At 46.5% G+C, this 143,425-nt stretch overlaps 4 protein-coding genes across 9 annotated transcripts in view; all 4 read right to left on the minus strand.

The window, feature by feature from the left end:
* Positions 1-25,769, minus strand: part of TET3 (tet methylcytosine dioxygenase 3) — a 97,922-nt gene extending 72,153 nt beyond the window's left edge. The window contains exons 1-3 of one of the 2 annotated variants that reach the window (XM_035001280.1): positions 25,593-25,769; positions 24,027-24,743; positions 9,295-9,351 (exon numbers count right to left, since the gene is read on the minus strand). In XM_035001280.1, coding sequence (XP_034857171.1) covers positions 9,295-9,351; positions 24,027-24,329 — 360 coding nt within the window. In that variant the 5' untranslated portion in view covers positions 24,330-24,743; positions 25,593-25,769. Of the gene's footprint in view, positions 1-9,294; positions 9,352-9,664; positions 9,746-24,026; positions 24,744-25,592 lie in introns of those variants that run through there. The other variant, XM_035001281.1, reaches the window with a different exon arrangement.
* A 22,981-nt stretch (positions 25,770-48,750) lies between these two features.
* DGUOK (deoxyguanosine kinase) lies at positions 48,751-77,744 on the minus strand. Of its 4 annotated transcripts, XM_035001283.1 has the most exons (7): positions 77,541-77,744; positions 66,562-66,674; positions 57,795-57,982; positions 54,450-54,597; positions 50,104-50,219; positions 49,422-49,521; positions 48,751-48,991 (listed from the first exon to the last, which is right to left on the minus strand). In XM_035001283.1, the coding sequence occupies exons 1-7, from the start codon at positions 77,722-77,724 to the stop codon at positions 48,965-48,967; spliced, it is 876 nt and encodes a 291-aa protein (XP_034857174.1). In that variant the 5' UTR covers positions 77,725-77,744; the 3' UTR covers positions 48,751-48,964. The 4 variants fall into 4 exon arrangements, with proteins under 4 accessions (XP_034857174.1, XP_034857175.1, XP_034857178.1 ...); XM_035001284.1 differs by lacking the exon at positions 66,562-66,674 and having other exon boundaries at positions 77,541-77,626; XM_035001287.1 differs by lacking the exons at positions 66,562-66,674; positions 77,541-77,744 and adding an exon at positions 62,016-62,024.
* Positions 77,745-83,109: 5,365 nt separating this feature from the next.
* Positions 83,110-107,405, minus strand: ACTG2 (actin gamma 2, smooth muscle). The gene is made up of 9 exons (XM_035001288.1): positions 107,335-107,405; positions 97,969-98,130; positions 96,811-96,939; positions 91,092-91,202; positions 90,758-90,842; positions 88,928-89,089; positions 87,983-88,174; positions 85,902-86,083; positions 83,110-83,329 (listed from the first exon to the last, which is right to left on the minus strand). The coding sequence occupies exons 2-9, from the start codon at positions 98,092-98,094 to the stop codon at positions 83,186-83,188; spliced, it is 1,131 nt and encodes a 376-aa protein (XP_034857179.1). The 5' UTR covers positions 98,095-98,130; positions 107,335-107,405; the 3' UTR covers positions 83,110-83,185.
* A 27,901-nt stretch (positions 107,406-135,306) lies between these two features.
* Positions 135,307-143,425, minus strand: part of STAMBP (STAM binding protein) — a 25,077-nt gene continuing 16,958 nt past the window's right edge. For both annotated transcript variants that reach the window (XM_035001289.1, XM_035001290.1), the window contains exons 7-10: positions 143,254-143,391; positions 138,012-138,124; positions 137,328-137,427; positions 135,307-135,967 (exon numbers count right to left, since the gene is read on the minus strand). In XM_035001289.1, coding sequence (XP_034857180.1) covers positions 135,911-135,967; positions 137,328-137,427; positions 138,012-138,124; positions 143,254-143,391 — 408 coding nt within the window. In that variant the 3' untranslated portion in view covers positions 135,307-135,910. The remainder of the gene's footprint in view (positions 135,968-137,327; positions 137,428-138,011; positions 138,125-143,253; positions 143,392-143,425) is intronic.

A 143,425-nucleotide genomic window follows, 5' to 3' on the forward strand; every position in this document is an offset into this window, starting at 1 on the left:
ACCCCAAACAATCAGCAATAGCACTAGAGACATTCATATTAGAGTGAAAGGGGGGGGGGCATCACTAAGGAGAACAATGGCCTCTGCTCACTAAATATTTGCCAAATGAATTTAACATGGAAGGACAGTCCTAGGAGAGAGGCGGTAGTCAACTGACAAGGGGATCGGCTCTGAAGTCAGCTCCACCTCCTGGAGAAATATCAGTCACACCACTGGCCTGAATCTCAGTTTTCTTATCTGAAAGGTGGGGGCTACTACCACCTGCCTCGAAGTTGTCACAAGAACTATGAAAACTTGGCCCCATGCACCACACACATGTTAAGTGCTCAAGCAACAATACTACAGCTAGTAATATGTAGGGTAAAGCGGGCGATACCACAGCAGGACTCCATTTTTATAAACAACAGAAAATTAGTAGTTCACTCTGGAACAACCTGAGGTTAGGGGCCCTGATCCCCATGCAGTTGAAAATCTGCACAGAGCTTCTGACTCCCCCAAAAGTGAACTACTAATAGCCTACCATTGGCAGGAAGCCTTACTGATAACAGAAACAGCTGATGACCACATATTTGATACATTATATGTATGACCTACTGTATCCTTACAAGACAGCTGAGAAAATGTTAAGAAAATCATAAGAAAAACACATGGACAGTACCATAATGTATTTACTGAAAAAAAAAATCCACATATAAGTGGACCCACACAGTTCAAACCCATGTTGTTCAAGGGTCAACTGTGTGCACAGAGTCAAGTGTGGAGGAACACTACTGAACAGTGGTTAACTGGGTTGTGAAATTATGGGCAAATTCCTCCCCTTCTGTCTATTTCTATTTTCTAATTTTTCCAAAGAACATGTATTATCTGTAAAATACAAAAAGAGACTAAAAAGCCAAAAAATGGTAACAGAGTTCTGGATTTAGCCAAGATCGAGGACTGGGCAAGGCTCATGGCCAAGGTGGCGGAGGAACTTCACAGGTGAGGGGGGAGCTGGTTGCCCAGGGGAGGGGCTTGCAGGCCTCCTGGGCCCTGTGTCCCCTCGGCAGTGAAACCCACTCAGCTTCAGGCACCCCCACACAGCGCGTAGCCCAGCTCCTGGCGGAGGATAAGCTGAAGCCCTCTGGGGCCGAAGCCAGCACACAGTACTGTACTATTGCATATCCTGACCTGACTTTGTGCAAATGACACAGAAATCCTGGATGATGGCAACGGGGTGAGAGTCCTCATTTCTTGAGCCAGGGGCTCGTTATGCAGATGTGTTTACTCTGTGAAAACTCACCCAGCTGCATAGAGTATGTGCCCTTTTGTGTGTATGCTATGTGTCAATAAAAAAAATTTTTTTTAATAATTAAAAACTCAGAGGAGAACACTCAGTTTCTGTCCTCTGCCACAGGGCTTCCCTCTTAAACTCTGGTTTTGATAAATATGAACTCGTGGACCAGTTTCATGGAACAGAACATTCAATCCGGTATTTTGCCTGACATGTCTTGCTGTCTTCATTTTTCCCGACTCTTTACTGATTCCTACTAAAATTATCAATGGACAAGAAAAAAATTCTGGGGCAGCCAGGGAGACACAGGAAAGCCAAACTGGATGAAGCAGCACACACCTGCATCACCTGAGTAGTCCTGAAAAATGCTAGCACCCAGGCTCTACTCCAGACAAATTACATCAGCCTCTCAGGGGCTGGGCCCCGGCACGGATATTTTCTTTCTTAAAAACTGCCCAGATGATTCTAGTATGCAGCGGCACGGAGCACCACTGAACTAGCTGAACCGGAGGGACTGGCCCCAGGCACTCTCTCAAGCAAGCTTCAGCATGCTTGTCCCGGTGGAGGCTGTGGGGGTGGCAGCAAGCGTTTAGGGCCGAAGTGCCCTGGCACCCTCCCAGGTCCTCCTCCACGTCCCATGACCCCCAGACCCCAGGCAGAGACCAGGGGGGACCCATGCCCCCACAGGAAGGAGGCAGCCTCTGGAAGGGTGGGAGAGGAGCTTCCCAAGGGCTGGACACAGAGCCCTGGGCGCTGGCTCCCAGCCAAGTGTTCAGAGTGCTCTGGACCACTTGCCAGTACAGCCCCAAAACATGTACCACTCCAACCACACAACCCCAGAGCTAAGCCCTAACTACTACTCAGGGTCCGAATGACACCACCGGGAACCCACAGCTGGAAACCAGGAAACCGAGGAAAAATAACAGTGAGAAGAAAGGCCACAGGGCAGAGGTCAGCGTATAGCTCAACCATCACATCAGGGAGCAGTGGCAGGGCCAGTGAGGCAGGGATGCCACACGGACCACCTGCCCAGAGTTTCCAACACTCATCTCTGGGACCCCATACCACCCTCATCTTGCATCCACTCTACCTAAATGTGTGAGAGGAACCCACAGGTCTGACCAAAGCAGATGGCTATCGTGTCCCAGCAGCCAGCCCCACAGCATCTTATAAGCTCCTAGATAACTGACATAAGGAGTCCCTGGCCTATACCCCACAAAGCAGTCCCCTCAAAGGCCCCCTCTGCTCAGTCTAGAACTTAGGGCTAAGCTCAAAGCACACGGGGTGAGAGTGGGCATAGGCTGAGGCCATGAACAGTGTTCTAGGATGGAGAACACAGCAGGAGAAGAGAAAGGGATGTGTTGCACCAGGAAAAACAGAATGGACATCTCTGGGGCACAGCCTCCCCCACTCCACTGAAAATCCATCTCTGTGTGCCCCCCACACAGCTCAGGGTGTAGGGTAACAACGATCCCACTTGGAAAGGCAGCCTCCCCTCTCTGGGTCCAGCAGAGCCTGGGGGTCAGAGGGTGCTCCCTGTACCCAGCTTGCACTTGTTCAAGCCAGTAGAGAAATGATTTGGCCCAGGGGACTTGGGCCTTGGCCCACACTCAAGGGAGAAGGTGGTGCAGAGAGAATCTGTCTGGGGATGCAGACAGGACTCTCAGCCCAGAACCCGTCCAGGGTCTCTGCCTCTGCTCTAGTTACTGGTCTCCCTATACCCTCCACCTTATGCAGAGGAACCAGCAGGAATCAGGGATGAAAACTTCCTAAGATATAGGACGGTGGATGGGCAGAAATAGCTCCTTCAGTAAACTCCATCTGTGTAGCAGGGCTGGGAACCAAGGCCCACAGGCTAAAAGAGCAGACTCTGGGGGAGGAGAACACTGAGGGGGAGGGGACGTGGGTGCCTGCTGCGGAAGAGGCAAAGCAGGAAAACTCAGTCAATAGGGCAGGGAGTTTAGGAGCTCACTGTCAGGGACAAGTTGCAAACCCTTTCAATGTCTTTGTTTCCTTCGCAAAGCCCATGAGGTTAGGATTACATGTGAAAAATGCTTGGAGGCGGGGTTGAGAAATCCAATTACTTAAGCACCAAGGGCACAAGAGTTCTAGGCCACAGAGGTAACCAGGATTTGCTCAGACCCTAATCTTACCGTCCTTGGGATGTTTGCCTCCTAAGGAATATTTCTACAGCAGGACAGTGTCACCTATGTCTTAGCCCCTGCCCTACTCTCCTCAAGGATGAGGCAGCTGCGGTAGTCGGAAATTGGTATTTTTATTTTTATTTTTTGTCTAGTCTTTAGCATCCTACATGAAAAGACCGAAGATCCTCAGCAGAAAAAAACAAGTTTTACAGAGTGTGTAGGGGGAAAGCGGGATAAAGTAGGAAGGAAAATGTCCAAACTATAGCCATCAAAAATACTGGGATGTTTGTCCTCACAGAAACTAGCGCAGAGTCTGGGATCAGCCCCCAGACGAGAAGAGCTGTATCTCTGAAGACTGAGAGCCGCCACATGGAAAAAGCTCAAAAGTCAAGGTACCCTGCCTGAGACAATGGAGCTTTAGCATCTTGTAGGGCCCAAGTCCACTCTGGCATCTACAGGAGACCTGGCCTCTCCCTAACTGTTCTCTTCCTCTAAGGCCCGCGGTACACACGTGCGCACACGCGTACACACACACACACACACACACTCCTGCCCCTGCAGGGGGCTCCACAGGCTCTGACTCCTCTCCATCAGAATCTGAGACTCACAGAGAAGAAAGGGCAAACTGCAGGCATCCTTATCTACAGAAGCTGAGAGGCAGGTAAGTCTGTCGAGGTCCTTGGAAAGAATCTCTGGGATAGTAAGATCTCTACTCTTCCACGCGTCCTCCAGATGGACGGTACAGAAGAGAGGGGAAGTCCTATCCAGAAAGGGGCAGGGGGAGGGGGTCAAAACAGAGACCCTCTGCTTTCCCAGAAGCAAAGTTCAAAAATAATGCAGTTGAAGACATGGCCCGTAAACTGTGGATCACCAGTCCACCGCAACTTCTAAAGCCATCCCAGCTCTTTGCACCTGCCACAACAAGCAAGAGCGTGTTCGCCGGACACGCCTCATCCAGTGGCTCCCAGACCGGTCTGGATGGTGCTGCGCTCCCAAGGTGAGCCATGCCTGGCACAAGCCACAAACTCCTTGTACAAACAAAGTAAGGCTATGTTTCCATCTGCAACATTTTGGGAATGAAGGGAAAAAAAAAAAGAAAACTGGCACTTTGCCACATTTCGGTTGAGAAAAACTAACTTTGGTAACCCCTTCATTTCACAAAGAAAACTAAAGTCCTGGAACATTAAGTGCCCCCACACCTAATGCACAGGAGCAGAGTGGGGAACAGAGAGGAGAAGAAACCAGACAATTGCACTTCCCAGCTTCCTCCTTTTAGCGGGTGGTCTCCATGGGAACCCTGAGGCAGGCCGGGCTGCAGGATCCACACACTCGAACTGAGTAGAAGGTGATTCAGGATTCAAGGTGGACTGCCAGGGCATGGTGTTTCTGTCCTGCTTTACCTGAATCTCAGACACACCACATCTATAACCAACAATTTTTCCTTTCAAAACTAAGCTTTCTTCCCAACTATTTCATTCCTGACCCTACTACCCTAATCTGCAAGCACCAGATTCCAGAAACACTTACTCAAAACAAGGCTGGCATGTGGATTCTTCCTGCGAAGTCCCTTGAGGTCCACTGAGCCAGTGATGAAAGCAAATATAAAGAGCTAGGAGCTAGGCACAGCTGGGGGCAAAGGGTTTGGTCTGCCACGTGCAAGTTCACAGCCCCAAACACAAAGATCAAAAGCCTTCGCTGCATAAAAAACAAAACTTGCCAGTGCTGGTTTTCCCAGTCTGAGTTAGGATTTTTGCTAATTTTGTCAATGTCTCTTGCTTTCTGTGGTACTGTGAAGAACAAATAAAGACTTATTTTTCAGGATCTAGTACTGTACCTGGAACATGGTAAATGCTCATAAATGTTGAAAGACAAAGGGAGAGGAAAAGGGGAGATAAAACAAGTAGGATCACAGTCCTGGATAGCATGATAATCAATAGATTTTTTTTTTAAAGATTTTATTTATTTATTCGACAGAGAGAGTGAGAGAGTACAAGCAGGGAGGAGGAGTAGAGGGAGAGAGAGAAGCAGGCTTCCCGCTGAGTAGGGAGCCTGATGCGGGGCTCGATCCCAAGACCCTGAGATCATGACCTGAGCGGAAGGCAGACACTTAACCATCTGAGCCACCCAGGCGCCCGATAATCAATAGATTTTCACCATCTGGGCCATGCTGGTCCCCTATTTGTCCCAAGGCTTCCTAAACTAACCCCCAAGGAAGCCACCTCCTTCTCAGAAGCTGCACACATGCTGGGAACAAGGGGGAGTCCTCAGCTGACTGCCAGATGCAAGAGTGTGAGAGGAAATGAGGCCAAAGGCCCAAGAGGTCAGGGTGGGAAAGAGAGCTGGGAGACCCGGAAGCTGAGCCAAACCAAAGCCCCTCCCCATGCTCCCTGCCCCCACCTCCACTGAGCCAAACCCCTTGCTACAGCCTCAGGGGTATGGGAGGGGACTTGGCAGGACCACAAAGATCATTTCTAGCAGCTGGGGGGAGCCCGGAGCCTAGGCCCCTCCTCAGCAAACCCAGCAAGTGGGCCACTGGAGCCCTCACTGTGATCCCTGCGGGCGGCTCCCGGGTCCCTGCACTGTGGCAGGCAGGAAGGCTCTGTCCCTTTGGCTCGCTCACATATCTATCCTGCACTGTCCTCTCAATGGTTCAGAAGGCACTGGGGTCACTAAGGAGGTGGGGCTGAGCTCTGGGACTCTAACTACTGTCCTTATCATGCATGGAGCGGGAGGAAGCACGAGCTCTCTCTAGCTCTCTCTCTCTTCTCTCTCTCAGCATTCCCAAAGTCAACTCTGTGTTTGGTTCCCTTCCTGCTCTAGCCTGACACGCTCACCTGCGTCCTTATCTCCCCAAGTTCACTGCTGCTTGAAAACTTACCTCAGAGCAAAAGAGTTTCTGCTAGACCCTCACCAAGGGCTGGAGAGTAGGAAGAACAGGCAAGGAAGAACTAGTAGGAGTCACCCACGGTGTGTGGATCACAGATCCTCGACAAAGGGGCATTTCTGCAGTGGTCCAAAGGAGAGACAGGAGGCAGAGATCCCGGGCACAGTCCCAAAATAGTTTCCAGACATCCTCAGCCAGTCAAGGATTCCCATGGGGCAGAGCGTGGGAGCAGCGTGGGAGCCCGAAAGCAGGGGTGGCCTGGAGCTCTCGGCACTGGGCACTCACTCCTGTCCAGGCTGCCAAGAAGGAGGCGGTGGCAACAGTGTGTGCTATGGCATGTTCCTTGGGCTATCATGAGTAGACACATAACACACTCGCCAGCAAAATGACAAATTGCGTTTGTCAAGCTCAGCTCTGTGCCTGTGCTAGGCATTACACACACCCTACGGCACGGATGTGCCTGAAACTCCGGCTGGACTGCACACAGCAGACGAGCGTATTCCCACTGCGTGCTGCACACCACTCACCCATGAGGTTTACCCGTCTTGCACCCATCCTGTGGGAACACAGACTGGGACAAGTGACGCCCCCTTGTCCCGTGTCCCAGAGTCTTGGCCTGATCTCAGAATGAGCTCACGCACCAGACACATCTTCCTACACCACAACCTGCTGAGGGAAGAGGATCTGGTAACACTGCCTCATCGGGGTATGTGGGACACGGCACCCGATTGGCCACCTAAGGAAACTCCATGTGAGGGAAAGGTGGCACCAGGAATGGGGGGGGGGGGCAGGCGGGGGCGGGGGAGGGTCAGATCTGAGCGCTTGTTGGCAATGCCCAAGCCGGGCCAAGAGGAGGCTAGGATTCTCAGACAGACAACTCAACAATAAAAACAAGCACAGACACAATCTCAGAACTTCAAAAACACAGCCGGCTCAGGCCCTACGCTGAGAAGGGGGAAGGAGGAAGATGTGCTTAGAAGGCTTCCTCTGCTTTTTCAAGGAGCCTCTGCCGCATGCCCACAACACCAAAGGTTGAGGCATCAGGCTGAGCGCTTCCGGCAGCACTGCAGGGCCAGCAGAACACAGGCAGGGAGAAACGGAGAACGGGCTTGGAAAGAACTGAAGAGAAGCCATCGCTAGGCAGGAGGGGGGTGCTTTGGGGAGTAAACAAACCTGCCAGCAGGCCTTCCTCCAGCAGAGAGGGAAGCTCTGGCTGACAAGGCCGGAAACACAGAGAGGGAGGGAGCTGCCTCTGCCCTGAGCCCATCTGTCCTCATCCCCTTGTCCTGTTCTCCCCAGGGTGGGGGGCAGAACAGGTGCACTGCATGATCTCCATGCCCACAGCCCTCAACAGCACACACACTGCTTACAGCTCCCCCAGGCAGCAGTGGGAGGCCAGGGAAGGAAGTGGAGGTGGAACCGGGGGTTCTGCTCTGGAGAAGGGAGCGAGTGAGCTCACAGCTCTCTCCTTCCCACCCACAGCACCGCCAGTATCAACCACCCTCTGCTTCCCTCAGGGGCCGCCCACTGCTCCCAGCCTCACCAAGGCCTGCCCAGCTCCCCAGGGGAGCTAATGCCACCTGGCTCTTCTTCCCCCAGAACGGGGCTTCAGAAGCAAAATTCATGCCCTCCGCCAAGCACTTCCTTGCCTCAAGTTCCTTGGTAGGCGGCCAGGGAACCACCCCGGCTCCTGATCCACCCAGCAGCCGCCTCGCCCAGGAGCCCCCATCCCACGTGGGGAAGCAGAGCCCCTCCCCGCCAGCGTCCCCACCCAGTCAGTGAGGCGGCAGGATGCTACTTCCAGCACCTCCACAGAGCTTCCCACAGCTTTCCCAGGAAGCGGCAGGAGGACTGCCAAGGACCAAAGTCTAAGAGCCTCCGGGGACTTCAGCAGCTTGCCCACCTGCTACCCAAGCCACCTGATTCCCACAGCTCCCGAGGGCTCCGAGGGCCAAAGGGGAAAGTAGGGCTGAGGCAGGGGCAGGGACAGGCTCCCTCCCCCCATCCGGCCCCTGCCCTGATAGTCCCCACACTCCTTCTCCAGCCTCTCTGCTCTCAACTTGAGAGGCAGCCACATGAAGCTGCCTCCCGCTCAGTTTTCCCCACCCTGGGCCAGCAGAGGATACTGCTGAGTAATCCCAAACACTCAGCGGGTCCCCAGCCCTGAAAAGAGGGGCAAAGCCCAAGGAAACCTGGTCCTTACCAACGCGAGAGGAACCTCTGTATTCCCTAGTAATGGCTGAGACCCCACCAGATTCTGCCCTGCTCTGCCCCAAATACCCCAGTCCCGGCCCTCAGACGATCACAGTGCCCCCTTCTCTGCTTCCCACGCACCTGGTAACATTCCCTTCCCAGTCCCCCAGACACCAAGCTGCACAGAGTAACAACAGCCGCCCGACGGATTCCCAGTCATGATGTTGCATCAGCCCCCACCCTACCCAAAATATCCTCACCCCCACCACCTCCTCTCCTCTCCAGCCATCTCCATGGTGACAGCAGCATGACTAATGACACCCTATCAGCTTCAGACTCAGGAGCACAATCCCCCCTCACCCCCCCCCCCAGGGCGCCCCGGGATTTCTGCAGGTTGGATGCAAACCAACAGCACCAGGGACATTCTCTAGAGATTTCCAGAGGCAAGGGTGGGGAGTGGGTTGCACGTATTAAAAAAAAAAAAAAAAAAAACAGTTCAACAAACCCAATCCCAACAGCACCCAAACCATCCAGCTGAGAAAGCAAAAAGAATCCAAACAAAACCCACACAGGCCTGAGAATTCATTGGTCGCCCACACCCCCGCCACCCCTCCCCCTCAGCTGCTGCTACACACACAGTGGGAGATTAAGGGATCACCAGAGGAGACCCTTTATTTTTATCCAATCCAGTCAAACACTTCACCCCCACCACACACGCGCACACACACACATGCGCGCGCGCAGACACACAAGCGCGCGCGCGCGCGCAGACACACACACACACACACACACACACAAGGTACCTTGACAGCAGCCCCTTGTCCCCACGGCCCGGCTCCTTCACCAGCCTTTATTTCCACCTGCAAAAGAAGCCAGAAAGACTGATGAGCCAGGCAGACACCAGGAAAGAAGCAAAGTCCTTCGGCTGCACAGCCCCAGCACCGCTGCAGGGGAAGGAGGAGAACCGGAGGGAGGGGGCCGCGGAAAGAAAGGATAGCAGGGACCATCTTCCTGGCTCCAGCTGCCGCCCAGACTCTTGGTGGATGGGCTCATTCGCCTTTCCGTGTTTTTGTTTTCATTTCTCCTTTTTCCACCCTCCCGAGATCCAGGAGGGCACTGCCCCTCCTCCTGAGTCCCGTCTGGCCTCGTCCCTCCCCGCCCTGCCCGCTCTACCTCGGCCGGCCTCCTCTGGTGCATCGGCCGGCGGGCCTCCCATTATCCCCGCCGGAGCACACGGAGGGAGGCACTGCAGAGGAGGCGGCGGCCAGCTGCCGGCTTGGCTCCCCTCCCCGCCGCCGGCGAGGCTGGTGTGGAGGGGGCGGCGCGCTCGCCAGCCAATCCCCGTGGCCCGCCGGGCGGCGGGGGCAGGGCCGCCGGGGGTGCTGGACCTGCCCAGCCGGGAGGCGGGGGCGCCGCCAAGGGTGCCGCGGTGCTGCGCTGGCTGCAGCCCAGGTCTGCCGCCGCTCCCTGGCAGGCCGGGGATCCCGGGGCACCCCGCTTCCTCCTGAGCAGGGGACCCTGAAGGTAATACGCAAGGCGTCCTCTGCATCTCCAGGGTCAAAGAGGGCAGACGGCGCCCGGGGTCGAGCTGGGGTGGGCTGGTGGGATTCCCCCTCCAGCCCCTCTGTCACCCCAGGACACCAGCATACTGCCTCATCCTAGCAGCAGCGAAAACAGTGCCAGGTGCTAGGATAAGAGCAGGAGGAGTGACAACCGCCGTCATCTTCCAGGAAGGAGAAACAGAAAAAAAGTCTTGGCAGTATGAACCTTTACCCCATTTTTGCAGATGAGGAAACAAGGCGAGACAAGTAAAGGAACTTACCCAAGGTGACAACAGCTAGAACACAGCAGGGCTGGGACTCCAAGCCAGATCCATCTGGCTCTACAGACCAGACTCTTAACCGTGACACACAGTCCTGCTCCTCCCTCCCTCTAGCGCCCACCTCGGAAAACAGACTGCTTGAAGCGCACACTCCTGTGGTTCAAAGCCTCACCAAGTCAGCCTTGCCCTCCCCATACACACAAACACCCACACCTCACCCTAGATCCCTCATCGCTCATGCCTGAACACACCGCACCCTATCCAGACAGCCTCTGCCACCACCACTAGGATGTTTCCTCCTCTCTCAGAAAGGCCATGGAAGGTGGCCCTCCAGGTCCTCGGCGCCCCCCAGACCTCAGGGCTTCCCATCCCTGGGAAAGGCTGAAGAGAAGAGGTGACCCAGACCCCAAGAGGTCTGGCCTCCACTTCCCAGACTCTGAGCCTTTGAAAGCTACAACACCCAGGAGAAGAGAAGAATGGCAGGAGGAGAAAGAATAGAATGGGGAGAGGAAGGTCTTAACAAACCACTCCTCGATTTCATTTCCTGGGCATTCCTGGGCACACCCTGCTGCACCCTATCCACTCCCTGTAGCTGAATACCCCCGAAGTTACCACCTCCTGGGAAGGGGACAGCCACAGACTCTGGTGCTCGCACGTCTGGTTGAGTTCCTGGCTCCACCACCGGCCAGCCGCAGCACCATGGTTGTGTTACTTTACCTCTCTTAACCTCACTTGGCTCTTCTGTAGAATGGAACTACAAACACCAGCTAAGCCCTGCACAGTCAGGAGGATTCTACAAAGAAAGGTAGCATGGCGCCCGCCACATGACCGAGCAGAGCGAGCCACCATCACTCTGAATTTCGGGGGGGAGCTCACCGTGTGCTACTTCTCATCTCACAGATGAAGGTGCTGAGGCCACAGAGAAGAGGTAACTGGTAGAACTGGTTAGGATGTGTGGGAGCCTCTGTTTCAGTGACCTGCCCAGTTGCTGCCCCCTCCATGGGGTCCCAAGCTGATACTCAGAATGGGAGGAGCTGCCTTGGCCTCTGGTGAGGAGACTCCAAGAAGCACTAGGGCCCACACCTGCCTCACCCCTGGGGACAAAGGGCAGCCCTGCTGGCTCCTCTCCAGGGTAGGCAACAAGGCGAGGCAAGGAGCAGGGTCCTACACCACGGCTCGAGATGGGAAACGGCTTCTGCACCCCCAAAGCTCTTACCTTGGCCAGGCCAAGAGAAGTCCCCTCTTTACTCTGGTCCCCAGCACCCCTGGCCCCCCCCCCCCCCCCAGACACACACACGGTTGGCTGCTGGATAAGAGTGACTAACACTGCTTGGACAGTAACAGTTAACACTGTTGCCGCTGCGGCTGCCACAGTTTATCAAGCCCCTGCTGCGTCCCAGGCCCTGTGCCAGTTACGCTGTAGGAGCATCTGACTGAGCGTCTGACTTACTCCACACACAACCTTGCCTCTCATGGGGAAGCGGACGAGAGATGTTAAGTCACTTGCCCAGCAACACACAGCTGGTGAGGAGTGAGCTAGAATTCCAATCTAGGCCTTGCTCATTCCAGTCCTCTCACCCCCCTCGCTCTCTGCCAACCCCAGGGAAATGCAAAAAGGGATAGGGTCATTTGAACCTAACCACTTCCCTTCAAGCTATGGGTCTGAGAATAGTAACGTTTTTCATGCCTCAGAGACTTCGGGAAGCTGCTCCTTGACTGGATTCTCCTCCCCCCTTCCCCTCCCCCGCCCGGTGCTAGGCTTCCTCCGCCTGTTCCCTCCCTCTGCCTCTCTCCCAGCTCCTCTAGCCCCCACGGGCATCCCCCGCTCCTCCGGGGCCTCACAGCGCAGCTCACAGCCTCTCCCAGAGCACCGGTCACAACCAGGCGCAGTTATTTATTTACACGGCGGTCTTCCCCATGTGGGCGGGGGCCCCATCTTCCCCACTTTACTAGGCTGTGCTAAGTTTCTAGGCAAGGCGGGTGGGGAGGCAGGGGGTTGGGCACTGAAATGTGGAGGCCATTCTCCTGGTTGACCTTCTCTTTGAGGTCCCCAAGGATCAGAGGGACACCTGCTCTCTGGAGAGGGCAGACCTGTTCGAACTGAACTACAGCTGAGCCTTAGCCTCGTTCAACAGCACGTCTTCCTCCCCAGCCTTCAGGAGCCACCCTGACTGTCTGACCCACCCCCCCAACTCCACTGCTAACTCAGTCCCCCCCCCCCCCCACAGGTCCTGGCTCCCCCCCGCCCCGCGCCTCCGCCCAGCAATCCAGGGATATCCTAGAAGAGCCTATGCTCCCCAGGGCAGTCTACCTGCCCCCGTCTCTGTCCCACACGGGCCTCCTGCCCTTTCCTGAGGAACCTGGAATGTCAGGGCTCCAAGGAGTCACAGAGGTGCATGCTCCTAGCAGAGACACTCTCCACACCCCACGACAAACCCTCTCCCATCTCTACCGGCCTCTCTTTCGACATTTTGGACTTCTCAGTGGCTGACCCAGAGGTACTTGGGACCCCTGGGGGCTGAGGGGCCCCTCCCTACTTTCTGTCATGACCCCAGTCCCACCGTACTCCCCAAAGAGGAGTAGGGCCACAGCCATCCCCACTGAGGAGAGGCAGATGGATTCACTCACTCTCAGAACACACAAATTACCCCAACACTGAGAACCTCAGTAACACGGGTACCCACAGGCCAGAAACCACACAGATATACAAAGACTAGGGGATGGGGATACATCCAGACATAGATTCAGGAGCATGTGCAGGAACATCAACCAAACATCAACCCCATGTAGGGCCCCACACTTGGAGCATGACGTAGCATATCTTATTTAATCCTCAAAACAAACCAGTGAAATAGGAATTATTCACACCTATTCTACAGATAGAGAAATCCATTTACAGGGAGACTAAGCACCTTGCCTAAGGTCACACAATGAGGAAATGACTGAGCAGGGCTCTTGCTGTCCCCTCACTTGCACTGATACAGTCAGACTGCTCTGTGTGGTTCTAGGATTTTCATATCAACCTACCTCTTCTAACGTTGGCAGAAGATAGACAAACTTCTCTTCTCCGGCACAGCTGTGTCCTGAATGAGGTCACTCCCCACAAAGCTTTACTTTAAAGCTCAGTTCAAGACCCGATTCCTCCAGGAAGCCTTCTAGGGTTACCCCAGTCCTCTGTCAGCCGACAGCACTTCTAACGTTTCTCATCTGACACTCGGTACTGCTATTTGTCTGTCTGGGTGTCCTGCCTCCCCCACCAGAATGGCTGGAGTCATGCCTTCCCAAAGGCCCTTCGGGGTTTTGCCCAACATACCATACACAGAAGGCACCTGAAATCAACTGGGGGGGACGTCATACCCTCCTCTCCTTTCCTCTCCATCACATAAAGGATCCTGCCAAAGAAACCCAATACCTCCTCCACCTTCAGAGCCTATGTTTGAAGTCCCCGGTGTCCACGCATCAATTTCCACCCAAGTAATTGCAGCCCATCACACACATCATCCCCTATATTTGAAACTCTTTCGGTTGTCATGGGAACTGCCTTTGCCTTCATTCACTGATCAGGCCTCACAATTAGCTTTGGCAGCGGAAGTCTGTGTCAACAGCAATCACAAGGAGGAGGAGGAAGAGGAGGAGGAGAAGGAGGAGGAGGAGAAAAGGTGCTTCTCCTGGAGACGCAGCAGAGATGGACTGAACCCAGGCACCCAGCAATGTCCAAGGGAATGCAGTCAGAGCCTGCCAACAACTCGGCCAGCCCGCCTGCTTCCGAACTCACCAACAGAATGCACCTGGGCCCCCCAGGCTAAGCGGCAGCAGCTGGAGCTCTGCCCATACCCCGCATGCCGTCCTCGAAGCTAGTGAGAAAGTCTTACAGTCTATTTCCCCACCCCAAATTCAACAGCCTTGGGCTACCAAATGTCCCAGGATCCAAGCAAACAACACGGAACCTTAAGAGGTCGTTGAGAAGTGGGACAGGAATGCTGAGTGGTTTAGAGACCTGGGGACAGCGCCCGTGGAAGACTTCCAAGAGGAATTCACACAAAGTGTCTTCCCCACCACCTGGAGGAACTGGGAGTGCCCTCGGGTGGCCCCCTGCGGTGTGTCCATGTCCTTCCACACCCTGCCACCAGCCCTGAGCGTTCGAGAAGCATCTCCACACACCTCAGACTCAGGGGAGGTGCCCCCTTCCTCCTGGAAGCCCCCTCATCCTTCACCTATGGCTACACTGAAACTCTCAGAATAGGTCCCCTCCCTTCCCCACTGGGCCCAAAGGTGAGTAAGGTTGGTCTCTGCCCTCGAGGCGTCCCTCCCTTACAGACCTGACAGACTGTACTGTAATTATTTGTTTCCATGCTCGTCTCCCTCCCCAGACTGCGAGCTCATTAAGGACCGAGTAAGCGCCGCCTCCGCTTTCCCCGCCGCTGAGGCTCGGAGCGCGCCTTGCGCACAGCCAGTCCCAGGCGAGATTCGCTGAATGAGGCTGGGAAGGCGACTCGCGGGTCTCCAAGTCAAAGCAGATGACGTCCTGCTCGGGGACACTGAAGCCAAAGCCCTCCCCTAGCACCGGGGACGCTGCTGGTCCCAGCACCAAAGAAACACGCCAGGAAGGTGCCTCTCCTCCTTCCTCATCCTAGCACCAGGACTTCCCAACGCCCCGCACCTTGCTGGGGGCATGGATGCATACCCTTAAGGAGCAGAGCAACCCATAAAGAGAGGAAAAGGAGACAAGAGCGAGCCCCTCCGTGTGCAGCTCCCCCTCCGTCTGGAGGATCCCGAGGTGCTGCCCTGCCAGCAGCAGCAGGTACACCCTCCGTCCGCAGGCTCCCCGGCTGGGTGTGCGGAGGTGGGGGGCACACTGGACTGGGGACTTCACGGGTCAGAGCCGGCGGCGGAGGAAGAGCCAGCGAGCAATCCCCAGACCTGCAGTCACCCGCAGTCCAGCCAGTCACCCACAACTGAGCTGCCAGCTTTCTCTTCTCCCTCAAAGACTAAGAAAAACTTAGGTTATCGGATTTCTTATGCAAACGACAGGAGACAGGGCCCCGGAGGGTGTGTACCCGGCCACCCTCAGGTAGAGGCCCCTGCAGCCCTCAACGACTCCCCCAGGAGCGCCTGGCCAGGCCCAAGTAGGGCTCAAGGGAGATGAAGGGGTGCCTCTCTTCCTGAGCGTCCTGCCTTCGATCCACAAGGGAGCTGTGAAGAAGTGATGGGGATGGGGTTAGTGACAACTCCTGAGACCCCTGATGTGGTCTTTCAACCGGTCGGTCCCCACAACGCCTTCTCCAGAATGAGAGGCCCAAGGCAAAGAGGAGACAACAGGGCTAGATGCAAACACTGGCAAGGCTCACCAAGGCCACTGGTCAAGACTGGGGGTGGGAGAGGCCACTTCCCTCTAGCGAGCTTCAGAGACAGCCTTTGGGTAGGGACCAGGCCTCATTCCTGTCGTCATTCCTTCCCCGTAGCAGGTAATTAGAACACAGCCCATGCCTTCAAGGGGAGGCAAGGAGCTTCAGGGTGTGTTAGAGCCTAGGAAAGTACCAGCCCCCTCCACACCCCTCCCCGCTTACCTTGGGGGTGGGGTGGGGACAGGGATCCCAGTCCAAAATATTCTTCTGAGAGCAGCCAACAGAAACAACTATTTCCCCAACCCAGATACACGTTTCAGTGAGGGTTCAGAGATCACACAGGGAAGCTCCATATTCAACAGAACTTTTCATAGTAACGGAAACATTCTATATCTGCCCTGTCCCATACACAAGGCACTGGCCACATGTGGATATTGAGCAACTGAAAGGTAGCCGGTGCAACTGAGGTACTGAATTTGGTTTTATTTCATTTTAATTAATTTAAACTTAAACAGCCACACAGGGCTAATGGCTACCATACTGGACAACTCAGATAGAGAACATTTCTGAAATTTGGGGAGGCCGTGACTACTACAGAGAATCTGCTGAAAACCATGGGCCCTCTCCCCTGAGAAAACACACCCCTGAACCTTCACATATCATTTGGCAGAAATTTTCAGAAAATTCACACTCTATTCCAACGTAGGTCTGAGATTAGGTCTAGGTCTAAGATCATCTAGAACTTGACCAAAAACTTTTATGGCCTAAGAGAGAGGTTCCTTCGGCAATGTAATTGTCTAAGTAACATGAAAACAGACCTGATGTTATACTTTACAGTCTCAGCAGAAGACACCACGCGTGGAAGCCCCCACCGATAGAGGATGTCCTCGTAACATCCCTACCAGTCAACACCCAGCCTCTCCCAGACATGCGCAGGCACAGGAGGCACACGCGCTCTCAGGGCTGGCTCTTCATTTTTGGAACAGCTGTAAATGTTAGACAATTGTTTTTTCTTTTCTTTTTTTTAAAGTAAGCTTTACACCCAAAGTGGGGCTTGAACTCACAATCCCGAGATCAAGAGTCGCATGCTCACCGACTGAGCCAGCCAGGCGCCCCTAGACGATTCTTTTTTCTAACATAGGTTCAATCTCCCTGCTTATAACTTCCACCCACTACTAAAAGTTCTGCACACTCCTGTACACATAGAAACTGACTCCCTCTTTGGGCGCCTGGGTGGCTCAGTTGGTTAAGCGACTGCCTTCGGCTCAGGTCATGATCCTGGAGTCCCTGGATCGAGTCCCGCATCGGGCTCCCTGCTCGGCAGGGAGCCTGCTTCTCCCTCTGACCCTCCCCCCTCTCATGTGCTCTCTCTCTCATTCTCTCTGTCTCAAATAAATAAATAAAATCTTTAAAAAAAAAAAAAGAAACTGACTCCCTCTTTCACATAAGACTCACCTTAGCATTCTTCACTTCAAAGTTGAACAGCCCTATTTCCTTCAATTATCCTTCATGTGACCATTCTGATGGATCTCGAGATAGGCTGTCAACAATCCTTTTAAGAGTTTCAGCTCGGGGCGCCTAGGTGGCTCAGTTGGTTAAGCAACTGCCTTCAGCTCAGGTCGTGATCCTGGAGTCCCAGGATCGAGTCCCGCATCAGGCTCCCCGCTCAGTGGGGAGTCTGCTTCTCCCTCTGACCCTCTCCCCTCTCATGCTCTCTCTCACTCTCCCTCAAATAAATAAATAAAATCTTAAAAAAAAAAAAAGTTTCAGCTCTTCCTACTTGCTAGGAAACCAGGGTTCCTTACTTGTGCATTAGTTTTTCTTTTTTTAAACAAGTACAAGACTCTGGATTTACTGATTAAATTCCATCAAGTTTGGCTGGGGCCCAATGCTCCAGACCACCCCAATCTCCTTAGCCCCTTGTTCTATCATTCAACTTAATACCTGCACCACCACCATCACCACCCCACCCCACCCACAGATCTGACACACCTTTACTCCCTACCTACAGCTTAGGAAGATGGTACACATGCATTCTCCTCCGTAAGTCTCCAAACCCTCCCATAAGACCCAAGGTCCTACAAACATATACCACTCCTCTTCACAACCACCACCAATTACTTCTCTCATGGGCTCCAAGATCCTGAGTCTGGCTACTTACCAGCAGACATCTTCTGAGAGCCCTTTCCTGACTACCCTCAAAACACACACACAAGTTCCACAAGTCCTTAAGAGATTTTATTGATAACTCACTAGACTAGAAGCTAATGGGCTCCAGAAGAACAAGAATAAACCTGAAGCAAATCTCAAGAGGTTATTGTCTCCCTGACCTGCAGGGTAAAGAAATGGGTTGGGGTGGGGCCACCTGAGTAGCTCAATTGGTGAAGCGTCTGACTCTTGGTTTCCACTCGGGTCGTGATCTCAGGGTCGTGAGATCGAGCCCCGTGTCCGTGGGGCTCCACGATCAGCTCGGAGTCTGCTTAAGTTTCTCTTTCCGTCTCCCTCTGTCCCTCCCCCAACCCTGTGTATGTGCATGCGCATGCACGCTCTCTAAAATAAATAAATAAATCTTAAAAAAAAGAAAGAAAAGAAATGGATTGGGTCATCTTCTTTATTCTTGTTGGCAACTGGAATTCTCTACCTATTCATCCAGACTTACTTCTGTCCCCTTCTCCAAGCTCCACCCCCTTTTCCCAGTCACACAAGTGCTGTAGATCAGCTCTTCACACTCTCATGGACATACAAATCACCTGGGAATCTGGTTGAAGTACAGATTCTGATTCAGTACGTCCTAGGTAGGGCCCAAGATTCTGCAGTTCTAACAAGCTCCCAGGTAATGCCGATGCTGCTGGTCCGCGGATAGGCAAGAAGGATGCATGGTCATGAACCATTCAGATACTCTGAGACTCAGGGCGAGCAAGCAACCTGACTAGAAGAGCCCAGGTTGGCGCTCATCACCTGGGTCTCTCATCTGCATCAAATTTCCACCCTAACTACACATTAGATACACCTGGGGAGCCCCAGCCCAATTGGGCTCATCACAGACCAATTAAATCAGAATCCCTGGGAGTGGAACCCAGGGGATCGCAATGTGGAATCCCTGATCCACATGGTTGATAAAAAGATTGAACCAGGCAGTTACACCAGTGACCTCTCTTCAGGATGACTTTAAATAAAAAGCTGGCCCTCTGATCTGTCCAAGAAGCTGCAGGAGATGCCATCATTTATTTGCAGAAACCCAGCATCTATTCATTTGGCTGGGCTGCTTTATAAAGAGTCACAAGGACCACCCCCCTCACCAGAGCTCACCACTTGCCTTTCTAGTCTCACAAACTACCTTTTTAACAACCTGCTCTAGAGCGATGGAAAACTGATGTCAAGCTTATGTGCTTAAATTTTCCAAAATCTCTCTGAAAAATTGGGACTTTTTGCCTGTCTCCGGTCTTTTAGCCCTCTTTCAAACACCATAACTGCATAAAGATTGTCACTCTGCGAGCGTGGGTGACGGGGTTCCGTACCATAGCGAGCGAAGGGCTCACACTCAGGTTGAGGCAGCTGAAGGGCCCTCCTTTCCTAAGCCCACCCGCTGGGGTCCTCCCCAAGCTCACTCCTCCCAACAACACCGGGCCCCAGGGGCTGTTCTCTGTCCCCAGTTATGCGCCCAAAGTTGTAAGCCTACTCTTCCTTCTCATTCTTGCCCTGGGAATACATAAAAGACATTTATTGTCTTGAGTATTTTCCACCAGCCTCAGCACATTCTGGCCACTGGACTTCCTGACACTCCTCTTCAGGGGTCAGGCCACTCCTGAATCTGCCTTCGGCGACACGCACCCCCTTTCCACATACGGAGCGTGGCCTTCCACCATCTGCGCTCACTGAACAGAGCTCATGTAGCCACACAGACGGCTCAGTTCTCCCTGAGTCCCACCACCTCCCTCCTTGGGGCACCATTCAGGGCTGTACTGTCAGCATTTCCTTTTTAGAGAGCAGTCCTATCCCTCCTGCTAACTTCCCTTTTAGAGTCTGTGGCCATGGGGTTAAAAACCGTTTGCATTTGAAAAACAATTTCTAAAGTCTGTGGCAAATGCCTGTTCTTGCCCAGGCTTCACTCTGGCTTCCCAAACGCTAAGATGGGGTTCCTTTCTCTATGAAGGATCTGATCGCCTCTCTTCTACCATTTCTCCCTTTGCTGGTGCAAACTGGTACCAGCCTGAAAGCACCCCTCCTCACAGCCTCTGTCTTCAGAAACACAGAACTACCGACAGGCGAGGCAAGAATTCATAGGTATTCTGATACTGTGGAGGGATCCCCAATTCTGAGGTATCTTGTCTCAAAACTGGCAGAGAGAGCCACTGAATCCACCTGGCCGAGGGCTAGACAGTGTGCTCACGCTATGTATATATATTCCCATTTCTCTTCATTTTTCACCCACAATGTTCTCAGTCAAGCTTCCCACCTTACACGTATGTTTTTGTAAGCAGGATTTGTTTGTTTTTTTCCATTAAGAGTTATTCTCCTACCCTTCTTATCAGGTGTTTACTGCCTTCACCCACGAGCAACTTCTCAGTCAGGCCCAAGACCTCAGCAGCGCCTGGCCCCTGGGTGTCTAGCCTCCTCCCCCAGCAGAGAGGCTGCAAACTCCTCCCTCCTTCTGCCTGGCTCCATGGTTCTTCTGTGAGCAAGCTAGAAGATGTCTTGAGATAAACATTTAATTTTTATTATATCTCTACAATTACGACTCAGAGACTAATACACAATTGTTAATGCATGAAGATACCACACTGTCTCCGTTTCTTTCACCCATCACCATCCCTCAGAGTTGGGATTCACTCCCAGGCATCTTCTCTAGGTGTTCTAGAAATGTTCTGTCACTGTCTATTGATTACCTACTATGTGCCAGACATTATGCATATTTTAATCTCCATTAACCCTCACAACAACCCCGCAGAGAAGGGTCACTCCATCTGACAAATGAGAAACAGATGCTCCATCTGACAAATGAGAAACTGGGTGGCTCAGTCAGTTAAGTGTCGACTCTTGATCTCAACTCAGATCTTGATCTCACAGTTTTGAGTTCAAGCCCTGCATTGGGCTCCATGCTGGGCATGGAGCGTACTTAAAAAGAAAAAAACAAAAAAAAAGAGAACAAGAGAAAGAGAAACCAATGCTCAAGACAGTAAGCAGTCCAGTGCTGCTTTGGGGTCTGAGGCCTACTTTGTCTCCACACCCACCAAACCCTACTTTTCTAATTAGGCATGTCCGTTGTGCTACAAGTCACCACTCAGGTAAAAAGAATGTGAAGACTAACAGCTTCAGACATCAACCTAGGATCGAAATCCTTCCTGCCATTAGGAAGGAAGACCACAGTCCAGGAATGAACCACATCAAGGTGGATGGCCTCACTTTCAGTCCCAGAGAGGCAGTCACCTGGCTCTGGCGGGAGGGCCCGTCCCTGGGAGCTATCTCTAGTCTTAAAATGCTGAACAACTTCTCTGGGTGAAGGGGCTCCATGGCACCTCCCCTTCCACAAACACACACACACACACACACACAGCAAAAAAAGAGTGAGGAGTAGGGAAGAAAGATGGGAAACCCAAGATAACGTTCCCCGCTTACAGAATGATACAAGGCAGCGGTCAGCAGACAACTCAAAGGAGGCAGGGGGAGGTAGAGACGGGTAGAGGGAAAAGGTGCCTAGAAGAAGAAATGCCAGGGAGCAGGGATACAAGGAGACGGACTGGTTCTCAAGAGACTCCTGGATGCTGGGTCTTGCCCCACCTGAAGAATCAGGACCCAACTCTAAAGTTCTATTCCTGAGCCAAAACCAAAAACCACCCTCAGATGCCAGTAACATGTCTCCCCCTTTCCCAACCTCCCCAGTCCCAGGACACATTCCCTCTGCTACAAGGCTGCTCACATCTGATGCATAAGGTCCCAGCGGTGCCGCTGGGGCTGATAAATGCTGGGCTGGCTCTCGGGCTCCATCACTCAAGCGGAGCCTCTCGGAGCATTTCTCAGCTCTGTGATCGCGTGAGAGATGCATTCATTAAATGCAGCGTGGCCTGGACAGTGGTTCCCATGCTTTCAGCTTTCACAAACCAATTTAAAAAAAAGTCGTAGATCTAGAGCTAGTGGCTACCATCTTGTATTTTACCAAGTAAAGACTTTTTAAAAAAAATAGATCTACTTTCTACCAGCACCTTTATTTCGTAAAAGAAAGCACCTTTTGAACATCAAATAGAAAGGACCTATCCTTAAAACAGGTCAGAAAAAGTTAGCTCACTGCATTGTCCCCTTTCCATTGTTTCTCTAGAAACTGGGAAAACTGTTGTAGGCCAGCATTGGTCTACACGCCAGTATGCGGACCTTCTGTCCTGGGACACCTCGGGCCACCAGCCATAGACCCTGGGGACCTAGAGGGACAGCTGGCCATGGCGACGTCCCCAGGGATACAGATCTCTCAGCAGGGCTGTCTGTAAGCCTCAGCCAAGCCAGATCCCTGTATCTTACCCATGATCACCGGGCAGCCCAGGCCGGCAGCTTATGCACAAGGAAAACAGGACCCTGGCCTCATTCTCTGCCCCTTTCACTCAGGTAGGCCGCACTGGTGCCGCTCTAAGACAAGCTCAAACACGGTTCACCAGGGCCGCTGGTTCCAGGAACATCCAGCTTAGAAAGATCAACCCCCCTACTCAGGTTTGATCACGGGAGAAGCAGAGTGAAACATAAGGGGTGGGAGGCGGCGGGGTGGTGCGGTGAATGGCTGAAGGAAGCAAGCAATGGAACCAAGCTTTAAAAGTAGACCGAGCAGGTCTTCCTTACACCAAAACACCAATCTCATGCCCAGGAGTGAAGCCTACCCCTGCTCTTTTCCCTGCTTTCAGAAATGACCCACAGGGCCCTGGGCCAGCAGGATGCCAACTCCCCACAACACCAGCAACACACAGGGGCTGAACACAGTCTCCCAGGCTGGGGTGGGGAGCTGCCTGCTTTAACCAGAGACCGGGGAAATAGAGCACAGTCTGTGGTCCTGGGCCATGACATGCAGCTTCCACAGGGAGTGGACAAGAGAAGGTGAAAAGGAGTAAAAAACATCCCAGCAACAACCACTTCCCTGCCCCCAACACTTGGAGCTTTCTTCCCAGCCACGGGACCACAGCCCCACCAAGCTCACGGCACAGCTGGGCGCTCAGCGGTCAGGGAAATCCCGAGCGCCAGCCGCCAGCCCATGGAAGCCACAGGTGCCCTAGCCCTCAGAAGCGCAGCAGCTCCCAGCCCAGCTGGAAAGGGCTTCAAAGGCCATCAAGCACAACCCCTCCATTTCCCCGGGGAGAAGACAGGCCCGGAGAGGGGGCCCGAGGCGCCTGAGCCCTTGGACAAATGAGTGGCAGAGCAGAGGAGCCCCGCAGACCGCGCAGGCCGCCGGCTCTGTCCAGCGCCAGTTCCGCTGCCTGCAGCGACCTCAGCTGCTCCACGCTCCTCCAGAGCTGCTCAGCTTCGCTCGTCCCTACTTCTGCCAACTCTCCGCTATCCAGGCTGCCGCCAACCTCGTGCTGGCAGCCCGCCACCAGAATAGAAGGGAAAGATGGCCAGTGCAGGGTCACTACCTCTCCACTTCCCCCTTTCAGCTCATCCCCGCTCCTCCTTTCCTCCCTCCATCCCCCTATTCCAAATAAAGGGAGTACTCTTTCCTGGGCTTGACAGTGTCTTGAAAGCACATCATTCATTCATTCATTCATTTAGTCTCTGAGTGCCAACTACACGTCAAGGAACTGAGCCAGGTCCTGAGAACACAGGAGATAAGGAAAAGTCTTTGACCTCCAGAAGTACCTCAGGCCAGTAGGGGAACCCAAATCGTGGGTTGTCATCAAATTCCCAGTTCCAACTGGCGCTCCTGCTGTCTTTCTGAGAAGAATGATGGTGCCCAAGAAAAGGCTTAGGAAAAGACACATCCCATCCCATCAGGGCAGCATAAAACCGCCCTGTCACCCCAAATCTTTCTTTCCAAATCCCTCAGTCTCCACCCCTTACTTGACACCATCACTCCCCCACGTCACCCAAGCATTGGTGTGACCTGGAAGTGCATCTGAGGCTTCACGCAGGACAAAAAACTTCTAGAAATAAGGCTAGATGCGTCAAACGCAAACATCGGAGATGAGCGTGCTAGCCGGAGACCCCTGCTACCCGGTTTCTCTCTTACCAACTGTCAGCCCGGCAAAGGCGAGCAAGCCAGCTCTGACCCATGGCCCCATTCAGAGTTAGACCGAAAGGATGAGAATGGAAGAACGGGCCCAACGGCGTCTGCAAGACCCTGAGAGTACATCAGCCTCGTGGAAAGGGCAGGGCAGCCAAGCAAGGGCCAGCTTACCTCCTTGAGAAGCCCCACTTTCTTCTTCAGCACCTCGCACTTGCGCAGCTTGCAGATCTGGTGTGTGCGGCGGTTGGTGCAGCTGGTGCAGGCCCCACAGTTTTCCAGCCGCCGGCAGGGCTCACAGGTACCACACCGTTTTCGTTTCTTTCGCCCATCTCCACCCCCTCGGAGTTGGGGTTCGCTCCCAGCCATCGGGAGCCCAGGCCCCTGGAAACCCCCTACCATCACCTGGCCCTGAGGGAAGTCATAAAGGCCTGGCAGGTCCGGCTGGACCGCCAGCGGCACCTGAAACTGGCTCATGATGCTGCCAGAGGTAGGGGCATAGGTGCCGGAGAAGAGCCACGGTCCAGCTTCCCGCCTGCCTGCCAAGGCCCCCACCAGGTCCTTCTTTCCTAGAACAGTCAAGAGTGCACAAGGGTGAAGGCAAGTAGCTCCAGTCTCCAGGATAGGCGCCTCTTCACCTCCTCTGCAGCAGTCTGATAGGGCTCAGTTGGGGGCCACTCTCCCATCTGCTGGGGCCCAGGATCTGGGGCAGGACACCAGCAGCGGTCCCCAGAGAAAGGATCATCTTGGCTGGGTGGGTTCTTCACCCTCACCCACCCTGGACCCAGGCATGAGGTGAGCAGGTGGGTGTGTGGTGGGGGCTGGGCAGGGTGAGGAGTTTCTCCTGGTACTTGTCCTCCGGGGGCAGGATGATGGAGGAGGCAGCGCTGCCTAAAACAGAGACAGAAAGGGGAAGCGCATCACTCGAAGCTCAGGGACAACTTTCACATGTTACCTCTTCCTGCTTCTGGAAAAAGAGAAAATGGGGGAAGAGAAAGGGCTTGCTCAAACAAAGTCCTGCCCGAACCTCTGGCAGGGGCGCACCGGCACCCCCCTCCCCGCCTGCGGGAGGAGGCCTAGCGCCCGATGGGGGTGCTGAGGGAACCTGCCCGACAAATTTAAAGGGGTGATCAAGGTGAGATTTCTAAGAAAGTTGTCCTCTGCCCCACCCCCACGGGCTTGGGAGAGTTTCACCAAAATTCCCACACACACCCCTCACTGGAGGTCGCTGGGCCCTCCCCGAGGGCGCAGAGCTTTCAAAATAAAGTTTGCTGAGAGCTTCACTCGGCGGGGCTGCCCGAGCGCCCCCGGCACGGAAGCGGCCTGGACGGGGGCGCGCCCGGGGTAGCCCGCGCCGGCCGCCCCGCCGCGCCCCCCCTCCCGCCCGCCGGCCAACGGGGGAGGGCGGCCCGCTCCGCCGAGGGGGCGCGGGGAGGGGGGGCGCGCTCCAGCTCGGGCCGGGCCGCGCGCGCGCCGCCGCTCGGGCTCCTTTGTTCTGGGGCCTCGGCCGCTCGGCTCCGGCGGCTCCGCAGCCCCCGCCCCGCCCCGCCGCCCCCGCCCGGCTCCGCTACACTGTGACCCGTAGCACCCCCGCCCCGTCCCCCGCAACAAAGTAGCGGCCCCCCCCGGCCGGCCCCCGGGCCGTCCCCTCCTCCCCCCTCCCCGGGCCGGGGGCCCCCCTCCCGCCTCCCCGCCGCCCCTCCCCCACCCCGGAGCCGGAAAGGCACCGACTGCACCGACCTGCCCGCCGCCTCCGGGGCGGAGCGCACAAAGGGGCAAAGTTTCCCGGCCCGCGCTGCCGCCGCCACCACCGTCGCGGCCGCCGCCGCCGCCTGGGGCGCCCGCCTCACGGAGCGCCTGGCCGGGCCGAGCTCGGCGCGCGGAGCCCCCCGCCCGGGCCGAGGAGGGGACGGCGCAGGAGGAAGGAAGAGGCAGCGGCGGCCGCGGCGGCAGCAGCAGCAGCAATGAAGGCGTCCGCGGGACTCCCCGCCCCCCGCGCGCCGCGGCACGTGCTCGCCCGGGGACTCCCCCGCCCGGGAGGGCGCGCACGTGCGGCCCCGCCGAGCCCCGCCGGCCCCGCCGGCCCCGCCGCCCCCTCCGCCCGGCCGGGGGCTGCTCGAATGGGGGGAGGTTTGTTCCCGCGGAGGGGGAGGGGACGGAGCGGGCAGCCCGCGAGCGGGTGGCGGCAGGGCCCGGCTCCGCCGCCGCGCCTTTGCACCTGCACTACCTCCCCGCCCCCGCGGCGGCCCTCCCAGGACCCGGCTGCCCCCTTCGGGCTAGCGGCCCCCGCCCTCCGGCGCTTCTGCAGCCCGGGCGGGCGAGGCGGGCCGCGCGGGGTGGGGCACGCGGACCTCCCAGCCTAGGCCCTCGGCCGAGCCGGCCCCGGTGTCCCCACTTCCTGCCGCTCCCTGCGGGCCCGAGCGGTCCGGGACGGCCCCGGAGCCCCCGGGAGCACTGAGCTCCGGGCCTGACTGACCCCCCTCTCCCGGCTGCCGCTCGCTCATTCCGAGGCAGGACAATGGGGGACATCGCGCGTTTGCGTACCGAGTCAGCCTGGCCGGCAAGGAGGGGTTACCCGGGGACAGAGGCTGCGGGCCGGCTGCGGGGCACCCTCGCAGGGGTCACGGCCGAGCGCCGTACTCAGGCGGACCCCAGGGCCCTGCCATCGCGAGCCTCCCCCGCGCCGCGCTCGGCTCTTTCGCGTCGAAAACAAAGACTAATCCGATACCCCCGCCCTGCCTCCCAGAGGAGGGGGAACGGGCGCGTCGCGGAGGGTAACGGAGGAGGACAGCGTTCAGGAGGGGCTCAGAGAACCTCCGACGGGGCCGTGGCGCAACCAAGCCCCATTAGCGGGTGCACACACTTTGAAAAGTCACCCTGGGCTATTTTCCAGACAGAGGACAAGGAGCAAGGCACAAGAATATTTCCAAGTTGCCAAACTGCCCGTTCTCTCTGCTGCTTTTTTTTCCCCTCACCTGTTGTGCAGGCCAAGTTGAAATTCCAGGTTAGATTAATTCAGCTCCACCCATCTGGCCTGACTGCCAGGCTGCTGTCCGCAGCTGCCTTCCACCTACCTGGGTTGCTGGGGAGAAGGGTGGGTCTCTAACACACACACACACACACGCTCGCGCGCGGGCAAGTCCTGGCAGAAACAACCTTGGGGCGGACTGGCCTGACCAGTTTGGGCGGTGCTCGGGGAGCCAGGTACCTGGCAGGCATCCCCGCCCGGCTGAAGCTAACAACTCAGCCAGAACTGGAAAAAGAGCATTCGGCCGGCTATTTAGAAGAAACAAAAAAAGTAACTGATCTCAAGTAGCGCTGTCCAGAAAGCCCTAGGCGGCAGGAGAAGCCGGGGTTCTGCCTGGAACTTCCCTCCTCGCAGGCCTTTTTTTGACAGCGTGCGCCAGTGGCCAGGTTGTCAGCCGCGGGTGGGTGGGGAACATGGCTGCAATACTTACTTCCTACCTTGGTGTGTGAGAGGACTAAAGAGTTTCTGTTCGGGGAAGTAAGTCTAGAACTGAGAAGAGATACTTAGTGTAATTTTCAACCAAATACGAGAACAGGTTGTGGACTTGAAATTGTTGTCAATGTAATAAATGTTTAATGTTTTAAGTAATTTTATTTTAATAAAAATTATATAAAAGAAAATGTAGAACATATAGAGAATTCGAAGACAAACATCACCCAAATACAACCACCTTTAACCATGTGTATATTTCCTTCTAGCTTTTTCTATTTGTAGATTAGTTCCTTGTTTTTAAATAACATGGCTGTACACACTCTGATTACGCAATTTGCTTGCCTTCTTTTCACTTACCATTATACCATAAGCATTTCCCTATTTGTTACACAATCTCCAGATAGCGTGACAATGGGGCGAAGCAGGTGGCTTAGGGACAGCAAATTCTGGGTTCTAGACCCGGCTGTGTCATTTGCTAGCAGAGTGACCTTGGACAAGGTACTCAGCATCTCTGAGAGAATCCAAGTACTTGGCCTACTGCTCTCTGGACAGCGCTACTTGAAATCAGTTACTTCTTTTTTTTCTTCATAGGGCATAATAAATGAGAGCAGTTACTGTCTCATCCATAGAACAACCTTGTGAACTAGGTACTATCATGAAACTCATTTTACAGATAAAGAAACAGAGAGATTAAGTAACTAGCCCAAGGTCACCCAGCTAGTAAATGGTAGGTTCAGAATTTGAGCCTGGCATCTTTCCTCCCATATTCTGAGCAATTTCCTGCCAAAGTACTCTCCACCAGCTATCTATGAGGGGGTTGTTTCACAAAACCCCCTGGCTTAGCTAGCTAGGTGGATGCTGGTGCTATTCACCAAGACAGAGTACGGGAGGAGAGATACCTGGAGGTGTCCGTGTGGAGCTGAGGGATGGGGCCTGGGCTGGAAACACACCCGCGGGCCCCATTGCTGAGCACCGTGTAAGTGAGGTCTCAGATGTGGAGGGGCTCACGGGTAGTGGACACGGAGCATGAGAGGAGAAGGCAGCCAGGACAGAGCCCCAGGGAATGCCAGCTCCCAACGAACAGCGGCTGACAAGGGGCCAGCCAGAGAGACTGAGAAGAAGCCACCAGAGAGGTGGGAGGGAAACCGGGCCCAGACCGACACCTGCCTGTGCTTTCCCAGAGGCTTCTCCCTCTGTAACCCTGCACTTGGACAGTCTCATTTGCTCATTCCCTGTGCCTAGGGAAACCCCTTCGCCCCTCACCACCAACCCCCTTCCAGCTACTCCTTCTACTTGCCAAATTTCCACTCATCCTGCAAGTCTCCGCATAAATGCCAGTTCTCCTGCGAAACTTCTTCCAGCTCCTGGGATTCCAGAGCCCCACCCACCCCCACCCCTACCCCAGAAGTTTCAAGCTCCCTCCCTTTGCCACAGTTATCTTATCAGCATTGTAATTGTTTGCACATTTCCCTCCCAGTTACTATGAGCTCCTGGAGAGCTGGGACCTCGTCTTTCCACCTTTGTAACCCTAGACCTAGCGCTGGGTCAATATGTGTTGAATGAAGAAACGAGGTCAGTAGAACCTGATTAATGACATATCCCAGTGACACGGAAGACCCACAGGCCTCCAAGGGGTTTTTTCCAGCGGGCCTTCTGGGCTCTGCAGCCTCGCGCGCTGCCGGCTTACTCCTTCCTCGCACTCAGGGCGGCAGAGCAGCTGGGACGGCGCCGAGCCTCTCTGTCCCGCGGCCGCATTAAGCTAGAGGCAGTGAGTGGTTCGCTAACCGTGGTCCCCAGACGCAGCGTCACCAGCACCTGGGAACTTGTTAGAAATGCCAGCTCTCGGGCCCCACCCTAAACCTACTCGAGCAGAAACTGGAGGTGGGGCCCCGCGCTGTGTTTTAACAAGCCCTTCGGGAGATGCCCGCCGAAGTTGCAGAAGCACTGGACTCGTGGAAGCCAGCGGTTGAGAAGAAGCCAGTTCAGCACCCCGGCGGCAGCCGGGATCAGGCCCGGGGCGCTTAGAGGAGGGAGACCGAGAGAGGCTCCCTTTATTAAGCAGCGGTGGGGCGCCACCCCCCAGCAACCGAAGACTGAGCCTTTTTAGGCCAGGGCTCCGATGAGGTCAGGACCTGGCTGCCGCAGCTGCCCCAAGGGTTAGAAAGGGAAATCCCGTCGCGAAGGAAACAAGCCCAGTGGGCTGCAGGCTCTGCGGGGTGGGCAGGGGGCGTTGCCCTGCTTGGGGATGGAGGTGGGGCTGGGAAATAATGAGGACCTCCAGCTCCACGGAGGAACTGCGGTGGGTTCAGCACCCGGCGAAAGAGCACAGGAAGTTGAGTTGGATGTGCCCGCGTGGTTCTTCTGGAAGTCACTTCGTGGAATCAGCACTGCTGCTTGTTTGCGGAACCTGCAAATGATCATGCGTCCCTCACCTCTGAGATGCTTGACCCTGCTCCTTCTCTTTAGCTAATAAGCAATTTGTCCTGTTTGAAGAAGGAGCTTTGTCCTATGGAACCTTTTGCAGAAATGTAAATAGACAGCCAGGTCCACGCCTGGGCTTCGTGTTCAAGATTGAAGGCATTGGGAGGTTTATTTGGGGACGTGTTTCTTCTTTGATCATGTATTGGTTTAAAACGTTATCAGCTACTGTTCGCATAGAGCTTTCCCTTTGCAAAGCACTTCCACATACATTATCATTCGGTCTGCGTAGTGGCTAATACACCAAGGGCAAGTGTTACTTTCCTTTTCTTTCTGTGACATAGCTTTTCTTCTTATTATCACCATTTTACAGATAAAGGAACTGGGGCTCAGAGAGGTAATTTGTCCGAGGTCATTCACTACCAGGTGGCACAATTGGGCCTACAATCCAGGACCTCTGTGATTCTCCTATCAGGGCCAGGGCTGATACGGGGCAGAAGCTGGCCTTTTGCTCCTAGGAGAAGGGAGGTTCATCAGTGGATTCCTTTTGGACATGCATTGGTTAGTGTGACACGTGTAGGGTATCTAGACTATGTTTTTGAGTAGCTCAGCAAATGCTTTCGTGTTTTATTTCTGTGACTTCATTTTGAATTTAGGCTGAATCAAATAGACTATATAACTTGCAAGGAGAATGCGAGGCCCCCACCATAATAGGAAAAAGATGAAATAACCTGGAAATCTTCTAACCTTCTAACCTAAGGGGGCTGGGCAGGAGGGTGGGAACTTTGATGGACTCTGAGACTCAGGCTGCTGAATACCCAACAGGGATAAAGGCCTTGGTACACCTCCCCCCAAACCTTATTTTGACCGAATGTAACAGGACCTGTTAGGTTTCGCTATAATAACAAACAATCCCCACGTCTCAGTGTTTGACATAAACGTTTACTTCTCAATCATGAAATCTGTCCACTGGGGTCAATAGGAGCTCCGTTTCCCATAGCTACTCGGGGACACGGGCAACTACAACTGGACATGTTGCCTCCTCGACCCTGAAGGCAGGAAATGAGGATGGGGCAAATCAAGCACTAATTTCCGAAGTGTTTGCCTGGAAGCAATTCACATCATTTCTGCTCTCATTTCACTGGCCAAAGCAAGTCACAAGGTGGCGAGGAAGCGCAGTAGGTGCGATGCTCCCATGTGCCTGGAAGGAGAAGCAAACATTTGGTTAACAGCACTAGTAACACACAGGGAATAGTGTCTGCAGGGGAGGTGGATGTGGATATCTGAGGGATGCAATCAGTTCTGCCCATTTCATGAGTGCTTCTGCCTCCTGGGGATGTGTATCTGAGATTCCCATTCTATTGGGTTGTCACTTCTCCCACTAGAGAGGATTCAGAGACTCAGACCCGGGACAAAGAAATCTGAGCGGAGGGAAGCATGTGGAAGAGATGAGTGGCAGTGGGACAAACTCAGTAGAAATGAATGTGTGACTTAAGAAAGAATCCAGCAGAGGAAAGGACTCAGGGTATATGTGTCACCAGGGGCCTGCCTGCTAAAGGAAAATTCTAAAACAGCAGAATGATGGCAGAAGCATTTCCTGCCTTCTCGCCATTCACTCCCACTCATCCTTCCTGGCTAAACTCAGGTGACACTCCAGGAAGCCTTTGATGGTCTCTCGAGACTGCACCTGCCATCACGTTGTTGTCTGTCAGGGACAGACACCGGGTCTGTCCCGTGTACCGTGCTGTGGAGAGACCACATCTTGCTCAGTGCTGGCTGCACTACGGGGGGTGTATTAGAGTCTCAGCATGAAGGCAGAGAACCCAGCGGGAAGGCTGTTGCCAGAACCCAGGTGAGAAAAAAGTGGTGGTGGCCTCTATGAGGGTTGTGAGGTGGGGTGGAGAGAAGTACTGAAGAGAGATTTAGGGAGTAACGTCAACAGGGTAGGGATCGATTACATGGGGGCTTACAGAGGAGGTTATCAGAAGAGCAAGGTCAGCCTTTCTAAAAGGAACTTGTAAAAAAAAAAAAAAGTGGAGAGCTGGGGAGAGGAAAGCATAGAAAATGTGTAGTATAAAAATCATGAAATTCCTGAGCTACAAATCTTAAGAATCCAGCCAGAGCACTGCAAAGCCTTCTTAGGAAGAGTTGAGCATCCTTACAAGACGGCTTCAACTTCAACCTGTTTGTCCCATCGCCTTGTTTCCATATGCAGCCCATTCCATCTCCGCTGAGCAGGAGCCTGTCCCATCTCAGACCTGAACCTGATACCGACTCCTTTCATTCTCGAGGCTCCCCTTCCCCATATCCCTCATGGGTGAGGGTCCAGCCCCCATTTGCAGGAACTGTGCAGTGCAGGCAAACCCATCCTCAGAGCCCCTACCAAACCCGATCATTCCACTTGGCCCTTGTGTGCCCCTCCCCCACACCTTCACTTTCCCCAAACCCTGAGATGCTCCCTCTGGGTGCCTGGGCTCCATTTCCAGCTCCTCTGTGTACTGGTTTGTGACTGTGGGCGAGGTAATTCCCCTCTCCCAGCCTCCTTCCCATCTGTTGAAATGCTACTTATACTCCTTCCTTTGCAGAGTCCTTGGCAGGGGGTCAAAGGAGCCACGCTATGGCAATGTCCTGTCTCAGACCTTGGCGTGTCGTAGGCGCTCAGATGGTCCCCTCCTTCCATCCCGTCCCATCCCCTGCCTCCTCTTCTCCCTTCACGGAGAAAGGGTCTTACAATATTTCAACCACATGTAGCCATGACAACCAGAGTTAAAATTTATATAATAATCAGGGAGGATATTATGTATTACCTAAGAGAATGGAGGTAATGATGTGCAGGTGCCCAGGATGAGACTTGGCACTGAGTGGGAGCCCCTCCGCCGCCTCCCCAGCTGGAGACGGCAGCCCTCCAAACTCGTCCTTCCCTGCATATTCAAGCAGCCCTAGCGCCTGCCACCTCCACTCTAAACGGTCCTGAGCTTGTCCCCTCTCTCAGCCTTCGGGTGGCGACCCGGCTCTCACCCCTGCTGCCCTCCTTGCCCTCACGCCGCGGGCTCCTTCCTCACAGACATGGACCCCACTGCCTTGGATTTGGACCTCCTGAGCCTGGTGGTTTCACCAGAGCCCTGGACTTGAAAAGACCAGGCGCCTGGGCCATCCCGGGGCTGCGGAAGAAGCAGCTTCAAACTCTTGCCACTCCAAGTGTGGTCTTGGGTCCATAGCAGCAGCAGCACGGAGGCTTGGTAGGAGGGCAGAGTCTCAGGAGGCCCCAGAGCTGCTGAATCAGTCTCTGTGTTCTAACAAGACTTCCAGGTGACTCCTGGGCGCCCTACAAATTGAGAAGCTCTGCTTTGGAAGTCTTCGGGGATAAATGGGCTAGAGATAAAAAGGCTGCCGCGGTTCCCCACGGAGCAGGAGAGGCGTTCTTGGGAACACCTGCACTAAGGCTCTGAGTCATTCGAGGTCACTCTGGCATCGTTCCTGCTAAGCCAGGGAGGCGGGGTATGAGCCGATGCCTCCCTCTTCTTGCCATTCTGTAGGGTTGTCCTAACGGAGACAGGACTAGACCATGACCCACATCCACCTGTCATTTGGCCATTTCAAACCACAATAAAGCATGAATTTGAACATCTAGCTTTTGGAAAACAATCCAATTATTTGTAGTGAATCAAAGCCTTTCAGACAGAAAAGGGGTGTGAAGGCAGAGAGAGGCCACAGGGAACAGATTAGCCTCAAACAGGAAGGTGCAGTGGGCAAAGGGCGCCTGAGTGAGGGGATGATGGGCACTCAGTGGGGCCTGCCCAGATCCACCAGCCCCAGGAGAACCTCACAGCTGCTAGAAAAAGGAGGGAGAAGAACAACGGTGCACAGGAAGCTGGAAGCAACCCACAGGGCCTGGGGGAAGAGCTGAGGTTTATAAGTACGTGCCAATGGGTGTAGAAAAGTTGATGCAGTGGGTTTTTTGGAAAATATCCCTGGGGCCCAGAGAGGAGGCTGCCCCTTGGCCATGAGAGCCTCCTTGGAGGCAGGCAGGTAAATTCCTTACGTGATGTACCAGAGATGCAGGGTTTGTGTCCTGCTTCCTCGGGGCACATCTGGGACGTAGGGCCCGATATCAACGCTGAACGAAAACCTCCGGATTAGGGTTGTCAGATTTAGCAAATATAAGTACAGGACATCCGGTTAAATTTGAATGTCAGAGAAACAACATATTATTTTTTAGCATATGTATATACCAAATGCTACATTCTGGAGCAACCCTACTCAGGATTAGAGTCTGTCCCCGAGGCCTGCGACCCGGGGAGTTTGGGAGTTAGGCAGCCACCTAAGGCCCAGTGGTACCTTCCTAAGACCTACCCTATTTCTGAAATCTGAGAGAAAATGGGCTTTGTTAATTTTGGGGTGGGGCAGTCTTTTTATGAGAGGCTATGCCATATTGTTTGCTTTTAAATGTTTTGTCCTATGAAGGTGGGGCCTGCCAACGTATTTCTCACATTATCATGTATCAGGTAGGGCAATTCAAGGAATGTGTACTAAAAAGTATTATAGTTTTGATCATTTCAAGTCAGGTTCCTGTAGGAGATGATAAATGATAAATTAAATGATAAATTTAGGGAAAATATTTACAAAACAAATGAACAGGAAAAGTGTTATATACTTAGTATTCTTTTTTTTTTTTAAGATCTTTATTTACTTGACAGAAAGAGAGCACAAACAGGGAGAGCAGCAGGCAGAGGGAGGGGAAGAAGCAGGCTCCCCACTGAGCAGGGAGCCAGATGCGGGGCTCGACCCCAGGACCCTGGGATCAGGACCCGAGCCGAAGGCAGATGCTCATCCGACTGAGTCACCCAGGCGCCCCTATACTTAGTATTCTTAATGTGTAAGGAAAAAGATGAATATCCAAAAGGAGGGGGAAAGGCAAAGGATGTGAACACTCACAAAAGAAGAAATACAAATGGCCAATAAAGATATAAAAAGCCCAACCTCATTAATAATCATAGCAAACTGATAAATCACAAAATGAAAATACTCAATTTTGCAAAGACTGTAACAATTCTCTTTCCCAACATATGCCACTGAGGGGACCATCACCTTGTGTACCCTTCTGGGAAGCAATTTAGCAATGTTTATCAATAACTTTCAAAATGTTTATACCCTTTGGCTCAATAATTTCACTTTTAAGAAAGTGGTGCACAAAAATCTAGGTACAAGGATCGTCATGTAAGACTTACTTGTAACAACAGAAAATGAGAAACAACCTGGATGTCCAACATTAAAGAATGATTAAGGTTATAGAATGTGAGCACATTAAATCATGATGCAGCCATTATAATGATTTTATTAATTTAAAAGTTAAACAAACATAGGTTATAGGTTATAGAAAAATAGAAGACACAAATGAGCAAAAAGAAAATCTGAAAAGAACCCGCAGTCCAATGTTAATCATTATTAATGTCATGGACCATATCTTTAAAAATCTCCTATGTTTTAGGGCGCCTGGGTGGCGCAGTTGGTTAAGTGACCTACTCTTGGTTTCAGCTCAGGTCCTGATCTCAGGGTCATGAGATCAAGCACTGCATCAGGCTCTGAGCTCAGTGCAGAGTCTGCTTAAGACTCTCTCTCCCTCAGTCCCTGCCCCCACTAAAATAAATAAATAAATCTTAAAAACGTCTTTTATGTTTTGTTAAAATAGTGTTTTTGAAAAATATTTGGCAACATTGGAAAACATTTACGAAATATATGAAATCATATACATTTGTAAGTAGATATGCACAAAGATCGGAAGAGAATACATCGCAGTATTAACAATGGATCTCTTGATGCTTTTTGTTTTCCTCTTCATACCTTTCTTCTAAAATTTCTACAAAAAGTATTATTCCTATAATCGAGAAATAGAAAATTATTTTTGAAAAAAGACAAATACAAAGCAATTTCTTTGGAAAGAAGGAAGCCAATTCTGATTACTAACAGAATGATTGCGGCTTTGCACACTGCAGCGACCCGGAGAACTCCAGGAATCCTGGTGCCCAGGCCCCATACCCAGAGATTCTGGTTGAATGGATCTGGGTGGGGGCCCCAAGCCTCATGTGCTTGGCAACATCTAACCACACCTGGGTGTGGTCTAACGTGCAGCCAGGCGGGGAACCACCACTTGTCCAAGCCATTTCACTTTTAGGCAGAAGTTTAGGCCTCTGTCTGGTTGTGGAGGAACTCTAAGACCTGATTTCAAGCCCCATCAGTGGCCCTCTGTAGCTATGTGCTTTAGGCAAGCCGTCTAACCAAAGCTTAGTTTGTCTGTCTGTAAAATGGGGATGTTTGGTGCCTACCGCAAGCGTTCAAATGAGAAAGGTCGGTGTGAAATAGAAAGCATATAGAATGAGCTCTTTGTTAGAACCTGGAAACTCAGATGATAACAATTATCTTTGATCAATGGAATATCCTTGGCAACATGGGAACCCAGGCAAATAAGCAGGTTTGTTTCTAAGCTCTGTCAGTCTTGTAATTTGACTTGATTTGGAGATTCTGGAGGCAGGTGCTGTCAGATGTGGATGCCCAGGACAGTCCTAGCCTAAGGGCTCATGGCCAGTGGACGGCAGCCAATAGATCTGAGTTGGTTCAGACCATTTGGTCATCTTGCTTTGAGAGGTGGCTGGCTTTCAGAAGCCCAAACCTTGTTCTCATGAAAATGTACTTTTGCATTTTAAATACATACCGCTTCCAAATACGTGCTCCTATTCAACCGTCTCCTTGGGAGGTTGCGTGGCCACTGCTTAAAATGTCTTGGGAATTCCTCTTTTGAGACTGCCTTTGTCTAAGCTACATTTTTTTTTTTCTGGGTAGTTTCGTTTCAATCAGTGAATTCATTCTTGTATCCTTGAAGAGGAGCTTAATTTTAGAAAACAGTTAAAAATATCTTTCAGAACCAAACCTGATGATTAAGATGGTATTCAAGCCTAGATAAGACCTTTTTTTTTTAAGTGAAGAGGTCGCTCGTGAAGTACGTGTGTGCCTGTCTTCCTACCCAGTGTATTCCCAGCACCCTGCCCAGTGCCTGGGACCCAGATGTTCAACATATTCCTGTTGAATGGTGAACACAGCCTGGCTCTCTACTGGGACCTATAAACTGGCTGCAAAGGTAAGTCTGAAAAGGCTTTGGACCAAAGCAGTCTATTTGGGATTAATAAATTCTAGTTTGTATGCTGATTAGAAATTAGTCCCTTTCTTTGCTAAGTATGCTCTCTCTCTTATATATACACCTTATGCATTTGACTAAAGAGAAAATTTTGCGGTTCCTTCCCCTTACTGGGGCTAATACTGGATTTAGTTTCCTAAGGCAACACTAATCAGTGACACTGGACAAATCCAAACATTTCTGGAATTATTTTTTATGCCAACTCAATTCACAAAACAACCAATCAGGTATTGTTAACAAGGACAATGCCTGAAACAAAACTCGCTTTTTCACACAAGGATTTCGAGACACCGACGTTAATCTGGATTTGCACATTAGCTGAGGTCCACACCTCCTGCCTTAATGAATTTGAGGAGTATGGAGTTATGCAGCTCACAGCCGGACGGAGAAATTGGCCCGAGTCAGAACTCCAGGCTGTCCCGGCTCCGCCCTAGTAACTGTAGTGACTCGCAACTCGCCCGAAGAGCCTGGGGAAGACATTTCACACTTCCCCCTTGGTCTTTCTGCCCTTATCTATGCAGTGATCTCACACTCTTAAAGTCGCGGATGCAAAAGTGAGAACCACGCAGGCTGCCAGGAGGCAGGGAGGGCAGGTTGGGAGGCAGGAGATGGAGAGGAAAGCAAGGTCCTGCTCAGGTAACGAGGAGGCTTCCACGCACAGCCCGTCCCGGCTGAGGCAAAGTCTCTGCTCCGAAGGAGAAAGCAAGCCAAAGCCAAGCCGAAGCTCGACTGCTTCTGGCCATGGAACCGTTTCCAGGAAGGGAACACACAGGTCGTCTGAGGTCAAGTTCAGGGCACGCAGCCAGCCGCCAGGCGGGAAGGAAGCTGCAGTGAATGCCTGCTTGCTTGCTCTCCAAGCCCTTCACCTTCTGAACACAAGTCCTCTATCAGCCCCTTTGCCAGGTCTCCCGGGGGACCTGAGAGGCTCGGTCCAGCCCCAGGCATCCTGGCTCGGCCTCACAGACGCAGCCCACACAGCGGTGCTGAGGGCAAGCAGGTAGGAGACAGCGTGAGCATCGGAGGCTCGCCGGCCTGCCGTGGCCTTGCAGAGAAGAGGGACCCAAGTGCTCCATTTAAAGCCTTTGAGCATTCCTCATCCACCGTTGCCCTCCCCGCCCCCAGAACGCACCAGACACGTTCCTAGCTCCCTGCCTTTGTCCGTGGCCTTAACTCCACAGCCACCGTCATCCCGGCTTCTGCTCTACGGCTACTCCTCCCGTGTGGTGCTCAGCTCACATGCCATGGGACCCATGCAGCGCCCTTTGCTGGAAGCAGCTCCGGCTACGGTCTGTCTGGCATCACACGTAGGCACACATCGTCTCTTCCCGCTTGGGACCACACTGTAGCCCCTCTTCACCATCACATCATACGTATTCCTTCCTTTGCCCACACTGCTTACCTGCCTGGTCTGTCCTCACCATCCTGCCTCCCACCACGTTCCTCGCCTCACCGCCGCGGCTCAGCTCAGCTAGCCTCTCTGAAAGACTCTCCACCCACACAGACCTACCAGCCCCGCTTACTAGGTGGCTACTCTGTGCCCAGAAGTTTGTCTACAGTATTTCTTTTTTTTTTAAGATTTTATTTATTTGAGACAGAGAGAATGAGAGAGAGAGAGAGAGAGAGCACATGAGAGGGGGGAGGGAGAGCAGGGAGCCCCATGCGGGACTCGATCCCAGGACTCCAGGATCATGACCTGAGCCGAAGGCAGTTGCTCAACCAACTGAGCCACCCAGGCGCCCTGTCTACAGTATTTCTAATCCTGGAACGGCCCTGCAAAGTGGGAGCAAAGATAGTTTCACTTTCGGACTTAAGGAAAACAGAGGCTCAGAGAGGTTCCTGAACTGGTCAAAGTTGCACAAACGGTTAGCGGCCCTGCCGGGATTGGAGCCCAGGTGTGACGCCTAAACCCAAGCCCTCCATCTCCTTTCCTTCGGAAGGCAAATATTTTGAACTTGAGGCTATAAGAATTTTGAAGAACATCGTTCTTGTTCTCAAAGCAAGGAACCAAAGAGTAGCTAGGCCTGATGACTTGCCCAGGGTGACATGGCTTCTCTCCACCCTCTTTCCTCATTCCTCCCACGTTCTGGCACCGGGGACCCTGGAACCATCTATCCACTGCAGGGGGTCTCCAGTGCCAGGTAACATTCTCCGGGGTTTCTAGTTGCAAGGCCTCTGACACACATCTGTCCTGCAAGCAGGGCCCCAGAGGAGGCAAGAGAGAATGTCACAGCAAGCTTAGAGCCCCCGGATTATTAGTTGAGCTATATACAATGATAAAACCCCAAACCACAGTGACTTAGGTTTAAATCTTTCTTGTGTAGAAGAAGTCTGAGGAGGGCAATCTGGGGCTAATGTTGCAGTTTTACCCAGTCAGGGCCTGGGGCCTCTTCTGCCTCCTGCAATTCTCTCCTCATGAGGCCCTACCTGGTGCCCAGCAGCCCCAGGATCACCTGGCTCGGGGGAGTCCGAGAGCAGACTCAAAGGGCTCCCTGCCTGTCTTCTACTTATACCCTTCACACTGGAGAGGCTGCTCAGCGCCTGGCTGGGAGCTGGCCTGGGACCTGGCGAGCACGTAGCATGGTGCTTGCAGCATAAAGGGGTAGGAGTGGCGGGGACATTTCATTGCTTAGTCCAGGGACCCTCCTCAAGCTCAGCCTACTCTTCTCCTGTCTTCTTTCTTTTCGTCTAATAGTTATTGAGCTGCCCATTCCTATGTGCCAGGCACTGGAGATACAAAGATGCATGACGTGTCCAGTGATCTACTGAAGAGACGGGGAAATAGACTATTTTGATGCTTTGGTGGCAAAAGGGCAACCATGAGATACACGCAAAGGGCCCTCGGTAGGAGCGCAAAGGCGCCTGGCCCAGCTGGGGAGCAGGTCAGCCACTGAAGGTGGCGCTTGCTGGTGACACAGAGCTGAGAAATAGTAGGGGGCAATTGCTAGCCCCAGATGACCAGCCAGCTGTTGGGGATGAGTGAGAGGAAGAGTCAGGTGCCCCCAGTTTTCTAGCTGCGGTGGCCGGAGGGGGGACGGGGCCATCAGGGAGACAGAGAACACAGGTGTTCTCTTGCCTTGGGGAAGGCCCCCAGCTTCAGAGGAGGCTGTACCTCCCCAGTGCCACTCTTTTCCATTGCTGCTCCCGAAGTTGTGCACAGGGGCCCTTTCCACTGTAAGGGTTTCAATTCAAGTGCTCTCAGGAGATGAAGTCCCCTTGACCCTGGCCTCATGCATCAAATGCAGGAGTGTAGTGTGGACCATGCAGCCTCCGGGCCAAACTAAGCTGGTTTCACAAGTGTCAGCTGGGCCCACTGTCCCTAGTATAGAGCTCTAGAAAACCCACCTGTAGTGAACATCTGCCACTTTGTGGAGAATCAGTGAATGAATCCCCTTCCTGTGCTTGGGGACTTTCCCACTGTGGTTGGAGGGAGAGCCAGCCTGGGCACGGTGAAGATGAAAAGTCAGATACTGCCTTTCTCAGATTCCCATGCAGCTACTGGGCGTGTCAAGGGCATGTGGCTGAGACTGCAACTAAGATATACCTACCAGAGTCTCAGGTCCGTGAGGAACTTTGTGTGGCAGGAGCAGTTATGGGAGATCACGTTCTCCTAACAGCCACGCTGGACACTCCGGGACCTTGCAAATGACAGCCTTGAAGCTTGAGCTTCATTAGATTCACCGTAACCAGCTTCTGTTTGCAATTAAGGACCATGACGACTCCTTGGCAGTTTATCAGTCCAGCAGGGTGCATGGTTAGGGCCAACGCACGGGTGAGGGGAGCACAAACTGTGCAGAGGACAGTGAGTAAAACCATTTAGCTAGAACAGAGGATTCTTTCACAGAGTAGGGTAAGATTAAGGTTGGGAGGATCCCAAAAGCTCAGTTCAGGAGTCTGGTCATCACCTTGTAAGAGGCACCAACACTTTTTTAAATAAACTTTTATTTTGGAATAATTTTTTTAAGTAAGCTCTATGCCCAACGTGGGGCTTGACCCCATAGCCCCGAGATCAAGAGTCACATGCTCTACTAACTGAACCAGCCAGGGGCCCCAGTTTTAGAATAATTTTAGATTGAGAGAAAAGTTGCAAAGATAGTACAGAGAGTTTCCACATACCCCTCACCCAGTTGCCCCTGATGCTAACATCTTGCATTGTATGCTACATTTGTCAAAACTAAGAAGCCGACACTGGGATATTACTATTTACTGAACTCCAGGTTTGATTTGGATTCTGCTAGTTTTTCTACTAATGTCCTTTTTCTATTCCAGATTCCAATCCAGGATACCACTTTGCATTTAGATGCCGATCTTTTTAAAGGAGAAGACTGAACAGGATTAAAGCTGTTTAGAATTGTCTGATAGCAACATCCAGGTTGGACCAGGAAGTTGGGTAGAATGGCATTTGTAAAGGCATCCCAGAATCTTCACTGAGTTTCCAAATGCACCTCAATGCCCGCCGCCTGAAGGGACTCAGCACCTTGAAGGTGCGGTTGCCGGGAAGAGGAGATCTGGGCCACTGGAAGCATGTCTGCCTGCTCAGGACCCGCGGGGCCAAAGGCTTATTTAGGATGCACCTGGGGGCCCCCACCTAGCAGTGCTAGCAAGCTGGAAGTTCTGCCTGCCTGAGCAACCCCAGTGGACTGCTAAATCTAAATAGGGGCCCAAAGATGCATGCTGGCCTTCTTTTCTCAAAGTCTAGCTTTGTCTCCCTTAACGAGCAGTTTGTTGTGGGAAGAGAACAGACTCTGGAATCAGGGTGGACCTGGATTTGAGCTCCAGCTCCACCACTTAGTGCAGGAGCCCCAGGTGAGTTCTCTAACTTCCCTGAGCTTCTATCTCCTCACTGGTAAAAACTGGGATCCTAAACCTCCTTCCTAAGATTACTGAGCGGATGAAATCACATTTAGAAAGTGTTCGGCAGGGTATCTGGCACACAGCAGGCATTCAGTCATCATTGGCTCCCTTGACAACTTGAGGATGGGGTCTGGCCTCGTAGTTTTTTTGCACATCCTTGTAGTGCTTAGCACGCAGAAGGCACTTCGTAACTTGGTGATCATAACACGGAGCTCACAAACCCAATGACCCCAGAAAGGGCAGGTCATGTCTCCAGTTACCTCACTCATTTATTTAGCAAGTCTATATTAGGCACTCGCCAAATAGCAGTAAATAGATAAATGCCAGGCACTGTGCTAAGGCCACCAAGACAGGGTCTGTGTCAAAAATGGCAAAGCCCAGGAGGGGAGAGAGGTCCCCAAACAACTTTCATTCAGGTCCGCTACAGAGTCGGACATAGCTGAATAAGCCAAGAGCACAAACACTGGCTCCTTCTGTGTGGGGCCAGGGCAGAGCCTGAGAGAGAGAGGAGTAGACCGGGGGCTGACACAATCAGTAGTTCTTTCAGTAAAAAAGAGTGGGAGAAGATGAGAGAGAAGCATTTCGTTATGTGGGGAACACAAGATGTCTTCTGGAAGCATAGGTAGTCTTGTGGGGTTTATGGGAGGAGGGGCGGCAGGTGAGGTTATATCAACAGGGCAGTTCCAACACCCCTCCACAGAAAGGGCTGAGGGGCGGTCATCGGGTGGCAGGGGCCGGCCGAAGACCTGACTGGGAGCTGCGCTTTTATAGAGAAACCAGTTTTCTTTGTACAGTAGTCTCCCCCTTGTCTGACGGGGATACGTTCCAAGACCCCGGTGGAAACCTGAAACCACACGTAGTACCAAACCCTACATACGCTATTTTTACTCCTACACGTACATACCTCTGATAAAGTTTAATTTATAAATTAGGCACAGTAAGAGATTAACAAATTCATCGTGAGTAACAACATCGAACAATTATAACCATGTGAGTTCTGTGAATGCACTCTCGCTCACAATACCTTATTGTGCTGTGCTCACCCTTCTCGTGGTGACACTGAGAGGAGAAAATGCCCACGCGATGAGGTGAAGTGAGGGCAATGACGTAGGCGCTGTGATGCAGCGTTAGGCTACTGTGGACTTTCCCAGAGCTTGTCAGGAAGATCGTGTGCTTCCAGAAAACGGCTGACGGCTGGTAACCGAGACTGCGGGGAAGTGAAACCGCGGATAAGGGGGGATGACTGCACATGGCTGAGTTGAGGCGGCTTGCCGGTGGTAGTACGGGGCGGGCACGGCCGTGCTAGGAAGGGAGCCCTACGACTGCTATGGCAGAGGACGTGGAGTCGAGGAATTCGGGGGACTGGACTGCAACGTCCACTACACACCTGCAGCTAGAGAAGCAGACGCTGAGGTGCAGGGAAGATTCGGGAGCTTTCAGAGGAACAAGCAGAATTTGGCGAGAAAGAGTGTAGGAAGAGAGCTGGAGGGTGAAGAGGACTCCTCATGTGAATGGAGAAGCCAAAGAAGCAGGCTTTTGTTGGGGGGGTGGGGTGGAGGCGGTAACTGTTTTGCACATGCTGAGCAGAAGGAATAGCCAGGTAATGATGCCCAGAGGTCCAGACGGAGCTGGCTTTCAAAGTCATCCTCCTGTCTGGGATTTGCTTCAAAACAATCTGAGAGGGGTGAGGTGGCCCTAGGTGACACAAAATTGGCTCTGAATAGATAACGGAAGTGGGTGAGAAAGTAAAATTTAGCTCAGACTAGGAAAACCAAAGCTGGGAGGGCAGACCCTAGGTAAGGCCAGCTACAAAGTTACCGCGGAACAATACTCCTCCCAAGGGCTAGTGTCATAACCATCCCCTTCTTTGCGAAACTACTGCTTTCTGACTCACTGAGAAACCTTGTTCTCTAAAATGATGGACCATCAGAAACTTCGCTGTTTGAAGTTTTATCAGTAAAAATGAAACCAACCCCCTCTGTTGCCAGGAGGATCTAAGTCACTTTGACACAGAGAAGCGGTCTTGATTTGCAATTCCGGTTCAGAGCTTCAGATAAGGGGCTTCTGAACACAACACTCCACATTTACCTTAACTTTGTATTTCTGCCGGAAATGAACCTGGGTCTACTGTGCAGTTCAGACTTGTGTTGACTCCTGTATACACAGACCTGCTTTGCTTTGAGCCTATCAAAGCACTGCTTCATTTATATTTTGACCTAAACTCTATCCTTCCCCCAAATCCTGTAGTTCTCGCTTTTCCTGTTTGGTCAGACACCCCTAGTTCCTCTGGTGTGGTCTCCTTCATCGTAATGAATTAGTGAATCGGATTTTGTCAAACTACAGGTTTGTTCCTGGTGATCTTAGGCTGATTGGGCCAGCGTATGGGTAATAGGGTTACAGGGGTTCCTTGTACTTACTATTCCCTCCGCTATTACAAATGACTCACATTTTCCATGTTTCCAAGTGCTTCAGAAGTCTTTACCCCATGATAATAGTAGGAGCCATGACATTGAGATCTCTGCAAGTGTGAATAATAGCCCTCCAAAGACATCCACATCCTGATCCCCGACACCTGTAAATATGTTATCTTCGCAGATGTATTAAGGCTAAAGATCCTGAGATGGAAGGGGCGCCTGGGTGGCTCAGTTGGTTGGGCGACTGCCTTCGGCTCAGGTCATGATCTTGGAGTCCCTGGATCGAGTCCCGCATCGGGCTCCCTGCTCAGCGGGGAGCCTGTTTCTCCCTCTAACCCTCCCCCCTCTCATGTACTCTCTCTCTCTCTCATTCTCATTCTCTCAAATAAATAAATAAATCTTTAAAAAAAAAAAAAAAAAAGATCCTGAGATGGAGAGAGTATTCTGCCCCAGTATAATCACATGTCCTTAAAAGCAGAGAACCTTTCCTGGCTGTGGTCAGAGAAAACTGTGACCACAGAAGAAGGGTCAGAGGCTTTGCTGATCTTGAAGATGGAAGAAAGGGGCCACAAGCCAAGGAACGTGGGCAGCCTCGAGAAGAAAGGCAAGGAAACAGGTTCTCCTCCAGAACCTCCAGAAAGGACTGCAGCCCTGCTGATAATCTGATTCTAGCTCATGAGATTCATGCAGCGTTCTGACCTATAGAACTAGAAGTTAAATTTGTGCTACTTTAAGCCACATTGTGGCAACTTGATATGGCAGCAAAAAAAAAAATGAGTAAGAGATCACTCAGAACAGTGGGTAAAGACAGAAATGAACCAAGGGAGACACCACATAATGGAACAGTCAGAAGAGACCAACAAAGGAGAAAGTGGTCCAGATGTAAGCTGCCCACTCCTTAAAGTGACAGCTGAAGGTTGAGTAGTTTTGCAGTTTGAAGTGCCTGTTCTTCCCTTGCTTCAGTGTCTGCATTCAACAAAGAGCCTTTTTTTTTTTTTTAAAGATTTTATTCATTTATTTGACACAGAGAGAGAGACAGCAAGAGAGAGAACACAGCAGGGGGAGTGGGAGAGGGAGAAGCAGGCTTCCCGCCGAGCAGGGAGCCCAATGCGGGGCTCGATCCCAGGACTCTGGGATCATGACCTGAGCTGAAGGCAGTCACTTAACTGACTGAGCCACCCAGGCGCCCCTAACAAAGAGCCTTTTCTATCTGAACTATCACCTTCTCCCTTCGTGTTGAAAGCCTGAGAGTTTGAGAACTTTCACAATCTCAATTCACATTATAAACCCATCAAGGTAATATTCTGGTTCCAGAAGAGCTGGTTTTACCACATCATAAACGAGAATGAAATTTAGCTATTTTTAGCATTAATCCAAGTTCTGCGACATTGGAGGACAGCCTAAAAGAGGAGGGGGACAGCCACCAGACCGGCCTGACCGTGCAGAGCTGGTCTCCGTGTTTATTTTTTATTTATTTGACAGAGAGAGACACAGCGAGAGAGGGAACACAAGCAGGGGGAGTGGGAGAGGGAGAAGCAGGCTTCCCGCGGAGCAGGGAGCCCGATGCGGGGCTCGATCCCAGGACCCCGGGATCATGACCTGAGCTGAAGGCAGACTTTTAACGACTGAGCCACCCAGGCGCCCTGGTCTCTGTGTTTAAACACCCCTCCCAGACCCACCCCTCCTCGGATGCTTAAGGTCCAGAACTACAGCTCATCACTAAACCACTTTCTCAGCCACCAATCTGGAAAATGGCAAATTATTTCACCCAGTGAGACTGTTGATGGCACTATCTTACAGAACATTCACTTTCTAAAGGGCTAAGTGTACACAGGGAAAGAAACACTGGATTTCCGGGTTTTCAGGCTAAGTGGAGAGTGTGAAGGATAGCAGTGTATTCCTAAGTGATAAACCGCCAGACTCATCTGGTTTTGACAACCTGGGCCTAATGCCTCATTCTCACACGAAGGCCTTGGCATGTGACTTTTTCCCTCCGCCTGAATGCCCTGCCCCATTCATTCCTCAGAATTCAGATCAACTGTCACTTTCTTAGGGGGGCTGTCCCAGGTTATGTTAGTTCCTTCTGTCCTAGGCCCCCCCCAACACCTGTACTTCTCCTTTTGGACCACTCACCACACCTGAAATTACTTGTTCAGTGTCTTTCACGTTCGCCATTAGATGATGAATTCTGTAGGGTAAGGACAAGGTCTGCCTTCTGTCGTGCTCACTGTTATCTCCTCGGTCTCCAGCAGACAGCAGATACAAGTGTTTGACGACTGATTAACTGAGTGAAGCGTGGGGGCCTCGTGCTCTTATCCTGGGTCTACAGGTGATTTCTACATTAGTGGTTCCTGGAAAATGGGAATTAAACATTTGGGCCCCTCAAAGCTGAAGAACCAAAACCACCGAGTTTCTAAAACGTACCTAACATCTTATGTTCATCCGTGGTCTTGTCCGAAGCTTGAAGCGGCCAACAGACGCAAGAACAAGTGGGTCAGATTTTCGGCAAGAGTAACAAGATAATTCAGTGGGAGAAGAGAATATTCTTTCCAACTAACGGTGGGACAACTGGATATGCACATGCAAAAGAATGAAACTGAACCCTTCCTTACACCACACACCCAAATTAACTCAAGATCAATCACAGACCTAATGTTAAGAGCCAAAACTATACAACTCTTAGAAGAAAACACAGGAACAAATGTTTGTCACCTTGGGTTGTTCAAAACTTTCCTAGACATGACACCAAAAGCACAAGTGACTAAACTAGACCTCGTCAAAATTACAAACTTTTGTGCTTCAAAGCACATTATCAAAATACACCCCACGGAATGGGAGAAAATATTTACAAATCATGTCTCTGCTGAAAACTTGTATCCAGAATATCTAGAGTCTCTTACAACTCAACAGTAAAAAGCCAAAGAACCTAACTGAAAAAAAGGACAAAGGATTTGAAGAGGTTTTTTCCAAAGAAGAAATACAAATGACCAGTGAGAACATGAAAAGATGCTCAACATCATTAGCCATCAGGGAATGTAAATCAAAACATGACAGGATACTAGGATGGCTATAATCAAAATGAGAGCAAGTGTTGGCAAAGACCTGGGGAGACGGGAGCCCTCATATATTGCTCCAGAGAATGTAAAATGGTGCAGTCACTTTGGAAAAGTTTAGCAGTTCCTCCAAAAGTTAAACATGGAGTTACCATTTGACCCAGTAATTCCATTCCTTGGTATATACCCAAGAAAAATCAAAATCTAAAAACTTTATATGAATTTTCATAGCATTATTCATAACAGCCAAAAAGTAGAATCCACATGTCTATTAGTAGGTGAATGGATGAACAAAATGTGGTATATCCATACAATGAAATATTAGTCATAAGAAAGAATGATGTACTGATGCATGGTACAACATGGCTGAACCTTGAAACCCTTGAAAGTGAAAGAAATCATTCATAAGAGGCCACATCTTATGTGATTCCATTTATATAAAATATCCAGAAGAAGCAAATCTAGAGACAGAAAATCGATTGGTGGCTGCCTCGAGCTGGACTGGGGGTGGGAGAAGGCGGGTGACAGGGGACGGGGAGCGACTGCTAGCTGGGTGGCAATTTTTCTTGGGGTGCTGAAGACATTCTGGAACTGATTGTGGTCATGGTTGCACAACTCTATGGACTATACTAAAAACCACTGAACTGTACGCTTTACTTAGGTGAATTGTATGGTACATGAATTATATCTCAATAAAGCTGTTAAAAATTTAAGTAGTAAAGAAATGCCGTGCTTCTACTTCACAATGGCATGCATTTGTCAGAAGCTAATCTCACACTTGTTTTCCCAAACATAAAGAAAGACACAGGTTCCTGTCTTCGGGGACACTGACACCCAAGCTGATTCATTTTCCTGTGTGCTTGAACAACTGTCAAGGGCTCAGTGCAGGAATCCCGCTCCTGGGGAATCATGGACCTGCAGGCTTCTTGCAATGGAGCACTTCAATTCTACAGAGCCATGCATTTTTCTCTCGTAACAATGAATTGTCCTCGGAGCCTGAAGTGCAGCATGAAAAATTGTCTTTCCAGCAGTCACTCCATTGAGATCACCTGACACTCACTGGGTACAGTATTTAGGGCAGGCCAGAGTGCCAGGATGACCGAACCCTAAACACGAGATGCTGGACTATGGGGCTCCTGATTCGGTTTCTCCCTTTGGTCCAGGTTCTTCAGCTCTAGCACAAAGGTCTGAGCACCCCATGCCCCCTAGCAAGAGTGCTGGATGGGAAGAGAGAAAGAACATCCTAGAGTTCAGGTTCCATTCCGTAGCTCTGGGGGCTCGCACCGAGTGTCCACCCTCTCCTGAGCCACTGTACTTCCCTTTCGTGCCCAGGGCAGGGCTTGGTTGGGAATCCTGAGGACAATTCCTGCCCGGGCATGTCAGAGGGAACAAGTGAGCACACAGGAAGTCTGGGTGGCGAAGGAGTCAAGAAGAAAAGCTATGGCTGTCCTCAAGTGAAAATGGCTCGTCTAGAGCGGAATTCAGAGCAAGGACCAAGAGATAAATCGACAACTGGATTAGCAAAGGAAGCAAAACTTCCACTTTATTTTAGAAGTCCTTGAGATATAAAAGACAATAATTGCGAAGTCGAAGGCTAACACAAACCATGGACCTGAGTGTCGAGAGGACTCCAGGGGTAAAAGAAGATGGCAAGGTGCATGACTCAGGATTTTTCCAGCTTTGGAAAGTCAGAGAGCCCAGATCACGGCAAGAACAGCCAGTACTGGCTACAGATTCTTTACAAAGGTGTTTACCTGTGGGAAAGAGAAAAACCAGAAGTTAAATTTCACATTTTCCGCACGCTCTCTAATAGTCCACCCACACTGGTATGCAACCACGCCCAGGTGTTATGAATTAGGAAAAATCGGGAGGAAATGGGACCTGCGCAGGGTCACATTATGGAAGTGGCTGAGCTGGGAAGAGAACCCAGAAATTGCATTTCCCCAGTTCAAAAATACCTTTGAGGAGAAGTTGGCTGGGAAGTCAATTATTTAACAATTATTAGCCCAAAATGCTTTAGAGAATAGGGATATTTGTAACGTGCACAAGGTCCCGCAGGCTTTGGAGTGTGAAATGCAATTTGAAGCACAAAGCACAAGACCCATTACATTGAAGTCTGAGGCAAAGATAAAAGTGCAAAAAGGAAAATCACTAGAAGCAGGGGTTAAGGTCCTCCTCCTCCACCTTTTTCATGAGTTCTTCTTGTTTGGCTACTTCCTCAGAAAAATCTTCATTGACATCCAATACCAGTACTGGAATGTTCAGCAGAGCCTCAAAATGGAGCCTGCAAGAAGCATGAAAGTTTAGGGGACAGAAAAAAAGCCGAATCAACCTTCACATACTCACGACATCTTAATAATCCATAGAGCAGATCTAAAGTCACATGGCTTCTCAATGAAATTGCATGTAAATTACAGTTTAAAAAAAAAAAGAACTTAATAAAGTTGGCTGCAAAGAGGAAGGCTGAAATTTCTCTTTAGCCTTGAGATGGATACTGAAGGTCAGAGCCCCAAACATTTTAAGTGGACTACATACCAAGCCCAAAGGGAGGAAAGGCCAAAATCAGGACTGTCAACTTAGTAAAATGGACAATTTCTCTAAAAATTTTCAGCCCTTCACCCTGGGTCAACTCTATCACCATCATCAATCACAATGTTCAATCTAGGGAAACAAAAAAGCTGGAGAAACAGAACCTAATAAAATGCCTCTTAGAATATACACATTGTATCTCATATTGAGTTTCTCAGTTGCATTTCTAACCACTTTGTACATCTGAACCTTCTTATGGGGCTGCCTGTTGAGCTGGTGTCTGAGCACCTGGCTGTAGGGAGGCAGGTGTCTGTGTGGTACTGGCTTCTCCACTTACTCGGTTGTCTTGTGAACAAGCCAGGCTTCGTGCTGACCGTGAAGCTGTTTGAGATACTCCAGCTCAACTCCTTTCTCCTCTTCCCTGGCCCTCTGGTGGAGTCTCTTCAAACAAACCTAAAAGACAATCCCCAGGCCACACTGAGCTCATGTGTTATCCTGGCTGTGACGATGTGGTCCTCGGGGGCTCGGGGACCCACTCGTGACATCTGGGAATGATAAGCCACGACCTTACTTCTCCGGTCTTGTTTCCTTATTCAATCACAGGTTAACTGCAAACTTCATCCACCCTGGGAAGCTGTAATTACCCTGCTTTTAATCTCTCTCACCTCTGCCTTCCTCAGGTCCTCATCATCTCTCACCTAAACCATGGCAAGAACCTCTGGCTCTCTTTCTGGAGGCGGTGAGTGCATGGGATTAGCACAGGCCTTAAAAAAACCCACGATTCACTTCCTGTCTTCACCATGTACTAGTGGTGCAATCTTTATGGGCTTCCCATTCCTCCCCTCCACTCCCCCTGCGGGAAGCTGAGAGGACTCACCAAGGTTAAGGTGTGTCAAGTTCCTGGCCACAGCAGCTCTCCCCTCCCAGTGAGCCGCCTCCACCCACCCTTCCACCCACCCTTCCACCCGCCCTTCCACAGCGATCCAAGAGAACCGCAGCACTCTCCTCGCTGCAAACACCTCCCAGGCTCCCTACTGCCTGTAGCCATAAAGCCCCAGGTTCAAGGAATTATCACATTTACAAAATGGTAAGTAATCTGAAACATGTCTTTCATAGCCTGTCACTCACTGACTCTGGAGCAGAAGGCAAACCCTACATAGATCAAAGATAAAACCAAGAAGTAAAAAAAGCGAGGCTTAAGACTAACTCTCCTTCCCTCCCCCTTTCCAAAGAGGGCATCATTCCATTCTGCCTTCACCTGGTACAAAAGTCTGAAGCACACTGGCTCAGAGAACGTCATCTTCTCCTTTACCTGCCACACAAGGCTGTCCCGGATTCTGGCCACCTCTCCTACCCCTCCACCCTCAACTTCCTTAGCACCTGCCTGGACTCAGGGCGGCAGCCAGATTGGACCCGTGGGACAGGCCGACCTCTTTCCCGCCTTGAGACTTCTGCTCCCAATGTTTGTTTTGCCTGACTGCTTCCCTTCCTCTCTCTAACTGGCAAACATTTCATCATTCAATATCATCTGTCCTGGGAAGAACAGGTAGATTAATCCACTGATCTAGGACTACCCTCTTTCAAACACTTAACTTTATTCCCAATGTAAACTTTAGGCCCAAATGAAGCACACAATATTCCCGAAGATGCAGAGTCTGTGCTGTGCATCCCACCTTTCCTCTAAGGAGACAAAATCATGTAAACAAATTTCATTTATGAGCTTATGTCCAACTTTTCAGATTGATTAACGGAGACAGATCTAACAGGTTAATACTTTTAGCACTTAACTCCTCACTAATCTTCTCCCCTAATCATTTATCATCCCAAACTTAGATCAAGTCCTTATCCTTGGGACTTTACAATTTAGTTAGATAATAAATAAAACAATATGCGAAACAGTGCATCAAGTGCTAAACTGTGAGGTCTGGACCTTTAGGGCAGCAGTCCAGATAAGGGAGGGAGCCACTGGGTCCCAGCGGTCAGAGAGGCGTTCCCCGGCGGAGGCAGGAGCTCCCCCTTTATCTCTGGTACCAGCTCCCCAGCACCTCGGTAGGCCCCGGGGAAACACAGGCCACCGGTGGCATTTCCACTGTAGCAGGGGACAGAGGGAGGTGTGCACAGGGGGCACGGCGGCTGGGGGCCACAGTCTTGTCTTGTTCGGGGCTGAGCACTAGGCCGGCAGAGCCCGTGGTCAGTAAGTGTCTGTTGCCCGCCTTCATTCGTGGCTTGCAGTTCTGACCTCGTCCCCCAGCTCCATTCACCTTTGCCTCCTGCTTTCATCTTTTCCTTTTCTACTTTCCCTCACCATGAACCTGCTTTCTCTTCCCTCTCTTTCTACCCCCACACCCCACCTTCACTGCTGAGGGCTTCAAAACCTTTCCCGTTGTTTGCCCCCGCCCCCCCCCAGCACACGGCCCTCCAGCCCCGGCTTCTGGCAGTGCAGTCCTCCGTGCCACCCGCCACCGCTTGGAACTCTTTGCGTGCCTTCAGAAGTATTTCATGCATATACACCTCACCCCACCTTTTAAAAAAACACCACACTTGTAAAAGGTGTCCCACCACACACACTGTGCCAGCTTTTCTTCACTTAATAATGCCTTAGAGACTGTTCCGTTAGTATAGTGCTTTCCCAAGTTTACGGTGTCAGAGTTTTCCAGTGTATGGACAGAGCATGATACACCCAACTGGCCCAATGGTGACCGCCTGGGGCGTTTCCAATGAGCTGCTATTACAAACAGTGCTGGCTTGCATAGGAGCCACTCTGCCCGTGTGGGAGCATATCTATGGAGTAAATTCCAAGGAGCAGGATTAATAGGTAAGCTCCCATTTTGAGCATTTGGCAAAATTCTTGTTTTATTGGTAGGGTTACAACAAATTCTTTAACAAGTCCTGTGCAAGCAGTGCTCTAGTCCTGTGTGTGCTGTGATCAGTCGTCATGGGGAGGACACACCTGAGTGTGACTAAGAAAGACAGTGGGGCTATGAATAAGGGGGGACCCTCCTGCTGACCTGCCCCCTTCACCAACCAGCCCAGGAGGAGTGGCTGCTGGGACGGCAACTGGACTGCGACTCTGCTGGTGGGTCTGGCCACTGTGCTTCCCAAGCCCAAACCCCATGCCGCCAACAGTTCCCGGCAAGGCCTGGCTGGCTGTGCAGTCTTCCTGATTCCATGGGGTTGGGTGGGGACACTGAGGCCCAGACATCTCTCTTTTGACTCATTTTTTTTATGTTGGTTTGCTTGCTTTTTAGAACTTAGGGAAGAGCAGGTAGAAAGGAGCAAAATGCCCTCCTTAGGTCCATCTCACAAGCTCTAAACTCAGTATTTCCCAGGGCTCTGTATTAGAATATGGGGGCAAGTGCATGGCTTTTCACACAGAGATGTGGTTCACTTCTGTTCTGCTCTTCCCTTGGATATCGTTACCTCTGAATCTCCCAGAAGGGGTCAGGGGTGACTCTGGGGAAGGATATCAGCATTCCTGGGTCTCTGGCTCTAAAACCGTCGAAAGAGCATCAAAATCCCCATCCAGTCTTAAAGCTTTTTTGCTTTTTCTACCATTAAGTTGCAAGAGCCCTTCAAACCCCCTCATTCTACCCCAGCTGAAAGACCTCGGCTAGTCTCTCCGTGAAGACACATCAGTCACATCCTCCTCATCGTCATAATCGCCACCACTGTTGTCATCATCACTGTCCCCTTCTCACAGTCATTCCAAGTGCACAAAAAAGTGAGGAAGACTTTTTTGCCGGCCTTCTTCTCTCCAGCTACTACAAGCCCATGTGTTGGGCTCCCCACTATCTTTTGGCCCTGCTTGGGCTGCTCTCAGGCCTGCTCCATCCACAAGGCTCAGGCCTGTCTCTAAAAAGTGTGGCCTCCCATCAGAAGGGAGCTTTCCTCCTAAGATTATGCAGTATACCTGACACGTGACCACCCATTACATAGGAATCAAAAGCCAGGAGCAACACACCTCTCAAAAAATACCTCCAGCCTTGACTCAGAATCCCACTCCAGAAGAGCCCTTAGAGACCACTAGCCTGAGCCACTGGATTTGACAGCAAGGACCCTTCCATGGGAAAGGCTGCTAGGGGCTGTCCACGGTCACTGCCAGGCAGAGACTTCTTCTGTGACATCACCCTATTCTGTATGAGGCTGGCTCCAGGGTCCAAGCCAGAAAGTCAAGGAATGTAACTTCTGTAGTCCATCCTGACTTACCAGTGGTACCCTTAAGGCTCAAAAGACAGCTAGCTGTAAATTATGCTAGTATCAGGGTGAGGTAAGGAAACTCTCCACTTCCTCCCGGCATCCTATTCAGGAAACCATCAAGACCATCAGACTCTGAGGACCCAGCTGGAGGAAAGGGAAAGCCGAAGCAGTTGGCTACAGGTAACCTGGCCAGAGGAGCCAATCTGCAAACCCTGGCTGAAAAAGACAATGCCCGATTTTCTCTATGTTGTTGTTCCATCGAGAGGGACCCTTTCTATCAGTCATCCGCTTTAGCCCTCTGCCACAGAAAGCCTGTGGGAAACAGGGTGCTCGATGCCAGAAGGGGAGGGTGTGACCCACACTGCTCTCCATGTTCCACATAATACCCGCCATCTCCTTTCTTCAACCAGAAAATCGGGTGTTGGAGAACATCACCTCTTAGGTTTCAGACAGCCCTGAAGATTAAGGCTTGATGTTCCGCATTACCTGGGGAGTAGCCTGGAGGTAGATGAAGCCATGTAATCTGAGCTGGCTGGCAAACTCCTGCAGGAGAAAAGAATGCCAGTCTTGATAGATATGCCATTCGATGTTATTGAGGGAACCATTTTCAAAAAGATTCTTCGCAAAGATATACCTGGTTGGAAATATAGGTGGGATTGGGGGAGGGGATCAGAATGGGAAATGGAATGAAAAGCAAAAGGGAAAGAAGCAGAAAAATCAATAACCAACTTGTTCCATGTCTGTTCAAGCCGCTTAACCCTTCTAGCTCCTCATCAATCTTTAAGAAATCTGAATTCTTAACCTGTATCTCCTTCCTTGTTCAACAGTAAGATGGGAAATAGCATGTCGACTCTAGAAGCCAAAATCACAGCTCTCCAACTGGATTAATCTACTGGAAGAACAGGGGCAGTGGAAAAGACGATCTTCGGTCCCCAGCGATTCTCCCTGCTGGAGGCCAGTGAGAACAGATAGCATTCAGGGTATGCAAACTCACAATTCTGAGATTTATTTATTATTGCAGCCAGCCCCTAAGCCAAAAAAACCATCTCGGGCTTATGAGGGCTTCCCAGTCTCCAGGCTGCTGATCCATCCTCTCGTGTGGTCAATAAGTGGAGAAGGAAATGTACTGAAGTGGTGTCACCTACAGAGCAGGGAATGCCTTTCTTATTTAATGCAGCGTTACCAAGAAAGCAGACCCTCCCCCAAAGCGCACAGGAGCCCTTACTCACTTGCTTCCTCTGCTGCTGAGCTGCTAATCCAGGTGCAAGAAAGCTCAATCTAAAAATCAAACAAGCTCGCCCCTTGCTTACTTCCACAACTAAAGGAGCATCTGGTAAATAGGAAATCAGAGCTAACAAGAACCCATTGCTTCAGAAGGGTCAATTCTGCTTTGAAACCTAAGGCATCTTGATACAAAACACAATTTACATCCTAAACAATGAACTCCAGTTTCTAAGGCAACGCTTAGCAACTGGCCACTTCTGGGAAAATGAAATTCAGAATCCTTGTGTACAAATGGCCCAGGGAAGTATACACCACAAGGCTGCAAGTGTTGCGATTAAGAGAACGGTGGCAGCGTCACATTCCTGAGTGTGAGCCTGGCCCCCAAATTCACAAACTGTGTTGCCATGGGCAAGTCATCAAACTCCCTCAGCCCATTTCCTCCTCTGTACAAAGAGGTAACAGTAGAACTGGACTCATAGCATTGTTGTGAGGACTGTATGTAGTCAAGGTGCTTGGAAGAGTGACTGGTGCAAAGTATTCAAGACATCTTTGTTACTATACCTACTTCTTTGCTAGGCTGTGAAGAAATTAATCTAGGAGCTCCCGAAGTCAACTTTCTCAGTCTGGAATGGGTTAGCTATCGTCTAGCTGAAGGCAACATGGAAAGATGACTTTTGTAACTCAATTTCTGAAAAATATTTTCAGCTTCTTCACAGGCAACTTAGAAATTAAAATGTTGGGGCGCCTGGGTGGCTCAGTTGTTAAGCGTTTGCCTTCAGCTCAGGTCATGATCCCAGGGTCCTGGGATCGAGCCCCGCATCGGGCTCTCTGCTCAGCGGAAAGCCTGCTTCTCCCTCTCCCACTCCCCCTGCTGTGTTCCCTCTCTCGCTGTGTCTCTCTCTGTCAAATAAATAAATAAAATCTTAAAAAAAAAAAAGAAATTAAAATCTTATAAAGAAAAATGACGGATCGGTTAAGAAGCCCTTTAAGAGGGGCCCTCCCCTTTCTTGAGGATGAGCACTTATTTCCCCACAGCTGGTGGTGACGGGGTGGGAGAAAGCTGGGGTGCAGAGGACTATGGGGAGGGAACAACCACAGACTGCGTGCTGGTGCCGCGGAGAATGAGCTTACGGACCCAGGCATCAGGGCTCCTGTTCTAAAACCACATACTATTGTTGCTTTTAACTCCACCAGAAAAGATTTAGATTTCTTCCTCCTAGTCATCCACTCTCCCAAACAACTTGTGTTCCTCCTTTGGGACACACATCACGCACATATGAGCACGTGTGCGGTCTCATAGTCCCCGTTACACTAGGGTTGACCTGAAAGCAGGAACTGGGTCTGCCTTCCTCACTGCTGCAGCCCCAGGGTCTAGCCCGGTACCTGAACATATGGGGATTTAACAAATCTGTGCTGAACAAAGGAATGAATGAATGAATGTTTTAAAGAAGGGAAAGGGTCTTGGGGCGCCTGGGTGGCTCAGTTGGTTAAGCGACTGCCTTCGGCTCAGGTCATGATCCTGGAGTCCCGGGATCGAGTCCCGCATCGGGCTCCCTGCTCAGCAGGAAGCCTGCTTCTCCCTCTCCCACTCCCCCTGCTTGTGTTCCCTCCCTCACTGTGTCTCTCTCTGTCAAATAAATAAATAAAATCTTAAAAAAAAAAAAAAAAAAAAAGAAGGGAAAGGGTCTAAATTATCATCACGATTAGAATGTATAATGAATTATCCTTTCTATCTCTAAAATGCCCCCTCTGAAGAAAACATCTAGAATGTGTAGCTGCCTATAGCAAAATCAATTCTCATATCTTCCTTTACAAGAAAATGTTAAGATCTTGTAGCTTCTAAACAAAGTGTTTCTTTTTCTGAGGGGTCTCTCACATGCCTAATTCACTAAAGGGATGGAAATCAAAAAACCCATGGTGATTATATTTCCAAGTAACCAGGACAGTCATATGTAATTCATCTTCCTAGTCCAGGAGGCATGGCCAGGGAAAGCGGAGAGAAAAATATGCAGTAGTATACCCAACAACTGTAAAAGAACCAAAATCTACAGCTCAACCACTTGTAATTCACATATTTAGCTTTTATAAAGAGTAAACTGTCTCTTGGGGTAGAGAAGGAATATGTAGCCTATAGGATTTGTTCTATGTATCTTGCATGGTTTTGAGATAATGTTAAAAAAAATCACATGACACAAGTGTACCCTTCTTTTTTCCCTCCAGGAGGTTTTATGGGAACACTAAGAAGTAGAACTAGGTTGTCTAACTTGAAAGTAAATGGGTAACCAGCTTAGCATCTTCAGAAGTAAATAGATGATGAAAAAGTACAATTATCAATAACCACAGCTGAGGGCACCTGGGTGGCTCAGTTGGTTAAGCAACTGCCTTCGGCTCAGGTCACGATCCTGGAGTCCCGGGATCAAGTCCCGCTTCCGGCTCCCTGCTCAGCGGGGAGTCTGCTTCTCCCTCTGACCCTCCCCCACTCTCACGCTCTCTCTCAAATAAAAATCTTAAAAAAAAATAAAATAAAATAACCACAGCGGGGCAAGAAGGGAAAACATGCAGCACTGAGCATGGGGCTTGTGGCCAGTGAAGGGCTCAGGGTCTTACCTGTCACTGTACACGGACCTCTCAAAGATCTGTACTGCGTTCTCGGCCTGTAACAGTTTCTCAGGGAAGGGCTCCAGCTGTACTTTCAGGCGGCTCATAAAAGATAATGTCTGGAATGTGTAGGACCATCGTGCTGGTTCCTGGTACATCATATCCAGCAAGTTTCCAAGACTTTGGGCAGTGAAGGCCTACAGGGAAATTACAAAGAGGAGCATTTCCAAGAAGGTATATTTACCCCATGGTGTTTACTCCCCAACACCATGGTTTAATAATCAATGAGGGAAGCAATTACAAAAGTTTCCTTCTACTAAAGAGATATAATCATATTCCCCAGTTTAGTCAAAGCTATATAATCAAGGAAGAGATTTTCCTACCTGATAAAATGAGAATTTGAGAGGGAGAGGACACGCCACCTTCAACACACCAGAGAAGAGCAGAGGAAGAACCACACATACAATCAGCACATTCACTGACTGGTTTGTGGAGTCTGTCTGATGAGCAGTTAACCAACAACCATCTAAGACTACTTGGAATCAAATCTTCCCATTTTAACACTATGTTGCCTCTCTTTTGAACTTTCATCTGTGGCTATTTCTTTACAAAACTTCAACCCAGACAAGAAAGCAACGGATTATTTGAAAATCCAACTAACCAACCAAATAGAATTCTCTCTCTCAAAGAAGGGATGAAAACAAACAAACAAAACCTTCCTCCTCCATTCTGGAGACTTTATGAAATGTATTTGAAGACCCACTTACTCAGCGTGTGCAGGTGGGAACATGTGTGAGATACTCAGAAGCCCTGGACTCTTTCCTGGGCTCTGCCACTGACTCAGCACAAAAGTGAATCCATTCACTCTCCATTAACTGAAGGCCTACACGGATGAGGCGCTACATAGGCTCGACGCTGTAAGGGGTTTTATTTTCAGTGTTCACTGTGCTGTTATGTCATTTAATCTTCAAAACAGCTTCATGAAGAGGGCACTATTGCATGCTCATTTTCCTGAGGGGCAAATCCACTCATAAAGGTTAAGTAACTTACTTGTCCAAGGTTTCAAGATGAGTAAATGCAGAACAGGGACTCAAACCTGGCTTCCTGTAACTTCATTCTAATGCTTCTCCATACAAAGACAAGCTGGGAAGTAAATGATACATAGAATTTCCACAGATAGAAATGGGGACTAAGAGCACATATGGGGTGGAGAGAAAGACGGAGGGGGAACTAGGTTAGACAACCACAAGTGGTCCAGTTTGGCTAAGTATCAACCACAGATTCCAAAGAAGGATCCCAGCCCTTTGAAAGACTTCACGGGGAGCAATGCAGGTAGAGCAGAATGGATCACAAGATGTTTTCCCTCCTTCCAATTCTCCAACCCACAAACACACAGCAGTCTCACAAATGACCCCCGGTTAAGAGTTGGAAGTAGAGGCAGGGGGACCAATCTAAATCCACTTGAGTCTCTGATGGTGTCACCAGAGAGAGTAGAGAGCCCTTGGGGTGCAGCACAGTTACGAGACTGTACGGAAGCCCCATGAAGGGAGTGAGGTGCTGTGTACAGATGTACTAGGTTGACTGGGTGGGAGCTATTCTATCAGTGGCCTTTGGGCTACCAAAGGGAAACTGTTCTGGAACAAAACTCTGTTCAGGGCCTACACAATTTCTGCAAGAACCCATCTCAGCTACAGAACAAATGCAAACATCCCTTCAAACATATAAGCAAAGAGAGGAACAATGACTGGATATAGTAATATTCAGCAATTCAAAGGGAGAAAACCAATGCATCTGCTCAGGACAAGCAGCCCCTTAAGAGACAGAGCTGTTGCCAGAAACAAAAGAAAACAGAAAAATCTCAATGAGATTCAAGAGACTGCCACATCGATAAGAACAGGCTGTCATAAAAACAGGAATAATATGAAAAGAACATTCTTAAAGGAGAAAAAAAATGCAATTGCCAAAACAAAGCACCCTATGAAGACAGTAACGAGCAGATTGTACACTGCAGTAAACCTAATTAGTGAATGTCATACAGAACATCAGCTCAAGAAATTTTCCTTAAACTAAGAGGAAAAAAAAACCAACCCAGAAAATTAGGACAGAAATGAAGACATACAGGATAGAAGGAGGAGATGCAATGTATACTGTAGTATCATGCCAGAGTGTTTTTTGCCTTTCCTTTCTTTCCTCTGGAAAGATATATCAAGTGTAATGTCACTTGTGTTCCACCTCACAGTAATTAATATAATTTTGTATCACAAACAACTTTCCAAACAAGAGCTAAAATGATCCACAACTCCACAGTATCTGTAGTTCAGACAAAGCTACCTAAGGAAATGATGTTCCTTCTCATGAGACAAAAGTCCAATACAGAGACGGGAAATGCCACCCCCAGCAAAGAGATGAGCAGAGGAAGACCATTACTCATAAGGCGTGTGTCTCCTTCTCATCAAATTTCATCATCACTGAGAATCACTAATAGAACCATGTAGTAGCTCTAAGTATTTAAGAGCAAAGTTTAAAACTAGAAGCTATAGTAGGAAGGAATTGATCTGATAGCAAAGCTAAAACAAAAGAAAAAAATTAAAGAAAATTTCTGATGTGAGACTTTCAACCAGAAAAATTCAGAGTACCAGAAAAGATTTCATATATATTTATATATACAGCTTTCATAAACACATACACACACACACACATGCACACACAAGAACCCAAAACTGGACCTATCTTACCAAAATACCAACAATTCAAAAAAACAAAACAAAAATCTAACAGCAGGGAAATCACATGAATTACTTATTAAAAAAAAAAAGATCAGAACCATATAATACTTCTCTACAACAGAAACTACCTTTTATATTACAGAGCAAAAGGAAGACATTTTTAGACAAGCAATCACTCAAATTACACCACCCACATGCCCTTTCTGAAAAAAAAATCTCTAAAATATATTTCAACCAACTGAAAAATTAAGAAACGGTAAGATGTGGAAATGAGAAAACAGTGGTCAGTGATCAACCAGGAGAACAGAGTTAAGTATAACTAAGGGTGTAACTAAGGAACTATTATTTATGTGGCTATGAAATTGAGTGCCACATTTCTATTGTTAAAAAAGAAATTTCACAATGTAAAAACATGCTGGATCTACAAAATTTCAGATAATTTCAATATACCTGGCAAAGAAGGTAATAAAAAAGTAGTAGAATTCTGTTTTGGCTTCTTTTTCTCTTTCACAGAGGCTCCGTTAACATTGAAAGATAGGTTTAAACATGTACATTTTTAATTTACATGTTTCCCGTTAGATAAAAATAGTAAGTTTACCATATAAGGAAAGGGAGAAAAATGAAAGAAAATATTAAATATAGCAAAAAAGGAAAAAAAAGGGAGATGAAAGCACAAAATAAGCTGATAGAAATAAGTTAAACACAATTATAATAAGAGAAAAATTCCCAGGAAAGGCAAACCCTAACACTGGGTAAAAACTAAAAATCCTGTAAGAAAAATACCTAAAACAAAATGACATGCATTAATTAAGGACAAAGGGACAGTGAAATCCACCAAATAGATGCAAATAAAAAGAAAGCAGATGGGGCAAAATTGTATTTTAAAAAAAGCATTATATGCTACAAGAGGGTTTTTTTATAGTAATAAACCAATAAAGACTACACAAAGGAGTCGTGAACCTTTTTACGTGCAGTAATAAAGCCCTGAAATTTAGAAATATAAGAGCAGAGCTGATTAAAAATACAAGGAGAAATGGACAAAAAGCACAAACTTTAACACACTTTTCTCATAATTTAATATAAAAAGTAGACCCCAATGAGAACTCATTTTTAATTGTTATTAAGTCATTATTATTTTTCACATATCTGAAATTGATGTACATCTTACAATGTTTAAGTTAAACTTTAATAGACATTTTTATTATTCCTTAGAAGTATTATTAAATTATGTGTCTTACGATCAATGGCATCTTAGAATTTGTAATATATGTCACACCAATTCCATACCTTAGAGATAATATATATTCTTCTTAAAAGTCCATGGCACATTTACCAAAATTGGTCATACACAAAAATCAATCATACGTAAGCCATGAAGAAGACCTCAGTAAGTTCCCCCAATTAAAATTGTATAAGCCATGTTGTCTGACCATAACAAAATAAAATTAGAGTAAAAAAATAATGCACACACAAAATCTACTCAGAAAATGTAAAATTGGGGCACCTGGGTGGCTCAGTGGGTTAAGCGGCTGCCTTCGGCTCAGGTCATGATCCCAGGGTCCTGGGATGGAGCCCTGCATCGGGCTCCTTGCTCCGCGGGAAGCCTGCTTCTCCCTCTCCCACTCCCCCTGCTTGTGTTCCCTCTCTCTGTCAAATAAATAAATAAGATCTTAAAAAAAGAAAGAAAATGTAAAATGCCTTAAAAATAATTCTAGGGCAAAGAATAAATCAAAAACTACAATTACAAATTCGGTATTTCAGTTAAAATCTTGTATGTCAAACTCTAAAAGACAAGGCCAAAGCTTATTCCATGAAGAAAACTTTCAGTTGCAAATGCTTTTATTATTAAGGAAAGAAAAAAAGAAAAATACACAAACTAATCATTCAACCTAAAGAGCTTTAAAAATACAGAGGATCTTAGAAAGAAAGGAATAAATTTAAAGGCCAAAATTAATGAATTAGAATGCAAGTCCCCACAGAATTAATAAAATCCATTAACTGGGTCTTTAAAAAAGAACAATCATCTATCAAATCTATCCCTCCCCAAATATTAACACAAACAAGCAACATCAGACAAAAAACACAGTAATTCTGGATTAAACTATTAAAAAAATACAGGTACTACTTTTATACAATTAAATTTGAAAATCTCAATAGAAGGGCAATTTTCTAAGAAAACAAGGTTATCGAAATTGATTCAAGAAGGTGTAAAAACAAACAAACAAACAAAAAACCACAAACCCTGAATAATAGCTGAGGAAGGAACAGTTGTCCAGCAACTATTCCACCCAAACGGCACTGAATCCGTATTATTTAAAAAATGATTTCTATCCTAACTTCAAAGAATAGATAATTCTTACACTAAAAGTCTAAAACTTCTCAATTCATTTTATAACCCCGATGGTAAAACCTGTCAAAAAATAGTAATACCAATTAAATATATAAATATACATGCAAAATTTCAAACAACCTATTAGCAAATTGATGGAATAGTGTACCATGATCAAAAGGGTTCATTCCAGAATGTACAGATGGCGCCATTATCAAATCTACTGACTAATACTAAGAGATTAAAACAGAAAAACCCCATGGCTATCTCACTAGATACTAAAAAGGCTTTCGATGAAAATTCTACATCTGATCCTGAGGAAAACAGTTCCTATCCTAGTAATTAGAAAGGTACTTCCTCCACATGATCTATTGAAACGATTAACAATCACAGAACTTATATTGATACATTAGAGGTATTTCATTAAAAACAGAACAAGATAAGGCTGACTACCATCAGTGCTATTATAGTTAGTATTGCTCTAGAACTTCTACCCAATAAAACAAGAAAATAGAAGTGAAGTATGGATATTGGAAAACTCTTACAAATGGTAAGTATTTAGGGAAAACTATTATTTTCTGAAACCTCAAGCAAATAAAACAAAAAAACCCAATAATATTACAAGACAAACATAACAATTAACTGCTTTCCTTTAAAACAGTAACAATCAATTTGGAAAAGATGATGGGAAAACGGATCCCAGTCACAATAATAAGAATCAAATAACCATTCAGGAATAAACTAAACAAGAATACTACTATGATGGGCGCCTGGGTGGCTCAGTTGGTTAAGCGACTGCCTTCGGCTCAGGTCATGATCCTGGAGTCCCGGGATCGAGTCCCGCATCGGGCTCTCTGCTCGGCAGGGAGTCTGCTTCTCCCTCTGACCCTCCTCCCTCTCATGCTCTCTGTCTCTCATTCTCTCTGTCTCAAATAAATAAATAAAATCTTTAAAAAAAAAAAAAAAGAATACTACTATGAAAAGTAAATAATGACTTGGGGAAAATGAGCCTCCCGTAACTTTTAAAGTCACATAAAGAGCAAAATAAAACCATAAAAGCAAGAGAAAGAAATGTAGGTGCATGTTTTTATAATTTTGGATTGTGAGAGTCTTTTTAAAACTTTAATACCAAAGGCAGTAATTATGAAGAAAAAGACAGATTTGACTACATAAAAACTTAAATGTATTATATTGCAAAATATATCATATACAGAGACAAAAGAAAAATGACAAACTGGGGAAAGGATCAGCAATATGTGATAAAAACTTAAGATACTCAACATACAATGAGTTCTTATAAAGCCATTACAAAAATTTGAAGATCACAGTAGGGGGGAGAAAAATACAAGAGGTCTTAATAGGCAATTCACTAAAGAATACTAATAAATGGCTGATAAATATAAAAAAGATGTTGAATTCACTGGTAATCAAAGATATGTAAAACAAAATAACACACTGTTTTCTTGCCCCTCATATTAGCAACAATGAAAAATAGTACCCCGTGTTGCCAAAAGTATGGGGAAAGTGGTACAACTTTTCTGAAGGAAAAGTTTGTGAAGTATAACAGGTGTCAGCAATCTACAAGATGTGTAATTTTTGGACATTAAAACTCCAACTGTAGATAATCCCAAGAAAATACAGAAGTACACAAAATTTAGCTGTTAAGAAAAAAGATGTAGCTACAAGGATATTCATCATTGTAACACTGTTTATAACAGGAAGAAATTCATATAGTACATGTAACATTATATATTAATTAAATTAAATATATCAATTACATTAATTAAAGGATCATATTATGCAGTATACTGCAATCATTGAAATTACTATGAAGGGGAGACCTTGTATATCAAAAACCATGCAGGAAACAATTACAATTTTTGTTTAAAAAAAAGTAAATGTATATATGTTTTATACATTCATATAGGTGTATATAAATATATACATTTTCTCCTAAGTAGAAAGAAATCCAAAAGAACAAAAATGTTAACTATTTACCTCTGGATAATGGGACTATGGGAGTATTAGCTATCTACTGCTGCATAACAAATTGTGCCAAAGTTTAGTGGCTTAAACAAAAAATGTTCATTATCTCAGTTTCTATGGGCGAGGAATTGGGACACAGCTTAGGTGGCTCGTTCTGCCTCAGGGTTTCTCATGAAGTTTCAGTCAGGATATTGGCTGAGGCCAGTCATCTGAAGACTTGACTGGGGCCAAAGGATCCACTTCCGAGAAGACTCACTCACACTGCTGTTGGCAGGAGGACTCAATCTCTTGCTTCATGGGCCTCTTCACAGACAAGGATGCTGCATGACATGGCAGCTGGCATCTCCAGAGCCAGAAGTGATCAAGACAGATCAAGGTAGAAGATACAATGTCTTTTTTGGCCTACCCTAGCAAGTCCCACTGTTATTCCTGCTACATTCTATTCATCAGAATCAAGTCGCTAAGTCTAGCCACTCAAGGAGAGAATTAGGGTCTACCTCTTAAAGGAAAGTTCAACAATCTGTGGACATATTTTTAAATCCCACAACAGGTGACCTGTGGCATACTCAGAGAAAGATACGTAATTTATTTTCTAAATGGAAAATTAACTTCACAAACACATACATACACACCCAGAGACAATTTTAAAAAACATATGACAATAAGCATGATGTGCCTGCCAAAAGAGGTAACACAATTTTGAGCTGGAATAACAGAAAAATGCCACCTAGAACAGGTTCTATGATACTCTTTACTATTTAGAGTACCACTCTTAGTCTAAGTGGAAAACTAACCAACTGGAGCTTATCACCTAGACAAAGTTACTTCAGAATGAGGAACAGTCTGGGGGAAAATGGGTGTTTGGCTTGAAAGAAGACGCAAGGAGGAGAAAGAGCAAACAAATCATGAATTACCTTCAACATGACAAGGGTTGTCATGCAGAGAAGTTAAAAACTTAAGAAGCAGAACTTGAACCAATGACTCCAAGTCACAGGGACGCAAAGTGGCTCATACAAGAACTTTCTAACAATTAGAGTTTTGTTAAAAACCAGAACAAGCCACTTAGTGAAATGTTCTTGGTGGCTGCGGGAGGAGTGTGTGGAGACTGAGGCAACTTAGGTGCCATTTCCTCAGCTACCCCTAAGGTTCGCGTCCAAACTGGTCCTTCCCTACTCACATGGATATGGCTGGTTTTGAAACCAACACGATGGCCCTTCCCAAAGCAGTAGACCTGACACTAGGTCCTATGCCATGAGGCAGAAGTGAAATGTGCAGCACTTGGCACAGTATGTGGCAAAGTGTGTGCTTTATAAACGTTAGCTATTATTTCTGCATTGACTCAGTGTGACAAGATGTTTGCGAAGTCCCTTCCAATTTCTAACACTTCATAAATGAGTTAAAATCACTATAATTAGCTCTTAATCCTGAAGGTCAGCTTCAGTAATATACTCAAGGGTAGGAATGACAAAGCCAGGACAGCTGGACATACTTTGGGAAACCACAAAGAACAGAGGCAGTCACTTATCTAGACATATAAAAACCACAAAAATCAAAACTAAACATATTCAAACAAGTCATATCCTCTCTGGCAAAAGTGGTCTGCTTTCTGGAATGAAAAGATTTAAAAAAAGAGAGATTCAAACTGGGCTATTTCACCTACTCAGAGCAAATTAGATTATTACAATTAGTTTATTCACCCATGCTGGCCAACTACCCACCACAACTGAAAACTTACTTTTTGGGTGCCAACAGCCTGGACACTCTGCCATGTCGCTACAGGTTCTGTAGCTATGTGCCACTCTGGGTAAGTTTTCGTGAGTAACTTCACAAAGGTGGACTTCCCCACGGCTGCAATGCAAACAGCATGTATCGGGACCCTTCCCACATCAGGGCTGCAGGAGAAGGCTGCTACTAAACTCTGGCACAGAGGCCCAACTGAAGGCAACAAGTACCAGTTTTCCCAATTTCCACACTCAGCACCAGACCAGTGTCCGAATGATGATGGGGCAGGCCATACTAACCAGTCACCGTAATGAACACAGGCAACAGGGAGGAAAAATACCCTTAAGATCTAACTTGCAATGTTAATGCCCTAACCTCCCAGAGGCCAAGTATTTAATGAGAGTTGAAAATGTAAGAGGACTACCCAATGTAGAGGAAATCAGCTACATAAGTTGTAAGGCTTGAATCATATTTATTCTGTGGCAGCGTAAAAACTGCAAGTTTTTCAGAAAGAAAAATTGAGATTATGACCCTCATTCATTCAACAAACCTAACCAATATTTATCGGAGTGCTTACTATGGGCTCAGGACTGTCCGGCACTGGGGGTACAATGGTAAACCAAACAGAGGACAGATTTTGCCCTCACGGAGCTTGTATGGGAGATACTAAACAAACATGGAATAACTAATAACAAAGTGTTAAGTGCTAGGAAAGAAAAATGCAGGATGGCTCTAATACAGCTCAGGAGACTGGGGAAGGTTCCTCTGGAGAAAATGCTATCTGAGGTCAGATCTGAAAGGTGAGGAGTTAACCAGGCCAGAAGAGGGGAAGGGTAATCCAGGCAGAGGGAGCCGCATAAACAAAGGCACGGAAAAGAGAAAGAACCTGGTGTAGGACGAGACAGAAGAGAAGCATGGGCCTAGAAGAGGCATGGTCAAGTGAGGGAGGAGAGTGGCTCAAGATGTGTGTAGAGGCAGGTAGGCAGGCCAGGCCAGATCAGGCACGACCTCATAGCATGGTAAGAAGTTTGAATCTATTCTAAGAGCAATGGGATGTCAGTGGCAATGGATTTTAAGCAGGGAATGATAAGATTCCATCTCATTTTTAAAAGATCACTCTGCCAGCTGTGTAAGAATAGACTGACACAGAAGCAGGCAAAGCAATTAGAAGATAATTGCAGCCTGAACCAAGGGATGGCAGAGGTGGAAAGTAGTGGTTGCTTTGAGGAATATTTTGGAGATGAAACCAATCTAGTACAACAAATGATCTCTTCCCATTTACGCCAATGTCTGGCCCATTACCTTCCATGAGCTCCAGACTCACTATCTAAGAGCTCTCCAAACACCTCCACTTGGATGTCCCACAAACACCTCAAAGTCAATCTGCTCCCTACATGAATGAAGTCATCATCGTCCCCAGCAAACTGAACGTCCTCCCATACCCCAGACCTCAGGGGACGGTAGCAGCATCGCTCACTGTCAGAACTTCTCCCTCCTCTGCCAAACCTCAAGTAGCCACCAAGTCCTTTTGCACCTGCCTTCTACATTTCCCCCATCTGTCCTTTTCTCTCCATTCCCACCTCCAAGCTCAAGATCAAGCTCTCATCTCTTGCCTCTCTGACTCTGGCTTTGCCCTCTTTAATCCATCATTCATACTGCAGCCACAGTGAACACAAAATAACACTGCTTAAAACCCTATTGCCTTCACGAAAAATCCAACCCTTTGGCATGGTCTAGGAGACACAGCAAGATCTGGCCCCTGCGTGTACCTCTCCAGCCTCAGCTTCTTTTAGTCACCTGAGCTCCTGCTGACCAAACTCCTTGCAACTCCTATCATGCCATGTTCTTTCCTGCAAATGTGATTTTGCCTATGCATTCCCATTTCCTGGAACACCTCCTCTCCTCACCTGGTCAACTCCTACTCAATCTTCAAGATTCTGCTCAGATGTGCTCCCTGTATAAAGCTTTTCCAGATCCTGATGCCTCTGAGCTGGATCAGCTAATCATCCTTTATATTTGGCCTGGCTTTCTGGGTAAGAATTCATCACTGCAATTGTAATTCAGTTTCTCCAGGTAGAAGATGGGGCTCCTCTAGGGCACACAGGGTGGAATCAGAGCCCAGCACAATGACCTGACTGAATAAAACACTTAATACACTACTAATTTTGGTTCCCTCTGAAACTGACATTTGTTAAAAATCAAAAAATGACTTAAGAGTATGTTTGGAGTTCAATCCCTTCTATGAGAGATGGTCTTTCTCAAGCAAGTTCTACCCTGAGGAGGAACCCAAATGGAACCAAAAGAAGGAAGGGAGGCACCTTTCAAGTCAATTCTATCAGCCACTTACAGCTACTGATCAGGTATGAGGGGATGTCTCAGAAGAGCCCACATATCCAATGTGTGCCATTGATTACACAGCACTCCAGCCCCTGTCTGAACAACAGAAGCTAAGAACAAACAACACGAGTCTGTGTGTTCTGTATAGTCATGCTCCTCTTTCAGTTCCATCTCTACCCAGCCCATGTGTGCCTTTGCACATCCGCCCAGCCTCTGCTCTTCCCATACGTCAGTGAATAAATGCCTTCCCCTGCTCTTCCTGGCCTGCGTCTAAACCCCTTCCCCCTACCAAGCCTAAGGCCCCACCTCTTCCATGAAGTTTAGAATGTCTCTAGCTCACATGGAAGTCCTACCACACTGGGCAATTGAATCAAACAATATTTATTAACTGCTTATGACATGTTTAGCATTTAAGTGTTTTGATTGCTTCATGGGTCTTAATTTTGGTTTCTTAACAGGATCTGACTCTCTGGGGTTGGGACCCAGGAATCCACATTTGTAAGTATGCCCCAAGTGATCCTAATGCATACTTTTTTTTTTTTTTTAAGATTTTATTTATTTGTTTGACAGAGAGAGAGAGACAGCGAGAGAGGGAACACAAGCAGGGGGAGTGGGAGAGGAAGAAGCAGGCTTCCGGCTGAGCAGGGAGCCCGATTCGGGGCTCGATCCCAGGACCCTGGGATCATGACCTGAGCTGAAGGCAGACACTTAACGACTGAGCCACCCAGGCACCCCCTAATGCATACTTCTATTTGAGGTTGCTATCCAGAACAATCTGATCAAAATCAACAGAGGTAGTTTTTAAAAATATATACATAGGCTCTAAAACCACATACCAGACTACTGAATAAAAGCCTAGAGGCTTGCCATGAAGTACCTAACAGACTGACAGGAATTACAAATTGGTTGAGTTTATATATTATCATATGCCTGCCTGCTCTGAGTAGACCCTATTTTAAAATAATTTAGACTGCAGGTTGTTGATTAAATCTAAAATGTGGTCCCTGCCTACCAGTCAAAAAACTATTTTAATTAATAGGGAAAGATTAAGGCAATTGAGATCGCTGGGATTGAATGATCATTAGAATTACATTTTTTAAAAGTTAAAAACAATCTAAGAAACTACTGCAGATGGATAGGAAGGGCCCTGAGGGTTAGGGAGTGCCAGCTTCACCTCTGAGATCAGACACTATTAGTTCATCTAAAAGCAGTCAGGACTCTGAGGAACCGACTCATGCCTTTTAAACACACAAAACCCGGAATGCCAACAAATTTGATGTAATGGGAAATATACAGTTCCAATTACTGGAACAATTACACCAGGACAATATTTCTGCCCTGCACCCCACTGCCCATTCAAAAGCTTCTGGAAAGCCAGTTTAGTAATCAGGAGCCAGTTTCAGCAAAGAATGACAGTAAATGGTGGTGGCAGGTCCTAAGTGCTGTGCCATCCAGGTTGCTCTTGCGCTCGGAGAGCCTGGGTCATTTGCCATAGGACAGTATTTCTTAAGCTGTATTCCAATGGAACTCAGCTATGCCAGGCACCAGCCACAAATATGAAATAATTTTAAAAGATAATTCAAAGTTATATATTCATATTAAAACCACACACAGCATAACACTTTTTAGTGCTATAATACCTAAGTATAAGTTTTTTCTTCCTGCTTGGGTTTTGATTGTTGTTTTTGTTTGAGATTTACTTATTTGAGGGGCGCCTGGGTGGCTCAGTCCTTAGGAGTCTGCCTTCGGCTCAGGTCATGATCCCAGGGTCCTGGGATCGAGTCCCGCATCAGGCTCCCTGCTCCAAGGGAAGCCTGCTTCTCCCTCTCCCACTGCCCCTCCTGTGTTCCTGCTCTTGCTATCTCTGTGTCAAATAAATAAATAAAATCTAAAAAAAAAAAAGATTTACTTATTTGAGGGGGGAGGAGCAAAGGGGGGTGGGGAGAGAAAATCTCAAGCTGACTCCCCACTGAGAACAGAGCCCAATGCAGGGCTCTGTCTCACAACTCCGAGATCTTGACCTGAGCCAAAATCAAGAGCCAGACACTTAACTATCCAAGCCACCCAGGCGCCCCTGTTTTTTTGTTTAATTTTTTAAGACATGTGTTTTAAAGTGTTCCCAGGGTCTTCTTAAGAGTGATGTTGTCTGCTTTTTTCCTTTTTTTTTAAGACTTTATTTATTTGCCAGAGAGACAGCGTGAGAGCACAAGCAGAGGGAGCGGCAGGCAGAGGGAGACGCAGGCTCCCCGCTGAGCAAGGAGCCTGATGCAGAACCGATCCCAGGACCCTGGAATCATGACCTGGGACAAAGGCAGACGCTTAACGACTGAGCCACCCAGGCATCCCTGCCTGCTTCTTTCCTGCTACACTGGCCTCCTCCTAGGGAGCAGAACACTCGTGTCCGCCAAAAGCCACTCCTCTTCATGCAGCACTGGGCAAACAAGACAAAGTCCTTCCTTTGGTCTCTCGGCAGAGCACCAGCTTCTTATGGTATCATTATCACAATTTAGTTAGATCTCAGGTTCACTGTTATCTCTCAATATATTTTTTAATATCATGAGATTTGGGAGGTATCAGATCTCAGAATCAAACCTTCCTCTCAGACCTTAGCTCTTACTGAACTTTATTATATGTGCCATGACTTGCAAAAGGGTAGGAGGTACTTTCTTAGAGTATATTAGTACAACATGTTGATTTTTATTAGCACCAGGACTGTCATTCCACAGGCTACATCAAAGAGTTCTGTTGCTAATTTCCATCCTTTCCTAAGTCATGATTTTTTTCTCTCCACAAATTTTTCTATAAACTATGATGCCTGCTATTGCTACATTCTGCTAAAACCTAGCAATTAGATAGTATCTGATGTAACACTCCGAGTAATACAGTTGTATTTTGTGTGAGCCTCTTAAACATACCATCACCTCCAGGCATTTTCCTAGCCTGAACAAAATTTAAAACATGGCAAAAATCCAATTCTGAAACCTTGTACCAAAAAGCAAACTAAGGCAGTAAATGTAAAACTATCTTAAAAAAAAAAAGTCTTCCAAAGAACATGTGAAGCCTGTATTTTAGGCTTTACATTTGATGCTGTATCCATCTGCTCATTCACTTACTGGGTGTTTATGGAAGAGCTACCAGGTGCTAGGTACTGTAATTAAACCGATGAACTAGGCGGAGACCTTGCCCTCGAGGAGCTTATACTCCACCCCTGAAACCAAGTACCCAGGATCAGAAAGGCTCTGAGCCCAAAAGCATTCTGGGCAAACTTAACAAAAATCACTCAGCAGGCTTAAAAGAAACTTAATACCTTTTTGCTCTGATTCCTCTTACTGTTTTTCCCATAGGAAACTATGCTTCACAACAACAAAAGTTGCTCTCAGCTCCCAGCATATGATTCATCCTTTCATTATCGCCTTCTCAGTGAAGCCTTCTTGAACTCTCTCTGGTCCACTTCACCCCGAGGGGCAGAGGTAACCACTGCCTGCCCTGACTTACCAAGGTATTACATTATAATTATTTGTGACCGTCACTCTCTCCACTTGCTTTTTGAAGACACAAACTGACCTTGTTCCCTTTGCATCCTGAGTATCCAGCCAGATACCAGGAATGGAGATGGATGGAATGAGGTGAATCACAGAAACAAAGACTCCAATATACAATGTTTAGAATAAATAGGGCTTTTTTTCCCTGGGATTCTTTGCCCAACTGTTTATATGCAATAAAAGCAATAGATGCACATTAGTAACGTTAGACTGTATGGAATATACTATTAGGGAAGCTCTCTCTGCTTTATGTAGAAGTCTCTAGACTGTAAAAGTGACAAAGTTTCTTCTTTTTTGGTTGGGTCTTTGAAAATCAAAGTGAGAATGGTCTGAGATGACTCACTGCCAGTATCTCATAGCAATCCTTTCTTCAATTGAGGTCTGTAATTATAAAATAACTGGGTTGGGAAGGCAATAATACACTGTAGCCATGAATACACTTAGAAGATAGACTAAGTATTTTATTTCTTAGGTCTTAAGGAATTCTAGGCACCAAACTTTTCATTTTCCATCACACATGGCATATGGCTTCTTAACTCATACTGGGCGCCATTAGGTGCCACCTCACTGACCCATTTTCCTTACGTGTTATGGTCTGCACTTACAGAATCAGATCAACAGGACTCAGAGCAGCATGACTACAAGAAAAGCCCCTCTAAACATATCTAATTTCAGTTAGGACAGGGGTTTACCTTCCCTTATTCAGGTGTCCTGGAGGGGTACTGATTTGTTTGGGGATGCCACCTGTGATTAAAGAACAAGATCACTCCTGCCTTGATTTTAAAGCAGCTTAAAATATTCCCTCCGTGGGCACCAATGACTAACTTCCACATGGTATCACAGCGCAGGAGTCAAGCATCTGATAAACACTGAAAAAATACAACAGGTCAGGCAGGGGGTTAGGTGCTGCTGATACAAAGATGAGCAAGACACTAAGTGGCCAACCCAGGGAAGTGTTGAATGTGCAAACGATCCTCACAGAACTCAAGTGCTGCAGCAGTTTTGGGTACAAAATGTTAGGAGAGCACAAAGAGGAGGCAGTGACTAATTCTGCCTGAGGACAGTCATCACGGTGTGTGGGGTGATGGAGAGTAGTAGGAGGTAAAACTAGAAACAGCCAGATTAGGGGCCCCCAGTCCACTTGCCATTAGTCACATTTTCCTTGGGCAAGTGCATTCACTTCCAAGGCTTCAACAACTACCCCCACAATCAACAACTTCCATATCTGAAATCTCAGTCCCATCTCTCTCGATTTCAGGCACATGTCCTAATCTACCTCAGAACATCTATGTATGTCTCAGAGGCACCTGATAACCAAATCTATCACTCTAACGTCCCCAGACTTCTTCCTTTATTCCCATCCTCAGTTTTCAGTCAGTGTCCAAACTATAACCTCACTGTCATCCTCTATGCCTCTATCCCTCACCTCCAAGTGGCCACCTAGTCCTGTCAATCCCACTTCTAAAATCCCTCTCAAACCTCCATTCTTCTCTGTCCTTCCATTCCCTCTGTCCAGCCCTACATCTTCCCACATTCCAACTACAACGACAGCCACAAAACTATCTACTCCAAATTCTGTTCCTGCTCATTCACTCCACACAACGGATGCATGGTACTATGGGTACTGCAGCAAACAAGACATACAAAGAAAGTGCCTGCTTTTGAAGCTTTCTGTTCGTTCCTTCCGGCCAATTTCTTTTTTAAAATGAATCTGGATGGCCCAGTCGTTAAGCGTCTCCTTTTGGCTCAGGTCATGATCCCGGAGTCCTGGGATCAAGCCCCACATTGGGCTCCCTGCTCAGCGGGGAGTCTGCTTCTCCCTCCATCCTTCACCCTGCTCATGTTCTCTCTCACTCTCTCTCTCAAATAAATAAAATCTTAAAAAAAAAAAATGAATCTGGTCATGGCACATGCCGGCCTCAAGTCTTCAGTAGCCTCTCACCACCTACACAACAAACTCCTAGCATGCTGCACAGGCTGTTCAACATCTGGCAAGTCTACCCTTCCAGCTTCTTGTTCTGCCATCCAGGCACAACCCTGTTCTTAAGACTGCATGTTTCTTCAGGCTTTTGCCTTGGCAAATGTGACTTCCTGTACCTGGAACATTCCTTCGTCATCTCCCCCTCGAGAATTCCTACCCCAGAGATTCTGAGTTCCCATACCCAAGTGACTATGGCACTCATCACATGGCATAGGAATTGTATTTAGAAGTCTGCTCCTCCCATCTGGTTATGAGCTCCTTAAAGGACAGGAACTGTACCACAGGGGAGTCTACCCTCATAGCAGGTACTCAGTAAGTCTTGATTCGAGTAAAAGCAAGGAAGAAGTATATCCATCTAGAAAGGTTAAAAAGCAAAGGTCAGGGAAATTGGGAGAGGGAGCTCAAACTTCACCTGATGGCCTGTCCAAGTATTTATTGTGTGAAGTACTTTGGTACTTCTCTGGGCTCTGAGAACAGAGCTTCCTTTAGAGGCATGTTTCCCAAAGAGCATCTTTAACACCATGAGGCAGGGAGCAGGACCCTCCCTTTTCAATCTTTTTGATGTTTCTGATTTGGCTGGAGAAACACAAAAAACAGATGTGGTGACTGGTCTCACTTTAAATTCATGACCACTAAGTCCAAGTGGGTCCTTAATGCTAACTGGCAGCTCTACATTTCTCTTGCTCACTCACTAGACTAATTCATGTCTTTCCTCTCTCTTCATGCTCATTCTGCTTAGCTGAGCCTTCTCCCTGTTTCACTGAGAAAACAACCAAAAGACCTTCCCCACGTTCCCACCACGCCTACTCAAGTCAGTACTCACTCCTGTTGCCATTCACACTGTTAACTAGCGATAGACTGCGCTCCTAGCTTAGGCTAACCTCTCTCCACTTCGGCAAGACTCCATTCCTTCTTGCTTACTAAAATCACTCCAGTAATTATACCATCTCCTGCTCCACCAATTTTTTCCCCTCTCTACTAGACCATTTTCACCAGCTTACAAACATGATCTAATTCCTCTTACAAAAAGAAAAAACTGGAAACAACTCCCTCAAACCCTCCCCATTTCAGTTACCACCCTATGTCTTCCCTTTTTAGGAAAACTTCCAAACAGTTGTCTTAATCCACTGTCTCCAGTTCCTCACTTCCCATTTTCCTTGAACCTATGCCGATCAGACGTTCACCCCTACTGTCCCTAAAAACTGTTCTTCTTGAGTTCACCAAAAAGCTCTGTTACTTAAACAGCATTACACAGTTGAACATTCCCACCCCTTGAACACCTTTCTTCATTTGGCTTCCAAGTTACCATTCTCTTTTGGTTTTGCTCCGACCTCAGTGGTCATTCCCTTTCAGTCTCTTTTGCCCGGTTCCTTCCCCAATCTCCTTTCCATCAACACACAAGGTCTCCTGCCTTCAAATACCATCTACATTTATACCTCCAGTCCAGGGAGACTCTTAACTCCAGACTTACATATCCAACTGCCTCTTCACCATCTCCACTTAGATATCTAATAAGCACCTAAAAACCTAAAATGGCTAAAGATAGAATCTTGAAACCATCCCTTGCCCCGAGTATCTTTTCCCATGCTTCTCCATTTAAGAAAATTTGGAACTCCCATTTTTCAAGTTGCTCAGGCCAAAATGATTGATCTCTGATCTCACATTCACCCATCTGTTACCAAATCCAGTTTGCCCTGCCTTAAACTGTAACTGGAACCCAACTGCCTCTTACCATCACCATTACCACTCTGCTCCAACTCACGGCAACTCATCATTGCAATAGCCTCCTGACACCTTCTACTTTCAACGTATCAGCCAGAATCACCTTTTCATAATTTACGTCAAATCATGTCCCTTGACAGCTCAAACCTTTTCCGATGGTAAGTAAAAATCCACCACGGGCTAAAGGCCTATACAATCCAGCCATTCCTTACCTTCACACCTCATCTCCTTCCATTCTCCCCTTGCTCACTCTGCTCCAGCCACAACAGCTTTCCTCCTGTTCCTGGAACACACTATCCACCTCAGGGCCTTTGCACTTGGTCTTCCCTCTGCCTGGAAGATTCTTCTCCCAGTTACCTACATTGTTTCATTCCCTCATTGTCTTCTGGTTTTTGTCCCAATGTCACCTCCTCGGTGAGGCCTGTCTTGACTACCCTATTTAAAACTGCCATTTCCCTCAATCACTCATCCCTGAATTTTCCCCATCACACTCATTACTATCTAATACATTGTTTACTTAATTTATATTGTTTATCACTACTAGAGTGCCACGAGAGATTTTTATTTGTTCTGTTCAGTGCTGTATCCTCAGGGCCAAGAACAGTGCTGGCAAACAGAAGTTGCTCAAAGGGTTATTTGTTGAATGAATAAAATAAGAAACTCTTAATTTGCTGCTAGAATGCCTTCAATACTCAACACTTGCTAATCTCCTTAGGGCTCAGCACCTTAGCTAGTAAAACCATCAAGTCAGAATTTGGTAACATTAAACTGAAGTGTTTTGCGTTCATTTCGTTTTACGATTACTTTTTATTTAAGATACTGGGTCTCTACTGCTATAAGTTACTTTTAATACATGTTTTAAGTTTAAAAAGTGAGTTTCTTATAAGAAAAACGTTAAGAAATTATATGGGACTAGAAGAGAGACACGGTAAAATTAGTGTTAAGTGGTATTTGAATGACTGAACTTTAGGAACTCTTAAGGTAGAGCTGCCAGAGAAAATACAGGACACCAGTTAAATTTTAACTGTAGATAATTTTTTTCTAGTTTATGTCCCAAATACTGCATAGGACACACACTAAAACAGTATTCGTTATCTGAAATCCTATTTTAAATGAGCACCTTTTCCCCCCCTAAATCTGGCAACCCTATCTTAGGAGAACAAAGAAATTACACCCTGCTCCTTGTTCGCATCCATTTCGATCAGAACAAGCTGGTAGAACTCTTGTCCTAGCTACAGACTTCGTGGCTGTGGAGGAGTTCCGAGGCCTGACATCCTAAAAATCAAAGAAGCAAAGGCCTCTCTGGGAGGGGAAAGGCCCCGCGGCATCAGACCGCGGGGAAGGGGGGGGGGTCTGGGCCCAGCTCCCTTTCTCAGCCTCTCAGGCTTGCAGCCACTTTCCGGCCCTTACCAATATTTCCTTCGATGGAGAGCCTTCGAGGCCCGCGCTCCGCGTGCAAGCCCCTCAAGGGGCACACGCCACCGACCGGGCTCTGGGCCATGGAGCTGGAAGGTGCTCGCAACAGCCTTCGAAGGAGCCGGCCCGCGGTCATTCCACCCACAACTTGCGCAGCTACCACTTCCGCCGAGAGCATTTCCGCCCTCGGAACAGCCGTTCCAGCGCTCCGGCGCGCCTATGACGTCAGGAGATCGCCAGGCAAGAAGTGGGTGGGGTTGAGCCGGCTGGGGGTGGGGCCAAAGGGACGGCTCTGTTCTCGCGATGTTTGTGGATGAGCGAAGCTAGATGGGACAGACTTACGGTGTGGGGGGTGCGGGAGACTTAGTACCTGCGGTTGTTACGGGGGTTAAGCCTCTCGGTTTTTGTCGAACAGCAACATCGTAAAAGAGGCATAAACTCACCAATCTCATCACCTTTGTATTTTTGTGTAACTTTTAAGTCATAACTAAAGACAAATCAAAATAAGTGTAATTGTAAGCGAGGCTTTTCCAGGTGTTTGCTTTTTATTCTAATATGGGTAGCAACTGGACTATTTTAAGTAGGAAAATGACACAATCTGATGATGTACACAAATTAACTTTTTCCCATTCACTGCGACGCGCAGCACAATGCTGGCACATTACTGAATAAATCAAATCAGTTCATTACACTCCACCTCTTATTTTGTCTTTTGAATGAATAAATAAACGTTCACTCGATTTGCGTAATAGCCAAAAATCCTATTAGGCTAAAGTGGGTGGAGGCTCAGGACATGAGTGGAACTCGTTTAGACCAGATAGATTGGGTCCTGTGGGCGTGAACACGGCGGGGGTGAGGATTCTGAATGGGATTTGTCAAAGGCTGAGCAGAACCCGGGTAGAGACTTGCTGGTGTTTAAAACTGGAGTCCCCCTGTCGGTGGAGAGCTGCGCTCTGCTCTGCCGAGGGGCAGGGACAGTTCTGAGCTGCTGCCCCCTGACTGGCTTTGTCCTGCCACACCCCGTTGTCATAACGACCTCAGAACTAACGCTTTATGAAATGTTATTAGAGGGTATTTCCACCTTGCACTGTTGAAACCACAAGAGTCAAAGCAGGAGTCCAACAGTCAAACCGGCCTTCAGGCAGCACTCAGAGGTGGGAGGTCTTAGGAAACAGGGACCTGATTGCAAGGGGTTGGGGAGGGGTCGGTGGCTGGGACACCTGTCTTGCATAAAAAGCACAAGACCTTTTTCTTATACTGATGTTTATATGGGATGGCTGAAGTGATGTTCGTATATTAAGCACATTTTTTAAAAATATAGGTTATAAATTTATTTAGGATAACCTAGATGGAGCACCAATGGATATTGGAACAGCTAAAGTCTGTCCCATCCTCTGCTCCCATTCTCACAGCCACCTTCGTGTCAAAATACTGCGTACATTCCTTTATCAATGTGAACTCAGACTTGGAAAATATTCATCAAAAAAAGTTTGAGAGATGGGGCGCCTGGGTGGCTCAGTTGTTAAGTGTCTGCCTTCGGCTCAGGTCATGGTCCCAGGATCCTGGGATCGAGCCCCGAATCGGGCTCCCTGCTCAGCGGGAAGCCTGCTTCTCCCTCTCCCACTTCCCCTGCTTGTGTCTCTCTCGTCAAATAAATAAATAAAATCTTTAAAAAAAAAAAAGTTTGAGAGAGGCTCTCAGCACCCAGAAGGTCTCTCTGCCTTTGCTGCCATCAGGGTCATTGTGAAGTTTAAATGAGGAAGTTGTTAGGAAGGTTAGGTGCAGACAGGTAACTAAACTTCTCCTTAAAGTTAGAGTTACTAAAAGTTATTATTTTTTTTTAGACTTTAAAGTGTAGTATGTAGTGAAGAAAAGAGCTTGCATCGTAAGTATGCAGGTTAATGAAATTTTGACAAACTGTACGTTACTTGGATTCAGATAAAGATACAGAGCATTGCTAGCATCTCCGGCATCCATTTGTCCTGCCAGTTACTACCCACCAGAAGTAATCAATAGCCTGACTTCTTTTTTTTTTTTTTAATGTTTTATTTATTCATGAGAGTCAGAGAGAGAGACAGAGAGAGGCAGCGGCAGAGGGAGAAGCAGGCTCCCCGCTGAGCAGGGAGCCCGACGCGGGACCCGATCCCAGGACCCCGGGATCGTGACCTGAGCCGAAGGCAGAGGCTTAACCGTCTGAGCCACCCAGGCGCCCCTCAATAGCCTGACTTCTAACAGCAACCGTTTTGCCTGTTCTTTATATAAATGGAATCATATAGTAGGTACTTCTTTCATTCAATATTATATCTATGAAATATTTCCATGCTATATATATAGCTGTAATTCATCCTCGTTGTCGTATAGTGTTCCAATACATTGCTACACCACAATGTATTTTATCTGTTGTGCTATTGCTGGACATTTAAGAGTTTCTAAATTGGGGCTATTACGAAGAGGGTGGCCATGAATATTCTTGAATATGTCTTTTGGTGAAGTTATGCATGCAGTTCTCTTGGGTAATACCTGTGAGTGGAATTATGTGATTGGTTATTTGTATGTTCAGCTTTAGTAAACATTCCCAAACAGTAGATAGTTTTACAGTGTTTGTACCAGTCGTCACTGCCACCATCATGAGTGGGCACTGTGCTTGTCCCACATTCTTAACAACAGTTGGTATTGTCAGCTCTTCATTTTGTCCAGGCTGCCATATATAGTTTTGGGTTTTTTTTGTTTTTTGGTTTTTTTTAAAGATTTTTATTTATTTATTTGACAGAGAGAGACACAGCGAGAGAGGGAACACAAGCAGGGGGAGTGGGAAAGGGAGAAGCAGGCTTCCCGCAGAGCAGGGAGCCCGATGCGGGGTTCGATCCCAGGACCCTGGGACCATGACCTGAGCCGAAGGCAGACGCTTAACGACTGAGCCACCCAGGCACCCCTGCCGTATATAGTTTTAATCTGCATTTTCCTGATGATTAATGAAGCAAAACACTTTTTCATATGTTTACTGGCTATTTCAGTAACCTCTGTTTTAAAGAGGTTCCCTGAATGCACTCTGACTGATATACCTAATCATGAAGGGAAGCATTTAAGGAGTAGTTAAGAGTGTGGGCTCCTGGGAGCCGGGGGTGAGGGTTGAGAAAGATAACCCACAAGTAGCACTTACCGCCTGCCACACAGCTACCCTCCAGTACACTTTCCATCATCAGTAATGGCTGCCTTCAGCTCGACCCTCAGTGCCCGGGACATTTTTGCTATTTATCTTTAGTTGACTGCCTGTTGTATTTCCTCTCTCCTCAAGCTGCTGTAACCTACCCATGTTTCCCCCCTCTCCCCCCACTATCAGCAGATGACCTGACTTCCCCTGAAGACTTCAAGGACCGCACTTCTTGAAATGGGGTAAGACTGGGTGGGGGCAGGGCAAGGGACAATGGGTCAGCCTCACCATCTTCCCCCACATGGAGACTCTGATGCACCCCTCTACAGCAGGGATTTGTCAGTGCTCCACATTTCCTCCCATCCTGTGTGTGTGTGTGTGTGTGTGTGTGTGTCTGGCTGTCCTCTGGCCTCCTCCCCATGCTTTCTCTCCCAACAGCCTGTGACTGAAGCTCTTCTTTGCAAGACTGCCCTCGGCCTACCGGAGCCCTTTCCCAGCCCCTGTGGAAAGCATGGGACTTTACCTCCCCCCAGAGTGTGCCTTCTCCAATCACTGATAGGTCAGTGTGAAAGCCCAGTTACATCCAGTCAGGCTTTTACACCAGAGCTGCCTGGGGACCAGGGTGAAGCCACCCTTGTGGGACTCTATCTGAGAGGTCCCCTTTCTTGTGCTGGGCTTCCTCCCCTTTCTTGTGCTGGGCTTCCTCCCTTTTCTTGTGCTGCTTCTCTTACTCTGCTCTCTGGTTTCCCCTGCAAGCACTTCCTTAAATCACTTGCCTGTGTATCCTCACTTCAGGGTCTGCTTCTGGGAAACCCATCTTAAGACATAAGTCCACTAGGGATTTTTGTAAAACATGCTTCTCCACCCTACCCCCAAGGGCAAGTGCAGGGATGGCAGAGGAAGTATGTTTGACGTTAAGGTCTGTGCACTTCCACTGGGGTCCACTGTCTCCAAATAGGTGTGTCTGAGAAGGCTCACAGCCAAGTGGGTTCTGCTCGGGAGCATCAGGGTTGGGACTTGAGTAGGTAGAGAGTAAAGGGTATGCCAGGCAAAAGTAGGAATCTTCTGCTATTAACTAGCTGGGTGAACAAGTTAACTTGAAAAACTAGCTATAAAATGGGAATGATACTAGTACCTGCTAATAGGGTTAGGGTGAGGATTAAGTGAGGAAGTCCATGGAAAACTCTTAACCTAAGGCCTCACATATTGTAAGCACTCGACCAATGCTTACTCGACCAAAACCCTTTGTTTTCTCATCATATTTTGTGGGTGCTTCTGTTTCACCTCAAATCATTGTCTTGCATGTGTCCTCCCCCCGCTTTATGCAGTGAGACTTTGATGGGCAGGAATCATTTTACTGGATATGTAAATCCCGTGTGGCCTTACCCAGTAATAATGGATACCAAAAATTCAGCAAATACTTGTGAAATTTAACAGAATTGACCAAGGGCAGGGAGTAGGGAGCAAATAACAAGAGAGAGACTGAGAGGGAGATAGAAGCAGGAGGAGGAGGGGCGCCTGGGTGGCCCACTTGTTAAGAGTCTGCCTTGGGCTCAGGTCATGGTCCCAGGGTCCTGGGATCAAGCCCCACTTTGGGCTCCCTGCTCGGTGGGAAACCTGCTTCTCCCTCTCCCACTCCCCCTACTTGTGTTCCCTCTCTCACTGTGCCTCTCTCTGTCAAATATATAAATAAAATCTTTTTTTAAAAAAGAAGAAGCAGGAGGAAGAGAAGGAAAAGAAGAAGGAGGAGGAGGAGGAGAGGATGGAGGAGGAGAAGAAGAAGAGGAAGGGGAAGAGGAAGAGCAAGAACAAAAGGGGGAGAAGGGAGAAGAAGAAGAAGAGGAAGGAGGAGGAGAGGAGGGAAAGAAAAAAAAATTCTTCCTAGGGTTCTGCTCCTTTCTTGGTTAGTTTTGGGGAAAGATACAGCCTAATCCTCAATAACAAAAGCCCTCATAGAGATCTTGAGCCTCCTGTGACCTTCCACCACCCAAATTCAAACATTGCGTTTGAGCCACTCATATGTCACAGCCTATAAACCTTGTGTTTCTCTTTCCGGTCATGTTCTCTGTGCATTGCCCTTGAGTACAAGGACTTAGATCTCTTAAAGCCCTTGTTTCTTAACCTACCACCCCCGCCAAACGCCATGTAGCCCTCATTCTTACTCACGTTCAAGGAAAGGGAAACAGGGTAGTACAGTAGGAGTACTGGCTTTAGAGTCAGACACACTTGGTTTTTAATCTTGGTTCTGTGCTCTTCAGCACGCTCTTAACTTCTCTGAGCCTCAATTTCCTCTTGTGTAATGTGGGAATATGTGCATCTCACAGGATCATTGTGTGGATGAGAAATAAGGTGTGAAAAGCCCTTAGCACTGTTTAAAAGCCCAGGGCGGAAAAAAAGCCCCACGCAGAGAAGTAAGGCTTGCAGGTTTTAATGTTTCATGATTGGTAAGAGCGGTCTCTAGGGGATCCCCAGAGAATCTGTTCTGACTTTAGAAGCACTTCCTGTGGACAATGGAGGGCCCTGCCTCATCATACTCAGGCTTGCTGATCCACATCTGCTGAAAGGTGGAGAGAGAAGCCAGGATGGAGCCTCCAATCCAGACCGAGTACTTCCGCTCTGGGGGAGCAATAATCTGCAAAGAATAAATGTGGTGAATCATAATTAGCACCCAAGGGAATAGGGAGGTGGTCCAGGAGATCATCTCATCACAGTGCCGGGCTGCCCCAGATAAGGACAGCCTCCAGGTCAGAAACAAACAGGGTAAACCTTGTGTTAGATTAGATTGTTGCTCAAATCTTTACTCTCGCCCTCGTCCTCCCCCCATGGGAAGGATGCACTGTTTCGCCCTGTGACTTTGGGCTGGGCCCTGTATTTGCTTTGACTGATGTGACGTTAGCAGACGTGACACAAACAGGAGCTTGATATGTGCCTCAGGCCTGCAGCTAAGCCTCTGCCATCCTGATGAGAAGGGCTTCCCTAGAAAAGCTGCTGGCCCTTCAGCCTGGGCCCCAGCATGAAAGCTACAGACCCGACCTGAGCTGGCTAGACCCGCAGAGCTGCTGAGCCAGGCCTGACTTAGATCAGCTGACTCCCACTGACCTGCAGACGCACACGCACAAAATACTTATTATGTCCCTGAGATTTCATAGTTGCTTGTTCCTCAGCAATAGATGACCAATACAAACATCTATAGGGAAAGTGCCGCTCTGTTCTTGCCTGGAGTTTGGATGCAGGCACAGCTGAGGCTGGGCTTCTTCCAATCCCGAGTCAGCCAGCGCACTCAGACCCTGTGTGGAGCTTCATCTGTCAATAGCCACTGGTAGCTGACGAGTCCTGAGCTTAGCCTCTAGAAGTTGGTTGTCCTGTCAAACAACTTTGAACTCCACCTACAAGTGGATCCAGAGGGACAGCTACTAAAGGGTCTAAGGATTCAGGGCCAGAATAAACCAGACACTGAATTGATTGTTTTTGTCTCCTTAGACCCTCTCTACATCTTTCCTAAATTGTGGAGATCATGGACTTGCACAAGAAGAAGTGTCTTGAGAAGTTATCTTTTTATTCAGTCAGACAAAGGCACTCGGTCACTCTTTGGACTGATACCTCAAGGACCAGCCCAGCCATGTTATTGCTGTACAGCTCTGGTTGTGAGAAGAGTCTGGGCTTCCCTGGGCTGGGGTCCCCCGTCTCAATGCCACCCCACGTCACCGCTCTTCTTCCATATCTTCGACACCTGTCTTATCTCCCCAGTTCTTCTACACAAATCCGGCTGTCCCGTTTGGCTGGGCTGTTCGTATGCACACACATACCCACTGGGGCACCTTTGCTTGCTCTACTTCCCCTGCCTCAAGTGCCCTTTCCCCTCCTCATGTCTTATTTACGTTGCCCTCTCAGTGAGCACGTGCACTGATTAGATTCTAAACTCCTTAAAGACGGGCACACGTTGTTAAACTCAGGGCAGTGGCTCACAAATCGGGATATGCATCAAAACGCTGGGGTTTGTTTATCAGTATAGGTGATGGGGGCCCCCCTGATGTGGTGAGCCAGAATCTGGGGGTGAGGCAAGATGTGGTCAATGGTCCTGGTAAAAAGCCCCTGCCTCGGGCCTGGCGCCATGCCCTGCCATGCTGCTCCAGTGGATCTGGGTGAGAAGGGCCCGCAGGCTCCCACCTGTTTCCTGGTAACCTGCTCTGCTTGCCTTTGCTGAGCACCATCTGCTAGGCAGGGGGAAGGCCCGGGGCAGCCTTCCTTTGTGAAAAAGTTTCTTATAATATGCACTCCCTCAGATGAAGCCAACTCCCAGAGACCAACTTTATGGTGAGACTTTGTAACTTTCAACCTATTTGTTATCTCTATTCGATTCCCAACTCCTTTTCTAAACCTGCTAGCAGCAAAATTCCTAGAAGCCCTAAAAAGCTCTGTATGGGGTGCCTGTGGGGCTCAGTCGGTTGGGCCTGTGCCTTTGGCTCGGGTCATGGTCCCAGGGTCCTGGGATCGAGCCCCACGTTGGGCTCCCTGCTCAGTGGAGCCTGCTTCTCCCTCTGCCTGCCATTCCCCTGCTTGTGCTCTCTCTCTCTGTCAAATGAATGAATAAAATCTTAAAATAAATAAATAAATAAAAGCTCCGTATGGTTGCTTGGTGACCAGAGGCTGGAGAGAGGCGGAAGACAAGTGGGCCTCCATTCTGACGAGGCTTGTGAGGTGAGCTGCCTTGGTGAGCAGCTGCGTGGGGAGGACGTGAGCCAAGAGCAGACAACAGATCACAGGCTGTCCAGGAATCAAGTGATACCCCTGTGAGTTTGAACCAGCAGCCTGCCCCATGCCAAACTTTCTCTCTGTAACTTTCATCCTCCTCTGAGGTAACACCCATATCCATTTTAAAGTCTAAAGATGCTGTAGTGTTGCTTCCTTCTTTTCTTCCCCTCTATTTCCCTCCTCCTGATTGTATCCTCAACCCCCTCGATATTCTCTTCATCCCAAATTCTTTCACCACCTTCTCATAGGACATCATATGATTACATTTGAGATCTCATGCTAAACATGTCTCCAGCTCATCAGTTCCCAAGGAACATAATCCCCCGAGATGAAATCTGTCCTAGACCAGGAGACCACCAATCTACGGGCCCGGCAGACTGACTTGGAGCATTTCCCAGGTAGGCAAGTGTTTGTCCAAAGAACAGAATGGAGGGAACTGGGGCAGAACCCACCTTGATCTTCATGGTGCTGGGGGCCAGGGCTGTGATCTCCTTCTGCATCCTGTCAGCAATGCCAGGGTACATGGTAGTGCCCCCCGAGAGGACATTGTTGGCATATAAGTCCTTGCGGATGTCGATGTCACACTTCATGATGGAATTGTAGGTGGTTTCATGAATCCCGGCGGACTCCATGCCTAGTGCAGGTCATAGTATCAATCAACACCTGTTAATTCATAAACACCCACACCTCCAGCTCCTCAAGTGATCCTTCTGTCTTAGTTCAGACCCTTAATCACCTCCCAAACGGATTATAGGATCAGACCTCTAACTGGCTTTTGGTTCCTCCTGTTCTGATTGATCTTTCACACTGATCAGCGAGGGTATATTTCTAAGGGAACACTTTCAATGAGTCATCTTTTTCCAAGCTTTATTGAGTTATAATTCATATATCATAATATTCATCCTTTTAAAGTCCAGTAATTTTTAGTAGTTTCATGGATTGTGCAACCATTGCCAAAATCTAATTTTAGAACATTTGTAACACCCCAAAAAGAAACTCTGTACCCATTAGCAGACACTGCGAACTTCCCCTTCCCCCCTTCCCCAGCCCTAGGTGATCACTAATTTATTTTCTATCTCTATAGATTGGCCTGTTTTGGACATTTCATATAAATGGAATCCTACAATATGTAGCCTTTTGTGTCTGGTGCCTTTCACTTAATGGTATGTTAATGTTCACATTTCACCTAATGTTTTCAAGGTCCATTAATGTTAGACCGTGTGTCGGTGTGTTAATCTCTTTTATTGTAAAAAAATATTCTATTGCATGGATCTACCCACCACGTCATCTATTGACAGCCCCCCCCCCCCCCCCCACTTATCTACAGGTTACATCTAGCTACCTTAGCCTGGCCCCAGGGCCTTCCACAGTGAAAGGCCTGCATGCCAAACCAGCTCATGCCCACCTTCCTGGCCTCCCCCACCTCTAGTCTTTCCTCCATGTGACATAATTTCACACTGAGGTTAGAGGAACCTTCCTAAAATACAAACCTGACCTTGCTACACTACTGCCTAAAAACTTTCAGGGATCTCATTGCTGATACGATTAACCACTATGCTCTTGGTGTGGTCCAGCCACTCTCTCCAGTTTCCCCTGTGTGCAAACACACACACACACCCACCACATTTCTGCCATCGTGTCCCAGGTTGACCACGACCTTTCACACCTCCATGTCTTTACATGGACCCTTCCATCTGCCTCGTATGCCATTCCCTATCCTGCACTCCTTCCGTCCCCAGATACCCTCAAATGATACTCATTCTTCAAGATTCTGTTCAAATGTTGGCCTTCCCTAAGAAGCCTTTCCTGATTTCTTAGGCTTATATCACTTTGCACAGCTGCTATGAACTACTACACTGTCTATTAACATTTGTTTGCAGGCCCAACTATACCTATACACTCCTCAAGAAAGCAATTGTCCTTGTACTAAATCTTCTCTTATTTAATCTTTGTTGCAACCCTATCTAGTTGGCACCAATCATCATTTCCACTTTATAGATGAGAAAACTGAGGTTTGAAGAAGACAACACGTCCAAAGTGACAGGCTTTAAAGGGGAAGAATCAGGACCTGAGGCCAGGTCTGACCCCATACCCATCCTGCTTACCGCTGTGGGTTTTGGCCCCAGTGACCTAAATGTTGAGTGATCCAAGAAGTGTTTTGTGTATTAACCTTATTCTTAGTTTATGTTATATTCCCTATTCTGCTTTTCTTTTATTTTGATTTCCCTATCCTTTTATTTTAAATTAGATTTTAGCGGGGGTGCCTGTCTGGCTCAGTCAGTAGACCATGTGACACTTGATCTTGGGGTTGTGAGTTCAAGCCCCATGCTGGGTATAGAACTTACTTAAGAAAATAAAATCTTAAAAATAAATAGATTTTATCTGGTTGTATTGTTGATGTGTTTTTGGCCCTTCCTGGAAAAATATGGGCTGTGTATAAATTATAAACAAAGTGTGCATGACTCCTGGTGTTTCTCCCTCCATACCTCTCCCCTCCCCTCCCAATTAGCAGGGACAGTAGGCAGCACCTCACCAATGAAGGAAGGCTGGAAGAGGGTCTCGGGGCAGCGGAAGCGCTCGTTGCCAATGGTGATGACCTGCCCATCTGGCAGCTCATAACTCTTCTCCAGGGAGGAAGAGGAGGCTGCCGTGGCCATCTCGTTCTCAAAGTCCAGGGCCACATAGCACAGCTTCTCCTTGATGTCTCGCACGATTTCTCGCTCAGCTAGAAAGAGTAGAAATGACAGAAAGTAGATACTCTGTTCTGTTAGTTTGTCCTATTTTTATCTCCATGAAAACCTCTTCTACTCTGGGTTCATTTTTAGGACAAATGTTAATTTTTCATTCCTCTTCCTAAAGTGCAAGTTCAAAATCTTGATTCCCAGGCAAAACTTTGCATGGGTTTTTCTCCTTGCTGTCTCTGCCCTGACAAAGCTACAGGCCTTCCTGAGGGCCTTACAGGACACATTTCCGGTATAGATGGAGGATTTGTTGTGATCTTACAGAATCTAGGAAAGCCCCTGCCTAAAATCCCTTGCCTGGGGTGGGCACTGAGGCATGACAACTTCTCCTTAGAAATTCAGACCTTATTTATTCCATGTGTCCTCAGACAAACCATAAATGCCCTTCGGTTACAAAATGCATCATCAGATTTTTACTACCATTTAACCCTATAAAAACCAACTTGGATCCTGGTGCAGACATGGACAGAGATAGCAGGTCCCTGGGGAAGGAGGGAATGCTGTGAAAGGGCACTTAAGGAGGTCTTGTCCCCATCCCGAGAGCATCTCAGTTGGGAAACTTCCTCCATAAGTAAGGCAGCCTTGACTATCCTAAGGCCCAGCCCCCAGCCCAAAATCCTCCCCATCTATCTCAAGAGAGTTTGAGGACAGGGGGCCACAGACTTTTCATCAGAGAACATCTGGTCCTAGCAGATTTGGTTTGAGCTGAAGTCAGAATCAGGAAAGGGGCTGGATACCTGTGGTCACAAAGGAATAGCCTCTCTCTGTGAGGATCTTCATGAGGTAGTCAGTGAGGTCACGGCCAGCCAGGTCAAGGCGCATGATGGCATGGGGCAGTGCATAGCCCTCATAGATGGGGACATTGTGGGTGACGCCATCCCCTGAATCCAGCACGATGCCTATGGAGAGAGGGGATAGGACCTATGAAAACTTCTTGTCTTTCATCTTTCTGGGACCAGTTGCTAAATGGTCTTCAACTACCATATTTTTCTCTAGCAGCTGAGAAAATTCACCCACCTTAAGGATCATCACTAATATTTTTTGTGTACATCATTTATTCTCCCAAATGAGACTGTAGCCTTCTGGAAGGCAAGTAAAACATCTTCCCTTCTTGTACTCCTTAAAACACTTTCACAGTACTGCGTATTTGTCAATGTGCATCTCAGTTGCCCATTCTTTAAGGGAGGCTGGATAATTTGCATATCCTTCTGGCATTAAACTAACACATATGCACATGCATGGAGAATGTTAGATCTGGAAGGGACTATAAAAACCAGCCAATTTGAAAAAAAAATTAACATTCTCTACTGATGAAACTTAAACCATGGAGGGAAATGAGCTTTTCAACATGATAATAAATCTCTTTCAATCCAACAGCCATATCATAATTGATGGAGAAACAGTATAATATTATTGTTGTAATATTTAATATTGTCCTAGATGTTCTAGCCAATGCAATATGACAGAAAATAGAAAAAGAGGTATTATCAAAAGAAATAGAATTGTCATTGTTTGCAGATGATGAGGCTGTATACTTAGAAGACCCAAGAGAATCAACTGAGACATGGCTCAGTAAAGGCCAGATGCAAAATAAATATCCAGGGACCAGTAGCTTATACTTGTACAAGGATGCTGATCACAGCATATTTTATAATAAAAAGTAAAAAACTGGGGCACCTGGGTGGCTCAGTTGGTTAAGCGACTGCCTTCGGCTCAGGTCATGATCCTGGAGTCCCTGGATCGGGTCCCGCATCGGGCTCCCTGCTCGGCAGGGAGTCTGCTTCTCCCTCTGACCCTCCCCCCTCTCATGTGCTCTCTCTCTCTCTCTCTCTCATTCTCTCTCTCAAATAAAATCTTAAAAAAAAAAAAAAGTAAAAAACTGGAGACAACCATAAAGTCCAGCAGTAGAGAAATGGTAAAACAAATAAGTAAATTATAGAACCATCATACATTCCCCATCACTGTCCTTGTCACCAGCAGTGAAATTACCTTTTGTGTTTGCCCCTGCCCACTAGACTATTAGCTCTCTGATGGTAGGGTTGTCTTGCTTGTCAGTGTGTGCCCATGGCCTGTGCAGTCTTTGGCACATGGTAGGGAGTAATGGAAAAATATCTGATGAATGAATGAATAATGAATACTTGAATGAATGAATGTTAAACTATGTTCATGGAAGCTGTCAAGTCCCCATTAGAAATTGCTTTATCTTGAAGTTCCCTCTGTTTCCCTGAGCACCTTTCCATACCAAGGGCACATATATAGCCACCATCACAGGTTCATGAGCAGAAACATCCCAGTATTGTTGGAAAGTGTGTGTAAGCTTGGGGACTGAGCTTATATATATATACTGCTGGATGTACCAGTCATGCTTTGCTCATATCAATTCTTGCCAGCTCTACCGGGTAGACCTGAATGCATTCCACATGGGCTTCCCTTCTGTTACCCCTATGCAGGGTTTTCTGTGGACTTTGGCCGTCCCTTTGATTCTCCTAAGCGGGAACCTCTGCAGGAGTCCAGCTTTCCCTTCTGCCCCCCAGAGTCAGGAAGGGATCAGATTACAGGCTGCTCACCTGTTGTGCGGCCAGAAGCATAGAGAGAGAGCACAGCTTGAATGGCGACGTACATGGCAGGGACGTTGAAGGTCTCAAACATGATCTGAAAGGACAATGCAGGATAAAGGATGATATGGCAGAAATCACAGCACCTCTTGGCCCCCAGGATGGTTTGTGACCTTATTAAGGGCAAGGGCTGTGCCTTTTTACCCCGCTCCCACCTCCCACAGGGCCTGGCATAGACTACATACATAGCATGTCCTCAAAAATTGTTGTTGTACTGATGCATGAAAGAGAGAAGGGATCCATGCTGCATTCTTGTACCCATGTTTAAGAGCTCCTGGTCTCTTACCTGGGTCATCTTCTCCCTGTTAGCCTTGGGATTTAGGGGGGCCTCTGTCAGCAGGGTGGGGTGTTCCTCAGGTGCTACCCGCAGCTCATTGTAGAATGAGTGGTGCCAGATCTGGTTGAGACAAAAGTCAAATGAGCCAAGGAGATTCCTAGAAAATTCCAATTGGCATGCTCATGATGGGGGAGCATGACACAATGTCCACAGCACAGGCTGGGTTCTAGAGAAGAGACCTCCTCCGGAGCGGAGTGCTGGGAATTTCTGCTTGACCTTTAGAGATTATGTTCCTTTTCAACAGGGCCCCAGACAGGACTCAGACCTGGGGCCGATATACTTAGCATATTGATTACTTCTATTTGAACTTCCCCGTCTTTTCCCTTCTTCTGTCTCTCCCCACTTTCTGCCCTGGGGGGCCAGGCCAATTGTATCTCTCAGTATTTCATTGCTTCCTGGCTTCTGGCTATGTTTGGCTGATGGAAGTCACCAGCAAGAGGCTGGAGGGTGGGAAGAGGGAGAGAGGTCAAGCAATTCTCCAAGCAATGGTGTGGCCCTCCGTGAGCCCTGCTCCTATTGGATGGCCCCTCTTCCAGCTGTAGTGACGTTCCCTCACCCCCATCCTTCAGGCTGTCCCTAGTACTTGGGTGCCTCAACTTCCCTTTCTGGTTCCATAACTCTGCTCACACCTCTCTAAGTAGTCCTTTCTTAATTTCAAAACACCCACTGAGGGTATACTGTCTCCTGTTGGGAACTGGACAGGTATGCTTGAACTGTTGCTGTTCATTACTGGCCAGACCAGTGCTTTAGGGCAGGGTTTCCCAACCTCAGCACTTTGACACTTTGAAGTTGGATAATTCTGCGATGTGGGGGGCTGCCCTGTGCATTCTAGGATGTTTGGCGTTCCTGGCCTCCACCCACTAGATACCAGTAGCACCTCTCCAGCAATGACAAGCAAAAATGTCTCCAGACATCACCAACTCTTCCCCCCTCAGGAGGCCAAATTGCTCCTGTTGAGAATCACTGCTTTAGAGGAAGTAATTTCTTCCCACTGTGTCCAGTGATCCAAGATGACCCAACAGGAGTCTGTATTTCAGAGGGATTCAGCAAAGTGGCAGGGACATAGGGCTCTGATTTCCTCAGAGGTGGGGCATAGGATCATCTGCCTCCGTTATACCCATATATTTCTGGGCTCCTGGCTTTGGGCGAGGATGGTGCCAGCTGTGATGAGGGCAGGTATGAATCAGATATGGCCCCTTGCTCTTGGTTTCAAAGTCCGGAGGGGAGAAAAACACCCAAGAAGACAACATACAAAGACACATTCACATTTTGAGTAAAAGAAGAGGCAGTTCATTATCTGGGGGGTTGGAGTGGGCTCTGTAGGCAAAGGAGGGTCTCCAGCAGCTGAGAAGGGCATCGGAGGCAGAGAAAATGGCGCAAGCAGAGGTCCTGTCTGTGAAAGTTTCACAGGAGATGTGAATGGCAATTAATCCTAATTGAGTGATGGCAGAACTTCTTCAAATGTGGGCCCCAGATGCTTTGTACCAGAATCACCTGGGATGACTGTCATAGGTGCAGGCCCCCAGGCTGTATCCCGGACCCGTGAACCAGAATCTTAGGCGTTGGGCCCAAATACCTGCACTACACTTCATTTCACTTTTTAGAGCTTTAAAAGTGAAAGGTGTTGATAATTTTAAATTAGAAAAAAATATATATATATATTTTAAAGATTTTATTTATTTATTTGACAGAGAGAGAGACAGCAAGAAAGGGAACACAAGCAGGGGGAGTGGGAGAGGGAGAAGCAGGCTTCCTGCTGAGCCGGGAGCCCGATGCGGGACTTGATCCAGGGACTCCAGGATCATGACCTGAGCCGAAGGCAGTCGCTTAACCAACTGAGCCACCCAGGTGCCCCGAAAAATATTTTTAAAAGGAGTAAAAATCTCCCACATTTCCATCACCTAGTAATAAATAGTTAACATTTTGGCTTTTTCTTCTTACTAACCTTTCACCTTTAAGTATTTTCAAATTTATTTCTATCACCATTTATTATTTCATATGCTTGTATTTATTTATTATGCTATTTTTATACTTTTACATTCAATTTTGTTTCCTGCCACTTTTCAGTTAGTGTAACATAAAGATTTCCTTTTCCAGGGCGCCTGGGTGGCTCAGTTGGTTAAGCATCTGCCTTCAGCTCAGAGCATGACCCCAGGGTCCTGGGATTGAGTACTGGGTCAGGCTCCCTGCTCAGCAGGGAGTCTCCTTCTCCCTCTCCCCATCCCTCCACTTGTGCTCTCTCGCTCACTCTCTCTCTCTCAAATAAAATCTTTAAAAAAATTCCTTCTCCATAGTAAATATTTATGTTTAATAAATTGAACATTTATTTTTAATGCTACACATTTCATCATATACCATCATGTATTTACTCATATTACTATCAACAGTATCTTCGATTTTTGTTTATAAATAATCCTGTCATAGTTATCTTTGTGCATATTACATTTTCTTTTTTCTATTCAGGACGTTTCCGAAGAAAATAATTTTTAAAGTGGAATTACTAGGCTAAAGAGCATGGCGATTGGAAGACTTTCTGATTTCTATCACCGACAAAGAGGTTAAATTACTCTTTACTCCGGAATAAGAAAGCCTGTTTTACCCGTACCTGCATTCAGGGCTCTTGCTTTTAATATATGAAATAATTTGATAGGGAAACGTTGTTTCCCTTTGAAAATTTACATTTCTTTCAAATGAGTTTAAGTTTTTTCAGATTTGCAACTTTTTATAATTTCCATTTGGCAAATTATCTGATCATATCCTTTGTTTATTTGTCTGGTGAAGACTTTGTATTTTTAATGATCAATTTACACTACCTGTTTATGTTAACCTTCATTTCACTCATGAATTTTTTTGCAATTTGTTGTTTGTCTTTTGAATTTGGTTATTTTTTTTCACATACTGGAAGTCATGATTTTTAAGAAATCACATTTGTTATCTTTTCCTTTAAGACTTCTTTCACCAGAAATTTGATGAATGCTCATGCTTACTATATTGTATTTTTTTTTACCATTTGAATTTTTATATTTAACTTTTATATTCAACTGATATGTGTTTGGTGAAATGGTATGAGGTAAAGGCAATGAAGACTCCCTATCCCTAAAATAACTCATCAGTTGTCCTGGAATAATTCCCTGAATAATCCTTTTCTCCCGTTGGTGTTCAAGTTTCATTTATCATGTATTTCCTCCTTACTTTTGTGCTGATACCAAACTGTTTTAATTTTTTTTTTAAGATTTTTATTTATTTATTTGACACAGAGGGACACAGCGAGAGAGGGAACACAAGCAGGGGGAGTGGGAGAAGGAGAAGCAGGCTTCCCACCAAGCAGAGAGCCCAATGCGGGGCTCGATCCCAGGACCCTGAGATCATGACCTGAGCCGAAGGCAGACGCGCAACGACTGAGCTATCCAGGCGCCCCCAACCTGTTTTAATTTTTATAACTATATTTTAATATGTGGGTATGGCAAGTCTCCTCTCATAGTTTTTTTCACTCATTTTGTTCTCATAAATTTTGCCTTATTTCTCCAGACATACCTTATGATTATTTTGCAGAATTAAAAATTGTGATTTTTTTAAAATTTGAATTCACAGAAGCAGAAAATAGGATGGTATTTACCAAGACCTGGGGGGAGGGGAGATAGTGAGATATTGGTCAAGGGATACAAAGTCTCAGCTATGCAGGATGAATATATTCTGACGACTTAATGTATAGCATGGTGTATTTGAAATTTGCTAAGAGGGTAAATCTTAAGTGTTCTCAGTACAAGAAAAAAAGTAACTATGTGAGCTGATAGATACATTAATGAACTTGAATGTGGTGACTCTTACACATATAAACGTATATCAGGTCATCAGGTCACACCTTAAATATATACAATTTTAAAAATTGTGAGTTTTTTTACTGGAATGGCAATGAGCCTAAAAATTATTTTGAGAAGATTTGACAGCTTTCCCCTATAGTGGTTTTCTTTAAAGCACATAGTATACATAAATATATATATGTGTATGTGTATATATATATACAGATACATATATATATATTTAGAGAGAGAGAGAGAATGCACACACATTTGAGCACTTGAGGTGGGGGAAGGGGCAGAGGGAGAGAGAGAATCTTAAGCAGGCTCCACACCCAGCGTGGAGCCCCAGGAGGGGCTCGATCTCATGATCCTGAGATCATGACCTGAGATCCTGACCTGAGTGGAGATGAAGAGTCAGATGCTTAACCACCTGAGCCACCCAGGTGCCATAGGCACATAATATATTTTTAGGAATTTCTTTAAAGAGTCCACACATGGGGCACCTGGGTGGCTCAGTCCATTAGGCGTCTGCCTTCAGCTCTAGTCATAATCCCAGGGTCCTGGGATCAAGTCCCACGTCCAGCTCCCCGCTCTGCTGTGGGGGGGGGAGGGGGTGGTCTGTTTCTCCCTTTGCCCCTCCCCCCCCACAGCAGAGCGGTGAAAGTTCATGCTTTCTCTCTCTCTCTCAAATAAATAAATAAAATCTTTAAAATAAATAAAATATATTTTAAAAAATAAAGAGTTCATACATTGTTACTACTGTGCTAAAATATATACTAAAATATTTTGTCTGTTTTTGAATTAGATACTGTTAGATCTATATGAATAATATATGCTATTTATTGAGCATGAAGTATGTGGCATGCCTTGGGATGATACTGAGTACCAAATTCAATTTCCAAAGCAACCTAATGAAAAAAGTATTTTTATCTGCACAAACGGCTCAGAAGAAAGGACTCACTCGCAGATCTCCGTGCCCCTGACTCGGGGATCTGTGCTCTTAGCCACTCCATGATGCGAAGCGAAAGCTACGGTATTCTGTCTATCTCACACCCAGAGTGACTGAGTCTGGGATTTAGAGAAAAGCAGGGTGCATTACAGATTTCACAGCAACATTCTTTATTTCTGGTTGCGGTCTGTTCGATAAGCACTCTATTATCCTTCAAAAGGCACTCCTTGCAGAAACAAGGACTCTCACACAAATGTCAGCAGAATTTAGCAAAAGACTATCAGGAGGGCTTTATTAGCACACACATCATTTTGTTGATCACCAGCTACCATTTAAAAATTGCCCCCCCCTGCATTTTCTTGCACACACACAAGCTTCTAGAAACCCCTAGAGAGTCCTACTTAGAATTTTCATTAGAGAATCAGCATAACAACCTGGCATCGATGTGCCTACCTGAGGTCCTGCAGGGGAAGTGAAAGGAGAGAAGCTGTTTGCACTGTAGAGGCAGCCGTGGCCTCAAGCCCTTCTCCGGCGGGAGCTGCTTGTGAGGATGAAGCTGGGCATTGGGTGGGACAGGCCCTCCGATGCCAGACAGGGAGTTAGGGACCTACTGCCAGCTAATGAGGAGCTACAGAAGATTCCCAGGGGGGTGAGTGACACGATCTGTTTCTAGAAAGACAAGCTTTGTGGCAGCATAGAGAATTCACTGGATGGTGAGGCAGGAGACAAGGAAATCAGGACGCCATTGCAACCGTCCAATGAGAGCTGTTGGCAGCCCCATGGAGAGTAGCCATGCGGATGGACAGGAAGGAAAGAAGGACGTGAGACACATTTTAGAGGCAGTTGACAGGGCAGAGGCCTGGGGAAGATGAGGGTCATGACGATGCATTATTATACTAAAAGGGGGGTCCACCAATACCTTTTCCATGTCGTCCCAGTTGGTGATGATGCCGTGCTCAATGGGGTACTTGAGAGTTAGGATCCCTCGTTTGCTCTGAGCCTCATCCCCAACGTAGCTGTCTTTCTGGCCCATTCCCACCATGACACCCTGCAAAGCAAAAGACAAGGAAGGAGAAGTGAGTTGGCTGAGGGCTCCACTTAGGGGGATCCAGGAATTAGAGGGTCTCTGAAGAAGGATACAGATAGGACAGATATCCGTCTTCCCTGGAGACAGGACAGAAAGAGACAAGGGTGAGGCAGACACCCATGACTGTGAAGGCAGCGGGGAGAGAAGGTGGAAACTTTCCTGTGGGCTCAGCTCTCTTCTCTCTCCTAAGATGACATCATTTTCTAAGAGAGTGGGGCCTTCCATTCACTTCTTCCTTACTTCACACACACAGGACTTGTACTTGTCCTCCTCAAATACCCTCTGCTCGCATAACATCTCCAAATCTTGGCTCTTGCTCTCCCCCCCCCATATGTGGAGATCCTCATCCCCAGGTATCCCTTTTCTACAAAGCCTCTTCTTCCCAGGTCCCTCCACTCAGACTTAATCTCTCCCTCCTTTGCACTCCCCATGGTGAAGTCTTTTGTCTCTATGCTAGACTGTGATCTCAGGTTAGTTCACAGAGTATACATTTCTTAAAGGCAAGGGTCTTGTTTACTTGCATGTATTTTAAAAAGTTTCTTCCAGGGATGCCTGGGTGGCTCAGTTGGTTGAGCATCTGCCTTCAGCTCAGGTCATGATCCCAGGGTCCTGGGATCGAGCCTCACATCAGGCTCCGTGCTCAGCAAGGAGACTGCTTCTCCTTCTCTGCTCTCCTGCTCTTGCTTCTCTCTTTCTCTATCTCAAATAAATAAATAAAATCTTAAAAAAAAAAAGTTTCTTCCAAACCTAGCAATCTCATGGACTTAAACCATCCCTGCATGCCTGGAGTGTGTTGGGTTTGGTCCTGGATATTGCTCTTTGAAAGGTCTTGCTCTGTTAGTTGATCAGAAGAGAGTCCCCACCCCCAACACACACACTCATACAACTCACACACACACACACGTGCACACACACAGAGCTCAGTCCAGTGTCCACTACGCGGCGCTTTCTCCTAGTGGCTCAAAGCCTTGGGTCCAGATGAGCTCACACCTGGTGGCGAGGGCGGCCCACGATAGAGGGGAAGACGGCCCGGGGCGCATCATCTCCCGCGAAGCCAGCCTTGCACAGGCCAGAGCCATTGTCACAAACGAGTGCAGTGGTCTCCTCTTCACACATGGTGAGTGTGGCCAAGTGAACCAGGGGCTGGAGCACCTGCGGAGCAGGGGGAGAAGAGAAGTAGTCAGCCACTTGTCAAAATCATGTTGGAGACAGGATTCTTGGTTTGGGAGCTTGAGTCCTGTCTACCTCCGGCCAGGGCCCAGTTCCGTGAGGGACAGGCATGGACCTGGACTCCCACTCCCTGGCAGGTGGACTTCTTCCCTCTACCCTGTTGTCATGAGCTGAATTGTGTCCTCCCCACCCCGTTCCCCACATGCATATGTTGACGTCTTAACCCCCAGTATGTCAGAGTGTGACTGTATTTGGCGATAGGGTCTTTAGAGAGGTACTTAAGGTAAAATGAAGTCATTAATCTAACATGACTGGTGTTCAATACGACTAATCTAATAGGATGGCTATCTTTATGGGATGAGGAAATAAGGACACAGACATGCACAGAGGGAGACCATGTGAAGACACAGCAAGAGGGCAGCCATCTGCAGGCCAAGGAGAGAGGCCTCAGAGGAATCCAACCCTGCCAGCACCTTGAACTCGGACTTCTAACCCCCAGAACTGTGAAAATACAAATGTGTGTTGTTTAAGCCACCCACTCTATGGTACTTTGTTATGGCAGCCCTTAGCAAATGAATTCACCCGTCTCTTAGGGGCCTGAAATGACTATGAAGCTTTAATCCAACGGAAAGAATCTCTAGACATGAAATTTAGGAAAGGAGTTGAAAAATTTGCAGTATATATAGCAAAGGGTTATTTACAAAATAAATGAACACTTACAAATCAATAAGAAAGAAACAGCCCAAAGAAAAACAAGGGGTATGAACAGCTAATTGACAGAAAAGGAAATAGAAATACCCCACAACTCTATGTAAAGATGCTCAGCCTCACTAGTTATCAGGGAAGTACAAGTGAAATAAGTCCATTTTCACCCATCATACTGTTAAGATTCAATAGGTGTTGGCAAAGGTGGGGGAAACTGGCACTCTGACTCAAGAAACACACAAACTTAAACCTTGGAACTATTCCAAATTATGGGATTCTGCACTGAAGTCAAGAGAAGAGCCAGGCAGATCTACAGGGATTAAGGTGGATAGGTTTCTAAACCATTCTACTGAGTGACCAAAACAAGTTGCAGAGTAGAATGCATAACATAAAACAATTTATGTGAGTTCTTTTTAGTTTTTTAAAGATTGTATTCATTTATTTGACAGAGAGAGTACACAAAAAAAAGTGGGGAGAGGCAGAGGGAGAAGCAGGTTCCCCGCCAAGCAAGGAGCCCAATGTGGGATCCCAGGATCCTGGGATCATGACCTGAGCCGAAGGCAGACGCTTAACCGACTGAGCCACCCAGGCGCCCCTACGTTGAATTCTTTTTAAAGTACAAAACAATATTGTGTATTTTTCATCATTTTCTTTTTGTGGACATGAACTCATAGCAAAAAGTTCTGAAAAGCCAAGTCTCCCACTGATCACCCTTGATTACCTCTGGAGGAGGCAGGGGCATGGGAGAGGAGGTGCTGGGTTTTATAGCTGTGATGTTTTCATTTTTTTCCAAGAGACACTGTATTCATGTATAGTTTATAATAAAAATAAACAATATAACATGTCATTAAGGGACAAATGATGCAGTAGTTACAGGTGAAATGTTCAATCCTAAGGGCAGAAGCACCTCGGGGAGGAAGGGCAGGCTGAGAGGAAGGAGGCAAGAATCCTCTCCCCACGGAGAAAACAGAAGCCTCCTAGCCTGGGGAGCCCGGGGGTGGGGGTGGGGGGGCAGGGTGGAAATGGGGAAGGCGCTGGCCGAGGACTCAGGGAGGCCAATTTTCAGCAGTCCAGAGGAAGGGGAAGGTGGCTGCCGAGGAGGAAGGCATGTGGAAGCTTCATTCAGAATATTTGACCACAGGTGGGAAGGAGATAAGTGCTACAGAGACCTGTGACCCTGGCCCCTCCGTGGCCTCACGCTGAAGGTGGACAGAGCGGAGAGGAGACAGCCACAGGCCTGTGAATACAAGGTCAGAAAGGCCAAGTCGAGGCTGAGCGAATCTTCGTAACACAACTTTAAGGCTCAAAGGGAGCTCTCCCTGTTATGTTCAAAGCAGAGTGTACACTAGGAAGAGGCCGCTGCGACTTCCTGAATCCATCTCTGCCTGTCCCTGTTCCCCCCAGGACTCCCCATGGCCGTGGATCCAAGTCCCAGCTCTCTGACTCAGACCACACGGCCCCCCAGGGTGTGGCCCAGCCTGAGTCTCCAGGCTCACCTTCCTCCTTGCCCCCTCTTTACTTTCTTACTCTGCCTATGTGGACTTTTCTTTCCATTCTCTGAACTGTGTCCTCTTCTCTCCCTGCTGGACTTTTAGACGCAGGGTCTGGAGCACCCTCCCCCCACCTGCTTGCTGCTCTAACCCCTATCACCTGCCCGGCCTCTGCATGGACACTGTATTTTCTTTTTTTTTTTTTTAAAGATTTTATTTATTTATTTGACAGAGAGAGACACAGTGAGAGAGGGAACACAAGCAGGGGGAGTGGGAGAGGGAGAAGCAGGCTCCCCGCAGAGCAGGGAGCCCGATGCGGGACTCGATCCCGGGACCCCGGGATCATGACCTGAGCCGAAGGCAGTCGCTTAACCAACTGAGCCACCCAGGCGCCCTGGACACTGTATTTTCATGGGGCCCCTCTGGCCCACCGGTCTGTCAGCGGCCCCTCTTCTTTGCCCCCAGCACCTTGGACTTGCACAAGCCATGATCAACTCTGCATATCCCAGCTCGTTTGCAGCTCTGCAAAAGCTGGAGCTGGGTCTGTCCTGTTCCCCAGCGATTCCTCAGTGTGCCCAACACAATGTCTGGCACAGAGTGGGCTCTTAAACCTTTGTCATCAATGGGGCGCCTGGATGGCTCAGTCGTTAAACGTCTGCCTTTGGCTCAGGTCATGACCTGAGGGTCCTGGGATCGAGCCCCGCATCGGGCTCCCTGCTCGGCGGAAAGCCTGCTTCTCCCTCTCCCGTTCCCCCTGCTTGTGTTTCCTCTCTTGCTGTGTCTCTCTCTGTCAAATAAATGAATAAAATCTTAAAAAAAAAAAAAACACCTTTGTCATCAAAATGAATGAGTGAATCAATGGATCTCGAGGAGAACGACTTGCAGAAGAACAAAAACAGAGCAAACATTGGTAAGGGGAAATCAAAGTCTGTGACCATGTAGAGACTGAAAGAAAACACCTTTACCTAGCTGCTTAAAACAATATTGTTTCTGGTCTGAGCAGTTTCTGGATGGCAGAGAAGATCCCTAACTTCCTACCATGTTAGAAGAGTGGAAGATGAAGGGATATCAGAAGATTGAAGATGTGCAAATTTGTTCCAATGTTCAAAAAGGGAAAGAAAGCAGATTTCTAAAACCTCAGATACTCTTGATATGCAAGTTAGGCAGGTTTCCAGAAGGCACTGTTAAAGAAAGCATTATTAAAGAAGCAGTGATTTCTTATAATCAGTAAGGGTTTACCAAGAACAAATGTTGGCAGAGTGACAGCCTCCCCTTTCCTTCCCGCTGTGGGCTGGGAATGCAGGAGACGGTAGGAGGCATTGAGCTTAACTTGATCATGGCATTGGACAAGGTCTCCTGTGATATCCATGTTGACAAAGCCATGTGCGCTGAACAATCAATCAGTTAGGCACATTTACAGCTGCCTGAGTTACTGTCACTGAAAGGTGTCAATTAATGGGTCATCATCAACCTGGAGGCAGTGATAGGCCTCAGGGCTCCACTTTTGGTCCTTTGTCACACATTTTTATAAATATGTTGGATGAGAATATGGAGCACATACCCATAAATTTCCAGAGCCGGAAGAGAATGTAATATTAAATATGTTGCATGGAAGAATCAAAACCCAAGAAGATCTCAAGAAACAGAGACAATGAACCAAATCAAATAATATTAAATTGAAGAGGGTAAATACAAGGTTCTGTATGTGAGTCTAAATGAGCAAACTGTGAGAGCTCTTGTTCAGCCTCTGTGAGCAGGACCTGCGGGCTTGTGGACGATTAGCAGTACTCTGCTGACCAGCATAAAAGCCAACCTCACCTCTGGCTGGACTACTGTGTCCGGTGCTTGGGGCCACCCTTGCTGGCAAAGGTGTGCGGAGGTGGGTTTGCATTCATGAGTGTCAAACTGTACTACTTTTCAGAGGGGGAACTCGAGAAAACTTATCAAAAGTCTTAAAAATGTACATGTCTTTTGACTCCACAAAGGCACTTTCAGGACCCTCTTCATCCTTGGTGAATACTCACGGGCAAGTACAGAGATTAGGCTAAGAGCTAGTTTATCACAGCTTAAAATAACCAAAATCAGAAACAGAAGAAGCTGTTGCATAATAAATTGGTTGGTAAACTAACTGCCAGAGGCCCTCATACAATGGAGAGAGCAGAATATTTAATGCAACAGAAAAGGTGCAAGGTGCATTGCTAGGTGAAACATAGCAGAATATCCCATGTCTCCATTTTTGGAAAAATGATTTTTAAATTTGAAAAATGTAGGGCTCTTCACATAGATTATCTATTTAGTTCTCACACACACACACACAAAAAAAAAACCCAAGGGAAGATATATTTACTTCTATTTTGCAGATTTGGAAACCCAGTCTCAGAGAAGTGGAAGAACTTGGAAAAGGTTCTAAATCAGGGCCGGCATCAACCAGGACAGGTTCCAAAGCCTGAAGCTTACACCTTCCTCACCACCTTAGTGAATCTGTCCTAACTATTCCATGTTTGGTGTTTTTGCCTCTGCCTCTCTGTCTCTCTAGAGCTGTTGGCAGCAAAAGCCCTAAACAAAAGGGTCTGTGTTCATTTCTCTCTCTGAGCCCCTGCACCCCTCCTATGCCAGGACTAAATCTGTGTTTTGTGTGGATAGTCTGTGATTTATGTTTATAGCCCCCAAACCTAACTTGGTGTCTAGCACATAGTAGGTGCTCAGTAAATGCTGCGTGACAATCCCACCACTTGAGTGGCCCCCTCCCGACCTGGTCTGCTCTGCCCCTGGGATCCCTGAGTCCCCACAGTCCAGTCTCATGACAGCTCGCTCACACGGACCTGATTTAGAATCACACGGGGGCAGTTTTCTTTCTCTTCACAAGCTGCTCAGCAGACTGTTGTGCTTCCCTGTTCTAGCAGGTGGTCCACAGTGAGGGGAAAACAACCTCAAAAGCTCGAAGGTAGCCAAGAGGCAAAGCTGCACCTCTGGGACTGTCTCCCTCGAGGGTCCCCTCAGCATCTCTCTCTGGTGTGATTTATAGTTCAAGCCTGCCTGGCTTTTCAATGAACCCTTTTGTCTCCCCCTGAGCTCCCCCCACACAGAAAGAGAGGGTCGGACTTTGTTTCCCAAGCAGAGCAGCGGCTGAGACAAGCCACAAAGCAACTTGAAGCTGTCAAGTCAACAATGCTGTTCTTTAGGTGGATTTAAATCTGCTTTTTTGGAGTCAGAACTAAATGAGAAGTGACAGAGGTGAAGGCAGGGGTGGGGCTGCTGGCCCGGAGTGGGGCCTCCATGGGTCCCCACGCTGGCTGGGAAGGAGACTTCTACTGTGGAGCCAGGCTCTCCTGGAATGTCTCCACCAGGAGAAATTCTAGACTTTCCTCAGCTGCTTGCTGGTAATCTGTGGCTAGGCTCGAGCGTGTCAGCTGAACCAGAGCCAAAGTCACTGTGGTTTCCTGGGGTCACAACCACTTTCTGCTCTGAGAAATTCAATCAAATTGTTCTGGCTCTTTCAGCACGTACTACATCTGGTCTTCACAGAAGACTTCACAGAGTTACAAACACAGCTCTACCTCCGCCCCTCAAAGTGGCCAAAACCCAAAGACATAATGAGTGCAAGGAATTTGTTCACTTGCTCATCTCCCTGGCCACCCTCAGGCAAATATGAGGGCAGAGATGTTAGCTCCCCAACCTGTCACTCTGAAGGAGACAAGATTTGACTTCAGAGTTCCCTCCAGCTCCCCTTTCTTTGCCCTTCTCCTCTCTCAGGGTACCCCCTTCCCATGGCCCAGTCCCCCGTCTGCCCCTCTGGACTTCAGTTTCCTCAAGTGGAAAATGGAAAGGGTAACATCTATCTCCTGGGATGATGGAGCAAATGAAGTAATGGAAATGAAATGGAAATGCTCTATAAATTATAAATCGGGGCCGGCAAACTAATGCTGGTTTTTGTACGCCCCACCAGCTAAGAATGATTTTGATATTTTTCTTTTTTCTTAAATTTTTATTATTTTTTTTAAGTAAACTCCATCCCCAATATGGGGCTCAAACGCAGGATCCCGAGATCAAGAGTCGTGTGCTCTACTGACTGAGCCAGCCAGGCGCCCCTTGACATTTTTCAATGGTTGCAAAAAAAGCCAAAGAATAATATTCTATGACCGAAGAAAACTACAGGAAATTCAAATTTCAGTGCCTATAAATAAAGTTTTATTGGAACACAGCCACACCTGTTCATGTACATACTGTCTATGGCTGCTATTTCTATGATGGCAGCCTCGAGTAGTGGCCACAGAAACCTTTAGACTTACAAAGCCTAAAATATTTACTATCTGGCCCTCCTCAGAAAAAAATTGCCAACCCCTGCTGTACAGGTCTGCAAAAATAATAGTTCTTATGATCTCTCTTACCCTTCTCCATCAGAACTTGTTCCCAGGATGAAGTCTGTCATATTGGAAGGAGCTGACCCACCCACTTCACAAATCAATGCTTTTTGAAGGGATGATTGAATTTATGCCAGCTTCCAAAGACATTTTCATTTCAGGGCAAAGTTTAAGCCCTAAAAGGAAGGCCTCTCAGATGGTGAGACTTCAAGCAATAGTTGGAGAAATATTTTGGAGTGAGGGGTTCAAATGACATTAAGCAGCCGCCTATAATAATCCGCATACACACAGATATTCACACAATTAGAAAGCTTGGCATAGAGAAAATTATTTAACGAAAAACACCCCTTCGGTGGAAAAATTCTAGCAGCATCTCTAATCAACGTCATGTTGTCTTGACTTGGTTGATATACAATTAATTAAATTAAAAATGACTTCTGTTTAGTAGTATTTCTGATCCTCAGGAATCTGGGCCTGTTGTCTTTTACCTGGGCCTCTCACTCGCTCTCCCGGCTCCGCTCCAGTCCGGACCCCCTCTCTTGAGCTCCAGACCCTCAGAACCAACTGCCTGCGGGGCATCTGCACCGCAGACCCGGTGGCACCTCCACTCCACCTCCGGCACTTCTCCCTCATCACAAGCCTCCACCTGGAATCGCACCGCCCACCCCGGAGGCCACGCCCAACACCCGACTCCTCCCACCTCCCTCCCAACCAATCGTCAGGCTCTCTTATTTCTACCTCGGTGCCACCCCTGGCCCGCCGCTCAGGCCCCCTGCGCACCGCGGGAGCGCTCTCGTCCGGTTCCAGTCCACTCTCCTCACAGCTGCCAGAGAGTAGTCCTTTCGAAGGGCAGGTCTCTCGCGGTCACCCTCCTGTGGTCCCCCATTGCTTAATCCTTTAGTGTATGAAGCCCTCATAATCCCGCCCTGCCTGCCCCTCTGATCTTAGTTCTCCATGCTTTCTGCCTTGAAATCTAAATTCAATTGAGACACTGAAACAGTCCAAAAACCATGCTTCCCTGACACCGAGACTAGTTCTACTTCAGGACCCAGCTCAGGTACCCCTTCCTCCAGGAAGCCTTCCCTGATAACTCCTGGACTAGGTGAGGGCTCCTCCTGGGCTTTGTGTGTTTGTTCATCTTCCCCAGTAAGGGCAGAAGCCCCTTCGCTGTCCCTAAGGAGTAGGAACAGTGCCTGGCACATAGTAAGTACTCAATAAATGTTGGTGGAATGAACAAAGGGAAGGAGCAAAGAACTCTAGCCTCAAGTCATGATGTCATACTGCCTATTTGGTGTCCCAGACCTGTCCCGGACCTGTCCACTGCTCATTGCAATTTCTCCAGTGCCCTTTCCTCTCCACCAGAGGAAGCTCCGTCTCTTTTCGGCCCTAAGGGCTAGCCACAAAGTTTAAACTTGTTCAAATAGTAAAAGCAAGTGCTTAGAGCCTCCATGTACAAAGTGTGGTCCCAGACCTGCAGCCTCAGCATCACCTGGGAACTTATTGGGAATATAAATTATCTGGCCCCACTCCAGCCTACTGAATCAGAATCTGGGTTGGAAGGTAGGACAATCTATGTTTTAACAAGTCCTTCAGGTGATTCTTAAAGTTTGAGCACTCAGGGCCGGGGCCCTGACAGTGTTGAGCTGAGCACCCTGTAAATGTATCATCTCATTTAATCCCCACAACAGCACTGCCGAGTAGATGTTATTATGAGTACTCCCAAGTGAGAAAACTGAGGTCACTCAGCAACTCTGGCAGCTGGGCAGTCTGCCTCCAAGGCCTGCACCACTGCACTAAGCTGCCTCAGCCATAAACAGATGTTAGCAGACTCTGGTCACAAGAGTGGAAACAGCCCCTTGGTCTCATTTCCCTCTTAATTGTGTGTGTGTGTGTGTGTGTGTGTTGGGGGATGGGAAGGGTGGACGAGGGCATTGGCTGGCGGTCTCACAGTTGCCTGTGAGCCTTTTGGGCAACACTTAACTTCTCTAGGCTTCAGTGTCTTCAGAATGAATTGGATGGCTCTCAGATTCGTTCATTCGTTCCTGCCAGAGCTAAAACTGCTGGATGCCACAAGACACTTGCCCCTGCTCCAGCCCTGACTTTCCGCATCCCCCAGTGACCCTGGAGCCTTCAGGGATTGAAAAAATTCTCCATCTCAGCTGAGCATGGAGCCGAGGATGGGGAGACCCACAAGGGGACTGAAGAAAAGACGCTCCTACTCCCAACACAGACATCTCACAGACACTGAGACCATTGTTGGCTTTGATTCAAAAACCCCGCGAAGAAGCTGTTTTCCCCGCAAAGCATCTGCTCCCCTAAAACAGCCTCCCAGACATTCGGAGTCATGACAAGGGACATGAGCACCGGCCCTGGTGAGCTGGGTGAGGGAGGCCACAGGTGTTCTATCCCGCCCGCCCCCCCGAGCAAAGGGCTGGCCAGGATACCCCGTGGCCAGAAGTGCCTTTTCCCGGAAGGCAGCAGCGTGCTTGCAGGCACCACTGCCCACCGATGCCTTCACGCGTGGTCTGGGCCAGCGTCACGGAAGCCAGGCCAATCTGGAGGCGCCTCCCGCACCCAGGGGGCCAGGCGGCCCGGAAAGGAAGGGCTGTCAGAAGTGGTGCAGTACTCACCGACTGTACGAGAAGTCCTTCTCCCAGGGACTGAGGGCTGCTGTGTCTTTGGCACAAATACCAGAGCAATATAAAACCCCAGAGGCGGATCTTCTTTAAACAGAGTCCCTAAAAAGGCCAGCTGACGGTGTGTTAACAATATTACCATATAAGGTGGTTTTTTCAATAAATCGGCCGTGGGGGGTGGGGAAGGGGGCTGGGTAGAGTGAATTATCATTTGAAAAATGTATGCAAAAGGACTCCAGGGGCAACAGCCCTGGTGCTGGCGGATTTGTTCCTTTTTTGCTGCACTTGCATCAACAAAACTCACACCAGGCCTTATAAGCTGCCCAGAGAGAGGCCAGATGCAGCTCTGCTCCTGGAGAGAGAACCATACCAAGAATGGCAGTGGGCCTCCTCCCTCCACACCTCCCTCCTCAGGCCCTGCTGCCTGCAGCTCCCCCACCCTGGGGTCGGCCTGGGACAACCACGCTGTGCCCCAAAGTGGATGCCATTGTGCCTGGTCTGGTACCAGCCCAGGACAGCTAAAAGCTGAAGGGAAACTGCCATCTATAGCTGGGAAGGAAATCCCATGTGCCCCACTCACACAAGCTTCTAAATGCTGGGCCGAGTCCAACCTGGACACCTTAAGCCACCTCTGGAACTTCACTGTCCCCTGCCATTTTCCTTTCCTTACTGGATTCCCTCTGCCAGTTCCTAATTTTGGGGAACTACAGACCAAGGGAGCTGCCTTAACACGCCTAACAAGACTCACAGCTTGTAGAATGTTCCACAGTCCTGTGGTTCTTGCTCTTCTTTTCATAATTCGTGTACTCTCCCTGGGCTACTGTGTCATTCCCCACACTATCAGCCACCAGCTCTGTGGCGAGTACTCTCAGCTCCACATTCCCACAGTCCTCACACCTGATGCCTAATCCAGACTGAAATTACCAAGTGCCTTTTGGACATCCCCACCCAGATGACCTTCCAAACCTGAACCTTTGTCCCCTCCCCTCAACACTACTGTGCCTCCTTGGTTCCCTACCTCAGAGTCTTTCCCTTTGGCCCTTGAGGCTAGAAACTCCAAGTCAGTCTAAACCCCTCCCTCTCCCTCATGCTCCGCAACCAGCTGGGCTCCCTTCCTGGTGGCCCTCCCCTCCGAGGGTTTCCACTCTTGTGCCCCTCAGCTCTGCAGCCTCCCTTCCACCCCTGCTAGCCCCGCTCTGCTTCAGACTCTGGTCCTGACACGGCTTCCTGACTGACCTTCCTGACTCTGCCCCATCCAGCGATTCCCAAGTGTGGTCCCCAGCCTGAGCGGAAGGCAGCACCAGCATGACCTGCTAACCTGTTAGAAATGCACATTCTCATGCTTCACCCAGATGGATGGAATCAGAAACTCCGGGGGTGCCCAGGATACCTATCCTTCACCAGAAGAAGCATGCACTGAATATCTGCTTAAGGTGTCCTGGGAAGCCCCCACCTCCACCCGTGATTCAGCCCAAGACTAAGGAGCTTGTGTGGGGGGCCGCAGGTGAACAGGGCACGTGGGATTTCTTTTCCAGGTATAAATGGTATTTCCCTTCAGCTTTGAGCTGTCCAGACAGGCACAACTGCACCCACACTGGGGACCCTGCATGGGAGTTCTACATGGTTTTGGTGGCCTGGAGCAATGGCCTGGTGCAGGTCTGTCTTCCTTATGAATTGAGGATTAACAGGAGTAAGGATAAGGAGTGATAGAAACCAGAGGATAGATTAGGGAAGGCTTTAGATGAGGACTTCTGATTGTCCCCGTGGGGAAGGGACACTGTAGCCATCGTGAGGTATACTTATCCTTTGACAACTGACCTGCGTGCTTAGTGTGAAGCCTAAACTCCAGGCCTCAGGGGAAGCTTCCCGGAGCCTTTTAGGTCCCTGCAAAAGCCCTCACTAGCTGGTGGGGCATGCAAGGCAGCGGATGAGGTGGGAGCTGTCCAGCAGGGACAGACTGCTGTCAGTCCTCACTGGCCAAGGCAACGAAGAGCTAGTGCCCGGGTCATGTGTTCTTCCTCTGAGTCTCCCTCCACGGGTGGGGATAGGGCGCCAGTCTCTCTCACCCAGATCAGGAATCTAAAGGGGCATCGTGGGATGCCTGGGTGGCTCAGTCGGTTAAGCGTCTGCCTTCGGCTCAGGTCATGATCCCAGGGTCCTGGGATCGAGCCCTGCATCAGGCTCCCTGCTCAGTGGGGGTCTGCTTCTCCCTCTCCCTCTGCCCCTCCCCCTGCTTGTGTTCTCTCTCTCTCTCTCTCTCTGACAAATAAATAAATAAAATCTTTAAAAAAATAAAATAAAGGGGGCATTCTTTCCCTTCACAGCGTGGGGTTGGCTCCATTTCCTTCCAAGTATTCAGCACTGAGGCCAGGAGGTTCACACCTTGTTGGCACAGTCAGCTGATAAACAATAAAGAGCCTGTAATCAAAGGGGTTTGGTCCTGAGTCAGGGTCCAAGGAGCCCAGAAATCAGAAAGGAAAGCTATCTGAATAAAGTGAAGCTCTTAGGAAATTCTTAGGAGATGCAGTCTACCTTGACTATAACAGAGAGAAGGAGGGGTGGGGGAGGCAGGTGGCAAAACCAGGTATCAGAGGTACTCAATTTTTTATACTATGAGGAAACCCACCCTTAAGATTTGTCTCCCCCTCCACCCCGTTTCAAAAATCAATGCAAAAAAACCTCGAGTACAAAAATGCATATTTTAGAAAGCAAACATCTCCTGCAGTCTCACACAAACCTGAATCAGAGATGGCCATTGTTAACAGTATGATGTGTATTCTTTCTGATTTTTTCCAGATTTTTCTACCATTTTTTATATTACTTTATAAAGATGGAATTATAACATATGTTTTTACAACTGTTCTGAAACTTGCCATGTCCTCTTAATAATATTCTTGGATGTCTTTCCAAACCAGTTCATTTCATTTTTTAAACCCTTGCATAGTTTTCCATAGTTGGGATATATTATAAATTATTTAAACTATATCCTATTGATGGACTCTTGGGTCATTTCTAATTTTTTTACATATGTAAACATTGTTGTAATTAATAAAACTTTATATATGTGCTTTTGTGTGCATGTGTGAGTGTGTCTATATGATAATTTTCTTAAAGCAGAATTGTTTGATCAAGCAAGAACATTTGAGACATTGGTGGAAACTGCCAAATTGTCTTCTGAAAAGGTTGTACAAGTTTACGCTCCTGTCAATAGTGTATGAGACCACCTCCTCCTTCACACTTCAGACACTGAAGAGCAATGATTTTTTCAATGATTTTTTTGTCCATTACATTTCTTTATTACATTTGGAAACATGCTAATTTTCATATGACTCATTTTTTCCCTGATTATAAAAGTAATACACACAATGGTTAAAAAAAAGAAAAATTAGAAATAGGCGTTTGCATCTTGAGTTGTTTGCTTCAGTGGGCAGTTGCTCAACTGAGCCGTCTGGCTCTCCTTGTGCCCGAAAGAACCATGTGGCAATTAGCCATCTTTTAATTTTTTCCTAATTCAAAAGTAGAAACTTAGCACCTTCTCGTTTTATTTTTTATTTTTTCTAATTAGGTTCCATGCCCAATGTGGGGCTTGAACTCATGACCCTGAGATCAAGAGTCATATGCTCTACTGACTGAGCCAGCCAGGTACCCAGTACCTTAAATTAAAATTCAGGGGAAGCTGCGGGGCTCAGTCAGTTAAGCATCCGACTCTTGATCTCAGCTCAGGTCTTGATCTCAAGGTCGTGAGTTCAAGCCCTACGTTGGGCTCCACGCTGGGCGTGGCGCCTACTTAGAAAAAAAAATAAAATTTAATTAAAATGTATAATTATTTGGTAACTAATGAGAATGAACACATTTGGCATTAACTTTTTTTTTTTTTTGGTCTTTCTCTGAGAATGGCTGGTTCATGTCTATTTTTCCATTGGATGGTTCATTTTAATCTTCTTGAATTATAAGAGTTCTTGGTACATTTCATTAGTGATACTATTAGCCTTCTGCCTATCCCAACGGTTGCAAATATGTATTTTCCTCCCACTTTAACATTTGCCTTTTGATTTTGTCTCGGAGCATTTGCCTTATTGAAGTTTAATCAAAGGTCTTTCTTTTTTGTGTCTGTGTTTCAAAACATTCTTAGGAATGCTGAGCACTTATTTTTTTATTCTCTTATATTTAATTGTGGTAAACTACACATAACATAACATGTACCATCTTAACCATTTTTAAGTGTACAGTTTACTAATGTTAAATATATTCACTTTACTGTGCAAACAATGTCCATACCAATGTCTGTACCCATTAAACAACAATTTTCCCCAGCCTCTGGCAACCACCTATTTTCTGTCGGTGTGACTTTGACAATCCTGGGCACCTCCTGTAAGTGGGATCATACAGTATTTGTCTTTGTGTGTCTGGCTCATTTCATTTAGTATCATGTCCTTGAGATTCATGCATGTGGTAGCATGTGTCAGACTTTCCTTCCCTTTTAAGTCTGAATAATATTCCACTGCAGGCATTTGCCACATTTATTCATTCATCCACGGAAGGACACCTGAGTTATTTCTACTTCTTGTCTGCTGTGAATACTGCTGCGAATGAATAGGAACAAATACCTCTTCAAGGCACTGCTTTCAATTCTTTTTGGGTATATATTCAGAAGTGGCTTTCGTGAATCACGTGGTAATTCTATTTTAAGTTTTTTTAGGAACCACCGCACTGTTTTCCATAGCAGCTACACATTCAGTGTATAAGTGTTTGTTTCTCTACATCCTCACTGACATTTTTTGATAGTAGCCATCCTAATGGGTTTTTTTACAAAAAAAAAAAAAATTAAATAGACTTTATTTTGTGGAGTAGATTTAGGTTTAGAGAAAAACTGAGCAAAAGTACAGAGATTTACCATACACACCTTACCTGCCCCCCCAACGAATATCCTCCCCCACAATCAGCATCTCCAACCAGACAGGTACATTTTTTACAATCAATGAACCTACGCTGACATGTCATTACAACCCAAAGATCACAGTTTACATTAGAGTTCACTTTTGATGTACATTCTATGGGTTTTGACAAATGTATGATGACATGTATCCATCATTACGGTGTCAGGATTTTGCCTTTTGATTTTGCTGTCCTAAAAATCCTCTGCGCTCCATCCATTCATCTCTCTCCATGCACTCCAACTCCTGGCAATCACTGATTTTGTCATTGTCTCCATAGTGTTGATTTTCCAGAATGTCACATGGTTGGCATCGCACAGTATGTAGCCTCTTTATTTTTATTTTTTGTAGGCTTTTTTCACTTAGTCATATGCATTTAAGGCTCCTTTCGTGTCTTATGGTTGGATAGCTCATTTCTTTTTAGTGCTGAATAATAGTCCATTGCCTGGATGTACCAGTTTATGTATCCATTCACCCACTGCTTCCAAGTTTTGTCAATTATGAATAAAGCTTCTCCAAACATCCTTGAGCAGGTATTTGTGTAGCTGTGAATTTTCAACCCATATGTATACCAAAGAGTGTGACTGCTGGGTAATACGTGAGGATATGCTTCGTTTTGTGAAAAACTTCCAAACTGGCTTCCAAAATTGGTATACCATCTTGCATTTCCACCAGCAATGCTACTCCACATCACTGTGGTTTTGATTTGTATTTGGTGTTTATTTTTATTTTTATTTTTTTATTTTATATATAGAGAGAGAGATAGAGAGCACATGTGAGCAGGATGGGGGACAGAGGGAGAGGGAGAGAGAGAATTTTAAGCAGGCTCCACATCTCACGCGGAGCCCGAGGTGGGGTTGGATCTCATGACCCTGAGATCATGACCTGAGCTGAAATCAAGAGTCGGAGGCTTAACCAACTGAGCCACCCAGGGCCCCCGAGCACTTCTTTTTAATGTCAAAAAATCTCTTCCACTTGACAGTTGTTGATCTTTTAATTTCTTTGAGGGGAGGCAACAGCTAATACCATTTATTCACTCTTTTTGCCATTTTATTTTTGTCAAAATAGAAATTCAGTTATTTTCTTCTGATTTAAAAGGAATACTCACTCAAAACACTTCAGGAAAAAAGTATGAAGTGGAAAATAAAAATCCCCAGCATGCAAAAAGTCACTATGGATTAAACTCTTCGCAGACATTTTCAATACAAATACATATTTAGAAAAATGGTATGGTCCTGCATACACAGCTTTATAACTACATAATTTATTTCACTTTATTATCTTTCATTTGCCACTAGAATGTTAGCTCCAGGAAGGCAGGAGTTGCTTTTACTTTTTTTTCCCTCACTGCTGTATCCCTTTGTGACTAGGGGAGGCCCTGATGTATGTGGGCACTCAATATCAGTTACATGAAGAAATCAAGAAACCCCATTTTTATCACCTAACACAATGTCTTGGAATTTCTTTTTTCTGTGTCCATAAGTATATATTTTCACCAACATCCATTTTATTGGTTGCATATATTTCATTTTTTTTTTCATTTTAAACTTTTAAAAAAGATTTTATTCATTTATTTAAGAGAGAGAGCAGGGTCGGGGGGAAGGGGAGAGGGAGAAGCAGACTCACTGCTGAGCAGGCAGCCCCACTCAGGGCTCAATCCCAAGACCCAGGACCTAGGACCCTAGGACCCTGGGATCACGACCTGAGCCAAAGGCAGATGCTTAACTGACTGAGCCACCCAGGCGCCTGGGATTGCATATATGTCAATGTATTTATTGAACCAGTCCTTTACTGACTGGCTGTCTAACTAGCTTCCAATTTGTCACTATTACAAACAATACTGTAATGAATATGTTTTCACTTATGCTTGTGAACCTCTGGGATTATCTCTCCTTAGACTTAGATCATTCCAAAAAGAGAAATCTCTTGGTCAAGTAGAATGCACATTTTAATTATAAATCATTTTGCTAAGCCAGACCTCCAGAATGTAATTGCGATTTATTCTTCCACTCAAGTACAAGATTGCTACCTTCCTTACAACCTAGCTAGAGAGCATCAAACTTTTATTTTATTTTTATTTTTTTTTATTTTTTAAAGATTTTATTTATTTATTCATGAGAGAGAGAGAGAGGCAGAGCGAGAAGCAGGCTCCCAAGGAGCAGGGAGCCCGATGCGGGCCTCGATCCCAGGACCCTGAGATCATGACCTGAGCCGAAGGCAGACGCTTAACCATCTGAGCCACCCAGGCGCCCCAAACTTTTAAATCTTTGTAATCTAATAGGTAAAAAATATTGTCATCCTGGGTTTAAATTTGCATTTATTTGGTTATTAGTGCGTTACACATCTTTTCTTGTTTATTGTCAATATGTACTAATTTTGTGCATTTTTCACCGTTATTAGGGTGTTTAATCTTTTCTTACTGATTTACGATAACTGTTGCTATATTAAAGATATTAATTAACCTTTTATATGTTGTGAATGTTGAAATTTTTATTCCTAGTCTGTTATTTTTTCAAAAATTATTTTCTTGGTATCTTTTTCCAACTGGAAGTTCTATTGAAATTTTTTTTTTAATTGAAGAATAACACACATACAGACAAGTAAACAAATTGTAAGTGTGCACTGAGTCTTTATACCCACATAACCACTTTCCATGTAACTTCTCCTAGTCAATAATCTTCCCAAGGTAAATGCTACCCCGATAAAGTTTTAACTTTTGACATAAAAATATCTGTCTTACCCTTCATGGTATGTATTTTTGGGCCATGTTTAAAGAAGTCATTCCTCAACTCATAATTATGTAAATATTCACCTACATTTTATTCTGGCACTTCTGTTATTTCATTTCTTATATTGAAATCTTTATTGAATCCAGCAGAAATCTATTCTAATGTAAACTATGAGATAGGTTCAAGGTTCCCTGTCTTCCTTGTTCCCCCAAGAGCTACGACCCAAACACTATTTGTTAACTAAACAATATCACTTATATCTTTTTTTTTAAAGATTTTATTTATTTATATGAGAGAGAGAATGAGATAGAGAGCATGAGAGGGGGGAGGGTCAGAGAGAGAGGCAGACTCCCTGCTGAGCAGGGAGCCCGACTAAACATTATCACTTATAAACCAGTCAACACCATCTCCATGATTTGAATGTTCTCTCTTTCTATACTCTGCCCTCTTCTTTTATCTGCCTACTTATTTCTGTACCAGTATCTCACCATTTTAATTATAGCTCTAGGTTTTAATATCTGCAGAAATAAATATTGTATTGTTACTCTCTTTCAAACATTTCTTGGTTGTTACTGTTCATTTATTCTTCCAGAAAAACTTTAAAATCATTTTGTGAAATTCTTGCACCAAATCCCCTGAAAAAATTGAGACCCCTAACTGGAGTTACATTGAATTTATATACTAACTGATAAAATGTTTATATCTTTGTGCTGTTTGACTTCATTTATATCTTTCCACTTATTCAAAATTTTATCTTCCTCAATAACATCACGAAGATTTCATCACATAGATTCTGCAGAGTTCTGTTTTCTTAACGAGGTTTTTTATATTTTTATTGCTGCTATATTGACATTTTTGTTATATTTTCTAACTCATTACTGATGTATAGGAAATATATACATTTATAATATACACGTGTATATTATTATATACACATATACACATATATCTAGTCATCTTACTAAACTCATTAGTTTGAAGTTTTTTTCTAGATAATGTATCATCTGAAAATATTTATTTCAACCAATATTTCTACATTTTATTTATTTTCTTATTTTTATTACACTATTTAGAACTTCCAGAACAATGTTTAACATTTTGCCCTTGTTACAAAAGGCATCCTTGTGTTTAATGAAAATGCGTCTAGTTTGGTATTCTCAACCCATCTCCGCTATCCTCCACATTCATTAAATCTGAGGGGGATCCAGGTGACTGTGCTTTGTTAGCTACACAGGTAATATTGAAGCATGTTCTTTCCCAATACACCACTGAGGACCCTATTCTAGTATTATTCAATATAATTTGCATTATTTTTCATCTTAAGGAAGTATTGCTCCATTCTAAGTTTAAGAGTTATTCATTGGGAGTTGGATTTCCTAAAATGTCCATTTCAGCATCTCAGTGACCCTCCCACAAGGATAAAATATGAAAGCGTACCTGTTTGAAGGCACCCAGAACTACCAAAGCAGGTAGGATATAAGAGGCCAGGTTTCTAGAGAGAGGAAACTCATTTGGGTAAATCTGATATTCTATGCCATCTTCCTCTTGAGACATCTTCCCATACTATAGCAGCACAGGGCAGAGACCAAGAAGTTGATCAAGCAGTGGGGCCCCGGGCTGGCTCAGTTGGTGGAGCATGCAACTCTTGATCTAGGGGCTGTGAGTTCGAGCCCCATGTGGGGTGTAGAGATGACTTAAAAATAAAATCTTAAAAAAAAGAAGAAGAAGAAGAAGTTGAGCAAGAAGCAGTAACTAAGAGACTAAGAAGCTTACCAGTGCTTTTAGCAGAATTTTGGGGCAAGGGAGAAAACCACTGGAAATCAGAGCCACTGTGGGGAGCGGCCTGTCAAACACTCTGGGTCCACTGGGACCTGATGGTCACCTTTATGTATCAACTAGGCTAGACCACAGTACCCAGATATTTGGCCAAACATTAGTGTAGGTGTTTCCCTGGAGGAATTTTTAAGATGAAACTCATGTTTAAATCAGTAGACTTCAAGTAATGCAGATTATCCTCCACGATAGGAGTGGGTCCCAGCCAATCAGCAATGAACTTAACAGAAAAGACTGATCTTCTTGGAAGAAGAGGGAAAAGTAGAAAACAAATTGTAAGGTGGTGAGCTTATACACAAATATATCAGTAATTACACTAAATTTAAACTGAGTAAATATCCCTATTTAAAGATAAAGATTGTTTAACTGGATATTTGATGATATTAAATTGGCAATTCACTACTTATAAGAGATGCACCTTACATACAAAGATTCAGTAAAACTGAAAGAAGCACTAGTCAAAACAAAGTTATACCAACATCAAACAGCGTATGTTTTAAGGCAAAGAGCAGCCATAAAGGAAAGAGACATTTTATAATATAAAAGTGTCGATCTACCAGAGGATATAACAATTCCACATTTGTATGCACCCAATAGCATATATATATATATATATATATATATATATATATATATATATACACAGAGAGAGAAAAAATTAAACAAAAAGGAGAAATATATTTGCAATCATACTGGGAGTAATACAATTTTCTCAGTAACTGATAGAACAAGAGGGCACAAAAACCAAGAAAGATGTAGAGTATTTGAACAGGATTAAATCTTATCTGGTACAGACTGTTGAGTGAACATTTTTGTTTCCCTGAAATCGTCACTATGGCCCCAACTGCAAACAACAGGCTCTAGGAGATGGCCAAAACTGGAGCGCAACCCCTCCTCCAGGCCTTACTGAGAGGCAGCTCAGCCACCTTTCTTGTTTCATTCCCCACAAGTGTCTATGTGGGAAAGCCAGAGAGAGGGAGACGGAGTCTTCCCAGCCGAGTCCTCAGTCTTAGGGGAGAGCAGTGTTGGAATGAGAGGGGATTTTCCTATTACTCTGCGGAGAGGGCTGCATCCCCGCCAAGTAAGGGGGGATTCCAAGAGGACAGTTTGGAAGATCCAGGTGCCCAGAATAGTTTTCACTCTCCATTTGGCTGTCTGCCCATGCTGGACTGCCCTGAGCCCACCTGAAGGTGCTGGGGGAAGACAGTAATACAGCAGGCAGTGGGGAAGTCTGTGGAGCAGACCGGACACCCTCAGTTTTGGGGTGTCCTCATAGGACCAATGGGCACAGGGAATGTGGTTGGGCTGGAGCCTTCTTGCTAATACTCCACCCAAGAGAAAGGTTGTGGTTGTAGGGACAAGGGAGGATGAAAGTGTTTGAACCAGGCCAGACTTCCCATATCAAGGAAGTGTGAGCTTGGGTAGGGAGGTGCAGTTTGCATGGGACCCACAGAAAACTCCACACGTGATTGCTACAAGAAAGCCAGCATTTGACAGTCAGTGCTAAATGAAGTAACAGCCAAAGGGGAGAACTTTGAAATCTACCATACATCTAAGTAAAAAGACACATGTCCTTTCTTTTCCCTCCAGCCCTCTGAGATGACCCTGATCCTGGAGGAGATAGAAACAGATGACACCCCTTTCCACTTTCTAAGTGTCCCAAACCTTGGGCTGGCCTGGGAGGTATCCCAGGATCCCTATTCTTTCCCTTACTTATTTTCAGGCAGTGCCCTCGACAGAGTCCCTCGACTCCCACAGTCATCCTGTCGTTCCCATCAATCCCTACCCTCATCCCCAGACAGGAAAAGCTGGAGAATAATAGGGGAAAGGGGGGCTAGAGGGCTTTAAAAGCAGGGTTGAGGGGCGCCTGGGTGGCTCAGTTGGTTAAGCGACTGCCTTCGGCTCAGGTCATGATCCTGGAGACCCGGGATCGAGTCCCGCATCGGGCTCCCTGCTCAGCAGGGAGTCTGCTTCTCCCTCTGACCCTCCTCCCTCTCATGCTCTCTGTCTCTCATTCTCTGTCTCAAATAAATAAATAAAATCTTTAAAAAAAATAAAATAAAAGCAGGGTTGATAGCCTCTCTGCTAGACGGTTATTTTAAAAGTCAAGATCCACCTGACACTTGGGCCTGCCCACCCAGAAGGGTGGCATTTTTTTAAAGATTTTATTTATTTGAGAGAGAGAGAGAAAACAAGTAGAGGGGGAGGGGAAGAAGGAGAGGGAGAAGCAGACTCCCTGCTGAGCAGGGAGCCTTACAACGTGGGGCTGGATGTGGGGATCGACCCCAGGACCCTGAGATCATGACCTGAGCCAAAGGCAGATGCTTAACCAACTAAGACACCCATGTGTCCCCAGAAGGGTGGCTTTTAAATGAAAGCAGGAACCATCCACCTTCATTTTGTGAGTAGGGGCTGTGGTCTCCGTGGGCTGTTAGGATCCTCTGTCCATCTCTCTAGGCAAGAGAAGGATGTTTCCCCTGCAGAGCTAGAGTCCCCAAAGGGTGATTCACAGCAAAGTACCGGCCTTAGGCCTCATTGTTATTACTATGATTGCTATTATCAATACTGCCACTTACTGAGTTGTATCTAGGTGTCACAAATTGTACTAAGCCCTGTGTATGCATTCACTTATTTACTCTTGGTTTTCACATTTTATGAAATTGAGGACTTTGAAGCTGGAGAGGGTAAAGGCACTTAGTTAAGTGACATAGCTGGTAAGTGAGGAAGCCAGGAATCCATCCCAGGTCAGTCTGGCTCTGGAGCCCACTCGTAACCTCAGCATTATGCCCTCCCCTAGTGCTGAGGGGAAAAATATACTTGCAACTTGGGATGAGCTGAGAACTACCAGAAGTATCACTTGCAGTGTCTGAAGGTGAGGTTCTCCCATAACAACATAGGGCAAATAATTTAGAATGAGTCTTAATTTCAAAATGTTACAGCAAACGCAGGTCCTTCTTTTCCTACATTTGGTTTAAGTCTTGGCTCTCCAAAATAACCTTGAACACATCAACTGAAGAAACTGTGAAAGCCCAAAATAGAAAAAGGCCACTCAAGACCTCATAAAAGTTAAAGTTTAGAATACATTTTTTCACTGTCTTAAAAATACTTTACTTCAATAACACCTTGTGGTGAGAATGGAATCTGGCAGCAAGAGCAGACTCCGGGAAGAGGCTTTTGAGCTGTTATCCTGGAAAGTGAGTTTGTGTGGGACCAAACCCCTAGGAAGTTCTCTTCCTCTGGCTCTCACAAAACAAGGTCAACTGCCCCAATTTTTATAAATATGAAGCCGATCTCTGACTAGAGCCCAACTCACTGCCCAGACAATTTTAAAACTTGATCTAAATAAAGCACCCGGGGGCAATTTTTTGCCTCTGGAGTTGTTAATGCTTCTCCTGAATGGTGGGCTCCCATCCCCAGTTTTGTTTACTGATTGTGCTTATTATTTGTGTTTTTATTCTTTGGACTTAGCTCTGTTCAGCTAGACCCAGAATCCAGTTTATCTTCCTTGAGTAAGAACAACCTGTGCCTCCTCTAACTCAAATTAAAAGTCTGTTTATTGATCATTCTACCCCGATTCTATGCCAGCTCTTTAACAAGTTGTGAAAACCCTGGATTCTCAGATGAACATTTGACATAAGGAACAGATGGGCTTTCAAAAGCAATTCTACCACAGGTCACTGCCATAATTTCTGCCCTGCAGTGGCAAGAATAATATCAAATTGTCTGCAACTTTTATTGACCTTTCCTCAGTCTGGGCCATGGACGAATTGATTTTGGTGCTGCTATTCTACTTCATGGGTCAGAGAGGGGCGGGGGGGTGGTGTGCAGGTTTCCTGAGGGCTGATCCAGGCTGAATTCTGACACCAGTACTTTTCCACTCATTAAAAAAAAAAAAAATCTGATACTATTTTTTTTTAAGATTATTTATTTATTTATTTGAAAGAGAGAGAATGAGGAGAGAGAGAGCACATGAGAGGGGGGAGGGTCAGAGGGAGAAGCAGACTCCCCGCTGAGCAGGGAGCCTGATGCGGGGCTCGATCCTGGGACTCCAGGATCAGGACCTGAGCCGAAGGCAGCCGCTCAACCAACTGAGCCACCCAGGCGCCCCTGATACTATTTTTGGATGGGCTGGTTGCATAGCTCCTTGCTATTAAAAAAAAAAAAAAAAAAAAAGGAAGGAAGGAAGGAAGATATTCTTTTTTACTCTGATGATAGGGCTTTATTTTCCTGGACAAAGAATGGTTTGTATATACAACAGACTCTGCTAGCCAATTATGGATAGAAAGAAGGGCTACAAGATCAAAACCTTGAACACTGAAATGATTACCTGGGTAGCTATTCCCATGTTATTCCCAAGCTCATAAATAAGGAGACAACCACATTGTCCAAAATGTGACTCTCCAAATTTGCTTGTACAGAAACCCTTTGTGGTTACTGCAAGTTCCTTTTCTGCTGTGAAGTGGGAATCGATGTAGTAAGTGGCCCACGGGCTCTCTTACTAAATTTTGGTGAGCTGTGTTAAAACAAAAACAGTTTGAAAGTTGAGAGCCTCGGACCTTACTCAGCCACCAATAAAGATTGGCAGCTGCACCCCAAGCACTTGCCAAAAATTACAATTCCAAGTTCACTGTCACTGAAAAGGAACTTGGAGTTGTTTAAAATCCATGCGGTCCAGCATCTAGGTTAAGCTGGATTAGCAGACAGCTAGCTGTCTGAGCTGAACTAGATACTGCCCCATCGCCTGCACCCACCTGAGTTCCAGCAGAATTACTATTACTATATATTGTGCTTTACTACATATTGTACTTCACTATATCATATGTTATATATAATATATACATATTTTACTATATATTGTGCCAACTTTTACATGGCAAAATAGAGCCCTCTATGTGTTGTTTGGGTTCATTATATACATGTTTGTATTATTTATGACATCACACATCATGTGGCTCATCCATAGTGGGAATGTATTCTAGATTCATCTGCCCTCACATTCAATCAATTTATCTTCTCTTTCTAATATTTCACATATCCTGGAAAACCTTTCTACTAGGTATCCAGAGTCTGGGGTCTTGACACTTAGTGGGCACAAATATTTGTTTAAAGAATTTAAAGTGGAGTACAAATAAATTATAACTATAAAGGGTATAAGTGAAATTATAAATGTGGAGTATAACTGAAGTGAAAACATTCATTTCTCCCTTACTTGGGTTCCCTCAACACTCATATGTAAAGTTGTTGCTCATCCCGTGTATACTCATCATTTAGGAAGAACCTGCTCTTGTGCTTTCATGAGAGCATGGCTCCTTTATCTAATTCCACTACTCACTCCTTGAAGGCAGAAAGCACAGCATTTACTTCTGTGTACTTTGAACAGTGCTCTGCACACAATAGGTGCTCAATAAATGCAAATTAAATGAATGAATGACCCCTGGCCTGGATGTGTGATCCATGTTTTGGGGAGTGAAGGGGTCATTACCCCATAATGCGGTGTTATTATCTAGAGCCAATAGTACTACTTGGGGTATCATTTCTATCTTAATAGCTTGTTCACCTTAGGTCATACTGCCCACAGTGGCGATGGTAAGACCTCGCTTTTTCCTCCTCGGCACCTATTGTAGACATCTGTTCCTTTTGCTTGCCCAGCATCCACTCCTCCTTCTGCCCTTAATGCCATCATGATTTTTCTTTGGAGAATGAATTCTCCCCCACTCTCAGTGCATGTGGTTCAGTTGGTGTATAGGCACAAGGCCCAGGCCTGGCCAATCAGAGCAGTCTATCCCCCTGGCCACAGTGACTGGTCCTAGGATGAAGTCATGACCAAAGCCATTACTGAACAACTCAATTCCAGGAATTTGTTTTGGAACTGTTGGACACAGAAGTTCTCTTTTTCTTGTTGGACTTACCAAGACAATAGGATATAAACCTATAGCCATTGAAACTACTCTGTTGGAAAAACTTATTTAAATGAACACACACACACACACACACACACAAAATATAAATGAACAAACACTGAGTATATAGGAGCCAAGAGAGGAATACAAAATGAGTCTTGGGGTGCCTGGCTGGCTCAGTCAGTGGAGCATGCAACTCTTGATCTCAGGATTGTGAGTTCGAGTCCCACGTAGGTTGTAGAGATTACTCAAAAATAAAATCTTTAAAACAAAACATAAAAAACAAAATGAGTCTTGATGACAGTGGGCACTGGATCCAGCTGTGCCTGAACACCAATCTGAATTGAATTTTCTGTCAGTGCAATGAAAATAGTTCAAACTAACACAGCATTCTATTCTCATTATATGGTCTCTTCCTAGGCCACGTTTAAGTTCTAAGGGTCATAATCAGAGGCTTTGTGCTTACAGAACAACACTAGGACTGGGAGCTAAAATATTTGTGTAAACTTATCCCAAGTCTACCATGGTTCAATTAAGAATAATTTAAAACTCCAAAGCCAAGGGGGAAGTATAGAACACTAAGCTGAGTGAGAGGAGTTCTAGACACAGATGTTTAAGCATGGCAAGCAGGGCTGTTAAGAGCTGTTCAAGGTGGCAAAGGGGCCAGTGCTGTTTTTAAGACAAAGTGCGGTAAAGAGAGGAGACTGCCAGGAATCGGGAAACTAACTACAGGGACCGACTGAGGAATATCTAAGAATAGTCTTACTTCCTTTAGTCTAGGTGATGTTTCCACTTCTTTCACCCACTAATAACCCATTACTATTTCTCCAACACAAGTAACAACCTAGGTCTCACCCAGGCCCCAGGAAAAAGACAGAAATAACCTTCTGGCCATTGTGGGAGTTCTTTTTTGGAGGAGAGTGAGATGGGGAAAGTAATCCTTCCCTAGGAACTGATCACAGAGACCTGCTAAGCCCAGATGGATACAGAGGACTTCTACAGGCCAAGAGCCCAGTTCTCTCTTCTTTAGGTCAGTTCTTTCTCGGCTCTTCACCCTCCAGGTTTTGTCCAAAGATCTCTGCTAGCTCTTGCAGGCAAGGTTTATGTTGAATGGGTTCCAGTGGTGAGGTCATCCTAATGGAAGGTTTCCATATATGACATGCCTCTGCGGCTGCGCCCAAGAGCATTCCCAAGGCCCTTTCACTGATGCTGTCCAAGAATAAGATCTTGGCCGAATTCCCACATTGAAGGGGCAGGGGAGCTTTGGGTTCTGAAAATAGCAGGCATTGTCCTTTTTGTCCAATTATAAAAGCAATATTGTTCTCTGTAGAATATTTGGAAAATTGAAAAAAAGTATAGAAGGGGAAAAAAAAGAATAATCACACCATAATTCCATCATCTACAGATAACTAATATTCAAATTTAGATGTGCTTCTTTCTCATAGTTTTATGAATACATGTATCTACGTATATTTCAGGAAGGCAGTGTTGCATTGTGGTAAGAGTGTGGGTTTGGAAGTCTGACACCACTCATTCAGAGTTCTGTGGTCTTTGGCAACTCATCTCTTCAAGTCTTAACTCCTTCAACAATAAAGTTTGCTAATTTTTAAATTAGTGTAGCACCAGTATGGTATTATTTTAACTTACAAGTTTATAATAAGAGCTATCTGGTAATAAAATTTCCCCCAACATTCATCTTCTTTCAATTTTTAAAAAATGGTTATTTACTTATTCCAGATTATTTTTAGAATAATATTTCCAAGTTAAAAAAAATGAGGGGTGCCTGGATGGCCCAGTTGGTTAAGCATCTGACTCTTGATCTCAGCTCAGGTCTTGACCTCAGGGTGGTGAGTTCAAGCCCCGCATTGAGCTCCATGCTGGGCATGGAGCCTGCTTTAAAAAAATGAGATTTTTGTTGACTTGCATTTAAATTTATGGATCAAGTAAAAAAGAATTAACATCTTTAAAGCACTAAGTCTTCCCCTCATGGAATATCGCATATCTGCCTACCCGTTTATTTTCTTCATGTCCTTCTGTAAAGCTCAGTTTTCTTCCTGTTAAGTCTTGCACATTTCCTGTTCATTTTGTTCCAAGGTATTTTATAGTTTTGGTTGCTAGGATGAATGAGATTTTTTTCCCCCAACTGCAACTGGTTGTTTCTTTCTTTCTTTCTTTCTTTCTTTTTTTTTAAGATTTATTTGAGAGAGAGAGAGCGAGTGAGCATGAGGCACAAGTGGGAGGAAGGGGAAGAGGGAGAGAGAGAGGGAGAAGCAGACTCCCTGCTAAGCAGGGAGCCCAACACAGGGCGATCCCAGGTCCCTGAGATCATGACCTGAGCTGAAGGCAGACACTCGACCAACTGTGCCACCCAGGCACCCCTAACTGGTTGTTTCTTGAACTAGGAAAGCTATTTCAGAAGTTTTATATATGTCTTTTAGTGGACAACTGCTGCTCTTTATTAGGTCTACCCATTTTTCAGGATTGATTATCTCTAGATTTCTAGGCAGATACTTAGTTTGCAACCAAAAACTGTGTCTCCTTTCCAACAGTAAACTCTTTATCCACTTCATTACATTGGCTAGATTATTCTTTCAGGACACTGTGAGATAATAGTGGTTAGAAAGGGTCTGCCTTATCCCTGACATTATTTCTTTGTTAAGAATGATGCATGTTGGGGGCGCTTGGGTGGCTCAGTTGGTTAAGCATCTGCCTTTGGCTCAGGTCGTGATCCTGGGGTCCTGGGATCAGCCCGCATCGGGCTCCCTGCTCAGTGGGGAGTCTGCTTCTTCCTCTCCCTCTGCTCCTCCCCTTCCCTGCTTATTCATACTCGCTCTCAAATAAATAAAATCTTAAAAAGAATGATGCATACTGAAAGCGTTGAATCACTATTGTACACAATATTGTACACCTGAAAATAATGTAACACTTAACAATGAGTTAACTCCAATAGAATAAAAAAAAAAGAATGATGCTGGGTGTTCTTTCAGATTTATCATGTTAATGAACCTTCTTTTCCCCCCTAATTTATTAGGGGAGTTTCAAAAATAAAGAACAAATGTTCTTTATTAGGTAGAGACTCTTAGGTCTGCTTTTTTCCTTTGACCTACTTCTGCAAAATATGATATTAGCAGATTTCTTTTATGGGGCCATTGTTACATTCTCAACAAACTCACCAAATGCATCAGGGCTCTGGAGCTGGGCAGACATGGGTTGCCATCCTAGCCTACCACTTACTACCTGAGCATCATGAGCAAGTACTAATATGTTGTTTTTTTTTTTTTTAAGATTTTGTTCATTTATTTGACAGAGAGAGACACAGTGAGAGAGGGAACACAAGCAGAGGAAGAGGGAGAGGGAGAAGCAGGCTTCCCGCTGAGCAGGGAGCCCGATGCAGGGCTTGATCCCAGGACCCCATGACCATGTCCTGAGCCTAAGGCAGATGCTTAACAACTAAGCCACCCAGGGGCCCCGAAAGTACTAATATGTTCTAAGTTCTAATGCATCATGGCATGGACAACAAATGCTGGTAGTTAATGTTCCTTTACTATATTGATAAATTTGTTAGTGCTTTATTTAGGATTTATGCATCTCTATTACTGAGCTTGGTGTGAAGTGTATGTATGTGTGTGTCCACATGATTTATTAGGTTGTGTTCATAAAAATGAGTTATGTTGGTTTTCTTATTTTCCTATGCTCTACAACAGTTAAAACAGTAAGAGGTATTTATAGACCAAAGTCCACAGCAGCACTACTCACAAGAACTGAGAATGGAGCCAACCTAAGTGCCGATCAATGGATGAGTAGATAAACAAAATGTGATATATACATACAATGGAATATTATTCAGCCTCAAAAAGGAAGGAAATTCTGACACATGCTACAACACAGATGAACCTTGAGGATGTTATGGTAACCAAAACAAACCAGTTACAAAAAAGACAAATATTGTATGATTCCATCTATATGAGGTATCAAAAGAAGTCAAATGCATTAAGACAGAAAATAGAAGGGTAGTGACCCTGGGGTGGGGGGGTGGGGGAAAGGAGAGATGTTCAATGGGTACAGAGTTTTAGTTTTGAAGATATAAAAGTTCTGGAGATCTGTTTCACAAGAATATGAGTATACACTATATAACACTACTCAACTGTACACTTAAAAATGGTTAAGATGGCAAATTTTATGTTATGTGATTTTTTTTGCCACAATAATTACTTTAAATGTAAATGGACAAAATTCTCCCGTCAAAAGACATAGAGTGGCTGAATGGATAAAAAGATAAGATCCTTCCATATGCTGCCTACAACAGACTCACTTCAGATGTAAGGACATACACAGATTGAAAATGAAGGGATAAAAAGAGATGTGCCATGCCAATGGAAACCAAAAGAACGCTGCTGTAGTGATACTTATATCAGACAAAATGACTTTAAAACAAAGACTGTAAAAAAAAACAACAAAGACTGTAATAAGAGATAAAGAAGGGCATTACATAATGATAAAGGGGTCAATCCAACAAGAGACTATAACATATGTAAATATTCATGTCAGCAACATGGGAGCATCTAAATATATAAAGCAAATATTAACACACCTCACAAAGAGAAATAGTAGTAAATACAATAATAGTAGAGGACTTTAATACACACTCACATAAAATCCAGACAGAATATCAATAAGGAAACATCAGCTTTAAACAAAACTTAGACCAGATGAACTTAACAGATATATGCAGAACATTCCATCCCAAAGCAACAGAATACACATTCTTCTCAAGTGTATATGGAATACTCTCCAGGATAGATTATATATTAGGCCACAAAACAAGTCTTCACAAATTTAAAAAGACTGAAATCATACCAAGCATCTTCCAACCACAATGGTATGAAACTAGAAACCAATTACAAGAAGACAACTAGAAAATTCACGAATACGTGGAGATTAAACAACATGCTGCTGAAAAACCAATGGATCAATGAAGAAATCAAAAGCAAAATCAAAATACACCTTGAGACAAATGGAAATACAACATACCAAAACTTATGGGATGCAGCAAAAGCAGTTATTAGAGGGAAGTTCACAGTGGTAAAATGCCTATGTTAAGAAACAAGAAAAATCTCACACAACCTAACTTTAGACCTCAAGGAACTAGAAAAAGAAGACAAATGAAGTCCAAAGTTACTAGAAAAAAGAAAATAAACGTCAGAGCAGAAATAGAGAATAAAAAGATATAGGAAAAAAAAAATCAATGAAACCAAGAGCTTTTTTTTAAAAAAGGTAAACAAAACTGACAAACCCCTAGCTAGAGTCATCAAGGAAAAAAGAGAAAAGACTCAAATAAATAAAATCAGAATTGAAAGAGGAGATGTTACAACTTCTACCACAGAAATACAAATGATCACAAGAGACTACTACAATTACCTATCAACAAATTGGACAACGTAAAAGAAATGGATAAATTCCTAGAAACATACACTCTTCAAAGACTGAATCATGAATAGAAAATCTCAACAGACTAATTACTAGGAAGGAGATTGAATCAGTAATTTAAACACTACCTACAAACAAAATTCCAGGATAAAATAGCTTCACTGGTAAGTTCTACCAAACCTTCAAAGAATTAATACCAATTCTTTTCAAATTCTTCCAAAAAAACAGAATAGGGGGGAACATTTTCAAACTTACTTTACAAAGGCCAGCATTACCTGATATCAAAACCAGACAAGGACACCACAAGAAAGGAAAATTAAAGGCCAATTTCCTGATAAACCTAGATGCAAAAATCCTAAACAAAATATTATCAAAGTGAATTCAACAATACATTAAAAGGATCATACACCATGGTCAAGTAGGATTTATTCCAGGGATGTTAAGAAAATGGAACCCTTGTGCACTGTTGGAGGGAATATAAGTTGGTGCAGCCACTTCTGAAGAAAATGAAAACACTAGCTCAAAAAGATATATGCACCCACCATGTTCACTGCAGCATTATTTACGATAGCCAACATATGGAAACAACCTAAATGTCGACTGATGGATGAATAGATTAAAAAATTGTGATAGAGGGCGCCTGGGTGGCTCAGTTGGTTAAGCGACTGCCTTCGGCTCAGGTCATGATCCTGGAGTCCCTGGATCGAGTCCCGCATCGGGCTCCCTGCTCGGCAGGGAGTCTGCTTCTCCCTCTGACCCTCCCCCCTCTCATGTACTCGCTCTCTCTCATTCTCTCTCTCTCAAATAAAATCTTTAAAAAAAAATTGTGATAGATACATATCTATCACACATATATTGTGATATATGTATATATATATGCATGCAATGGTATATTATTCAGCCATAAGACAGAATTTTAAAATTGTTTATATATATATATGTAATCACATACATGTTGTGAGATACGCATGTGCATGCACATGTACACAATGGATTATTTTTCAGCCATTAAAAAGAATGAAATCTTGCCATTTAACAACATGGATGGACCTTGAGGGTATTATGCTAAGGGGAATAAGTCTGACAGAGAGAGACAAATACCATATGATCTCACGTATATGTAGAATCTTAATAAACAGAACAAGCTCATAGGTACAGAGAACAGATTCATGGCTGCCAGAGGAGGATGGGGGTGGGTGAAATGGGTAAAGGGGGTCAACAGGTATAAACTTCCAAAATAAGTAAGTCATGGGCATATAATGTACAATCTGGCAACTATAATTAATCATACTGTCACTACAAGGAAAAACTGTAACTATGTATATAGTGCTGGATGTTAACTAGACTTATTGTGATCATTCTGCAATATATACAAATATCAAATAATGATGTGGTACACTTGAAATTAATATACTGTTATATGTCAATTATACGCAATATAAATAAATACATACATACTTACATACAATCAGAATGGTGATATGATAAAGAAAATGGTATGAGAATTACCTGTTCCTTGAAAGTTTGAAAGAACTCATTCAGAAAAGCATATGGAGATAACACTCATATGCTTTCTTCCATTTCTTCATTGATTATTGATCTTTCAGGTCTTCCACTTAGCTTAAGATAATTAAGAGAATTTTGGTTTCATTCACACATATAATTTTTTTTCCCAGAAAATCTCCTATTTCACCAAGGAGCAAATTCATTAGCCTACTTACATGTAGTACTTTCTTATACATTTGTTGTATCCCCTTGTTCATTTCTAATTTTGGATATGTTTTTCTTTTTCCTCTTTGACTACTTTATTCCTTTTTCAAAAAATGATATTATGAATTTATCTACTCTATTTTAAAATTCAATAATTTCTACTTTAATACATGTTTCTTTCCTCCTGGCTTTCCTACTATATATTTTGTTCTTTTTTTCTAATTTGAGTCAAATGCTTAATTCATTTTTTAGTCTTTCTCATTAAATAGTTAAAGCATTTAAAGTTCTAAATTTCGGGGCACCTGGGTGGCTCAGTTGTTGAGCGTCTGCCTTCGGCTCGGGTCATGATCCCAGGGTCCTGGGATTGAGCCCCACGTCAGGCTCCCTGCTCAGTGGGGGGCCTGCTTCTCCCTCTCCCTCTGCCCCTGCTCGTGTTCCCTCTTTAGCTGTCCCTCTCTCTGTCAAATAAATAATAAAAAAAATAAAGTTCTAAGTTTCCTTCTTTGTACAGCTTGTAGAAATTCCAGATGTTTAGTCTGTGATATTGCATTATCATTCATCTCTGAATAAGTAAATAGGCAGTTTTTAGCTTCTCATATGCTTTCCTTCTTTTACCTTCTAAGAGGTAATCGTCTATGACTAACTTGTTAATTTTTAAATTGTACAATCTTTAAAATCATTATTCAAAATGTGTGCACATTTACCATTCTATTCCCCACTGCCAGAACCCCAGAGATTTCCCACTTATTAGCTGGATGACTTTGGACGAGTCTGTGCCTTTATTCCTATCTTTTTGAGTGTCAGGCACTGTTCTGGGAGCCGAGAACACAAGAGTGAACAAGACCAAGTTGTTGTTTTCAAGGAGTATACTTTGGATACAGAAGCTAGGGATAAACAGTATGATTTTAGCTAATGACAGTGTTATTCGGAGAGTAAAAAGGAGGTGTGGTAGAGTGATGGGGTGTCAGGGAAGAGCACTGTCAGCGGCCACCTCCCATGAACTCATCTTGGTCATTAGCCCAGAAAACCTCTCCCGAGCCATTTGGCACCACTCCTCTCCCCTTGTTTTAAACTGTTGCCTTCCTTGGCTTCTGTGATAAGATAGTGGTGCCATTGTCCCCTGGTCTCCTCCTGCCTCTCGGAACTCCCCCCTTTCAGCCTCCATCACATCTTCTCTTGACTATCCACTGAATGAGCCTGTTGGGCAGGATAACCATCTGTCCTGGCAGTTGGAAGAGAGCCCAACTGCTGGATCCCTCTGCTGAGAGCGCTTGCTCACATTCAGACCTTTGGCACAAGGTGACCCTGCGGTGGCAGCACAGGCCCAAAGAGCAACATCGGAGGCAAGGCGTTAAGATGGCTTCCCACAAAGTGGAGATAGAGCTTCTCAATCAGGACACAGGTCCAGCTGGCTTCCTTACACACAATTCAACACCAAGGACTCGATTTCAAGAAGGGCTAAGCCAAAGAAAGTAAGGAAGTGCCATGCTGACTGAAAGGCACTCAACATAGTGCTGGAAAACAAGCATGAGTCCTACCCTTACAGAATTTACATGATTGTTCAGACCCGACCCACGTAAGAAGACAATGAGAAAACACTGCAAAATGGCAAAAAACAACTCATTAAGCTATGGGAAACTGCCTAAAAGTGGCACTGGAGTTCAAAGAAGGAAGCCCCCAGAGTGAACTTACAGGTGAGAGAAAGCACCAGAGGAGGTGAAACTTGAGCTAAACCCTAAGGGAAGCAGGTGTGGTCACCAAAGAAGGACACAAGGGCCCGTGGTTGTGCATTGCAACCGGGCTGGATTCGGGATCTAACAGGCACAGTGAATGATACGTATGGCCCGCTCCTAACCCCAAGTAGGCTAAGGTTAACAAAAAACTCAACCCTGGGTTAAGGAGTGGCGACTTTGTGAAGAGGGTCAAAGTTCTCTTCCTCTTCTTTCATCTCAAAAACTAGTTGGAACAATAAGAGTGGGAGGTTCAAAGAGGAGTGGGATGGAATCAAGAGATAAAAGATACGGTGCAATCTCTTTGGGTCCTGGCTCTGCTCTCGGTCTCAGGGGAAATGAATAGAAATTTGGACTGTTTCTTCTGGTTCTTGAGATTCTCAGTTTTCCAGCTCAGGATATCAGAACAGACCAGGTAAGATATTTGGAGCTGAGGCCCAGCTAGTGATAAAGAAGGTGGATCTGCCTCAAGAGTCTTGTAGCCGGAAGGTGGGTGCTGTAAAAGTCTAGTAGGTAGGAGCAATGGCACCTCATCTCTAGCATTTCCAGAGATACAAATAACAGGTGCCTTCAATCTTTATAGCATTTTACAACTCTCACAGTTGCACATGGATTTCATTTTGTCCTCATTTGAGGTAGGCATATCAGACAGATCCCATTTTACAGATTTTTAAAGAAGTTTGGGAAGTTAAGTGACTTGTGGGTGAATAAACAGCTGGGCCTAAAAGCAAAGTCTTACATGTTCAATCTGGCACTTCCTCTCTAGAGGATAATGTTCCTGTGGTCCTGATCCAAACAGGCTTTCTCAGTGCCCCAGGCAAAGCTCCTCACAAAACAAAGTGAGCCTTGACTCAGAAATTCCACCCGTGGTCACAAACTGGTCTCCAAACCCAGGCGGGGTTAAAACACTGAGATACGGGGGTCGGGAGAGAGGGGTCAGGAGGCACAATACCAACCGACAAACTGTTTTCTAGGGAAAAACTGGTCTGTTCCAAAAACTGTTCTCAAAAGCTATTGAAACAGCCCAACATTGTGGGATTCACTGGGCTTTCACGTCATTCATGCTTTGCTCTCGGGTTTCCGTTCCTCCCAACCCCCACATGAAAAATTTTTCCTTCCCCTGGGGCAACTGAAACCCAGAAGAAGTGATCAGCAGACAAAGGGGATAGGCACCATCATTTTAAAATCAGGGGTGCCAGAATCAAAGTTGAAACCCTCGCCTCTCAAGCAACAAATATCCACCACACTAGCCCCACTAGGGAGTGCTTCTCCCCATGCTGCCTTTTAAAGTGTCTGTTACCCGAGAAAGCAAAATAAAGGCTTACGTGGTTTCTTCTTCCTCTTTGGTGGCATTTAACTGGACTATGTGAAAGTGATCATCTGAAGAAACCTAGCAGCTGCCCCAGAGTCTCTCTGTACCCGGCCCATGGCACTTTGGAAGGTCTGTGCCTCTGAAGCCAACTGGGATGCAGCCAGACGAGTAAGCCTCTCTCTCCACTCAGCCCAGACCAGTAAGCATGGTGCTCCTGTGGCTTGGGAAGGCAGAAAGGCTTTCAGGAGCCCAGGGATCGGTCTCTTTACTGAGCAGTTGCTACTCTTTCGGTATAAGCTGCTTCATGTTTCATGGTCTGATTCCCTTTTATTCACAATATGGAACGCTTCCCTCCTTTCCCTATAACTCTGGCTCCTTTTCTCTTTCGTGGGTCTCCCTGCTTCCTTGTGGGCTGGCTTACTACCACAGCTTTCCCCCCAGAGCTAGGCGGGGAAAGAGACACTGAAACTGCCCCGTGCAGAGCGGCCTCTGCAGCAGGCGCAAAGAGAGCATTTGCAGACTGGTTTCCTGCCCCCGCTCCCCGCCCCTGGCAGCCTCTGGGATTCCTTGCACAGAGGTGCAGAGGCAGAAAAGGTGTGGCCGTTTGGTAAAAAGTAAATGACCGATGTGGTTGTGACACATGGCATATTCAGTTCACTCTGGTTTGACAAACATTTGCAAAATGTCTCTGAAGTGCAGAGATGGATGAGAGAGCTCACAATTCTTAGGCATAGTGGTCCCTGAACTCTGACTCCGTGCAGTGCTTTTCAACCCTGGCGGCACCCTAGCAGCTTTGGAAACAAAGACGAAAACAAAACAACAACACTGTCTGGGGCCCTACTCCAGAGATTCAGAATTCATCAGTGTGGGGTAGAGCACAAGCATCAGTATTTTTTTTTTTTTAAATGCTCCCCAGGCATTTGAATGTGTAGTCAGGAGCAAGAGCGTTATGTGGTCATATGCAGAAAGTTCTGAATAAAGGCTAAATTTAGGTTTTAGGCAATGCAAAGCTATTACAGGTTTTGGAGCAAGACAGGAAACATGAGCATGGCTGTAATGTGGGAAGCTTCTCCTGACTGTACAAGGCAGAACAGACTGGAGTCAAGAAATACTGAAAAAGGGCGCCTGGGTGGCTCAGTCGTTAAGCGTCTGCCTTCGGCTCAGGTCATGATCCCAGGGTCCTGGGATCGAGTCCCACATCGGGCTCCCTTGCTCCGCAGGAAGCCTGCTTCTCCCTCTCCCGCTCCCCCTGCTTGTGTTCCTGCTCTCGCTCTCTCTCTCTGTCAAATAAATAAATAAAATCTTTAAAAAAAAAAAAAAGAAAGAAAGAAATACTGAAAAAAAAAGAGAGAGAGAGAGAGAGACACCTGGTAAAAGCCTATTATTGCACTAGTCCAAGTAAGGGGTAATAAGGTCCTACACTAAGCAGTAGCCCTGAGCATGGAAAGGAAGGATGAATTTCCTGGAACATCCCAGACTGGGGCAGTTATAGGACTATTAAGGCAAGGTGGGACAGTCCAGGCTGCCTCTGGGGCCACAGTAGGGAAAGGAAGGCAGTGAGAGGAGAGGCACTCTTGCCCAGACTCCTCCCCAGACTCCCTTGGCCCCACATTCCCTCCACCAGAACTGCAGAAGAAAGAATTTCTGATACTTTAGGGGTTAAGAACCCACGAGGAGAAGAATAGAGACTTGGTTCTTCCGGGGGGAAAAGTTCAAGGACACTAACCTAAGTGATAAAGAACATAATATATTCAAGGACACAAAACATGAAAATGAAGCAAAACTTCAAAATGAAGCAAAACTTCATACATTTGCAGACTTTTTCCCATAGAATTTTAACATAAAAACTCATTCTTCTCCTATACAAGGTATTTACTCTCCTGCCCTCACCTGAGGGGTCACTAACAATCCCATTATTTCCAGGCCACCTTAGAACTCTAGGCTCAGCTCATAGAAAGAGAAATATAGAACCAACTGCAGCTTCAAACACCTTCCTAGATGTTGCCTGAGTCAGAAAAACATAGTCAACATAATAACATTGGTAGGGTGGGGTGGCAAAGGAACGTAATCACTCATCTGGAGCGTAACCTGGCACTGCAAATAAAGGCTCTATTATCGTTAGCTGAAAGCTTTCAGGGCATAAGAAGGAAGTGAACGGGATGACCCACTTGAGACAACACCAAAAGAACAGAGAACTTCACAGCTCTGGAAGATGGCAACAGGCAGACAAATGACACTGAGCAGTTAACAGTGAACTGGGACACACCTTCAATGTCAGCCCAGCTCAAATTCCATTTTTCCCTCACCTTTCCCCAAACAACCAGACCTTTTAGTTAGCTTGTTTCCACAATACTTGATCAAACAGATCACTCTTGAGCATACACACACAAAATATGTTAATTGTTATTTTATTGTAGAGGAAAAAAATATCCTGAAATACTTGTTAGATAACAATACTTCCTGACAAAATCATTCTTTAGGGTTTTCAGGCCTCACCATCTGGTCAGACATAGTGAGCTACCCTTCACCCTTGTAATAAGCTTCATTAATATTGTCATAAACCACAGGAAAACCCAAAGATTTTCTAAATGGCTTCCAAATTTCTGCATAGATGCCCTTAATAATTTCAGAGGTAAGCAATAAACAAATTGATGGAGAAATTAGAAAGATAGTTTAGAGGAAAAAAAATGTTAACAACTGGTGAATCTAGAACAAAGGGTATAGATTAAGTGTTCATTACACCATTCTTTCAAGTTATAATTGCAGACAGACTGAAAAGTTGTCTAGCATGATCATGCTATTTTCCACACTTGCCTAAAAAATACAGCCAATTATTCCTTCTTAAACCAGAAATATAAAATCAGTTCCCCCCCAGGTGATACTCACTTTCAATTCTGTCTAAAAAAGCTTCCAGAGCTTTCTGCAAATTTAAATTAAGGGGCTACAGTACACTGATATGGTTTTATAGTTCTTGGGAAGTGTTCGAATCAAATTCTCATCGAAGGTCTGTGATGGTCACTGCTCTGTCCACAACGGTCACATGGCTGCAGCTCTGCAACAGGGGAAAAGAAAGAAAGGGAAAGTCCTGGAAAATTCTAAGAAGTCACTTTTTAAACCTTCTTATTTAACATGCCTATTCTGGCTAGTGGTTTCCAGTTTGGAAGCCAGACTGCTACTTACATGGCAGTTACAGTGAGGGGCCTGGGAATCAGTGACTCCCCAATCCCTACCTGTAACCTCAATCAATGTGGGCCCACATAGCTTCATTTACTTTTCAGTTGGATGTATATCCTAGAGTCAGTCACGAAATTTACATTTATTTGAAAGAATTGCTGAATTCATTAGTTTTTTTGGGGGTGGGGTCACTGTGTCAACCAGCTAATACAGTGCGCCCACTGTCACTTGGGGAATGCTCAGTTTTGGCATGCAAAAGGGGCCTTTATAACTGAAAAACTGAAAATGCGGGCACTTCTTTTGCAGCCTCTATTTCAACATCCTGGTACCTAGACATTTATTACATTCCAAGCAGACTGACCTATTTTTGAACAGATCTGTCAGGAAGTTCTTTCTCAAAACTCAGCTGAAAACTGTCATTCCATCAGGACTTAGTTTTAGTTCTGGGAGTCCTATGAAATGCACTCGACACCTTTTCATACAATAATTCCTCTAACACCTAAAGTCGGTTTTCAGATCCTCCCTGAGGTTCTCCTCTAAACATCCCCAGTTCCTTTCATGTGACAAGGCTCTGAGTCCCTTTTCTAGACTGGTCACTTTTTGGTGAACCCAAAAGAAATAACACTCCATGGCCTGCATGGAGTGAAGTAATCTACTAGATTTGAGGGGCAAATTGAAACATACTGATCTTATCAGCAACTGAAACTTTTTATTCATGGCATATAACTTAGGAAAAAAAAAACTTCCTAAGAAGGTCATAAAAATAAATCCTTATTATTTAAGCAGAATTTCAGAATCAAATATACCTTATCAATCTTAAGTGGCTTCTTTCCTTTGAATTCAAATCTTTTATTGAAGTACAGGCTTAGCAACTGGTGTTGATGAAGGAAAAATACTAAGATTTAATAAGCCAGGTACTTTCTGTATATTCCTTCAATTAAGCCTCTCATTAACCCTATAAAGTAGGTATTATCATCATCATCCCCCTTTCCAGATGAGTAGGCTGAGGCCCAGGAAGATTAAGTCTAATCCAAGATAGTCCTTAAATGGCAGAGCTACGACTCAAATCCATTCCTATCCCACACTGCTTCCCACTTATGTCATTTTTAGGAAGATTTGCAAAGATAAGTGACAAGGCTGATCCTCTATGTGGGTCAGAAAGGACAATGCACCTCATCAGCTCAGACTGTCTTCCCTGCTTGAAGCAGAGCCCCAATTTCTTCTATATAGATACATACACAGAAGAGAGGTGGATCCTTGCTGTGTGGATGAAATCCTTTCTGGCGACAGGAAGAAATCTCCTCTAGTCCGTGGTCAGTTAGTTTAAAGAATCCAGTTCTGCAATAAGAAAAAGCAGGTGCAGAATCAAGCAAAGGTGTTTCCCTAGTCCCAAACACACATGGATGCATGCGTGCGCGCTTACACACACACACACACACACACACGGAGTTCATTTTGAGACAGCTTCAAAAGTATGCTGGCACATAGGTCTCTTCTCTGGTGAATGAATCAGAGTTAGAGAATGACTCATCACTGCCACCACACTAGCTGTGCTGGGAGAATTCATAGTAAATAACAGGATTTAGAATGAAAAAGAAGTTAGCTGAGATAATCTGTTTGACTCTGAAATTCTTTAATCTGACATCAGTCTTAAAATTCCTATTGCTTCAAGTCAAACACTTCAAATTTCTTATGTCCTTTTCTTAGAAAAGCATCGAAATTGTTGTTCGATTATCTTTATTAAACAAACATAGTAGGTGTATCAGGATATGGTGCTTAAAAGGTAACCTTTTAAAACAGCCAATGAATACCACAATCTACGTATTTTACCAAGAACAAGGTCCTCCAAACAGAGACCTTTTCCTCAGAGGCTTTTCCCCACTAGCCCCGTGTACTGCCCCGAACCGCATCTATGGACTTACTCCTGGAACTTGGGGGAGCAAACAATGGCTATTGACTCCGGCAACATCATCTGGTAGGAGCAATGAGTGTGTAGGTCAACGCTGGAGAGGAAGGCAGTCTGTGTGGGATGAGTCTGAGAAGAGGAAAACACGTCTGAGATCCCCCTCAGGGAGACAGCCAAGCCTACCCCATGAAGGAAACAGAGACAAAGACTTCTCAACAGCTGGCCACAATCCCCTTCTCCAGCACAAAGCCATTGGCAGTCACGATGGGGTACGCCTGAAGTTCATTACTTTTGAGCACTGTAAACAAGTATAGCTTAACAGGACTATGTGAAGAAATGATCATTTCTAATTGACCATCAAGACTTTTTTGGCCCCTCACAAGCTCTCTCTCTGCAATGGAGAGTCATCCATTCTGGAACAGATGGTAGATGCCGTCCAATACTTCAACATGGTGGAAGTCAAGGACTTAAACCACAGTTGGGTGAATGATTCTTCTTCCTGAGAGGTGTTAAAAGGTCAAGCATGAGGGGCGCCTGGGTGGCTCTGTCATTAAGCGTCTGCCTTCGGCTCAGGTCATGATCCCAGGGACCTGGGATGGAGCACTCCATTGGGCTCCCTGCTCTGCGGGAAGCCTGCTTCTCCCTCTCACACTCCCCCTGCTTGTGTTCCCTCTCTCGCTGTGTCTCTCTCTGTCAAATAAATAAATAAAATATTAAAGAAAAAAAAAAAGGTCAAGCGTGAGTGTGCAGCTCTACAGGCAAAAATGGCAAACGTTGTCCTATGGCTAAAGCATACCATACAAGGATGTAAGAAGCAGGGGGGCACAGCGGTAGTTAAATCACACAAAAAACCCTATCTTGTTTGGGAAAAGGACCAAGATACTGAAATTTGAGGGTAATCCGTTACAGCACCATCGAAATGTGCATTCAATTTATCTCATTTGTTTTCAATCATTTAATGTTTTTGTTTTCAATCATTTAATGTTTTATTGAGCACACCACTGTTTGTACACAAATGAAGAGTCGCATAATGCCTTATGTTCATCTTAGAGGGCTGTAAATACAGATAACAAGAATGGAAAAAGACAGCCCCAGTAGGACTCAAAAAGACTACCAACCTTCACTGACAGAAAGGCCAGAACATAAATAAGTGTACTTGATCAGCGTTCTCAAACCTGCTGTGTACAAAATGAAGCTCCCGAGGAGCCTGTCGAAAGCATTGGCTCCTGGGCCCCACCCCTAGAAATATCCATCCTGAAACACTTTTTTTTTGAAAAGCTCATACAGGGGCACCTGGGTGGCTCAATCAGTTAAGCATCTGACTCTTGATTTCGGCTCAGGTCATGATCTCAGGGTTGTGAGATCAAGCCTCACATTGGGCTCCATGCTGGGCGTGGAACCTGCTTGGGATTCTTTCTCTCCTTCTGCCCCTCTCCCCACCTATGATAATAATAACAATAGTAATAATAATAATAGAAATAAAGTTGATTCAATGATTCTTATATGCAGCCTCATCTGAGAAGCACCCCTCCACAGAAAGCCGTGGCCAGCTCACTGTGGAAGAGGTCTGCAGGCCAGGAACATGTTAGCTGAGTGCTGACAGCAAATCCACACACAGGTCCTCGCGGGGCAAGTACGAACTTTGGTGACCACAAGGGAAAAACAGTGTCTACCTAATTATAGGATCCTACAGGACAAATGGCCTGTGCCAACACCTTTCATCCCACGGTTAAAACAAGGAATTTTAACTGGGAACAAACGAGGCCTACACAAGCTGATCTAGTCCTCTGATTTCTAAAGTTGGCTTAGCTAGAAAGACAATATAGAGACACACAGCAGAAGCTCAATAAATAATTGTTAAACTAAATCAAAAAACCTTGTCTTGAGCCTCTATTCCCTTCTATTGTGCTTTCTTTTTCTCCTTCCCTTCACAATTGAATTTCTTGGAAAAACAGTTGTGTCTGTCATGCTGGAGACAGAGGAAGGCATTTTTATGAAGAGAAAACAATAAACCAAAGGAGCAGAAGTGAACAAGGAGACTGAATGCTGGGGGCAGCCTCGGCGCCTGGATGGGAGCGGACCAGCCACGGGACAGCAATGCGGGCTAAGGCAGGGCTGAGGCAAAGTTCAAGGACGGCCTCGAATACTGGGCTGGAGGGTCACCCGGTACCCAGTAGCTGGTGAGCAATACATGACCATATAAACTTTTGGACCAGGGAACCTGATTTATAGCTGGCAAAGTACAGAAGGAAGAACTGATCTGCATAATCCTCTTGCCAAGTTTAGGATCTGAGCAAACCTCTGCTTTTTTCTGTTTTTAATCCCCAGTTAGGAAGGAATGGTACAGCAATATCACAGGGGGAAAAAAGCTGAAATACCATCAACTTCAGCTCTAAATTTGTTCCTAGCTGGACCTCACAGTTTTAGAAATCCTTTTATTCATTTGGGGCTGAGTTCTACCTGCAGTCTAAACAGTAATTCCCCGAACATTCCCCCATCTCCTCCAGTTCCTAAAACCACCTGTCTCCCCTCTGGCCAGGCAGCACATCGAGATGGCAACCGTGTTGAATCAAATGAATTTCATCAACCCCTCCACACAGAACCTCCAAAATCTCTCTGTATCTTTTTGAATTCTTCCTTCGATTCTGTCTCAGAAGGATGAGTGTTTCCTACTGCATATGAAGATGAGCCCCCTTTTTGTACTTTTGATTGAATACTTTCCTACCTCAGGGATATACATGTAGGTAGTAAAACTGTACAGACAGCAAAGGATTTCCAGAAAAGCCAGGAAAGAGAGAGATTACCTGTATCAGAGGGGAAGTGTGACAGGGCAAGACCATCGGGGTGGGAGCATGCCTCTCATAATGTTTTCGTTCTTCAAATGGGTCATGTATGCACACAAATGTTTGCTTCATGATTCACTGAAGTGTACATTTATGTTTATGTCCTTTCTTATGTGATATATTTCCAATATAAAGGTTTCAGAAAAACCAAAATCGAAACAAAACACATGTTCAAACCTTTCATGTTAAGCCATAAATCAAGCAAATACTCTCTCAACCTGGCTCCTCCTTAAATCACTGTCCCATTTTTCCCCCTTTCCCTGTGAACTAAACTCTTCCAAAAATAGTGTACATTTCGGGCGCCTGGGTGGCTCAGTTGGTTAAGCGACTGCCTTCGGCTCAGGTCATGATCCTGGAGTCCCAGGATCGAGTCCCGCATCAGGCTCCCTGCTCGGCAGGGAGTCTGCTTCTCCCTCTGACCCTCCTCCCTCTCATGCTGTCTCTCATTCTCTCTGTCTCAAATAAATAAATAAAATCTTTAAAAAAAAAAAAATAGTGTACATTTCACCATCAGCATAACCTCAATCCCCATTAGTTCCTCAACCCCTACAGCGTTCCTCCTCTGGCTTCTGTGCCGTAACACTGCCCTCCCCCTGCTCTTCCACCTCTTTGCTTCATGACCAACTATTCCCTATGCTCCCCTGGGCAGCCTGCCCCCAACTACTGGTGAATCTCTTCTTGCTCTCCATTCTCCTCCAGTCCCAAGGCCCCCCAGGTCAGCTCTATGCAGAGGTCTCCAAATCCCTTTCCCACCTTGACCTTGCTCCCAAGTCCCAGCCACATTTCCAACTTCCTGATAACTACCTCCACCACCAGAATGTTCATACATACTTTAAATTCAACATGCTCAAAACTGAACCCACAATTTACCCCACTTCTAAAGGAAGTTATCCTCCTGAAGCCCCTGTTTCTGCTTATGGGATGATCACTGCCACCCCCATGAGTCAGGCCTGCTCTCTAAGTCACCAGTGGCTTTTACTCATCTTCCTCTTACTCATTCCCCACATCCTCTGAAATCCTACGTTCATCTCCTTCCCAAATGCAATGTCATCACCCTAGCTCTCATCAGTAGATTCTATCACCACCCTAACCTCTTATATGATCTCTCTGCCTCGACCTACTTTAAAACTGCCTTTATTTTAGATATTCTAAGAATGGCTTTGATCATATCACTGCTCTATTCAAAAACCTTTAAAAGCTCTCCACTTACTAAAAAGCAGAACTATTTTGCCTATCTACCCAAGACCCCCCCAGAACATTGCTCCAATGTATCACATTAAAGCTTATCGACAACGGTTTCCTGATATGAACCGTAAACCCCAACAAACCAGACCTCTCAATGTCTCAGGAACACAGTCTGCTTATTCCAATGCTGCCCGCCCCTGCATATGGAATTCTCCCTTAGCCTATCTTGTCAAAATTCTAGTAAATCAAGCCAGGGGCAATCCTTCCCTCCTCTGAATTCCATAGTGCTGTTCACACCTCTGGAGGCACTTGGCACATTCTGCCTCATGTGAAGAGTGATTACTTGTCCCTTTGTCTAATCTCCTTTATGAGACTAAAACCATATCTTACTCAAATTTGTATCCTCTGGCAGATAAGAAACAAGTTTTCTACCTCCCACATACTATAATAGGGGGTACCCAATAGAAGGCAAACATTTAGGTCATGGAATGCAGACAGGAGAGGCACATGGGACTGCCTCCTGGGTAAGTATTTCCCGAGTGTAACACACCTCCCCAAATCCAGAAATGAGCAGACTCGTTTGTATGTAAGCCTCTCACACAGCACGAAAAGTAGCTTGGTCTGTGGAGTGAGGGGTTGGAAAGGAATAGAAAGAAAAATGTAGAATGATCTTTAGGGATGGAATTACATTTTACCTAAATATCACCAGAAGGTTACGCACAATAAATAAACACTTGAAAATTCGCCATATTGGTGACCCAACTGGTTTACATAAAGGTGTATGCTGCTTTAACAAAGACCGAATGCAAGCATCTGAATTAACTTCCTTGGCTCATTAAAATATTTTGATTTATATACCTTTCAGGAATATCCTTTGTATGAAGTAGAAAGAGCCTGTACAGTCAATACCCACATATACTCTAGGCCAGCGTCCTATCACCATTCACACTCACAGGGGAACTGGGACTTTAGGGAAACAAGTTCATTTTGATTAAAATGTTTTTTAAAATTAAAAAAATTAAAAAGCCCTAAGTAGTTCCCAGAAATCAATACTGGAGTAGAAGCAGTCGAGTATGCTAGGGAAGTCGAGTGTGTATCTGACAGAGGGAAAAACAATCACCTAAATACTCTGGATATAGTTCACTTTGCTCGAAGAAAGAAATAAGCAGTGTGTTTATAACATGGGGAGAGAGGAGGAGCCTGGCCCTCGGGGAGCTCGGGATTGCTTACATGGATCCAGCCCAGTGTGATGAGACTCTGCTGATCCTGTATGAGGAAGAGCTCTTCTTCGTTCTCAGTGTGGCAATAATCAGACCCGGCACTTTGCTTGGGGATGAGAACATGGGTAATGGTAAACTCATTCCTCATCTGTCAAAGGAGAAAACAGACCAGCTTGTCACCA

The sequence above is a fragment of the Mirounga leonina genome, unplaced genomic scaffold, assembly GCF_011800145.1.
Source record: "Mirounga leonina isolate KUSES-001 unplaced genomic scaffold, KU_Mleo_1.0 Mir_125, whole genome shotgun sequence".
In the NCBI taxonomy this organism is placed as follows: Eukaryota; Metazoa; Chordata; class Mammalia; order Carnivora; family Phocidae; genus Mirounga; species Mirounga leonina.

What these genes read in the sequence shown, in the direction of transcription:
- ACTG2 (XM_035001288.1), bottom strand. Translation starts at nt 98,094, where the DNA reads ATGTGTGAAGAGGAGACCACTGCACTCGTTTGTGACAATGGCTCTGGC. An exon ending in ACTGGGACGACATGGAAAAG is followed by an intron (nt 91,203 to 96,810) that starts GTATTGGTGGAC and finishes TGTCTCAACCAG; the next exon opens with ATCTGGCACCACTCATTCTA. An exon ending in ACAGGGAGAAGATGACCCAG is followed by an intron (nt 90,843 to 91,091) that starts GTAAGAGACCAG and finishes TTGTCCTTTCAG; the next exon opens with ATCATGTTTGAGACCTTCAA.
- DGUOK (XM_035001283.1), bottom strand. Translation starts at nt 77,724, where the DNA reads ATGCTCTCGGCGGAAGTGGTAGCTGCGCAAGTTGTGGGTGGAATGACC. An exon ending in CTCCATCGAAGGAAATATTG is followed by an intron (nt 66,675 to 77,540) that starts GTAAGGGCCGGA and finishes TTTGCATTGCAG; the next exon opens with CCGTGGGGAAGTCCACCTTT. An exon ending in AGGCTGTTGGCACCCAAAAA is followed by an intron (nt 57,983 to 66,561) that starts GTAAGTTTTCAG and finishes ATTTCCCTGTAG; the next exon opens with GCCTTCACTGCCCAAAGTCT.